Genomic DNA, 142355 nt, shown 5'->3' with positions numbered 1-142355 from the left:
CATATAGGCTTTGGAACCTAACCGCCACAGAAGGCAAAGTTCCTTTATGTCCTCCAGCCGCCGCCTTCACCAAACCTTTGGATCTAGGACACTGGGGGCTAGTCCCAAGGCCTCAGTCCTGGTGATGAACACCAGGCAAAGGAAATCTAGAGATTCCACTAGAGTAAACCTGTCTGGCAGAGTGGGGTGTTCTATCTAAAGACTCCCTTGCAAGAATGGACAGGAAGAACGCACCATGGAACATAATGACTTGATGCCTGATCTGTCTTGTGTTGGTGGAGGGAAGCCTTGGATTGTACCAAAACTAGGAACCCTGGCATGCTGAGCATGATTTGAGGATAGTGGCTGACCACCAGAGTATCCGCCATAGCCTTGAACAGTGTAGGACAGCACTGCGGCCAGTTCGAGGATCTAGACCAGTGAGAACATCATCATGGGATCAGGTTCAACAGAAACACCCTGTGGCAGGGGTAGAAATAATCCCAGCTAAAAACTGGGCCCTACCACAGGCTTGGTCCAGCTCTCTTTTCAAGAGTTCCTTTGCTGGAGGGGGAGTGGGATGGAGGGGTAAGTTCCTTCAAATTGCTAGACTGAATAATTAATTACTCAGTTTTCCAACAACTCAGGAAGAGAAGCAACTTATCTAGGAATATGCAGACTTACGTCTGTTTAAATGTGAAAAATTAGAGGGGAACCTCATTTGTATTCCCAAACTGCTATATTAATCACAAGTTAGCCTTAATTTTGTTGTTAAATTGTCTTTTCAATGATATCCCACCCTGGGCCTTAGTCGCAGTCCCTACCTGAGGTTTCTCTTTTCCTTTTGTTTGCTCCTAGGTCTGCGGCTTTGCCTGAAAACACATGTGTTTGATTGTTGGGATAAGGTTTAATTACCTCCCACTTGAAATGGGAAGGGTAAACTAGGCCAGGCACACATCTAAGGTAATTAATTCCAATTTTCCCCTCAGCCTCGGCATCCATCCAGGACTGTCAAGTTGATCACTCTGTCAATACATCTAAATTCCCTCTAATCACTGTTCGGTTTCCCAGGAAGCCTTGCTTGTGCTGGAACTTCCTGCAGGGCGAGGGAAACTCAAGATTGGGGGCTGGCAGGGAAGGGACGTCCTCAAAGGGCCCTGTCCATGTTGTCGCGGGTATCAGAACCCGAATCAGACCCTTCCAATATCCAATCTTCCTTTTGCTGAATCCTCTGTATTGATTGCTGAATCCTCTGTATTGATTAGTGTAAAATATTGGCCCATAACAGAGACACCAGAAGTAACAGCTTAAACTAGCTAGACTTTTATTTTCCTCTCTCATAAAAGTCTGTTGGGAAGGGGAGGTAGGGTTGGTCCAGGACAGGTAACCCAGCTCAGGGACAATGCAGGCTCTAATTGTTGCTCTACCATCCTCTATGCATGGCTCTTTGGGTCTAAGACAGACGCTCCCACTTCCCTCAGCGTTCCTTCCCTCCCGACTGTGGAAACGGAAAAATGCAAGAAGAAGGTAAGCACCCTGCCTCTAAGGGCATAGACTAGAAAGCACGCACAGACTTTACTTTTATACTATTGGCCAGGAGTGGCTCTCATGACTCTGCTTACACACTATTGGCCAGGAGTGGCTCACGTGACTTTGCTTATACACTATTGGCCAGGGGCGGGGCACATGACTCTGCTTACACACTATCGGCCAGGAATGGCTCAAGTGAGTCTGCTTACACACTATTGACCACGAGCAGGGCACATGACTCTGCTTACACACTATTGGTCAGGAGTGGCTCATGTGACTTTGCTTACACACTATTGGCCAGGGGCGGGGCACATGACTCTGCTTACACACTATTGGCCATGAATGGCTCATGTGACTCTGCTTACACACTATTGGTCGGGAGCAGCTCACGTGACTCTACTTACATACTGTTGCCCAGAACTTAATCACATGGCCACAGCTGCAAACGATTCTGGAATATGCGTTTAGCTGGGTACCAGTCCGCGGGGCTAAAATACCTAGATGTTGTAACAAAGGCGGGAAGAGTAGAAGGGCGTTGGAGAATGAAGGGTCCTTCCTACCACACCTGGGAAGCGGGTTTTTGATGAGAGTATGTGGAGCCGCCCCCAATGAAGATGGAGAGCCACATTGGCTGTTGCAGGTTGGGTTCCCAGGGAAACAGTCTCTGAGAGGCATGTTTGTGTGCAGGTTATTTGGGAGTGCCTTGGGGAGCAACACCAGGGAGAGCATCAGGGATTGAAGGGAGCAGCTTTGGCTGTTGGGAGAAATACAGCTGCCTCACAGTTGCCAGAAAACCCTCAAGGGACGTCAGGATTGGGAACCAGGTGGCGTGTGAGAGAGACACAGAGCAGGTAATGTTGAAACTGAGTGAACTGGGACCACTTTATATGGAGTGATCAGGGACAGGGTAAAAAAAAAAATAAAACAAAGAACCTGAATAGACATTTTTCCAAAGAAGATATATGAATGATCAACAGGGACATGAAAAGATGCTCAACACTGCTAGCTGTCAGGGAAATGCAAATCAAAACCAGGGAGGATAGGGGCTCCTGGGTGGTTCAGTCAGTCGCTTAAGCATCTGCCAGAGCGCAGGTCATGAGCCCAGGGGCCTAGGATGGAGCCTACTTCTCCCTCCGCCCCTCCCCCCTGCTTGTGCGTGTGCACACCCGCGTTCTCTCTTTCTGTCTAAAGTAAACCAAAAGGGATAGCACTTCGCACCTGTTAGAATAGCCGTCACCAAAAAGACGAGATAATCTTCTCAGGGTTCATCCATGTTATACTATGGGCAAGCTTCCCTTTTTAAGGGCTGAATAATATCCCACTGTATTCATAGACCGCATTTTGTTTATCCATTCATCTGTCAACGGACTCTTTTTTTTTTTTTAAGATTTTATTTATTTATCAGAGAGAGAGAGGGAGAGCGAGCGAGCAGAGGCAGAGAGAGAAGCAGGCTCCCCGCTGAGCAAGGAGCCCGATGCGGGACTCGATCCCAGGACGCTGGGATCATGACCTGAGCCGAAGGCAGCTGCTTAACCAACTGAGCCACCCAGGCGTCCCTGTCAACGGACTCTTGATTTGCTTCTACTTTTTGCTATTGTGAATGCTGCTATGAGCGTGAGGGCAGAGACCTTGAAGGTGTCTCTTCAAGGCCTTGCTTTCTTGTGTTCGGAGTACATACCCAGAAGTGGAATTGCAGGGTCATATGGTAATTCTATACTTAATTTGTGGAGGGAGGAAATACCCTACGGTTTTCCCCAGCGACTGCGCGGTTTTACATTCCCGCCAGCCTCCCTGTGGGAGGGCTCCGGTGTCTTCACATTCATGCCAACACTGGTTATTTCCTCTCATTTTGATAGTAGCATCCCGATTCACGTGAGGTCCTATCTCACTGCGGCTTTGATCTGCATTTCCCTAATATCTATGCTTTTTGTGGTGTGAGGGGCCTACCCTCCCATCAAGAGTGGCGTCTGTGCTGGTTTACGCCTTACTTTGGCAGTTAGGATGCCGCTGCCGGTTGCCAGCCTTGGCCAAAAGAGGCCCGGCAAGCATCTCTGCTTGTTGAAACCCAGCTACTGTGTGAACAAGCCGAGGCTAGCCCGCTGGAGGATGAGAGACACGTGGCCCAGTTACTCCCGTCCCCCAAGAGCTGTCAGGCATGGGCACGTGGCCGTGCCAGCCCCGCCAGCCCAGCCGAGCTGCCACGTGACTGCAGCTAGGATCCGCCAAGCCTGGCTCAGCGCGGAACCACCCAGCGGACCTGTGGCATCATGGGTAAGTCTTCGGTAAGTATTTTTTTTTTTTTTAAGTGACTGTATTTTTTTTTTAAGCCTCCGTGTTTGGGAATGGCTTGTTATGTAACGATTGCTTACCCATACATCACTGTCCCAACTCCTGCCCCAGGGTTTTATCCTCTGCAATCCGTGGACTCTTCCTGATTTAGGACAGGTGAAACTTCCACCTAATTCCTGGAAGAAAGCAGACCAACTCTCTCTGCCATCTAGCAGGAAGGACTCTTTTGGAACACCAATCTTCCCCCCGCCGCCCTCCCCCAAGTTTTATTGAGATGCGATGGACACGCATCGCTCTATCAGTTCCAGGGGTGTAGTAGAAAGGTGTGACTTACATATATTTTGAAACGATCACCGCAGTAAGTGTAGCTAACATCCACCCCCTGATATAGATATAATACAAAGAGATGGGGGGAAAAAAACAATTTCTCCTTGTGAGGAGAATTAGTTGTTACCAGCTTTCACAGACGTCCTGCAAGTGTGGTAACTCTAGTCACCATGTGGTACATCACAGCCCTCAGATTTATGTACCTTCCACCTGGAGGTTGGTAGCTTGTGACCACCTTCCTCCGATTCCCCCCTCCCTGCCCCCCCCACCCGCTTCTGGTAACTGTGCATCTTTTTCTATAAGATTTTTTTGTTGTTGTTTTAGGATTTTGCAGATCACAGACCTCATACAGTATTTGTCTTTCTCTGACTCATTTCATGGAGCGTAATGTCCTCCAGGTCCAACCATGTCACAAAAAGCGGTTTTCCTTGTTTTTTTTTTATGGCCGAGTAATATTCCATTGTAAATAGGGGTGTGTGTGTATGTGCGTGTGTGTGTGTGCGTGCACGTGTATACTTATGTATGCACACAACGTACCACAACTCCTTTATCCATTCATCTGTTGATGGACACTTCAGTTGTCTCCACGTCTTGGCTGTTGTGAATAATGCTGCAGTGAATGTCCAGATATCTTTTCAAGTTAGTGATTTCATTTCCTTTGGATATATTCCCAGAAGTGGGATTGCTGGATCATATGGTAGTTCTATTTTTGATTTTTCGAGGAACCCTCTCTGTTTTCCATAGTGGCTGCATTAATTTACATTTCTTACCCAAAGTACACAAGGGTCCCCTTTTCTTCACATCTTTACCCATATTTGTTATATCTTGGCTTTTTGGTGATAGCCATTGTAACAGGTGTGAAGTGGTATCCCTCCTAGTTTTGAGGTGCATTTCCCCAACAGCTAGCAGTGCTGAGTGTCTTTTCATGAGCCTGTTGGCTACTCACATATTTTCTTTGGAAAAATGTCTATGTAGGTTCTTTGCTCCTTCTTTCTTTATTATGTTTTTTTTTAAGTAAGCTCTATGCGCAATGTGGGGCTTGAACTCATGACCCTAATACCAAGAATCATACATATCATTGACTGAGACAGCCAAGCACCCCATTTGCTCCTTTTTTTTTTAAAAGATTTTATTAATTTATTTGACAGAGAGAGATCACAAGTAGGCAGAGAGGCAGGCAGAGAGAGAGAGAGGAAGAAGCAGGCTCCGTGCTGAGCAGAGAGCCCATGTGGGACTCGATCCCAGGACCCTGAGATCATGACCCGAGCCGAAGGCAGCGGCTTAACCAACTGAGCCACCCAGGTGCCCCCCCATTTGCTCCTTTTTAAATTGATTTTTTTTTTTTTTTTTGCTGTCGAGTTGTATGAGTTCTTTATATTCTTTGGATATTAAGCCATTATTCTTTATATGGTTTGCAGATATTTTTTTTCCCACTCTGTAGGTTGTCTTTGTGCTCTGTTGATGGTTTCTTTTGCTGTGCAGAAACTTTTTAGTTTGATGTAGACCCTTCTGTTTATTTTTAATATTGTGGCTTGCACTTTAGGTGTCATATCCAAAAAGTCATTGCCAAGAGCCAAAGCAAGGAGCTTTTTTCCTATATTTTCTCCTAGAAGCTACATGGTTTCAGGTCTCATATTTAAGTCTAATCCATTTTAAGTTGATTTTTATGAGTGGTGTAAGCTAGTTTCATGCTTTTACATATTAATATCCGATTTTCCCAGCACCATTTGTTGAAAAGACTGTCTTCTCTCCACTGAATACTCTTGGCTCCCTCTAAATAGTAGTTGACTGAATATTCTTGGGTTTATTTCTGGGCTCTCTGGAATCTCAGTCTTTAATTACTGCTCTTAATGCAAAGCTGTTCATCTAATCCTCATGTGGGCCCGGGGGCCCTCTGACACCCATCGTGTATTTACCTTCCTGTCTTCCCAGAAGGCGGGCAGTCATTAAGCAAGCGTGACCAAGCTCCATGCCGACTTCTGTGTGCCCCTTTCCCAAAAGATTTATGAAAGTTAGGAAAGAGAACAACTAAGTCTGCACACTTCCCTTGGAGACTGCTTCTTCCAGTTTCAAGACGCTCCATAGAGGCTGGAGGAGTCTTCACCATTAATAGGCTCCCAGGCAGATCTAAGATGCAGTCTGGTTTGGGAATGGAAGTCAGGATGCCCCCCGAAAGGCTCCGCAGATGAAACACCAGGGCAGATGTATGCATTAGGCAGATTCCTCCTGGTGGCCAGCCCCGCTGGCTTCACAGGGTTCTGCTACCCCACCCCTCTCCCTTTATCCTCCTCTCAGGTGAAGTCAGGCCTTGCCCCTGATTTTCCCTTGATGTACTTGAGGTTGTCACCCACTCACTTGCTATCTCTTCCACTAGCCCAGAAGCTCCCAGCAGCTAGCACAGGACTTAGGACAACCAGTGTGGTGACAAAGAGCACGGCCTATGACCATCAGACTCCCAGGGTTCAACGCCCTTACCCGCATCCCCACCTTGCAAACCTTGGACAGGTGGCCCAGCTCTTCTACTGTTGTATTTTCTTGTTTATAAATTTGGAATGACAGTAGCACCTGCTTCACCAGGTGTTGTGAGGTTTCAATGATGGCACTATACAGGAGGCAATACGTGGACAGGCCCTGGGTGTCCACGTGTGTTTTATTAATTATAAAAATTAAATCAAATTTTTAATTCAGGTCCAATGTACAGATCTTAAGTATGTATGCATGTGCTCATTTGCCACATCAAGGCATGGAGCCTGTCCATGGCTTCAGAAATGAGTTGTTCTTTCCCAGTTAATTTTCCTCCCCACTAGAGGCCACCACTGCTCCAATTTCTAAAAGGACGGATTGCTTTCTGTTTGTTCTTGGATTTCAAGGAAATGAAATTGTATAGTTAATGCACTGTTGCTGAGTCTGGCTTCTTTCATTCAACATTATGCCTTCTGGATTTGTGTCTTCACGTTTATGACTGGCTGCTCCTCCATTTTTTACATCCTCCCGTTGATGGGCAGGTGGGGAACTTCCAGCCTTGGCGCTATTATAAATAATAATTTATTAATAATAATAATTTATTATTATTTATGGGCACTGTCTACAAGCCGATGTATCATTTTACTTGGGTAAGTAGCAGTGGAATTGCTGGGTCACAGAGCGGATCTAATTGTATAAGTAACTGTCAAACAGTCCTTCAAAGCAGTTGTCCCAGTCCACACTCTGCTAGCAAGGAAGGGGTGTTCGGTTGTTCCTCAGCCTCAGAACACTTGGGGTTGTCACTCTTACTTGTTTCAGCTGGTCTGGCAGGTGGGAAACAGTGTCTCATTGTGGCATTTCTTCACATTTCTCTGATGACTAATGATGGCATGCACTTCCTGACGTACCTCCTGGCCGTTAGTGTATCTTTTATGGAGTGTCTGTTCATTTTTACCCACTTTTTTTTTTTAATCACATTGTCTGTCTTCTCAGTATTGATTTGTTGGTGCTTTAAAATAAATTCTGGAAATAGTCCCTTTGTCAGAGACAGGTATTGGGAATATTTTCTCCCAGTGTATGTCTTGCTTATTCGCTTTTTTTTTTTTTAACTTTTTTAAAGCAACTTTAGGGGATGACTGGGTAGCTAAGTCGGTTAAGCATCTGCCGTCAGCTCAGGTCATGATCCCAGGGTCCTGGGATCAAGTCCTGCATCAGGCTCTCTGCTCAGTGGGGAGTCTGCTTCTCCCTCTCCCTCATGTGCACTCTCTCAAGTAAATAAAATCTTTAAATAAATAAATAAAACAACTTTGGCATGTGATTGATAAACAATAAACTCTACGTATTTAAAGTATATAAATGGATACGTTTTGACATGTATGTCAACATGTATATACATATATTTGTACGTGTGTGTGTATGTATATAAACACTGTGAAAACCATCATCATAATCAAGACACTACGCATATTTGTCACCCCCCCCCAAAGTTTCCTGGTGCCCCTCTGTGATTCCTCCCTCCCTGCACCTGCCTCTCCTGTCACCCATCCCCAGACACCCGTTTATCTACTTTCTATTGCTATAAAGACTTTTGTGTAAATGGAGTCATACAGCATTACTCTTTTTTATGTCTGGCTTCTCTCTCTCAGCAGAATTATTTTGAAATCCATCCGTGTTGCAACGTGCATCAGTGCTGCGTTCATTTCTGTTGCTGAGACGTATTCTGTTTTATGGCGACACTGCATTTTATCTATCCACTCATCCAGTGATGGACATACAGGGTGTCTTGAGGTTTTGGCTGTGTCAGCCAAAGCCACTGTGAATATTTGTATACAAGGCTTTGTGACAAATACTTTCATTTTTCTGGGCAACTACCAAGCCACGAGGATGCCCAAACATGTGGGCCCAAACATGTCGTAGGTATATGTTTGACTTTTTTTTTTTTAAAGATTTTTAAAATTTATTTGACAGAGAGAGATCACAAGTAGGCAGAGAGGCAGGCAGAGAGAGAGGAGGAAGCAGGCTCCCTGCTGAGCAGAGATCCCGATGCGGGACTCGATCCCAGGACCCTGAGATCATGACCTGAGCCGAAGGCAGCGGCCCAACCCACTGAGCCACCCAGGTGCCCCTATGTTTGACTTTTTAAAAACTGCCGAACTGATTTTCAAAGGGGCTGTGCCATTTTACATTCCCACCAGCCTAGGATTCTAACTCTTCTGTGTCCTCATCAGTGTTGGGTTGTCTTTTTCGTTCTCGCCATTCCAGTCGGTACGTACTGGTAGCTCACTGTGATTCTGATGTGCATTCTTGTCTAACAAGGTTGAGTGTCTTTTCAGGTACTTACGCGCCACGTTTGTCTTTGGTGAAGGGTCTGTTCAAATCTTTTGTGTATTTTCTTATTCCCTGGCTTGTTTTCTTATTGAGTTTGGAGGGTAATTTATGTATTCTGAATACATAGTCCTTTAGCAGATATATGATTTGCAGATATCTTCTCCTGGTCTGTGGATTGTCTTTCCATCCTCCTACCAGGGTCTTCAAGGAGCAGAGATTTTAAAATTCTGATGAAATCCAGTTTGTCCATTTTTTTCTTGTTTGGTTTTGTTATTTAGAAATCTCTGCCTGCCCCCAGGTCACAAAGGTATTCTCCTGTGTTTTCTCTAGAAGGTTAATGGTTCCAGCGATGATAGGTCTCAAATTAGTTTTTAGGTATAGGTTTGATTACCCAGTTGATCTAGCATCAGCCATTAAAAAGTTTTCATTTTTTAAAGATTTTATTTATTTATTTATTTGAGAGAGAGCATAAGCAGGGGGGTGGTACAGAGGGAGAGGGAGAAACAGGCTCGATTTGTACAGGCTCGATTCCAGGACCCTGAGATCATGACCTGAGTCTAAGTCAGACACCCAACCGACTGAGGCTCCAGGTGCCCCCAAAACTTTTCATTTCTTACTTGAATTACCTTACCATCTTTGTAAGTCAATTGGTTATATACGGCAGAGTCTATTTCTAGATTGTCCTGGTTCTGCAGATCTATCTGTCTATTCTTATGTCAGTATCATAAATGGTCGATTATTAACTTTACAGTGAGTCTTTCAGAAGTTTAACTCCTCTGAATCTGTTCTTCAAAGTTGTTTCGGCTGTTCTAGAGCCTTTGCAACTTCACATACATTTTAGGATCAGCTTGTCAATATCTACTAAACAGCTTTGCTGGTTTTATTTGTTTCTTGGATTTGCATTGAAATTTTTGGTGAATTTGGAAAAAATGGACACCTTTAAATTTTCCAGTCCTCTAGTGCGTGAACATACTGTATCTGCCCATTAATTTAAATCTTTACTATCTCTCACTGTTGTCCTGTAGTTTCCAGGGTAGAGATCATGTGCTGTTTTCATTGAATTCATTTCTAAATATTTTGGTTTTATTGCTATTACAAATGGTAATAGCATCCTTTTCTACTTGCTTGTTGCTAATACATATAAACACAAGTTTGGAAGACCGACCTTGTATTCTGAATTCACTTAATTTTTCTAAGTTTTTTTTCTTTTCCTTTTTTTAAAAGATTCTTTAGGTTTTCTGTATACAAGATCATGTTGCCTATGGGTAAAAACAGCTTTATTTCTTCCTTACAATATGTGTTTTGTTGTTACTTTACTGCACTGGCTAGAATTTATGGATTGATGTTGAATAGAAATGAGATTAGACATCCTTGCCTTGTTGCTGATGTGGAGGAAAGCCTTCATGTTTCACTATTTCCAAGTTTTACTAACACTAAGCTTGTTGTTAACTACATGTATTTCATACATGCACCTTATTAGCCTGAAGACATTCCCTTCTCTTCCTATTTTGCTGAAAATTGTTATCACCAATGCATACTGAGAGGTGCCTGGGTGGCTCAGTCTGTTACGTGTCTGCCTTTGGTTCTGGTCATGATCCCAGGGCCCTGGAATTGAGCCCTGCTTGAGGCTCGCTGCTCACTGGGGAGCCTGCTTCTTCTTCTCCTCTGGGTGCCCATCCCTCAGCATGTGTGTGTGCTCTCTCTCTCGGTCAAATAAATAAAATATTTTTTAAAAAACACAAATGGAGTCCACCTGGGTGGCTCAGTGGGTTAAAGCCTCTGCCTTCAGCTCAGGTCATGATCTCAGGGTCCTGGGATTGAGCCCCGCCTCAGGCTCTCTGCTCAGCAGGGATCCTGCTTCCCTCTCTTTCTCTGCCTGCCTCTCTGCCTACTTGTGATCTCTGTCTGTCAAATAAATAAAATATTTAAGAATAAACAAATACAAATGGATATTGAATGTCCTCAAATGATTTTTTCTGCCTTGAGGAGATGGTCCTGTTATCTTGCCCTTTTTTCTTGTTAATGGGATAATGTATATTGATTGCGTTTTGAATGTTAAGCCAAACTTGCATTCCTGGGATAAGTCACTGGATTCTATTTCCTGATATTTTGTTAAGGATTTTTGCATTTCTAGTTATGAGGGATATTGAACTGTAATTTTTGTTTCTTATAATGTTTGGTATCAGGGTTATGTTAGCCCACTAAAAAGAGTAGGGAAGCATTCCCACCTCCTCTGTGTTCTGGAAGAGATTGTGTAAAATTATGTTATTTCTTCCATAAATGTTTGATAGAATTCCCACAGAGAAGCCATCCAGTCTTGAAATGTTCTTTGTGGGACAGTTTTTTATTGCAAATTAAAATATTTTTTTAGCTGTCACGGGTCATTCAGATTTTTAATTTCCTTCTGTTTTGGCAAGTTGTGTTTTTCAAAGGATTTATTAATTTCATCTAGGTTGCCAAGTGAAGCTGTTCATGATATTGAAGATTTTAACGCCTCCTTCCAGTGGAGAAGAAAGTGAAATGAGGCATCAGTGAAGATACAGAATATTTAAATAACACTATCAACAAACCTGTCTGAATTGTAGGTATAGAATATCATGCTGAACACTTACAAGACACACATTCTTTCCAAGTGGTCATGGAATATTCGCTGTATGTATACCACATGTGGGTCCATAAAATCTCAAAAACTGTATTAAATTAGATATTAATGAAAATACACTGTTCTTCATACCTGTTAGGATGGATACTATAAAGAGAAAAACAGAAGCTAACGAGTGTTGACGAGGATGTAGAGAAATTCAAACCCTTATGCATTAATGTAACATGGTGTAACTGCTGTGGGGAACAGTTCAGCAGTTCATCAAAAAAGTAAAAATAGAATTATCAGAAGATCCAGTAATTCCACTTTGGGTATATACTCAAAACAACTGAAGGCAGGCTCTCAAAGGGCTCTTTGCACACCCACGTTTATGATAATGGTACTTTGCACAGTAGCTAAGAGCCAAGAGGAGGAAGCAAGCCAAGTGTCCATCAGCCAGTGAATGACTTAACAAACATGATCCAGACACATGACAGAATGTCATTCAGCTTTAAAAAAGAAGGGAATCCTGACACACGCTCCGGCATGGATAAAACTTGAGGACCTTGTGCTATCTGAAATAGCCAGTCACAGAAAGACAAATTCCTTTCATATAAAGTTCCTAGAGATGGACTCTTTGGTGGCTAAGTCAGCTGAGTGTCTGACTCGATTTCGGCTCAGGTCATGATCCCAGGGTTATGAGACTGAGCCCCCCATCAGGCTCTGTGCTCGATGGGGAGTCTGCTTGAGATTCTCTCTCCCTCTCTAAATAAATCAATAAATAAAATCTTAAAAAACAAAGTCTCTAGAGTCAAATTCAGGGAGACACAAAGTAGAATGGTATCTGGCAAGGGCTTGGGGGAGAGGGCAGTGGGACGTGTTGTTTAATGGGGGCAGAGTTCCAGTTATGCAAGGTGAAAGAGTTCTGGAGACAGGATGGGGAACTTTGCGGGCAACTGTGAATGTGCTCAGTGCCACTGAACTGAGCACTTAAAAAAGGGGAAGGAGGTGGTCTTTCTGTTATGTTCACTGCAATTAAAAATAAAATTAAAAAGCAATCCTCCCAGGAGGGAGACAAACCGTAAGAGACTCTTTTTTTTTTTAAGATTTTATTTATTTATTTGACAGAGAGAAATCACAAGTAGATGGAGAGGCAGGCAGAGAGAGAGAGAGGGAAGCAGGCTCCCCGCTGAGCAGAGAGCCCGATGCAGGACTCGATCCCAGGACCCTGAGATCATGACCTGAGCCGAAGGCAGAGGCTTTAACCCACTGAGCCACCCAGGCGCCCCCCGTAAGAGACTCTTAATGTCACAAAACAACCTGAGGGGGCCCCGGGGAGAGGGGTAGGGAGAAGGGAGTGGGGTTATGGACACTGGGGAGGGTATGTGCTATGGTGAGTGCTGTGAAGTGTGTAAACCTGGAGATTCACAGACCTGTACTCCTGGGGCTAATAATACATTATATGTTTATTAAAAAATTTAAAAATTTTTAAAAAAGCGATCCTCAAAATCTCAACAACACTTGATTGTTAAACAATCCACTTTTAGATAGTGATGAATGAAAAAGTCACAAGGGAATTTGGAAATATTTTGGAACCGAACGCAAAAACAAAGCATCTTGAATTTGTAAGAAGCCAGGAAAGCAGTGCTTAAAAGAAATTGGTGGCTCTTATGTTGGTTCATTTGTGTGTGTGTTGACTGGATTGGACCACAGGGGGTGCACACACATTTGGTCGAGCAGCATTCTAGGTGTTTCTGTGAGCGTGTTTGTGGGTGAAATGAACATCTGAATTGGTACCTGAGTAAAGCAGATTGCCCTCCCCAGAGTGGGTCTGATCCACTGAACACCTGGAGAGAACAAAAAGCTGAGTAAGAGGGAATTTCTGTTGACTGATTACTTGGGCTGTGACATCGGTCCCCGTTCTCAGACTAGAACTTACAAGTAGGCTCTTCCGGTCTCAGACCTTCAGATGTACACTGCACCTACACCAATGGCTCTTTGGGGTATCTAGCTTCCTTTCCACAGACCTTAGGATTTGCAAGCCTTCATAATCATGTGAGTCATTCCTTATAATGAATCTCTTCATACCCGCACACACAGGCATACATACATGCATATAGGCATACCCTGTTGGTTCTGTTTCTCTGGAAGCCCTGCTAATACAGCTCTAAACAGTTCTATCAGAAAATAATAAACTTTTGGGGTGCCTGGGTGGCTCAGTGGGTTAAAGCCTCTGCCTTTGGCTCAGGTCATGATCCCAGGGTCCTGAGATCGAGCCCTGCATCAGGCTCTCTGCTCCGCGGGGAGCCTGCTTCCTCCTCTCTCTCTGCCTCCCTCTCTGCCTACTTGTGATCTCTCTCTGTCAAATAAATAAATAAAATCTTTAAAAAAAAAAAAAGAAAAGAAAAAACTTTTAATAAAGTACAGAATCATCTCTCTAAGGACAGGCAGTCCTGTAGTCGGTATGTGGAAGAGCCAGGTAAATGCAGACAGCCAGCTCCGGAGTCCGGAGCTTAACCCGCAGGCTGCATCTCGGCTTATGTGCCTTTCATTGGCTTGTGTCAAGTTTGCAGAGGACGGCAGTTGGGGAGAAAGTGGTGGTCAGGCTAATCCTGTGTGGTGCTCCCGAGGGCAGACTTTGGACCAGTGGATGGAGAACAGCTCTTGTTAGCAAGGCAGATTTGGAATTGACATAGAATGCATGACAGGCTGGGTGAAATGGCAGTGAATGCTTTGTCCCTGGAGGTATTTAAGAGCAAAGTCAGACAATAACTTGTCTCTACTCACAGGCAAACCCTGTAATTGATGTTCAAACCAGGATTTAATGGACACTCTTCAAAAAGCTATCATGTTCTGCCTAATTTATCTTGGGTTTTTTTTTTAAGGATTATTTTTTATAAGCCATAATTTTCTGGTTCTTGGTCTAAAGACCATAAAGATATTTAAAATAGGAACATGGTCCATTTCCCTGCATTTCCCTGCCTGACAGAAATGTGGAAACAAAATTGTCTTGCCCTCAGGAGTACGGAGAGGACATTCTAACTTCATCCCAGTCTCATTCCCCCAACTACTTTGGGCCCAAGTTCTGGGTCAAGCTCTGTGGGATCATGGGCATGGTACTTTACCGCTCTTGGTCTCAATGTGCCCATCTCTAAGAGGGGTGTAATAACCAAAGGCCCAAGTGTTTGTTTGCTGGGTCTCTTAAACTACTTCCCCAACTGTTGTGTCCTGTGCTTTGATTTTCAGTGAGGATAAAAAGATCATGCATGAAAACAGCATCTGAAAAGTAAAAAGCTGAGTGCACACACAGGGTGTAATTTTCTCCTGCTTGGGAGAGAAAAAAACCCAGGATATCATTTCTTTAGCATCCAAATGCCGCCCTTTTTTGCCTAAAGACACATTTAGTTCTGTGACAGCAAACATCGTCCCACCTCGGGGATCAAAGATTGGCATTTGAGAGCAACAAAATGTTTCATGGCAGCTCCAGGACAAGGTTTTTACTTTGCTTTATCTCTCTTTTTTTAAAAAAATGATTAATATATCCTTGGGTCAGTGTGTCCCTGAGCTGACCTTAGCAACATAAAACTGAGACTAATTAGTGTGGAGATAATACAGATGGGTCCACTTCCTGTTTCCACAGACATCTCAAACTTGGAGAATTAAAACCAGAAAAGAATTCTGATTTTTAAAAAATACATCATTGGGAATATTCTTGGCAGTGGCCTGGATGGATGTCAGGAGAACTGGGTTTTAATTCTCAGCCTACGAAAATCATAAGAGACTCTTAACTATAGGGAACAAACTGAGGGTTACTGGGGGTGGGGGTTGGGGTAACTGGGTTAGGGAGGGTGCTTGAAATAATGAGCACCGGGTACTATATAAAACTGATGAATAACTGAACTCTACCTCTGAGACTAATAATAACATTATATGTTAATTAGTTGAATATAAATAAATTTTTAATTAATTAACTAATTAATTAACCACCGAGTGGTCCTGAGTCCCTTCAAAAGCCACTTACCTTGTTCAGTTTCCAAACTTGTAAAGGGGGTTGGTCTTACTTACCTACTGTGACATAACAGAAAAAAATATATGTATTGATCTCTTCCCCCAGTTCCTGGCACAGAGCTCCTAAAACCTTTGTAATTTCCTGTGTCATAAGAGCACTGGGAACATCTTTTTTGTTTTAATATTTGGTCTTTGACTCCAGTTCCTGACACAGAGCTCCTAAGTCTCTTGGCGTTGCCTGAATGATGGAGGGGTGTCTTTTGTTCTAGTGAGGTGACTCTTGGTGGGTTCCTCCATAGCTTCAGGCTGGAGGCTAGTCTCCAGAGAGACCAAGCCGTGGTCAGAAGCTTGGAACTTTCAGCTCGCCCCACCCCAGTTCTCCAGAGAGGGGAGGTGAGCTAGAGATTGAGTTAATGATCTCTCACGCCTGCATGAAGAAGCCTGTGTAAAACCCCCAAACCGGGCTATTCAGGGGGCTTCCAAGTTCCCGAACACACCCACGGGCCCGGAGAGTGACACACTGCAATTTCACAGGGTCAGAAGCTCCCGTGTGTGGGACTCTTCCTGACTTTGCCCCATGGACCTCTATATTTAGCCTTTATACTGAACCGGTAAGTGTAAGTTACAGTTTCCTTGAGTTCTGTGAGCTGTTCTAACAGGTTTATCAAGCCTGAGGATGAGATCATGGGAACCTCAGCTTAGACCTGGTCAGTGAGAAGTTTAGGTGACAAGCTGAACTCGTGATTGGGGTGTAAAGTAGGGACAGTCTCGTGGGCCTGAACCCTAACCTATGTCCAGGTCGATGGTGTCAGAAGTGAATGGGATGATGGTGTACCCAGATGGTGTAGAATGACTCGATGTGTGGAAAATCCACACATCTGGTATCAGAAGGGAAGTTTGATAGCCATGTGAGAGTGAAGTGGAAACACAGGAGTGCTCTGTCTACACACCTGCCAAGCCGTGAGGAGGAAATTACATTAGGAAAACAGCTCTAACCCTGTAAAGAGTTTAGCACCCAGCAGAAAAGGTCCACAGTTCTTGCTTTAAAAGGATCCACTGGGACACGTCCCCCCACCCGCACCTCTGCTTGACACTGGGTTGGGGGTAGTCTGATGGGTTCCCAGAACGTCCTCTCTTTTCCACTGTTCTAAGGTAACGTGCATTCTATTATTTAAACTTTAATTTGTTTTGTTTACAGCCATTAGACATGTTCTTGCAAAAATCCAAACTCTTGGAAAATATATAGGCAGAGCTGTTTTGTGTCCCAAATGAAAACCTTGGTTTTCAGCCTTCCCCACTAGACTGTTAAAAGTTCTGGTTACCAGTTCAGATAAAGGGTGGGAAGTCCCCCTCCCTTCCCCCACACCACCAAGCAATGTTCCAAGGCCCACTCAGTGTCCTACAATTCAACCCCATTCTGACACTCCCCACTCAGGATAGCACTGGATCCCACTGGTCAAGGGCTCAGTCCCACAAGACTGCTCTCTGCTTCAGATGTCAATTGCAAGTCTAGGTTGTCACCTGTGCCTCTGATCAATGGGCTATAAGTCAGAGATTCCCTCAACCCACTCCTTGAGGTTCCGTTAATTTGCTGGAGCCGCTCACAGATTTCAGGAAACCTGCTTACTCACTAGATTGTGGATTTATTACAAAGGTTATTAAAGGAAAGAAACTAACAGTCTGGGGTGCCTGGATGGCTCAGTGGCTTAAAGCCTCTGCCTTTGGCTCAGGTCATGATCCCAGGGTCCTGGGATTGAGCCCCACATCAGGCTCTCTGCTCAGTGGGGAGCCTGCTTCCCCTTCTCTCTTTCTGCCTGCCTCTTTGCCTACTTGTTATCTCTGTCAAATAAATAAATAAAATCTTTTTAAAAAAAGAAAAGAAACAGTCAAATGAAGACAAAGAAACTTTTGTCCTCACAGAGTTTGGGCACAGTGGTAATGGAAGTGTTCTGGTCCCCAACTTGGACACTCTTGAACTCCCCTTCCCTCCCTTTTTTTTAATGAAGGCTTCATTACATAGGCACAATTGATTAAATCACTGACTGTTGTGATTGATTCAACCTCCAGCCCTTCTACCCTCCTTTAGAGATCAGGAGGTGGGACTCAAAGTTCCAATCCTCATTCCTGGTTGGGTCCCTGACAACAAGCCCCCATCCTTAGGTTCTTTCCAAAAGTTTCCTTATTAACACAAATCCAGTTGTGGTAGAAAGGGGCTTGTTATGAATAACAAGACGCTCATTCCACCATAAGGGTTCTGAAGCAATTTTGGGAACCACGGACAAGAGACCAAATACTATAACAAAAGTTGCTCATGAGATTTAAAGGGTTTGGGGAACTGAGAGCCAGGAACTACGGACATAGACCAAATACATGAGAAATGTAGTCTGATCATCTGAAAGATAAAATATGTATTTCATATAAATTATATCTCACGCCCTGGGAACAACCTGAGACACCAGTTTTTCCTTCTCTTATCTCCCAGTTCATCCACTGGAGGGAGGATACCAGGGCACTCGACCAGTATCTATCTACTCCATCGACGTCACTTTTTTTTTTTATCATTTTTTTTTATCATTAAGTTTTAAAGAGCTGTCCAAAGCTGATCTTTCTTACAGTTATAAGAGCTTAAAATCATTGTCTTGATGTTGTTAAAAAAAATTCAACTAAGGAAATATTAAAGATCTTATTGGCTTAATTTGATGATTCAGGAATCAGGCAACATCCCACCTAGCACATAGAAAGAAGCTATACAAAATGGAAGATTTTTATAGGCAGAGGAAACAAGGAAGTTACACTATGTGAAAAGTAGGTTGGTTATTGCAAGGTTACTTTCCTGTAGAAGACACAGTTTCTATCAGGCAGATGACCTCACTAGTGCTGATCAGGCAACAAGGTTTAAGATTGCATTTCTCAGAGACCCAGCACTGTAATTAAGTCTCAGTTTGGTGACATGGGGCTTAGCGTAAGTGACTCTACTTTGGGCGTGTTGTCTTTTACTTATTTATTTATTTATTTATTTGAGAGAGAGAGACAGTGAGAGAGAGCATGAGCGAGGAGAAGGTCAGAGAGCAAAGCAGACTCCCCATGGAGCTGGGAGCCTGATGTGGGACTCGATCCCGGGACTCCAGGATCACGCCCTGAGCCGAAGGCAGTCGTCCAACCAACTGAGCCACCCAGGCGTCCCGGGCCTGTTGTCTTGTTTTCAGTAACATGGTATTTCCTCCAAACTATAGCATTCATGTGAAAGTAGGCTAAAAAAGGAAAAAAAAAAAACCCAAGAGCATCTCTATTATGAAGTTTTACTGTACGTCTAATACAAGTACTAATGTCAATCTGTAGCTTTAGTTCATTTTTTAAAATTTCATGAATATGGTTTACTTATACGTTCTTGTACTAAGTGAAATTAGAGATGTTTCTAGTTGGTTCACATTCACAAAAAAACCTTACAATAGATACATTTCCTTTTATCTCCTTATACACATGTGAGAATTTCTCTGTAGTCGTTTTGTCAAACTGGGGTTGTAACCTATTAGTGGGTTGAGAAATCAATGTAAAAAGTTTAGCCAATTTTTTTTTACAGTTTTAGTAAAATAAATTTCACATATCAGAAAACCCACTGATTTAAAGCATAAAGTTCCATGGTTTTTAGTATTTCAGAGTTGTGAAATCACCATGATCTAATTTTAGAATATTCTCAAAAGCCCCCCAAACACACCTCATGACCATTAGCAATCACATCTCATTTCTGCTGCCCAGTGTACAGCCCACTCCAGCCCCAGGCACCCACCAATCTATTTTCTGCTCCTACGGATTTGCCTAGTCTGGACGATTCACATAAATGGAATCAGATAATATGTGGCCTTGTGTGCCTGGTTTATTTCACTTAGTGTAATGCTTTCAAGGTTCATCTGTTGGTTAGAACATATTGGTACTTCCATTGTGTGAATATACCACATTTGTTTAACCATTGGTTGATGGATAATTGTTTCCATTGGCTATTATGAATGTACGAGGTATGTTTTCATATCTATGGGGAGTGGAATTACTGGATCATATGAGAACTCCAGATGTTTAACCTTTGTGAAGCTGTCTCATTCTACATTCCCATTAATGCTATATGGAGGATTCTGTGATGACCTGCCTGAACCCCCCCTTATTTTATTTTTCATAAAATAATTTGAAGGTTATTAAAAAATAAACACAGTTGAGTTTCAGCAAATGCAGAAAGAGCCTTTTTGGAGCTTCCATTATCTAATCAAAAACAGAAACTTCTGGAAGTGAGGTTGCCATAAATCACCTCTCCAGGGGAATTTTACTAGCCAGAAGGAAGGCAAAGATCATTCATATCTACTTAAACAAATATTGTCACAAACTTTTTGTTCTGTTTTTTTCCCTAGAAACTCATTTGCTCTTCTCATAGAAGAGCAATCTCTCTCCCCTATTAAGTTAGATATGTAAACTCCCATCCTATACTCTTTAGAGAGTCATGTTTTTCTGTGAACTCCACACACATATGTTAATAAAAGTCTTCTCTTGCTAATCTATACCTTGTTAGCTTAATTTACAAGGCTCCAAGAACTGAACCTAAGAGGGTAGAGGAAAAAGCTTTCCTCCCCAACAGTTCCAATTTCCCCATATCCTCCCCAATACTTGTTATTGTCTGTCTTTTTTATTATAGCCATCCTAAGGTGTGAAGTGGTATCTTATTGTGATTTTGAATTGCATTTCCCTGATGGGCAATGGTATAGAACATCCTTCCATGTGCTTATTGGCCATTTGTATGTCTCCTTCAGAAAAAGGCTTATTTGGCCACTGTGTCCATTTTTTTATTGGATTATTTATGTTTTTATCATTGAGTTGTAATCCAACAATTTTCAAAAAGTTGAAGTGTGAAAACATGCTTAGAGCTGTGCAGGCTGTATTAAACTGCACAGAAATCTGGAATACACATCAGGGTGATCACCTGTAGGTAGGGTGGATACCGTTTCATGAAACTTTGGTTTGAATCATACAAGTGTATATGTGAATTGTATTTCTTACTGTGGATTGCATTCATAAAAGTTCAAATCCCATTATTTTAAAGTGTCTACTTAGGAGATGACTTGATTGGTCACAGAGTATACCCATGTTCAAGTTTACCAAGTATGGATCACAAGTCCCCTTCTGCAAATGTGAAGGCCAAAAAATTCTAGAAACCCCTTTTCCTGTATCTTTGCAACAAAGTCCTGTGGCAATGAAAAGTGACCTCAGATGAGCTAAGGCTATTTAAAGTTTATATTTATCACATTTAATATGAATACTGATGTTTCACTGCAGACAAACCAATGTGTTGACATTAGGTGTAGCTCCTGAACTCATTAGGAATGGTAATGTAAAAATGGTATCTGTACCCCTCACTTTCAAAGTAAAAAAAAAAAAATTCCAAAACAAATATGATTGCAAAGATTTCCAATAAGAGCTTGCAGACATATGTACCAAAAAGCTCTCCAAGTTGGTTGAACCAATTTGCACTGAGAGAACTCATGTTCCCCCATCTCTATCCAGACTTGATAGAGCCAGACCTTAAAAGTTTTTCCTATTTGACCAGTCGGAAAAGCTAATCGGGGATGTTTCAATTTGCATTTCCTTGGCTTTCAAAAAGGATGAACAGATTTTCTTATGTTTACTGGCCATTTGGGTTTCCTCTACTGGGAATTGTCCACTCACATGTCTGTCTGTCTGTCTTTTCAGTTATCATTTCTTTGGCTCCCCACAAATGGACTCCAACACCATATTCAAGCAATTATAATATTCAGTTGTTGGAGAACTTGGATTTATTCTGACAAACTTATGGTTTTTTCCCCACTTGAGATAATAAATTTAGAAGAGAAACTAAGAAATTCCCAGTAAGGATAATTTCTGCCTTTCCCAATACAAGAAGTATTCAGGGCCCATAGTATAAAAATGGCCGAAAAAAGACATTTTCCCCCCTCCCCCCAACTAATTAAATTTTGAATGCATTTAAGTTTCTAGTGGATGCAAAACCTAAATTATTCAGACAAGCTGGTTTATGACTTAAAGGATACTCCAGTTTGCCACAGCCTAATGTGTATTTTTGTGATGTCAATGTTGAGTTAATGTCAACAGTTGAGCTAAATATACCTGTTTGGTCACTTAAATGATTAACTTAAGCAACTTCCTCCATGGGCAGGGAGGAAGACTGGAGCATCTCACAGGAAGTCACCCTCCCACTAACAGGAAGTTGCCTGCCCACTGACAGGAAGTTTCAGGTGGAAAGTCACAAAGCTGTGAGGTTGACAGTCGCAAAGCCGGGAGGTCGGCAGAGCTAAGCCTGTGGCTTCCTCCTTCAGGAAGATAGTGGAAAATTATGGAAAACCGGAAGTTGTTCTTGATCACTGTGTTGCTGAGGCTGTGGGTGAAATGAGTTTCCTAACACGTATTTTGTTGCCTGGGTCTAATTTTTATTTATGGTTTACATGAAGTCACATATTGTGGATGAAAGGACTACACTCAGAAGAACATAATGAGTAGAATATTGTGTCTACATCTTAACCAGAATATAAAATTATTTCCATTTGAAGAGTCCTTTGCTGTTACCAAATGCTTTTTTAAAAATTTTATTTGAGTTGGGAGGCACCTGGGTGGTTCAGAGGGTTAAGCCTCTGCCTTCAGTTCAGGTCATGATCTCAGCGTCCTGGGATTGAGCCCTTCTTCAGGCTCTCTGCTCAGCAGAGAGTTTCCCCCTCTCTCTCTGCCTGCTGGTCTGCCTACTTGTGATCATCTCTCTCTGTCAAATAAAGTCTTTAAAAAATAAAAATTTTATTTGAGTTGGGGAGTATCAAGGGGAGAGGGAGAGAGATAATCCCAAGCAGACTCCATGCTGAACCCAGAGTCCTGTGCAGCTCTCTATCTCATGACCCTGAGATCATGACCTAAGCTGAAATCAAGAGTTTGACACTTAGCCAACTGAGCCACCCAGGCATCCCTACCAAATGCTTTTATATTAAATATATTCTTTGACATATTTTTAAAAACATTTTATTTTTTAAAAGATTTTATTTATTTATTTGACAGACAGAGATCACAAGTAGGCAGAGAGGCAGGTAGAGAGAGAGGAAGGGAAGCAGGCCCTCTGCTGAGCAGATAGCCCGACATGGGACTCGATCCCAGGACCCTGAGATCATGACCTGAGCCAAAGGCAACGGCTTAACCCACTGAGCCACCCAGGCGCCCTAAAACATCTTATTTTTAAGCAATCTCTACACTCAATGTGGGGCTCAAGCACAACCCCGAGATCAAGAATCACATGCTACCGACTGAGCCAGCCAGCCAGTCTCCCCTGATACTTTTTTTTAAAGATTTAATTTATTTATTTGACAGACAGAGATCACAAGCAGGCAGAGAGGCAGGCAGAGAGAGAGAGAGAGAGAGGGAAGCAGGCTCCCCACTGAGAAGAGAGCCCGATGCGGGGCTTGATTCCAGGACCCTGAGATCATGACCTGAGCCGAAGGCAGAGGCTTTAACCCACTGAGTCACCCAGGCGCCCCTCCCCTGATATTTTTAATACTCCTTTGAGATGGAAATTGTTGGTCCCATTTGTCATTCAAGAAAACTCAGGCTCCAGGAGAGGGAGTGGTTTCTATTTAGTTCACCTAAAGGGCAGGTCTGGGGACTAGTGTAAGGGGATAAGTTATAGATGGGTCTTGAACAAGGACCACATGCTCAAAGGTCTACTGGGCTGGCAGGTAATGGAAATAATTAAAAGTGACTAGGAGGCAGTAGGGAGTGGTGGGGACTATGGCAGATCAGAGAGGTCACAAATCCTTATTTGAAGGTGGCGGTCCTTGATTTCCAACATAACATTGCCATGTGGGAATGTAGTAGGCCCAAGGTTGCCAGAGTTTCTGATTTCTCAAGAGAGATTATAAATGCAGACTTTATATCAAATACTCTGATTTTGAAATGTTTACAAACAATTCAAATTAAAGAAATCTGCGTAGGTGTTTCTGGCATTTGAGGAAAGGGAGTAGAGGACTCCTCGCAGAGTAAATATTTGAATACTCTTTTAAGCACAGTCCTAAGAACTCTACATGTATTATTATTAATCGAATGCTTGTCCCAACTCTGTGAGGGAGATAACATGAAGGTTTCCATGTTACAGATAGCTGAAAATGTAACTAAGTAAATTTCTCAGGGTCATGCAGCCAATAGAGAGCAGTGCCAGGATCTGGCCAGCCAGTGCAAGGGTATCAAAGCAAGCATTGTCCGAAGGTGGGCAGCGGGATTGGTCTGCTTTGGTTGCAGGTAGTAAGAGGATAGATGCATCATTCACAAAGAATTTTAAAACAGTAATAAAAATGGGCTGAAGTTCATCTGCTTTTTATTATCACCATGCACCATCATTATTAATGTTAGTGTGTGTTTATTATTTATCACAGTGATGAAATACACAAATCCCTGGAAAAACTCCAGCAGGTCTGAGTTCTAAGGAATTGGTGTGGCTACTGTTGAGGAGTTTTTAAAAAACCTCTTCTTCGTGTTGCTGGCAAATACATGTAACATAAAATGTGTCATCCCACCCATGGTTAAATGCACAGCGTAAGCCTCAGCGTAAGCCTATTCACGTTGTTTTGTAACCAGTTTCTAGAATTTTTCTTCTTGTGAAACTGAAACTGTCCCCATTAAACAATTCTCCATTCTCCTCCCCCAACCTCTGGCAGCCACTGTCCTACTTGTGAGTCTATGAACTTGATTCATCTAGGGACCTCATGTAAGTGAAATCACACAGTATTTGTGTGTGTGTGTGTGTGTGTGTGTGTGTGTGTTTGACTGTCTTATATCGCTTACAGTGTTCTTCCGAGTTGTAGCTTGTGTTAGAATTTCCTTTTTTTTGTTGTTTTTTGTTTCTATTTAAAGGTTTTATTTATTTATTTGACAGAGATCACAAGTAGGCAGAGAGGCAGGCAGAGAGAGAGAGAGAGGAAGGGAAGCAAGCTCCCTGCTGAGCAGAGAGCCCGATGCGGGGCTCGATCCCAGGACCCTGGGATCATGACCTGAGCTGAAGGCAGAGGCTTTTACCCACTGAGCCACCCAGGTACCCCATCCTTTTTTTCTTTTCTTTCTTTTTTTTTTTTAAGGTGAGGAATATTCCACTGTTATTCTTCTGCTATATTTTCCTTATCTGTTTATCTGTTGATGAACATTTATGTTACTCCCACCTTCTGGTTACTGTGAATACTGCTGCTTTGATCATTAGAGCACAAATATCTATTTGAGTCCTTGATTTCAGTTGTTTGGGTAAATATCCAAAAGGGGAATTGCTGGATTATATAGTAGATCTATAAAAATAGAGGAAACACCAGACTGTTTCCATTTTACATTCCCACCAGCAGTGCACGAGTGTTCCAATTTCCCCACATCTTTGTCAACACTTGTTTTGTGTGTGCATGTTAATTTTGAAGTAGCTGATGAGTATGAAGTAATAGCTCGTTGTAGTTTTTCATTTGCATTTCTCTAATGAATAATGATGTTGAAAACCTTTTCATATGAGTATCGGCCATTTATAGTTCTTTGGAGAAATGTCTACTCAAGTCTTTTGCCCACTTTTTTTTTTTTTTTTTAAGCGGGCTCCACGCCCAGAGTGGAGCCCAACATGGGGCTTGAACTCACGACCCTGAGATCAAGAACTGAGCTTAGGTCAAGAGTCAGATGCTTAACTAAGTAAGCCACCCAGGTACCCCTTTTATCCATTTTTAAATTGTGTTGTTTTGTTTTTGTTATTGATATGTTATAGGAATTCCTTATGTATTCTGGATGTTAACCCCTCAACAGTATATATTTTGTAAATACGTTCCCTTCTGTAGGTCACTTTTTCATTGTTGAGCTCATCTTTTTATGTGTAGAACTTTTGAAGTTTGATATTGTCGAGTTTATCTGTTTTTACTTTTGGTGCCTGTGCACTGTCGAATTTTAATAACATATAAGCTATAAAATAATTCACTTACAAAATTTAGGCTGTAGTAAACAATGTATTATACATGGATGTTAATTCAGGAAATTCCTAGTTACACAATTGACTCCCCAGACACATGGATTTAACACATGTTTTTGTTTCCAGAGTAAGTTTGTAATGTTTTTGGCATTATTTGAATTTGCTTTGGGGATAGTTATTGTCTCCAATCTCTAGGGCAATACACACTCCTATGTTTACACAATAATTTGAGAATAAACAATGATTGTATAGTGATTGTGAGGACAATGAAATGAAACCCTTTGTGATTCAACCATTTTGTGCAACCACTTATAATTCTTATTTGGTTTAAATTTTATTTAAAAAATTTTTTTAAAGATTTTTCCATTTATTTACCTTGGAGAGAGAGAGAGAGGGAGAGGGAGAGAGAGTCTCAAGCAGACTGTGCACTGAGCACAGAGCCCAATATGGGGTTCCATCCCAGGACCCTGAGGTCATGACCTGACCCAAAACCACGAGTCGGATACTCAACCAACTGTGCCACCCGGACACTTTATTTGGTTTAAATTTTAAAACATGCAACAGAATGCCAACCACAAGGGGTAATATTTTTTTTTAAAGATTTTATTTATTTATTTGAGAGAGAGACAGTGAGAGAGAGCATGAGCGAGGAGAAGGTCAGAGGGAGAAGCAGACTCCCTGTGGAGCTGGGAGCCTGATGCGGGACTCGATCCTGGGACTCCGGGATCATGACCTGAGCCGAAGGCAGTTGTCCAACCAACTGAGCCACCCAGGCGTCCCACAAGGGGTAATATTTTTGATAAGTGCAAGTCTTACCTTATACCTGAACTGTTTTACTGAATCTGCATATTAGCTTGAATTGGAAATTTATTTTTTCATTTTGTTTTTTTTTTTATTTAATGGTGAGTACACTCTAACGTTATTCATTATTGCAACAGGCAACTACATAAATGTAAGTTTAAAAATGCATTAATGTCATTAATTATAATCCACTGTCTTTCCCTTTTTTGATGGTAATATTTTATTTTTTTATTAAATACTTTATTCTTTGCTGGCTTAAAGCTCAATAAAACAGCAAAAAAATAGTTTTCCCAGCCATTATTATGTTGCATTTAATGTTCACTACTGAAAATAAATTTAAAAAATGATCCTCCCTAGGGTATCAGATACTGGAGACATGAGGTATCTAGATGTGTCCAGGCTGGGAGAGGGGTGTGGGAGCTACAAGTAAGAGGTGACACCGTGTGGTAAGTAGGGATGTCTTTTAGGGCCTGAGGACTGTGGGAAGGAGTTTGGATTCTCTTCCAAAGGCATCTGGGAGGCTCTAGGGGACCAGCGGGGGGAGGAGTGCACTGTGATCTGTGTTGACTATTCCGGCTCCCACGTGGAGCTGCGTGGCCTGGCTGGGGCATTTCCGGGAAGCCAGGAGTAGGATCTGCCCTCCTCTGGTTTCGGTGCCACAGAGATGTCTGAGGCTCCCTCGTGTGTTCAGCCAAGGGCTTCCAGTGTCAGGCTTCGTGGACTGGGTTGACACATGTAAGCCCGAGCTTCTGAGGGGGTCTGACAGTGTGGAGCTGTGATCAGAGTGCTTGGGGTTGAAGGAAGCCAGGGGCTGAGGATGAAGGGCTCCAGCAGCCCACAGGAAGCTAACTGGCTAAAGTAAATGACCACGGATTCTGATGGAGGATGAACATGGCAAGTGTGAGACCTTCCCGAGAGTATACGCACGAACAGAAATCAGATCCACAGGCAGGCAGCTTGTCCGCACATTGATAAAGAAGAGCAATTTCTATAATTAAATAGTGCCATTATCTTACATGCAATGATGTTTTGGAAATCGTTTTGCAAAGGCTGGAGTCATTCCAAAGCTCCCAACCTCTTTCTTCTTTTTCTTATTTTTTTATTGAAATCCTGAGTGTTCCAGCTCAGAGACCCACGAAGGTTCATGTTGCGTCCGCCTTTCCTAAATTCCCATGACCAAAACCTAGCTGCAGACTTGTGCAGCAGGGAAACCACTGGTGCTGTGGTGGGTGGCCAGAAGTATGCTACACAGCAGGCAGACTCAGCAGGAGGGGGCTCTGAAATACATACCTCTATGTACTCTGGTGATAAAGGGGAAACACAGAAATCACCAGAGGAGAAGCAGGGATAAAGGGGAAACTTAGAAATTAAAGGCTTACTTCAGTCAATTGCAATATGTGAATCTTACTTGGGTCCTGGTTCTTAAAACACAAACTATGAAAAAAAAAAATGACACTTAGGAGACCATGAACTCACTGGATATAACTGAGGAATCATTGTTAATTTCTTAGATGTGACAATAGTATTGTGATTGTGTATATATAAAAGACTTCTCCTCTTTAAAAGATACACACATTGAAATATAGACGAAATGATAGGCTCCCTTGGATTTGTTTCAGAATGATATGGGGCGGAGTTTGGGGTGATCTGCAGAAGGCATGGGATTGGCCATGGATTGTGGTCATAGGACTGAAGGGTCATGGGTTTCATTATACTACCTGATCCACTCTTGTGAATGTTTGAGATTCTCCACTGCAAAACTAAAAAAAGAAATTCTTGCAAAAAGGTGGTGGATAGGCTCTAAGATGACAACATCCCATTAGGGAAAAAGTTACCGGCATTTTATTTTCTTGAAGATTTACTTATTTCATTTGAGAGACAGAGAGAGAGGAGAGAGAGAAGGGGCAGTGGGAGAGGGCGAGAGAGCATCTCAAGCAGACTCCCTTCTGAGTGTGAAGACAAAGTGGGGCTGGATCCCACGACCCATGAGATCATGACCTGAGCCAAAATCACAAGTTGGACGCTTAAGTGACTGAGCCACCCAGGTGCCCCTTAACTGCCTTTTAAATTATCCCTCCACCCTTATCCACTCAAGGAACAAGGCCCTTTGATTGGGCCAGTCTGTCTTCCATATTGTCTAGTGCTTGATCATATCCCAGTTACAAAGGGAGAGTAGGCCTCGGGCTCTGAGGCTTTGGTGGGACACCCTGTCTGTTGGTAAATTGATGGTATCCCTTTGTCTCATTGTATTTATTTTTTGGCTACTTCTGTTTTTGCAACTGATACTGGTTTTCTATTTGCAGAAGTGACAAAGTTTTCTTCTTAAATACATGTATGTAAACAATCTCATTTAAAGGCAAATAGTACAGAGGTGCCCAGATGGCTCATTCAGCTGAGTGTCCAACTCTTGATCCCAGCTCGAGTCTTCATCTCAGGATCGTGAGTTTGGACCCTACACTGGGCTCCATGCTGGGCGTGGATTCTACTTACAAGAAAAAAAAAGAGAGATTACAGGTGGTACTCAGTTATTGTAGGATTTTTTTAGGGTGGGGGGAAATGACAGAAGTGTGGGAGGCACTGATACCAGTCACAGGAAACATTTCCTTATTTTATTTATCATGTCAACAACCTCTAACACAAATCTGAGGTCCCTTCCATGCTGGAGGTTTTCTGTGCCTGGAGCAAGATGGTCTGCTCAGGCCTGCCATCTCCTTGAATTTCAGATAAAGCACTTGACACAGAGAAGGTGGGCCAATGGCAGGCGGTGGAAATGGATCACACAGAGAAGGCTGGCTGGCAGAATGGACCCCAACTAGGCCCAGACACCATCCATTACTAGGTTCAGAGTCAAAGGAAGGGGACAAGTATAAGGACAATGTAAAGGGGAAAATGTTTTATCCATCATTTTGTTGTTTCCCATTGGTTGTTTTCTCCTGGGGGATATTTCCTGACTGTTAGGGGGTTGGCAAGCTATGTCTACCCAGATTCTTTAAAAAAAAAAAAAAAAAATTTTTTTTTAAATTTATTGGAGAGAGAGCTCACAGGAGTCTGGGGAGGGCAAAGGGAAGAGGGAGTGGCAGACTCCCACCAATGGTAATGTCTTGCAAAAACAGAGGCAAATACTGCATTCAGAAAACTGACACGATACAGTCAAGATATAGAACATTGCCGTCACCACGATGGTTTCCCCCATTGAGCTTCTATAGTCACATCACACCCAGGCTTACTTGGGCAGACCCTCACACTTGGCAATCACCCAGAAGCTCACCATTTGTAGAACTTTGCCTCTTCAAGGATGTTGTATGAATGCAGTCATACAGTATGGAACCTTTGGGGATTGGCTGTTTTTCCCCGGAAAGTCATCTGAGGTATCCATGTATCATTAGCTTTCTCCTTTACTGCTGAGTAGGACTGCATGGGATGGGTGGACCACAGTCTCTTTAACCATTATCTGTGGAAGGACCTCTGTGCGGTTTCCACTTCAGGGTTACTCTGAATAAAGCTTCTATGAACATTTTATGGACAGTTTTTACTGGTGAACATAGATTTTCACTTTTCTGGGATAAATGGCCAAGAGTATGTATGTTTGTTTTTAGTGAATTGTCATATTTTACAATAAAAATATTTCACCCGCAGAAAAAACCATGTTCCTGATTTCAGTAATCACAACATCTGGAAAGATGGGGCACAGCAACTCATGATCCTAATGACCAAAACACTACAGTCCCCTCATGTCCTGTCTAGTCCCTTTCTCCTGGTTGCCAATTTAAATGGGCAAAATTGGAAATGATGAGTTTATATCTATCTATCTATCTATCTATATCTACCTATCTAGATATAGATATCTATCTAGAAATAGATATATCTATATCTATATCAATCTATATATATAAGTACAACTGGGATGAAGTGCTTAGATATAGATATATTGATCTAAAGATATATCGCTCTATAGATATGTATCTACATCTACAATTTCTCCACTCAAGCAGAAAACACTGGTTGCCTATGGGGAAGGGCATCTGGTTATATGACAGTGAGTGGGAGTCACTGTTACTGGGAGCCCTTTGGGGCCTTTTTAGTTTAAACCATCTGTGTTACTTACTCAAAAATGAATGAAATGTGAAAACAAGAGCACTGAAATTTCTTCATGGATCCTGCCTCTGGTGCTGCCTTCCCCATACTGACATCTCTGTTTCTTTCTTTCCTTTTTTTTTTTTTAAATTTTTTCAATTTATTTATTTTCAGAAAAACAGTATTCATTATTTTTTCACCACACCCAGTGCTCCATGCAATCCGTGCCCTCTATAATACCCACCACCTGGTACCCCAACCTCCCACCCCACACCCCTCCACTTCAAACCCCTCAGATTGTTTTTCAGAGTCCATAGTCTCTCGTGATTCACCTCCCCTTCCAATTTACCCCAACTCCCTTCTCCTCTCTAACACCCCTTGTCCTCCATGATATTTGTTATGCTCCACAAATAAGTGAAACCATATGTTTCTTAAGAGAAGAGAACCCATTGGAATTTCCCCCTCCTACAGCACCTGGTTCTACACCGGGAAAGCCCCATAGCCCTGGGATCTAGTTTCCCCTAAGGCACACATTTCCTGGTCTGAGATCTTAAGGCTTTGATCCTAAAACATACCCAAAACACATCCAAAAGCCCAATGACCCCTGGGAGGCAAGCACACACATGTACACCTCTCTGAATCCCAGAAAGATTAGTGGCCACCTCCTCCAAGAAGCCTTCCCAGCCTGATTGATATTCAGCATCTTCTTCCTTGTCCTGCAGTGGCATTAACGTGTGCCTTTCTGGTTACAATTCAATGCACACTTCCTGAACCTTTTACTAAAGCTGGGCTGGTGCACTCTCACCCCACCCATTTCCTGACCTCCCACTAGACTCCCCCCACCCTCTGTGCGTGCAGTAGGTTAACATTTTAGAGGCACTGGTGCATGTTGTGGCCTCTGAACCCATAGGTCATGCCAGTCAGGACAAAGACCTCTACAAACCATAGAGCATAAAATGTAGACTGAATTTAAGAGCTAAGATTTCTGCATGCAGACGAATTCAGTGATGCTGAACTGAGGGGAGAGAGGGCAGAGTGGCCCTAAATCCACCCTTTGGGTAACCTCTCTAAGACTTAAAGAAGACAGCAGGTGTAGCACAGAAAACAAGGGCTTTGGGATCTGAAAGCCCTAGCGCTGCCCTTCTTGTTGGGTGATCTTTGGGCCACTTAGTCTGTTTCCTCCTGGAGGAATGGGGATCGTAAGTTCTCTCTGGCAAGGCTGTGTGGAGGTTAAAGTGGGAGGAAGCACCCTGCCGACCTTCAAGTGATTCAGCGGTTCGCTGCTGCTTCTAGTACCGGGTCCCTCTTCTGTAAAGTACGACCAGGACGAAGGGCATCTCGGCACTCCGCATCCCAGATTTCCGAGGTGCCTGTCCCTTTGCATGTTGACGGTCAGTCACTCTGACCGAGCGCACTGTCATGGTCACGGGAGCTCGGCGGCCTCGTTTGTCCTTCTCCCAGGCCCGGCTCAATCGCCCAAGGCGCTGAACAGAGCCGAATGAATGACTGCAAGAACGGCTGGAAGGCTCCACACTGGCGCCCAGTAACATAGCCAGCGAGTTTGAAACCACGGGGTGTAAGCGTGGAGACCAGAAAACTGCGCAAGGATTTCCCCGAGGTCGAGAGGTGCCCGGCAGGCGCGCGCGTTTAGGCTGACTCCTTGTGGGCGCGCGCCATAGCCCCTCATTCCCGGCCGGAGCGTGGCTCTGACTCGGGCCCCATCCCCCACGTGTCCCGGGGCGCGTGCCCCATCTCATTACCTCCCCCTCCCCCGCCCGCACTGCGTGGCCCAGGGCGCGCGCGCTCCAGACCCTCCCTCCGCCCGGCGTGGTAGAGGGCGCGCGAGCCCGGGCCGGGGGTGGGGTCGCCGCGGGCTCAGCCCCCTCAGTTCCCGCGCTCGGGCTCCGCCGAGGCCCAGGAAGTGGCCCTAGGCCGCGGCCCTCGCTCCGCCTCCTCCCTCCCGCGCTTATCACCTGCTGGCCCGGCGCGCGCGGGCGGGGAAGGAGGGCGCGAGGGGGAGCGCGCGGGCGGCCAGGCGCCGGGTCGCCGGAGGTGAAGCGCGGCGAGGATGGCGGCGGCGCGGGGCCGGGGGCTGCCACTGCTCCTGCTCGCGCTGTCGGTGCTGCTGGCGCTGGGCCTCACCGCCGCGGCGGCCAAGCTCAACATCCCCAAAGTGCTGCTGCCCTTCACGCGGGCCACGCGCGTGAACTTCACGCTGGAGGCCTCTGAGGGCTGCTATCGCTGGTGAGGCGCGCGGCCCACGGCCAGGGGAGGGAGGGAGGGCCCTCGGGCCTGGGAGGCCGGCGGGCGAGAGCGCGCTGCAGGTGCGCCGGCGCGTGAGAGCGCGACCGCAGCTCCCGGGAAGGGTCCGGTGGAGCCTGCGGGCACGCGCGGCTTCCGGGCCGGGGCGGGCGCCCGGGCGGGCGCCGGGGCGGGGAGGTGCCGGCGGGGCGGCCGGGCGCGCCCCCAGTAGGCCCACGCGCAGCAGGTGCGCCGGCGCGCGCTGCCCGGGCACTGGGGCGACTGCCAGGCGGTCAGGGCGGGCGGGAGCGACCGGCCGCGGCTGACTCGGCGGCGTGCTCGCGGGTTGCAGCCACCGCGCATGGCGCCGCCTGGGCCTCCGCGCCGCTCGAGCTGGAAGGCAGCGGGGCCTGGCCCGCAGCTAGCTGTTTGTGGTCTGTGCGCCAGGAGGGGCGCAAGAGTCCGCCTGACAGGAGAAACTGCGTCGGATGCTGTGGAGGGCCCCGGGAAGGCCTTACCAGGAAAGGGGGTCTTCAGGACTTCCCCTGTAGGGAGAGGAAAGCACTGGAGTGCCGGGGATGGGGGGGTCCACGTGGTCTTACTTCCCCTTCTTGTCCAGGATTCCGGGGAGCCAGGTGGTCGAGGCCCTAGACTGGAGACGCAAGTGTCTTGATTTTGTCTAGTGATGGGGGACTCATGCCCCGTACCGACTGGTGTGGGAATTGGGTTTGTGGAGAAGCCTGAAAGCCATGTGTGGGAAGAATCCCATACGATGTTCAGCGTCTTTGGGAGGAACATAAAACTTTGATGAAAGGTGTTGCGTAGGAAATCCTAGAGGCCCATTTTACAGATGAAAAATGAAACGCAAGGAATGGTTGGTGATTCACCCCACGTTGTCCATGGTGGGGTTAGGCTTTATGCTCAAAACTCGGGCTTTTCTCGACAGCTCCCCTCCTGGCTTCCTGGGGGTACTCAGGAATTCTACATTCATTGTGGGGCGGTGGGATCTTGGAAACCCCAGAAACCAATGAAACGAGAGGCCTCTCTGCTCCCCCTATTTCTGCCTAGACAGAGAGACCTGGCTAGGCCCCTGGCTGGGCAGGGTGATGTGGTCCAGACCTTCTGTCCAGCAGACTGAGCAAAATGCAGCTTTTACTCCTGTGGGCCGGAGACAGCCCTGGGTGTGACTGAGGCCCCACCCACACCTCACAGCCTCACCTTGCTACAGATGAAAGGAGGCTCTCTTTGCCTCTCCTTTTCTTGACCTGTTTGATGCCTGGGTCAGATGACCGAGGTGTTTCCACTGTTACAGAGAACCAAATGTGTGCGTGTGTGTTTCAGATCTGTTTCCAAATCAGTTTGTGCATATATGCAAGGATGGGCCCCCAGAGCTTAGAGGAGCATCTTCCTCAATAGCAGTAGTTGAGGCTGTTTATTTTCAGAAAGTCAGCCTTCTGAAATAGGTCATGCTATGTTAGCCAGTTGTATTTTGGGTTTAGTTATGCACCTGGAGGGGTCTTGTTCCTGGCTGGGTATCAGAAGCTGAACTTGGGCTTAGGGTTTTCTGTATCCTTGACTAAGGCCTTGTCTCGTGTGGGATGATGAGCTGTTTAGTTCATACTTTCAGGAGATACGTGCTCGTTCTTTGGCTGAACTCGTCTGTCCTTCTTGATATATGGGCAAGAAAGAGGAAGCTGGTTATTAAAAACAGCTGCCTTCAAGTGAATCCCTTTGGATGTATTTGTATGCAACTTCCTTTGAGATTCTATAGCTGCACTTTTTTTTCCCCCCTGAAGTAACCTTCCCCCCCACCCAAGTACATTTTCTTTTCTGAGAAAGTCTGGTGCTTTTTAATTTGCTCATATAGCTGCTTAGGAGGAAGGTGGGGGGAGAAAGCAGTCCTAATTTCTTATACATCAGAGAAGTGCTAATACCTTATAACTTGTTTTGCATCTGATCCATAATTTTTATTGCAAATGTGTGACTGCTTAGCTTAAGCGTCTCCTCAGAGGTGTTGTGATTTTCCCCTTCACAGGAAAATCTTCCATCAATCAAGCATTGAAAATACTTATTTTTAGTAGCACTGCTCCTACTTGAGGCCTCTGTTGCTTTAGTTTTTGAAGAATCTCCTCTGAGATTTTTAAGAGTTGGCAAGCAGACAACGCTGTGTATCCTCAGTTATCTAAACCTGGGAGGAAAATATCCTCTTCTTCCAAGAAGTTCATCGTTAAGTCTGAGATGAAGACCAAAATATAAAAAAAATTAAAACCCTCCTGGACCTTGGGGGAATTTTTGCTCACTCCTTTGAATTGGGGGCCAGGCTCCGAGATGACTGAAATCACGGCATGTCTCAGCCAGTGGCTCTAAGCTCATTTTTCCCATTTCTTGATTTTAGGGCATCAAATAACTGGACAGTTTTCGGGCCCTAGGAGCCTTAGAGGTCCATGTAGTCTGAACTACCCACATTGTCCTCTGAGCCTCTGAAAAGGAGGGGCTCTACGTGATATCCCGTAAACACAGGTGGCCCCCAAGTAACAGTGATTCCACTTCGATTTTTCAACTTCATAACAGTGCAAAAGCGATGGGCGAATGTAGAAACCGTACTTGGAACTTTGAGTATGGATCTTTACCCTGGCTAGTGACATGCAGTACACTTTCCCATGACGCTGGGCGGTGTCAGCGGCCACAGCTCCAGGCCACGTGATCACAGGGTCAGCCACCAATACCCTTACAGCCATCCTGTACTCCTACAACTTTTTGTTTTTCACTTTCAGCACAGTATCCAGTAAGTTACATGATACACTCGGCACTTTATGATCAAACGGTTTGTGTTAGCGGATTCTGCCCAACTGCAGGCTGATGTTAGTGTTCCCAACATGGTTAGTGTAGGCCAGGCTCCCACACCAACGTTGGTGTATTAAAGGTACTTTCGACTTAATTTTTTTTTTTTTAAACATTTTATTTATCTGTGTATTAGAGAGAGAGCACATCAGGGGGAGGAGCAAGGAGAGGGAGAGGGAGAAGCCGAATCACAGAGCATGGAGCCCGATGTGAGGCTTGATCCTAGGTCCTTGGTATCATGACCTGAGCTGAAGGCAGATGCTTGACAACTGAACTACACAGGCGCCCCTCGACTTAACGGTATTAGGTTGGGTCTTTCGGGGCCTAACCCCGTCACAGGTAGAGGAAGAGCTATGGTGATAGTCTCTGGGTTGTGTGGAAGCTCACAGGGATGCCCCTGTTCCCACCGCATTCAGGGACTTGAGATCTCTGCACTTGCTGGATGCTGATTGAATCCTTCCCATTGCATTGCTGGTTATATGAGACAAGTCTCTTATCCTTTTTTTCTATTTTGTGTTACTGAAAGTGTTCATTAGGTCTTTTTTTTTTTTTTTTAAGATTTTATCTTTAAGTTGTCTCTACCCCTAACATAGGGCTCGAACTCACGGCCCCTGAAATCAAGAGTTGCATACTTGGCCAACTGAGCCAGAGCCAGCTGAGTGCCCTAGGTCTTGTCTTTTCTTTTTTTTTTTTTTTGGTTAAGGTATCCTTTTATATACAAAATGACATTACATGGAAAATGGAAAATTGGGAAAGTAGAGAAAAAGAGAAATATACCATAATCTTTCAACTGTAACAGGGCTCGTCACCGCTTGGGCTTTCTTCTAGGCACAGGTTTTCACCCTTGGAGCTTATACTTGGTGTTTGGGCCCCTCGGTACACTGCTCCGTCAACCACCAGCTCACATTAAGACTCAAGTATTTTTCTCCAGTGCTTCGTTATCTTCCTAAGCTTTAGGTGTCTGAGCACCCTTCTGCTTGGTACCTGTTCCATTATCTGCCCATGCCTTTCCCTGTGATTGAAGTCCCAGGGTGTTTTGGTTTCCCCAGTGCACTGCCCCGTCTTGGAGTGAGTGTCTTCGGCTGGTTTCCTGGTTGGGTGTGTGTGTGTGGCGGGCGTGTTGTGCAACCTCCTGGGCCTCTGGGTGAAGCAGGCCTCTTGGCCGGTGATGTCTGACTGGATGGTGAGGGGAGGTGGTTGGCCTGGTAAAGGGCATCCTCCAAGCCCCACTGAAGTGCCATGCCCAGAATTCCCCCCCTTTCCTGCTCTGGAAGTTCTCCCCAGGGCACCCCAGAGCTGCCTGGAGTGTCTACCAGGCTTGGTCCTGAACCAGGGTGCCCTTCTCAGTCACAGGGATAAGGATTCTTGGGGAGGCAAATGGGAGCCCTTCCGGCTGCATGGGTCCCCACTCGGTAGGCTTGTCTTCAGTGTGTGTTGTGTCCCACACTCCTCAGATCCCCCTTGGGAATCCATGGTTTTGAAAGAGCCAGCAGTCCCTCTGTCCTTGCTGACCTGTAGCGGTGCGAAGTCCAAGGCCAGCAGCACCTCCCTCCCTGCCCCTCCCCGCCTCATGGAAGGAGGCAGTGGAGTGGGCCCCATTACAGCCTGGGGAAAGTGGGAGAGAAAGGGGGAGGGGAAGGGTTTCCTCTGGCTCTTCTAGAAAACCCCTCTACACACCGAGCCAGGCTGGAAAGTCATCCAGCCTGGCTGTCTTCTGCTCAGAGGAGTCAGGAGAACCCAGGGGAAACTGGAGAATCAGGCACTATCATTAGAATAAAAAATTTACACTGCGAAAGCTTAACCCCAGAAGTGAGTTTAATTCAGCTGGAGGCCCACCAGTGCTCACTGTGAGGACCCATCCTGCCCTAATGCCCTGGGGAGGGTTGTGGGGGGTGCCTCACTGATCAGCGATGACAGCTGGTGGTCCACTTTCCAGGTGAGGAGTATTTGTGACTTAGAGCTAATCCAGGCACCTTTCTGGTCCTGGGTCATGGGATAGCAAAGAAGCAGATGGCACTTCCCTGGAGCCTGGCGCTGGCTAGGAGCATTCAAGAATCAACCCAGATGAAAGCAGTGGCTGTGTGGCAGTAAGTCTGCGATGGACATAAAACAGCGGTCCGTGAGGTTTGCAGAAGACGGTGGGGTGTGGTTTTGGATGGGCTGGCCGGGAGAGCCCTTTCTGGAGCTGACCTGGGACCTGAGCAGTTACCAGTCAGGGCCTCTGGCAGAGCTCACCAGCAGAGCAAAGAGAAGGCCTGCCGGTGAAGGGGAAGGGCGGGGTTAGAGAGGTTGGCAGGGCCAGGCCGTGTGGAACCTTGTGGGCTGTGGTGAGGAGGCAGGGAGGGGCTTGCCGGGGTCAAGACTTGGGCTGTGGTGGTTAGGGACCAGTTGGCTCTCAGGGCCTTGCTCTCTGCTCTGCATCTGCCGTGAAGGCCGCCTGCAGGGCTGCTGGGGCCTTGCTCAGTTCCCTCCCACGGCCCACGGTGGGAGCTGCCGTGGGTACGTGTATGTTGACTTGAGCTGAGTTGGTCCTGGCTTGTTTTCTTCCTGCTTCCTTCGGGGTCTGAGCTGCCAGCCTCTCTGGGTCCCCGAAGGCCTGACCCTGCCACAGAGGGGCCGGAGTCTGCAGTTATATGGTGGGGGGCTGTGCTTCCCTCTGCCTCCACCCACCCACCCCTGTTCTTTGTGCATCTCACTTCCCCTTCCTGGACTCTCACTTTCTGGCCTGAGCCTCCCACGTCCTTGGGTTCCCCTGCCCAGCTCCTGAGCCTGTGTTCTGAGGCGCGGGGAACGCCCCACCACAAGGTAGCAGGGCCCCAGAGCTCCCAATGTCTAGCTCCCGGAGTCTAGCAACATGGTTTTGTTTCGTGTTTGTTTTTATGGTTACCTGAGATGTATGGCAAATGATACGGGCTTTCCGTGTGCACTAGCAGTACACAGTTTCCTTTTAAAGGACTTTTTCTTTAAAGAAGCATCTATTTAAGAGAAAAAGAAATGAGAAACAGATAAGATACAAGGCTTCGCTGGCTGTGACTAGACCAGGAAGGGCAGCATAAAGAAGGGGGCCTTAGTGGTGGGGACAGGTGGGCAGATATGCAGGTGTGTGGCCGCGGGAACCAAAATAGCAGAACCAGGGTTTTTTTTGCTTTTTGTTTTTTTGCTAATCTCTTGGTATTATTTCCCCCAGTTGATCTTAAAAACAAAACAAAACCCTTTTTTTGGTAAGAATGATGACTCACGGCAAAATTGGGGAGCCAGGGATCAGGAGCTGGCGATTGGAAAAGCCACGTTCAAAACCAGGTCTCTGACCCCAGAGCCAGCTTGATTCTGGGGTTGGCCAGTGGTTGGTTTAATAAAACCAGTGACACTTTTCAAAAGCAGTGTGAAAGGTACAGGTGGGATAGTGATTCAGGAGAGGGTTGAGGCCATCTTCTGACAGAATCTGGGAGCCCAGGCCCTCCAGATGGGCAGCCCCCAGGCAGGGGCCAGAGGCCTTTGGCCCTGTTTCGAATAGTTGTGCCTTCAGCACAAGGGAGTAGGGCAGTGTCCGGACCAGGGGTCTAGGACCGGGCTGGGCTAAGCCGTTTTTCTAGGAATGTGACCTTGAGCTGGTGACTTAATACCCATGCGGAGGTCTCCTCAGGTATCAGGTGGTTTTTGTTTTGTTTTAGTTGTAAGGAGGCTCCCCACCCAACACGGGGCCCAGCGCCGGGCCTGAACTCACAACCCCGAGATCAAGACCTGAGCCGAGATCAAGTCAGAGGCTCAACCAACTGAGCCACCACCCAGGCGCCCCCCAAATGGGGGTCTTATTGAGATGTTCAAAGCAAATGAAACATTTGGGGTGCATTTCGCTCTGTGCCTGACAGAGAATAAGCATCTAGTAAATGCAAGGGTTTTTTTGTTTCTTTTTTGCTTTAAAAACAAAACAAAACAAAACAAAACAGTAGTCTGAATGAAATCAAGCAATAAGCCTTAAAGTATTCAGTCAAGGGTGTTTCTTTTGTCTAGACTCTTCTGACTATATGCAACAGGAAACACAAGCCAAAATAGTTTAAACAAAACAAAGAAATGTTGCATTGGCTCCCCAAAACGGAAGCCCTGGCAGAATTTGTTTCCCGCTTCTGTCTGCAGGGGTTTACATGATTGTCAGCAGGACCCGTGTTCTCAGTCCTCGTGTCTCTGCTTTGGCCAGGTGCTCTCCTGGGATCCAGTCATACAGTCCCCAGAGTCAAGTCTAGTGAGGCACAGGCAGCATTGCCCATTCTGGCTAACTTACCTGGGCACGTGCCAGGGTCTGAGCCCCTATCTGGTTAGGGGAGCACAGAGTCGACTGGCCAGACCGCAGCCTCCTGCCTTCTAGTGTTGGGAGGAGTGTGAGCATTCTCGAGCCTTATGGTCTGAGAGCAGAGGAGAGGCAGCACCCATGGAAAAGCTGGGTGTCGTTACTGAGAGAGGCAGACAGAGGCTGGGCAGCCAAAATTCAACACAGGTCCCCTACGGGCGTGATATCCTTGCCTCCTGTTGCATTTAGGACATTTGGTGAAATTAAGCTTATAATTAAAAACCTTCTCCTAAAGAAAATTCCAAACCCAGGTGGCCTGTTTGTAAATCCTATGAAACATTTAAGGAAGGAGTAGTACAAGTTCTTTTTTTTTTTTGGTAAACTCTTTCAGGAAAGAGACAGGAGCAGTTATTTCCTAATCATTTTCATGAGGCCAACTTTCTGCTGATTGCAAACCAGACGAAAACATTACAAGAAAAAGAAATCCACGGGCCAAAAGCACAAACTTCTTTCACGAAATAACAACAAATCAAAACCAGAAAAATATTAAAAAGACGGATGAGTCATCATGACCCACCAGGGTAAATCCCAGAAATGCAAGGTTGGTTTAACATTAGCGAGCAGTGTAAATCACAATATCTGTAGAATTAAAAGAAAAGCCATGTAATTAATTGTCCCCATAGGTGCAGAGCAGTCAGTGCCTATTCGTGATAAAAATCTGTAGCAAACTAGGAATGGAAGAGAATCTATAACCCGATAAAGGACATCTGCTGGAACTCGTACCAGAGTCTTATGCTAGGGGCAGTGGGGGGGCAAGAAACGAAGGAGCCACAGGCTCTGTGCTCACACTGTCTCTGAGGGAAGTCTGACTAGAAGGAGGGTCATTGCTGAGGCATTGCCTTGCGCCACTTGGGCTTGCTGATCCTTTTGCCTTGAATGCTCTTCTCCCAGATAGTTGAAAAGCCAACCTCTGCCTCTCTTTCAGAGTTATTTAAGGCTGTGTTCATATGTCACCCCCTCTGATAGGCTTCCTCTGACCCTCCTGCCTTTCCCATCCCTACTTTGTCTGTCCCTAGCCCTGTTGTGTAAGATCCTATATTTACGTACTTGGTTTTTTTCATCCTTATTTCCCACTGAGACGTACGCTCTGTGAAGCTGGGGATTAATATGTATTTTGTATTTTGGTGTATCCCCGACACTTAGAACAGTACATGGAATACGGCATATGACCCAGTAAATAATGAATTCAGTGAATGAAGGAAGGAATGGTCCTCCCCCAAGGAAGACCAGTGGGGCTGTGACTGCTGAGAGGAGAGGGGAGGGAGAGGCTTGGGGATGGGTCCATGGAAGAGTGGCCATTGCAATGGGAGAGCTCGGTGCAGGGCGGGTGAAGTGGCAGGAACAGCAGCAGCAAAGGAATGGAGTGCCGGAAGTGAGAGCAAGGGGGGGGAGGGGGGGCTTCCGAACAGAGGTTAGACGCCAAGTGCAGTGGCTTGGGGTCTTGCCAGCGGTGTGGCCTTGGGCCAGCAACCCTGTCTTGGGCCTGAATCTTTGCTTGTGGTTCTGAGGATATCTGCTTTGGGGATGGGGGGCCCTGATGAAGCTGCCGTGGGGGCCTCGACAACAGGGACCAGGGGAAGGGGGTGGACAGGGTGAGGCATAAATGGTCGCGATATGGAAGGACCTGCATTGTCTGCCTGTCTGCCTGCCTGCCTGCTTGCCTGCCTTCATTTATTTTTAAGATTTTATTTTTAAGTAATCTCTACATCTACCTGGGGCTCAAACTCACAACCCTGAGATGAAGAGCTATAGATTCCTCCAGCTGAGCCAGCCAGGTGCCTGTCTAACTTTCTTTAAAAAGCAAAGTTGTTGTGGTCAGAATTGCACCAAAGACCCCTCCTTTGGGAGCCTCCTCTTATTTCCTGATCTTCAGAGCTTACTATGTACAAGTCCCGTGATGAGAGCTTTGTGTTTTCTACTCCACCTAATCACCCCAATCCTTCGCAGCAGGAATTATTTTTATTCCAGTGTGTAGAGGAAGAATCAGAGGCCCAGAGAGGTTAAATCATTTGCCTAAGGTCAAACAGCAGGTGTCACCCCAATATCTTAGGACGTGCCCTGGCAGCAAGCAGACTGCCCCAGATGAGAGAACAGAATGAGACATGTCACCGGCACCTAGGGTTGCTTACCAGACTGCACCAGGGACTCTGGGACGCCCTTGGAGACTGTCCTGTGGGCCCTGGGCAGGGGGCAGGGGTGCTGGTGTTGGGAGGATGGGGCAGACCTGCTGAGCACCAGCTGGGAGGTACAGAGGAACCCTGGATGTGCAAGCTGGAACACCACAGATCCCTTCTGCAGAATGACAGCTAATTTAAACTGGGGGGCAGAGGCGGGCTCTTCGGCAGAAAAGCCATGCGAGCTAGGACCTGTTTCTTTGGCGGAACACGATGCTGTATGCAAACGAATTGGGCTGTGGTAGCAGGGACCTGGCTTCCATGGGTGGCAGGTGACACTGCGGGCATCTCAGCTGTCAGGCCCACATGCAGACCTGCCTCCGGATGTCATTAGTGCTCGTCTGTCTCCAAGCCCTGTTGGGTCCGGCCTCCGACTCCACACCCACCCTTGCTGAGCATGCTCAGGATGCGTGTGGCCCCTGTGTTAACTCCCATGGCACATAGTGCACTGTCCTTCACAGGGGACTGACACGACCAGAGAGGGGTCTCCCTGGTATGTTCAGAGCTGCCAGTACTGCTGGGCAAGTACATGGTCCTCGTGTTTCCGGACACCTTGGAAAATGGCAGCGGATACAGTAGCACCAGAGAGAGGGTATGGCTGGTGGGCGAGGCTCAGGCCCTCACACTCCTGGACCCCACAGGCCCCCCACTGCCAAACTACAGACACTTCCTGCCACTGTCAGGCTTGGGCCATTTATTTATTTATTTATGTATGTATGTATGTATGTATGTATGTATGTATGTCTGACCCATATTGGAATTCACTTTTTCCTACAAAATGGCTCACTTTTTAGGATATTGATGTTGTCGTCAGTATTAACATGCATGAGTGCACGAGTTGGATATGTTTGTTTTTCCTCAAGTACTTGAAACCGAAAGAATAATAACGAAAATCTATGAAGAGTCCAGGAAGAATAGTTCACCTGTGTATCCTTTCCAGTGTTGTGTGTCACTCCATGGAGAAGACACGAAGTGGGAGAAACAGCTGACCTGTTGTTGCACAGACCTTCCTGTGACCCCTGGCCCTGCCAGTTATAGTGGTGTGGCTCTGGGGAAATGGCTGCCCCTCTCTGAGCCTCGGTTTCATTGTCTCAGACAGGCCTGCCGGAGGATAAGCAATCTGACGGACAGACGTATTCATCCCTGGGTGTAACACGCGGCGGGCGATTCCCTTTGCTGTCTTCTGGCCTCTTCCTGTATTAGTAAGGATTCTCTAGAGAGACAGGACCGATAGTATGTAATTTTATTATATATTAAGAGATTTATTAGGAGGAATTGGCCCATGTGATTATGGAGGCTCACAAGCCCAAAGATCTGCAGGGGCGTGGGCCAGCTAGAGACTCAGGAAAGCCCAGGATATAACTCCCATCCAAAGCTTGGCAGGCTGCAGACCTGGGAAAAGCTGATGTTTCAGTTTAAAACATCAAAGGCATGTTCTGAAGGCAGGAATAAGCCAGTGTCCCAATTCAAAAGTGTTCGGGCAAGGGAAAGCCTTTCTTACTTGGAGGAGGGTCAGCTCTTTTGTGCTATCAGGCCTTCAACTGATGGGGTGAGGCCCACTGACATGGAGACATGTCAAGGAGACACATAAGATTAATTATCATACTCCCTCAGCGCGCGCACACACACACACACACATATATTTAAAAATTTTTAAAAAAGATTTTATTTATTTACTTGAGAGAGAGAGAGAGAATAAGCAGAGGGAGGGAGAGGGAGAAGCAGACTCCCTGCTGAGCTGGGAGCCCGATGCAGGGCTCCATCCCAGGATCCCAGGATCATGACCTGAGCTATAGGCAAACACTCAACCAACTGAGCCACCCAGGCGCCCCCATATATATATTTTTAAAGTTTTATTAAGTAATCTCCCCCCAACATGGGGCTTGAACTCACGACCCCGAGATCAAGAGTCACACACTCCTCCAGTGGAGCCAGCCAGACAAGTGTCCCATGCTTTTTATACTAATCAAAAAACGGTCCCTGGAGGTCTCAGCACCAGCCAGATGTGAGGTGCTTCTGCCCATCATCCCGTCTCTTATCTCCTCTGGCACTCCCTCTCTTAGTCTGCCTGGCTTGACGTGATTAACAACTATGTCTCAAGAATTACCCGTCCTCCCTCTCTGGGAAAGGTGATTCATCTCTTGCCAGATCCTGGAAGCAGAAACATTCCAGAATTGCATATGTGTGGCCAGCTCTTCCATGCCCAGCCCCGGGGCCAGCCTGACTTTTCAGGAGCACGTATCTGCAAGGTGTTCTGAGCCCACCTGGAGAGCTGCAGAATGCAGAGACCCCACTTCTGTGTGGCCGGGAGGGGACTCGAACTGCAGAAGACACCCAAAGTTGGCTTTGGATCATGTATGTCCTGGCCCTCGGCATGGCCTTTAACTAGTCCCCTCTTCTTTCTGAGCCTCAGTTTACTTCCGTATACAATGAGGAGGGCACAGCAATAGTTCTCTAAGTTATGTCCGCTGTTGGGGAAATGTTTATATTTAGAAGTTGAAATAGTACAAAAAAGAACAAAGAATAATGTAATGAATACCGATACTCGTACCATCAGAGTTAGCCATCGTCAACAACTTCTGTCCTTGTTCCTTGTCTGCTGCTATGGCCCCCAGGTTTTCACCAAAGTCTCTGGTTGGACTTTGAGTCCCGATGGGACCTGCCCGACAAATTCCCGACAAACACTTCAATGTGCTTTTTTATCTGTCTTTCACTTGAACCTCACCGTGACCTGGGCACATAAATTGCCGGGTTCTGTGGCTCTTTTGTGCCCCTTAAAAGTACGCTCGAAGCAGGCAGGCCTCGGGATGTCCCAGAAAGATCAGGTAACTGAAAAGAGCCCTTCTGCTGGTTAACAAAACCACAACCCAAGGCTGTCCTAAGCCGTCCTGTAGGGGGCTGTCATGAGGCCTTCCGGCTTCAGCTGTGGCCTCCTGAAGCCCACGGAGAATCCGTGGGTGACACCAGCAGGCTGGTGTGGGGGGATGTGGCACACTCTGCTCAAATCCTGGCTGTCTGCCATACCTGCTGACAATCTGGCATTTTTGCATTTCTCACAAGGTGCTCTCTGGCCCGCCCAGTGCCCCATGAGGACAGAGTGTGGCTCCCGTTGCCCCAGTGTAGCTGAGGCCCGCAGGTGCTTCGGGGACTAGTGGCTGCCTTCCCTGCACGAGATCCCACTGTCTTCTGGTTAGGACACAGGCCCCAGAATGGGGTGGGCACCTTCCTTCCAGGCAGCTGTTTTGTCTTATCTGAAGGCTGCACTTAGCACCCTCGTATCAGCCCGAACTGTGAAGAGGGGGAAATTTCCCAGGAGGCACTAAGAGCACTCTGCGGCCGCCAGATCCCACGCTGGTCCTTGGCAGGGAGCAAAGGATATTCCCAGGACAAGCGGTGAATTGAGAGTCGTGTTTGCCTCCCTGGCTGCCCACCTGCGGGCTGGCCCTCAGAGCTGGCCATCCCCTGCTTTCGCCACTCTCCTCGAGTGGTGGTGAAGGCCTGCAGGACAGCTGGGCTAAGTGTTCGGATGATGACATCTGGGATATGCTGGGTTGTATCCTAAGTCTGGTTAAAATTAACTCGCCAGTTACTTTATTTTTATTTTTTGAGTTTACTTATTTGAGAGCCAGAGAGCAAAAGTGAGATGGGAGGGGCAGAGCGAGATAGAGAAGCAGACTCCCCACGTAGCAGAGAGCCTGGAGCCCGACATGGGGTTCGATCTCGGGGCCCCGGGATCACAACTGGAGCCACAGGCAGATGCTTAGCCAACTGAGCCACCCAGTCATCCCCCGCCTATTACTTTAAAATGGCTTTTTCATAGAAACTTGAAAAATGGGGATGAGTTGGTGGAGCCCAGGATTTCTAGGGCAGCGACGCTGCTCAGGGTCAGGTTATGGATGGTGGCTACATGTCCTCATCCGCAGACTGTACAGCCTTGAGAATGAACCCCCATGTGAACTGGAGGCTCTGGGCAATAGTGATGTGTCTGTGGCCTCCCCCGTCGTTGCACATGTGCCCTCCTGTGAGGCATGTTGACAACGGGCAAGACAATGTGTGTATGTGTGTGTGTGCTGGGGGCGTGGGTGGAAAGTATGGGAAGTCTCCGTACTTAGCACTCAATTTTGTGCGAATCCCAAACTGCGCTGAACAATATTCATTTCACCTGTTAAACTTTTGTTAACAAGGCCATTAAGAACTGATAGATGGGATCTGCCTTATTTCTCTTGGACGGGGCTGCCTTGAGGCCCGCATCTGGATGTAACCTAGTTGGGAGTCAGAGGTGTGCTGAGGCTAGCAGGGCCTCTCTGGGGTGGCTGCGGAAGGGCTGGGGATGGGGAGTGGGGAGGCGGGAGAGAGATTCTCTGGCCTCTCCAGCTTGACCTGACCTAGCTCCATTCTTCTCTGCCTCTGATTAACTTGCGCTGTGCAGCAGCGGGAGGAGAGGTGGCTGTCCCGTGTCTCATTCTTGAGACTGAGATTCAGAGAGTGGGGAAGGGTTTTCAGCCCAGACCAAGAGTCCCCATGTCTGGCTGCCAGCGGCCATTTAACGTGAAGTAGACCACACTGTTTCTCAAATGTAGAAGCGGAAAATATGAATTGTCTTTTGAAATAGACCTTATTTATTTTTTTTTAGAGCAGTTTCAGCTTCATAGAAATTAAGCCAAAATTACAGAGATTTCCCATATAGAATCCCCTGCCACATTCCCCACTGTTAACATTTGTTGTCATCAGCGAACCTACATCCACACGTCATTGTCACCCAAAGTCCATAGCTTACATCATGGCTCCTACTTGACGTCATACATTCCTTGGGTTTGGACAAATGTGTAACAACCTGTGTCACCATGATAATATACAGAATGGTTTCCTGCCATAAAAATCCTCTCTGCTTTGCCTGTTTATCCATCTTTCCATTGTTTGTTTGTTTTTTTAATTAAAATTGTGGAATAACTTTAGCTTTACAGAAAAGGTAAAAAGGTAGTACAGAGATCTTCTTCCACGCTTTCGCCAGCTTCCCCTAAAGTTCATGTGTCACACAACCAGGAACCTTGGTCAAAATGAAGAAACCAGCTCTGGTGAATAGTCACCAACCTCTAGACTTTTCGGAAGTCACAGTTTTCCCATGGAGGTTCTTTTTCTGCTCCTGGACCCTGTCCGGGATCCCACATTACGTTTCTTTGTCCTGCCTCCTTGGTCTCTTCCGTTCTGTGTGAGTTCTCTAATTTTTTTGTTTCCACACACAGTTCTGTGTGTGTATACATGCCTGTGTGTGTGTGTGTGTTTTAATGGCCTTTGAACACTACTTTAGAGGGACTCCGGGGTGGCTCTGCCTTCAGTTCAGGTCGTGATCCTGGGGGTCCTGGGATTGAGTCCCATGTCGGGCTCTCTGCTCCGTGGGGAGTCTGCTTCTCCATCTGCCTCGTCCACTCCAGCTCGTGCTCACTCTTCTTCATGCTCTCTCAAATAAATAAAATTTTTTTTAATATTTTATTTATTTGACAGACAGAGATTACAAGTAGGCAAGAGAGGCAGGCAGGGAGAGAGAGGCAGGCAGGAAGCAGGCTCTCTGCGGAGCCGAGAGCCCGATGTGCGGCTTGATCCCAGGACCCTGGGATCATGACCTGAGCCGAAGGCAGAGGCTTTAACCCACTGAGCCACCCAGGCGCCCCTAAAATCTTTTTTTAAAAAAGATTTTATTCATTTATTTGACAGACAGAGATCACAAGTAGGCAGAGAGGCAGGCAGAGAGAGAGAGAGAGAGAGGAGGAAGCAGGCTCCCAGCCAAGCAGAGAGCCTGAGGCAGGGCTCAATCCCAGGATCCTGGGATCATGACCTGAGCGTAAGGCAGAGGCTTTAATCCACCGAGCCAATCAGGTGCCCCTCAAATAAATAAAATCTTAAAAGGAAAAAAGAAAACTATGTTAGAGTCGCAGAGCTGCCAGCAGCTAAACAGAGTGCGTTTCCAGCATGTCGTGAGGCTCCTTGCCGCTCTCACCTTCTTATCTGCATACGCGTTCCTGCCCCACTTTGTCGTCTTTCCTTAGTTGCTCACATGCTCTTTTCTCAGAAGAAATCCCACTGCGAGGAGACCCCGCTGTATTTCCTCGGGGGCTGGGGGTTCCTTCCATGACAGTGGGTGAGCTCTGTGTTCTGAGTATGTTCATGGAGGTGTTTATCCGGGCACCCCCCTCCCACCCCCGCTGCTCAGTGTGGGTCTGTGATGTGTGTGCCACGCTGTCATCCTTAGGTGCGTCTGGTGGGACCACTGTGCCTACCTGGCCCTGGGAGAGGCTCTCGGTGACAAGCCAGAAGACTTGGAGAGGTCTTTTGGGCTCTGTTTCACACCATTGCTTTTTACAGCAGGCGTTTTTTGTTTTGTTTTAAACAAGTTCCTTTCTGAATACTCCAGATCGATGGTGTTTTGGGGAATTTAAGCAAGGGGCTGGGAAGGAAGCAAAGACGGGAAATTCATGCTGTGTTCAGGCCGCTGTGCTGAGCACAGCCCCTAGGATGAGTGCTGGACACTCTGCATAGGGGACACCTCTTCCCTGGGTCCTGGAGTACACCGTAAGCACCCTGAGGGCAACACCTTGTCCCCTGCTTTATACAATATGCAATGGCTTGAATTGTGCACCTGCTTCAGATCCTTCCATGGCTTGTCATTGCTCTCAGAATAAATCTAAGCTCTTTGCTTGTGGCCTCCGGTGCCTCCCTGATCTCGGCTCCTGCCATCTCCTTGGAATCAAGCCCTGCCATCTCCTTTAAGGACTAACCCCCCCCCCCAGGTTTATTGAGTTGTAATTGATGTATAACATATGTATGATGTGGGGCGCCTGGGTGGCTCAGTGGGTTAAAGCCTCAGGGTCCTGGGATCAAGCCCCGTATCAGGCTCTCTGCTCAGTAGGAGGCCTGCTTCCCCCTCTCTCTCTGCCTGCCTCTCTGCCTACTTGTGATCTCTGTCTGTGAAATAAATAAATAAAATCTTTAAAAAAAACATATGTATGACATATAACATATTATTAGTGTAAGGTATACAACACAATGAGGTGATACATGTGTCTATTGCAGAATGATCACCGTGAGTCTGGTCCATCAACACACATAGTTATGGTTCTTTTCTTATGTTGACAACTTTTAAGATCTATTCCCTTAACCAGCTCAAATATGCAGTACAATACTGTGAGCTGTAGTAACCACGCTGTACCTTCCATCAGCAGGACTTATTTAATTTATAACCAGAAGTTTGTACCTTTTGATCCCCTTCGCCCATTTCCTCCATCTCCCACCTGCAGCAGCCGCCAGTCTGTTCTCTGCTGCTGTGAGTTTGGTTGCTATTCGAGTCTTCATACAAGTGAGATCGCAAGTTTTTGTCTTTCTCCCTCTGACTTATTTCACTGAGCATGACACCCTGAAGATCTATCCATGTTGTCACAAAGAACAGGATTATCTTCTCTTCTATGGCGCAGTAATATTCCACTCTGTGTGTGTGTGTGTGTTCCACATTTTCTTTATTCATTTGACCATCGATGGACACTTAGGTTGCTTCTGTGTCTTGGCTGTTGCGAATAATGTAGCAGTGAACATGGGGGGTGCAGATATCTTTTCAAGTTAGTGATTTCATTTACTTTGGATATATTCCCAGAAGTGGAATTGATGAATCATATGGTAATTCTATTTTTAAAATTTTTTTTTTTTTGGAGGAACCTCCATACTGTTTTCCACAGGGGCTGCACCAATTTGCATGCCCACTAACTGTGCAGGAGGGTTCCCTTTTCCCCACATCCTTGCCAACACTCGTTATCTCTTATCTTTTTGATGATAGCCATTCTAACAGGTGTGAGGTGTGAACTGTTGTGGTTTTGATTTACATTTCCCTGTGAGGATCAGACTCCAAACTTTAAAAAATTCTCAAGGAAAGCCATTAGCAGCTTGGGGTGGTGGTTAAGAACACAGGCTGTAGCCAGCATCTCCACCTCCTTGACCTTGGCCTCTGTCCATCTCCTTGACCTGAGTCCCAGGCCTCAGATCACACTAGCCCTCCTGTTCTCTGAGTGCTCCTGGCTGCTCCCACCTCAGGGCCTTGCCCCAAACGTCCGATCTTCCTGTGGTAGGCTCTGAGAGCAGCAGCTCCCTGGCGCCCCCTGTCGGCAGAGCACCATAATGACACTCACTCAGCTCTGGGAAGTATCCGCTCTGCTCATACCCACTCATTCCCATCCTGCCTGGATCCCAAAACTGTCATCAGGCTGTGTCATAACCAAGGTGAGAAACCATGGCACTGACCTTGGGTCACTCCTCCCGTCACGCTCTCCCTTCCTCCTGTTGTTGTCAAGCCCTGTCTGTCCATGGGAAGGCAGCTCATAGATTTTAATGGTCTGTTTGTGTGTGATGTGTCTTTCTCCCCAGCTTCACTCTAATGTCAGCTCCGGGCACACTGGACTTTACGGTTGTTTGTTATCTTTATAGTCAGTGATCTCCAGGTTTTATGGGACTTATTTGGTGGTGGTTAATGCTGGTGCCTGCTATGACACACGGTGTTTCCTCCTTACCAGACCCCAGAGGCAGTTTTCCCACCAAGAGAGAATTCTTCCTAGTTCCACAGACTAGTCTTATAAGGCAACCATCTACTGAACATGGAGGTTTTTCCCCCGTGTTTGGTCTCCTGGTTCATTTGCTCGGTGGGCACGTGTGTGTGGAGGTCCCATGCACCCAGGTGGTCATGCTCCTACGAGAGGGGCCTCTGCCGGGCCCTTCTCCCTGGGTGGGAAGATCCTGGACACTGCCCACATCGATTCTGTGTTTCAGTCTGGGATGGTGCGGGGGATGGGGAACTGCAGTCTGGGATGGTGCAGGGGATGGGGAACTGCAGCTTTGGCTTCAGGCCCCAGCTATGCCTCCTGGGGTAGCTCCAGAGAGTAAATTCTGACCTTTTTGCCCCAGGTCATCGACCCGGCCAGAGGTGGCCAGTATAGAGCCACTGGGTGCCGACGAAGCCCAGTGCTCCCAGAAGGCCGTGGTGCAGGCCCGCCTGTCCCAGCCTGCCCGCCTGACCAGCATCATCTTCGCCGAGGACATCAGTAAGAGCTTTGAGTGCCCTGTGGGAATACCTGGGGTGGGGGGGACAAGATATGGGAGGCGGCACGCCCCATCACCTTCCCTGCACCTGCCCCCCCACTGAGACCTCAGCCCCACAGCCCGCCTCTCTCTCGTTGGGTCAGAAGATGCCCCGGCAGGACCCACTCTGGCCCCTCCCATCAGCGCTGTGTCCTGTTTTCCTTCTGTGGAGTCTGCTTTTCATTTCTAAATAATTACTTGTTAACCAAATAACTCTTAATGGGTCTTGAGTCAAAATGAAAAAGAGTTATTGCAGTTCTTTTCCTGCCCATGTTTAGTTTAACCTGTTAGGGTTGTAAACTGCTTGGAAGACAATTAATGGCATTTTCTGGCATGCTTTCTGCCATTTAACATGATGCAAAGTTTTCATTTTTATAGGGTTATTTTTAATGGCTCAACACCATTCCTCACAGGGGCTTGTCCTATAAGGATCCCCTGCTGTTGGACATTTAGACTGTTTTTGGTGCCTGTGGGGTGTTATATAGAAAAATAAATATATTTGTCCAGGGGACAACTTAGGGATCTTTGGAGCTATTTGCTACCAAGGATAGGTTCCCAGTTTTACATATGAGTTGAAAGATTTTGATGTGGTGCTTTCTAACGAGGTACTGTGAATGGGGCACAGGTGGTTTCTACAGTGCCTGGAGAGTGGGCAGGATGTTTTTGTGTCATCTGCTGTTATTTTTACACTGGAGAATTCCCCGGGTAACGCCATTTATGTATTGCACTTAAGGAGCTAGTAAGAAAGGCTATGTGCTCGCTCACACAACCCTTTCATTCTGTAGTACAGTTGATGGTCTCATATAAAAACCAGTGTAAGCAGATGAACTCTGGGCGCAGTTCCTAATTGGAGCACAGGGATAAGCATTCCAAACTGCATTATCTTCTTTGGTGCTAACTCATCGTAAAGAACCCTGGGCTTTTAACTTAGTGGTCACACTCCAAACAAAACCAGATTTTCTCCAAGGAGTTTTCTCGTGTGCAGCTCTAAATGCTGGTGCTCATGTTGCTGAAGAACAAGAGAGGCCATGATAATGCCTCCGAGCCCTTACTCTGCACGGGTCTGTGCTGACTTCCGGAAGGCCCGTGTGTTGGTCAGCGGCTTAGATGCTGAGAGTCAGTGTGGTTCTCCCAGCTCCATATCGTGCTGGTGGTTCTGTTGGGTGCTGACGTCCTTGCCAAAGTGAGAGAGCTTCTGACCCAGGAGACCCTGGAGGTGGAGTGGCAGTCAGGGTGCCACCTTTTGTGCCAACCCCTCCATTCCCATCCCCCAGCCACGGGCCAGGTCCTCCGCTGTGATGCCATCGTTGACCTCATCCACGGCATTCAGATCGTCTCCACGACCCGCGAGCTGTACCTGGAGGACTCCCCCCTGGAGCTGAAGGTCCAAGCTCTGGACTCTGAAGGTGAGGACAGGCTGCTGGCAGTTTGCTCACTGTCCCCTCACGTCCGGCCCTGCCAATCCCCTGGGGAGGGCAGTTCCAGCCGATGGCAGAGCTGGTGCTGGGGAGACGCTGATGAGGTCAGGACCACCGAGTGGCTCTCGGACCCTTAGGGGGTTGACACTCCTTGGCCTCTGTGGCAGGGCCTGTGAGATGAGACATTTGGCAGTTCCTAGAGGCTGATTCTGTGCCCAGGACAGTGCTGGGTAAAGCATGTCTTCGGGAAGCTGACCTCCGGTATCTTGGCAGCAGTAGGAAGCTGGGAGATGCTCCCTGGATGCACTGGAAATGGTGGGAGTGTCCTTCTTGCCCAGCTTTGAGGGCTGGGGTTGGCTTCCTGGTCTGGATTGCAGGGTGCACCTGGGCATGTGTGTGTGTGCACCGGGTCGCCTCCCTGTGCTGGCCCGAGTGCCGTATTCACTTTACTTCACCAGACTCCAACATTGGATTGTTCTGGCGTTCTGAGGAGATCTGTTCTTGGACTGTCTTGGGAAGTCCAAGTCTTGGGAAGTCTTGGGAAGACTGTTCTTGGACTGACCTCTTGGGAAGCTAAGCAAAGGGAAATTTGTAGGTTAAGATTCCCATTGGAGAAAGTGACTCAGGCAACAGATGTCTTTCAGAGGAGGGATTTCCCAAAACATAAGCCCAGTCCTTGGTTCACCTTGCCTTTGAAACCTTCCCTGGCCACCCCACCTCCCTCTGCTCAAAAATAAAATTCTTTAGATTAGAACTGCCCACCTTAGGGTAGTATCTGCACTGAGGGGTGGAGAGTTATTTGTGGTAGGGGTTGTATCGTGCTTTGTAGGGTGCTCAGTAACATCTCTGGCCTTCACCCACAAGAAGTAGTAGAATTCCCCAAGTTTGTTATTTAAAGATTTTATTTGTTTGTTAGAGAGACAGAGAGAGAGAGCACAAGTAGGTAGAACAGAAGGCAGAGGGAGAGGGAAAAGCAGGCTCCCCACTGAGAAGGGAACCCAATGTGGGGCTCAATCCCAGAACCCTGGGATCATGACCTAAGCCAAAGGCAGATGCTTAACCCACTGAGCCACCCATGCACCCAGAACTCAAGTTTTGATGACCAGAAGTATCTCCAGCCATTGCCAAGTGTGCCTAGAGGACAAAGTCACGGTTCTAGAGCATCAATCAGGCCCCTTCTTCCTGTCCATTCATTTATCAGATAAGCTGCCTCACTGATCTGTTCTCTGGTCTGTGAAACTGAGATAGTGGTGCTTACTTGGGGCTTGCAAGGATTCAGTAAGAAGCATGTACAGAGCTTCGTGCTGGGCAGCACAGAGCGGGTCTCAGTGAGCCTGGTGGCATCTGAGCAGTTCCACCTGTTGGCCATCCTGCCAGACGCTGGGAAGGAAGGGCTGCCTTCTGCCCCAGTAGCTCAGGCTGTAGGGGGGACCACATGCATTTCAGTAGGTGCTGCTTGTCATCAAATCAGATGTAAGGTGACCTGGGGCACGCTGGAAATTGGGTGTGGGGGACAGAAGTTAGGATGGTCTCTTAGAGACATGCTGTTTGACCAAGCCATGAAGAGTATGGTGTTTGCCCACCTTGGAAGGTCATTTTCTTCTGGAGAAGATGAAACTCGCAGCAGGGTGGTGGGGCGGGGGATGCAAAAGGTAAAGGATCTTGCATTGCCCACATGGGGTTTGCACTTGGTCTTCAAGCGAGGGAGCTGGGGGAGGGGTTTGTGCAGTGAGATGATAGGAGCTCCCCATGGGGATGACTCATTGATCTTGGGAACAAATGACCACACTTGACGCCACGCTGGGGCCAGGCACTCTTCTGAGCACTTTGCATGTTCTAACTTCATTTCACGGCCAATGATGAGATTTAGGCACAGAGGGTGAACACACACGTGTGTGCAGGGAGAAGACATATAGTTAGTATGTAACACAGAGTCTGAGCTCCGGTCTGGTCCCTGAGTCCACTCTCTTGGCCTGGGCTCAGCAGACCTTTCCAGTGAAGGGCCAGAGAGAGTAAATGTTTTAGACTTTACTGGCCACACCGTCTCTGCTATAACTACTCGGCGGCCCCCACTGTCGCTCTAAACCAACCCTAAATGTTTCCTAGTGGCTGTGTTCTAATAAAACTTTATTGACCACATGCTCTTGACTACTCTGTTTTATTTCCTGTCTTAAGTTACTTGAAAAAAAAAAAAGAATTGTATGCCATGACATTCATCCATTTAAAGTGTACGGTTTGGTGGTTTTTAATATATTCACGAAGTGGTACAGCCATCACACTAGCTGATTTTAGAACATTTGCGTCAGTACAGAAAAGAAACCAAGTACCCTTGAGCAGTGACTTCCCATTCTTTCCTCTCTCCGGTCCCTGGCAACCACTACTTTTGGTGTACATAGATTTGTCTATTGTGGACATTTTCTATAAGTAGAATCATACAATGGTACAGTCTTTTGAGTCTGACTTCTTTCACTTGGCATAATGTTTCCAAGGTTCATTCACGTTGTGCCGAGTATTTCCTTCCTTTGTATGGCTGAATGACATCCCACTGTGTGGAGAGAGCACATTTGTTTATCCAGTCATTTGTTGATGGACATTTAGGTTGCTTCTACCTTTTGGCTGTTGTGAATAATGCTGCTGTGAATATTCATGTACAGGTCTTTTTGTGGACACGGTTTTCATTTCTCTTCTGCTTCTGCAGGGGCGGAATTGCTGGGTCACAATATAACTCTGTGTTGGCCTAAAAGTAATGGCAAAGGCAGCAGCCCAGTTTTCTGGAGCTTTTGCTAAGCAGTGTTTTTTTAGCTTCTGAGATCCCACAGGTGGGGTGGGGCAGGACCTGGGGCCCATCTGGCACTAAGTGCCTTACCCTTTGCACTGTAGAAGGAGCTTTTCCAGATCCCAGATGCTCTTATCTGGGTTGCCAGGCAGGCAGGGAATGCAGATGAGGACTATTGCGGGGGTGGGCAGGGGGGCAATAGGGCATGGCGGGGAGTGTGGCAAATCCAAGACCATGATCCCTCCTAGCAAGGCTGAGCCAACCAATATCTCCAGAGGGACATTGGCCCAGGAAGCCGGCTCTGTAGACTTTCCAAGAGAACTTGGGAGTTGAATTTATTTGGTGCATTTCTTCATTCGAGTTGATGGGACATAACTCAACAATGTAAAAGCAGCATTGCCTAGGTAAAAGCAAGGCTACAGCTCCTAGGAGATGGGGCCTCAGAGCCACTGGTTGCCATCTCCCACCCCACTGCGGGGTGTTGACTGATGCCCAACCAGACCTTGTACTCACACTAGAGTGTTAGGACCCACTCTGAGTCCCGTCTTCAAAATCATTACTGGGCCCAGTTGGGCTCACATGTCCTGACATCCCGAACTGCAAGCCAACTGCAGAGCTAAGTCTGGCTTGGGTGGCTTGCCATCTCCTCCACGCTGGGACCCTGGGAGTCCCAGGATCCAGGGGAAAGATGAGCTGTCGCCCTTCATCCCCTGACCCTTGAGGCCTCAGTTTCCTTTTCCTGAAATGGGGGCATAACACCTGCTTTGCAGAGGGGTGATCCTGAGTGCATTTTCCCCTCCCCCTAGCTCCAGGGAGTTAACTCTGAGCCTTTCTGCTCCCCCCACTCCCCCAATCTTTTCCTGCAGGGAACACTTTCAGCACCCTGGCTGGGCTGGTCTTTGACTGGACGATTGTGAAGGACACAGAGGCTGATGGGTTCTCGGACTCCCACAACGCTCTGCGGTAAGAAGTGCCTCACCTTTGCAGGAAAAGCAGGAAGGAGGTGCAGTTGGCTCCACACAGGGTGGGGGGCTTTGAGCAGCATCATCACCATCAGCAAGGAACCCAGGGTCGTCAGGATGCTGGCTGGCATCCCCCATGACTGAGCAAGGACGAGCATTTCGGCTCCCACAGCTGTGTGGGAACCTTGCTGCTTCTGCTGTCCGCTGGGATGTGCTCTGGGTGTGGGAAATTGTGGAGGAGGCTGGCATGCCCAGCTGTGGAAGAGAAGACTTGCCCCAGATAATGGAAGCTGTCACATGGTACAGGGAAGGGTTGCATGTGGCCTCAGAGAGCAGCCCTTCGCTGGGGGTGAGTTAAAGGGGAGACAGGTTGTGGCTGGGAAGACATTTCCAGCCCTCACAGGAGCAAGAGGCTGTGTTCCCCAGCACTGGGGGATACAGATGGGCTTGTTATGTGCTATGTACCACCATTTTTGCCAGTTTTCAGACAAAGAAACAAAGATTTAAGCCACTGGTCAAGCTGGTAAGTGGCAGAGCTAGAATTGGACTCCCATCTATATAAATCTTCACTCTCCAATATGGTAGCCACCAACCCTGGCTATTTAAATTTGAATGAGGTAAAATGAAAACTCCAGCTCCTTGGATGTACTGGCTGTGTGTCTCACGTGCTTGTTTGCTATGTGGCTAGTGGTTATGACACGTTGCACAGAGAAGATGGGGAGCAGAAGGTCCTGCTGGCTGGTCCTGGTGTAGACCCAAGGACTGGGCTCATATCCCTTGCTACCCTGCAGTGCCTCAGGCCTTATCGAATCAAGTTTTAAAGTCTCTTTAAAGGGAAGAAGATCTAATTTTTAAAAGTATTCTCTTATAGTCTTTATAAAATTTTAATTTCAGTATAGTTAGCATACAATGTTATGTTAGTTTCAGGGGTATAATATGTGAGTCAGCACTTCCATAAATCACCCAGTGCTCATAAAAGTGCCCCCCTTAATTCCCATCCCCTATGTCATCCATCCCCCCACTCACCCACCCCCCCCCCCGCTAACCACAAGTTCTCTGTATAATTAAGACTCTCTTTCTTGGGTTGTCTCTCTCTCTCTCTCTCTCTCTCTCTCTCTCTCTTTTCTTTTTCCTTTGCTTGTTTATTTTGTTTCTGAAATTCCACTTGTGAGTGAAATCATATGGTATTTGTCTTCCTCTGACTGATTTATTTCACTTAACATACTCTCTAGTTGCGGAGGAAGACTTAACTTAAAAAAATTCTTTTAAAGATCTTGTTTAGGGCGCCTGGGTGGCTCAGTGGGTTAAGCCGCTGCCTTCGGCTCAGGTCATGATCTCAGAGTCCTGGGATCGAGTCCCGCATCGGGCTCTCTGCTCAGCGGGGAGCCTGCTTCCCCCCCCCTCTCTCTCTGCCTGCCTCTCTGCCTACTTGTGATTTCTCTCTGTCAAATAAATAAATAAAATCTTAAAAAAAAAAAAAAAGATCTTGTTTATTTATTTGACAGAGAGCACAGGCAGAGGGGAGCAGCAGGCAGAGGGAGAGGGAGAGGCAGGCTCCCCGCTGAGTAGAGAGCCCGATGCAGGACTCGATCCCAGGACCCTGAGATCATGATCTGAGCCAAAGGCAGATGCTCAACTGACTGAACCACCCAGGTGCCCCTTTAAAACTTTGCAGCTATTTTCAGCTTACAGAAAAGTTGCAAGTATAGTACAAAAAATAGTGTCCCTGAACCATCTGAGAGCCAACTTGATGTCCCTAATTATTTTAATGTGCCTTTGCTACCACGGAGACATTTTCTGGCTTACGCACAACATCATCAAAATGAGGAGATGAACACTGATGCCTATAGTCATCAGACCTCATTCAAGCCTTGCCAGTCTATCCTAGTTATATCGTTCATAAGAAGCACAAAACCCAGCCAGAGTCGCCTGCTGTCTGTCGTCTGCTGTCTGTCGTCCTATCTTTCTCAGCCTAAGAAAGACCTCTTTGGTCTTTCTTTCTTTTGGGACCAAGATGCTTGTGAAGATTACAGTTCAGTTGTTTTGTAGAATGTCCCTCATTTGGGGATTATCTGATATTCCCTCCTGATTAGATGCAGAGCTTTGCATCTTTGGCAGGAAGATCACAGAGGTGAGCTTCTGTAGTCTCCTGATTGTATCTTATCACGGTTTGGTGGGTCTATTACGGACGACGTTCATGGTCATCACTTGGGGTAGATGGTGCCTGCTCAGGTGCCCCACTGTGAAGTCACTGTCCTATCCCTTTGCAATTAGTAAGTATTTTGTGGGGAGTTAAGAATCTGGTCTTCCGTTTATACCTTTCCAAGTCCAGCTCCAGGCTTTAAGGAACATCTCGGCTTAGCCCATGCTTATTCCCATGGCAGACATCACTATGCCCTGATACTGTGCAAGGCGGGTTGCTCTTTTGGGTCAGAGGTCTTTGGGGGCAGGGGGGAATGGGGCCCTCAACCTTCGTCTTCTGCATGAGCACTGGAATTTCTGGTGTCTCATGAAGCCAGGAACATGGGCTGGACGGTCAAAGAGACCTGGATTCCCAACCTGGCCTGGTCACTTCCTGCCTATTGCCTTAGTCAAGGAGTGCAGCCCGTCTGGGCATCGGCTTCCCCCTCTGTTGGAGAGAGGAGAGTATTGTGGCTACTTCTGAGAGCAGCTGTGTGGGTCTACATGGTATTTGGAGCCCCGCCCTGGGCCTGACACCTGCTAGACATTCAGAGAACGCTGGTTCCCTGCCCCAGTCTGTGCTAGCAGGTGCGTTTCCTACCACGACAGCCCCTGAGCGTCCATGCACTCTGTACATGAGCTGAATGTCAACCAAAATCAAAAGCACTAAGGCAGGTTGCAGCCAGAGTGCCCTGGGTTTTCATTAAAATCAGCATGTGACACCTAGTCAGACGAGACAGGGAAATCGGTCACAGCACACTACCACAGCCGGCATATCTTGGGGAGAATGGAAGCGCGTCCAGCGCACTGCTCTTGTTCAAGTGGAAAGGCGGGCTCACCTGTAAATCACAGGCTGCGAGAGAAAGAGAGACCGCGTGGAAAGGTCCCTCAAGCCAGCCCTGCTTCTTGCCTACATGGTGGGGTCTCCGCATCCCAACTTCTCTCCCAGTGTGGGGCTTCTCCCCACAGCCCAATGCCTCATCATATGGGGCAATAAGATGGGTGTGATACCCTCTTCCTGACATTGGAGGAAGGGTCATTGAACATCATTTCCCAGTGGCAGGAGCTGGCCCAGAGGGGTGGGTAGAACATCATAGGGGTCTCTGGGAGTCTGCTGGCCCCAACCCGGCTGGGTCTGTGCTCCTGGGCCTGCTTCCTAGTTTCCATGGGCCTCACCTGTCACACCTGTGAGCTTGAAGCATTTTGTTCAAGCAGGTGGTCCTCATGTATCAGGGTTTACCATCATCGCATGTGGATTTTGATAAAAAGCACAGTGCCAGGCTTCTTGCGGACAAAGGCCTGTATGGGGCCCAGGAATCTGCACTGTTCACCAGGAGGTGGGCAGTTCTGATGTAGGAAGTTTCGGGGACACATTTCTATGTGGCGCCAAGCAGGGCACCGCCACTCACTTAAGGGTCTGGCCCCTCCCAGGAGGTGCCAGCAACTGGTGAATCTGTTAAGGTCCTTGCTTTTGCAGTCAGGTCTGATGACATCTTCCCTCTCCAGAATCCTCACGTTCTTGGAGTCCACGTACATCCCTCCTTCCTACATCTCCGAGATGGAGAAGGTGGCCAAGCAGGGGGACACTGTTCTCGTGTCCGGGATGAAGACGGGGAGCTCCAAACTTAAGGCACGCATCCAGGAGGCCGTCTACAAGGTGGGCCCCCACGGTCGGGGGGCACTGGGCTCCTTGAGGTGGCTCACGTCTGTGAGCGCATTTAGGCATGGTACCATGAAAGTTTCACTCTTCGTGAACTGGCAACTTCAGGGTGTGATTCTGTGTTTCTGTTCGTTGGGTTTGGTTTTTGGAGGAAGGGTTCCACAGCTTTTGAGGGAGGTAGTTGGAGGACCAGAGGGCACCATCTCCAGAGTCACAAAGTAGTTGGTCCATGGACCGTTTTGAGGCAAGTCAGGGAAGGGGATACCCATTAACCCACTGATGTTCAGCAACCCCCCCTGCAGTCCCTGTGGAGGGGTGCAGCCAAGACTTTGGAGCTCTGGAAAAACTGGGGGCTTCCAGGTGTCCTCCATGCCATCCCTTCCTAGGTCCCACTCTGAGCACTGGGACTGGTGGTCCCATCTGTGGAGAGCTAAGACTCCTTCCCTCCCCTCCCCTTCCCCCAGTTACCCTGGCCTTACTAGCACCTGCTCCAGCACCGTCTGGAGAGGGGTATAGGACAGCAGAAAGGAAAGGTCCTTTTCTTTCCCTGTTCTCATGGGCACATGTCTGCCCTGCCTCCATTGAACTATAGCCCTGAGACCTTCCTTTCGTTTGCCTGGTTCCTGGAGCTCACACAGGGAGGGTGCGGTACTCCAGCCACCACTGACTTTCTAAAGTGACAGATGAGAGGACGCCTCCTGATGCCCTCTTTGTCGTTTAGCCTATAGGCCAGGGGTCATGGGGGGCTTTAGAAGCACAGGACATGCCACATTACAGGAGCTTATCCGGTAGCACCCTGCAGATCGTGTTTGGAGACCATTTGCCTCTTTTTATTCATGGCCTGAGCCCAGCCTACCCCGCCCCTGAGCTGGAATTCCCTCTTGTCCTGCCTGGTGCCTGTAGGAGGCTTCCCTGCTTGCCACACTAGAAAGCACTCACCAGAGCAGAGCCCGGCCCAAGGGCTGCTTTTGTCTCTTTGGATGATCGAAGATGCTATGCAATTTCCTATTAAGTGAGGAAACCTGTAAGATGTTACACCTGGGACCCAGGAGACCCCCAAGAATTTGGGAACAGACACAGAACTGGTCAGTATCCATGGGGTGCTGATTGATGCCCTCTCCACCTGAGACAATGTATTGGCATTTCTGTGGATGAGAATCATTTTCTTTGCCAAGTTTCATCCAACTTGATGAGTTGCCAGTAGATCAAAGGCAAGGGAAGGCGCGGGCCCCCAGAGACTCCGGTGACCCAAGGGGTGCGCTGGGTTCGACACTGGTGATCGTTCTCCCATTTCAAGTCTTTCATGCCATTTCCCGATGAGGAGGTCACGGCGTGGTGGTGGTGGGGTGGAGGGACATGTGTTGCTCCCCCTTTCCAGGTTTGCCCTTGGCTCCCCAAGCTCCCTGATCTTTGGGCTTCGGTGGGTGGAGCCCCTGAGCCCCTGAGCCCCTGGTGGCCACAGTATCCATGATCTCACTCCTTACTTTTCTTTCTGTGTAACTATGATGACTGCACATTGAGCTATAGTGTACGTTAATGTAAAGTGACGTGCTCAGCACCGTCCAGCAGTAGCCACTGGACATGGGCCTCGTGAACACACAGGGTTCCCCTGGGGCTTTGAGGAGTCTGAAGGTGTGGGGCTCTGAGCATTGCCTTGTTTCTTTACCGCTAACTTCCCTATCCCCATGTAAGCATCCTGAGAAGTTCTAGACACTTTGTCCTGCCCGCACTGCTCCCTGTTCCCCACCCACACCTCACTTTTTCTTCATCTTCTTTTTTTAATAAGTAGGCTCTGTGCTGGGTGTGGGGACCAGCACCGGGCCCAAACGCACGATCCTGAGATCGAGATCTGAGCTGAGGTCAAGAGTTGGAGGCTTAACTGACTGCACCCGCTGAGCCCCACTCCCCCCACCTCACCCTTTCTACCCTCTTTCTTCCAAGCACGTGCGTCCTGCGGAGGTCAGGCTGCTCATTCTGGAGAACATCCTTCTGAATCCGGCTTACGACGTCTACCTGATGGTGGGGACCTCCATTCGCTACAAGGTGCAGAAGATCAGGCAAGGAAAGATCACAGGTGGGTCACTGACTCAACGTGGTCGCCATGGCAGAGGCTACCCTTTCTCAATTAGCAATAATTGCGCCTCGGATAAACCTCATTGGCTACGATACTGCCACTGCGCAAAGCTACCCTTTCTATCATTGTGGTAAAACGCCCATAACAGAATTACCATTTTCACCATTTTTAAGTGTGCGGTTTGGTGGCACTAAGATAACTCACATTATCATGTCACCATCTCCTCCAGCCCTCTTTGGAACTTTCTCATCTTCCCAAAATTGAGACTCCTGTTTCCATTAAACACTAGCTCCGCATTCGTCCTCCCCCAGCCCTTGGCAGTGGCCATCTTTCTTCCTGTCTCTGTGACTTTGACTTCTCTGGGGACCCCAAATAAGATGAATCCTACTGTATTCGTCCTTTTGTCACTGGCTTTATCTCATTTAGCCATAATGCCCTCAGGGCTCATCCACATTGTAGCGTGTACTAGAATTTCCTTCCTTTTTAAGGCTTAATAACACTCTAGCGTATGTGTATTGATACTTGTTGAATGCTTACCTAGTCATCTGTCGATGGGAGCTTGGGTTGTTTCTAAGTCTCCGCTATTGTGAATAGTTTTACTAGGAGAATGGGTGTGCAAATACTCTTTTCAGGACACTGTTTTCGGTCCTTTTGGGTGTATATCCATCCCTTTGTTTGGAGAGCGTCAGAAGCTGTGAGCGTCTCATGGGAATGGGTTTGCCTTTGGTCTGCTGCTAACTGCCCGCCAATCTTGGCCAGCTACTGCCCACCCTCTGGGGCTCAGTTTCTCCTTCAGATACCTTGAGGCCTTTCTGCTTATGCTTTGAGGGCAAAGTTAATTAGTGGATATGGATTTGTTCTGGTAATTCTAGAACGCTGCGGACCTGGGATGCATTTTATATGGTGAGAGTTCTTAATGCAGCACCCATCCTCCTAAGAATTATTACTATTATTATCATTTTAAAAAAAGTTTATCCATGTCTCATGGCCAGAGCCCAGGAGGTCAAGAGTGTCACCCACCTGTCCCGAGGGCTTTGACATGTATTGAAGCAGATGTCTCCCCCAGGTTGGAGGGTCACTCTGTCTTTGATGCAAGGTATTGTGTAAGAAGCACATAGATGCTTCCGTATCCAAGGAACTTGGGTTTTGTTCCGTAGAGGAGGTCCTGAAAGACCCTGCCTCACCTGGGAGCAGTGGATCTGGGGAGCAGTTATAGTGTGAGAGAGCACTGTTGTTCCCCTCAGACTGTGGAAGCTGGGACTAGGCTCCTTCTGGGTAAGAAGCAGGGCGGGGGCTCGTAGCCAGAGATCTGAGAGCTGGGCCCCAACTGGGGAGGGTAGTCAGCATGGTTAAGGGTAGGTGATTTAATAAAGAAGTCTTAAGAGCCCACCCTGAATTAGCTCAGGTGTCACAGTCCAGAGGAACAGCACATCTCAGGGGACCCAGAGAATTTGTGGGCTGGGTCACTGATCTACCATAGATCTCAAAGGGCCAGAACACACAGAAGATAGCCCAGGGCAGGAATTAGAAATGTTGTTGCCTCCCTTTCATCAATGGAGAAACAGGATTGAAACTTCCTCCAAAAATGAACACACCTGTGTGACTGATGGTTCTGGTTGACTTAGGTCTAGAGCAGCTTCCACAAGGAAGCCTCAAGACCTGAACCATCAAGGTCCACAGTGACCTAGTCATACAAATGGAGATTCTGCTCATTTGTTTTAGATGGGTTGGGCTTGGGTGTTTTGTTTTGTTTTGTTTTTTAATTGAAGTACAAGTCACATCACTGTCATTTTGAATGAGTTCACTGGACAGAGAAGTGAGGACTGATGACAGGACAGGAATGTGAATTTCTGCTGTTGCCTGTCTCGCACAGCACCCTGCATTGGCTTAGAGAATCCTAGGTTAGAGGCCAGTTGCCTGGACTTATGAACATGCAGATCTTTACAACCCCAATTAATTTTTTCTCTTTTTGTTTTTAGTTTTCCTTCCTTAAAAATTTCTTTTTTCCTCTTTTCTTCCATGTCTTTATTTCCCTTCTGTCTGCCTCCCTTTGTTGGGTGGCTTGCTTTCTTGCAAGCCCATTTATTGAGCACCTACTCAGTGCCGTGGTCTGCTGGCTGCTGTATATGTCGTCCGGGTTCCTGCCTTCCTGGAGCACACAGCCCAACAGCCACTCTGATGGTTATTCTGCAAACATCTTACAAGTGGGGGCAGGGGAGGGAGGAGAGGGGCTCTTGGAGCTCCTAACCAGGGGGGTGTGTGTTGCTTTCAGAGCAGTGTTTCCAGTGGGTAGGCGTGGGGGGAGATGCTTGTCCTTCCCCTCAGTTCTTAACGGTGTTGGTGTTTGTGCTGCTTGAAGACATGATTGGCACAGTAACCAAATTACCTGACAGAACAAAATGTGGGAAGACCATGCTGACTAAGGGAATTGGTGTCTGAAAGAACTTGGTGGAACGGTGGAAGGGACAGAGATAGAAATGCACTGAGGCTGGGAGAGTCACCTGCTGAGGCTGGTGTCAGTGACCCAGGTGTCAAAGGGACTTGGAGTTCAGCACCCCCTTGAGCTGTGGCTACCTAGAACTAGCTCACATGGGCTGTGTGAGCAGGGGCTAGAGACAGAGGCAGGGGAGTGAACTTCCCATCCTCCTGGACTCAGATCCTTTCCAGGAGCTCCATGGTCATCCCTGGAGCCTACCCTGGGCGGGGGTGGTGGTGGCAGGGGATGAAAAGCATGTCTGGAGGGTCGGCCAAGATCAGGAGGGTCACAGAGCCTGGTCTCCTAGAAGAATGTGGGCCTCCTGGTTTACAGAAGGGCAGCCCTGGGGATGGCCCTTTACCCCCTGCAGATGATAGATGGGCTGGTCCAGTGCCCCAAGAGCAGCCTTCCTATTTTTACAGATAGACAGTGACCCTGAACATCTGCAAAGCCTTCTGCATTCAGTGCTTTTCATAGTAGCGAGCTCTGCATTCTGAGAGGTGTTCCAGGAGCCAAGCCCCTTATTTTCATTGTTTTAGGATTTTGTAATTATGTTGTCATGCAAGATCTTTTGAGAATCAGTATGTTCATTTCTCAAAATGGCCTCTTTGTCTGGAGAAGTTTAAATAAGGGAGGAAGCTAGCACTTCATAAAACAGCATAAAGTAATACTGCTTGATTGAGCAATGGCATTATTTTCTTACGGTGTGGATCCTTGATGCCCTGCTGCCATATTCTGAACATATAATCCTCAAGAATCTCAGCCCAGTTTGGCTGGGCTTCCCCTGGGTAGAGAACGAGGAGATGGGTTGTGTGTGCTAGAGGATTCTCCATTCTAGCATGTGCTGGAATCACCCAGACAGCCAGTGCAAGCTCAGAGCTTCAGGCCCACCCCCCAGAATTTGTTTCAGCAGCTCTGGGGTAAGGCCAGTCATTGGCAGCTAGTAGGTGACACTGATGGTCCAGGAGGGCTCATACTTTGAGAACCCTCTGCTCTAGGGCAAATTCTTGGGGATTTATCAGAACAACACAGAAGACACCCTAAGACAGGAGGTGGATCAGTTGCCTCCCTTTTAGAGTTCCCTTCGGAATTCTTGGAAGTCTAAGGATGCTGTAGCTGAAATTCCTCCTGGCCCTTGTCCCCGATGCCTGCAGGCCCTGAGCTGGGACCCAGGGAGAAATGGTGACCAGGGGTACCATCTGTGGCTCTCCCTCCCTCCTCTCCCTAGCTAGAGGGCCGGGATGTGGCCATGCCTACAGCGTCCTGAGCAGGTTGCTTGGTAGGAAAGTTGAGGGACAGGACTGGGAGGGGTCAAGTAAAAGTGTTCCTGTACTCTCTGGTTTTTTTAGTTTTTTGGTTTTCTTTCTTTCTTTTCTTTTCTTTTTTTTTTTGTCTTTCTGGGTTTTTGTTTTGTTTTGTTTTTTAATGTTCAGTTAGCCACTGTATAGTACATCATTAGTTTTTTGTTGTAGTGTTCAGTGATTCATCCTGCTGTCTTTGGTTTGAATCCCAGCTCTGCCACTCCCTCACTGGAGGACCCTGTGGGATTCTTGCCTCGATTTCCATAGCACCACCGTCTTGAAGGTGTGGGCATCAGCAGTACCTGCACCAGGGGTTGTTATGGGATAAAATGTGGTAATAGGCCCCTAAAGCAGCAGGCACAGTCCCGCCACATCTTGTTTTTGTGGTCAGCAGTAGCCATTTATAAGAGCGTTTGTGGTCACTACCCACAGGGTGTGGAAGACGGATGCCAAAGTGGCGGGTTTTGCAGGGTCCCTCATTTCCTGGGGAAATCGTTTTTCATCCCAGCCCAGACTGAGTGAGTTCTCTTCTACAACGTGACACTGAGCTGGGAAACCTTGATGGATGGTCAGGATGGTGACGGAGAACATTCTTTGCAGATCCTAGACTGAGCTCCCCAAACCCCGTGGGAAACCATGGACTGGTGCCTTTTTGGAAACCCCCCACTCCCAGAGGCCACATGGCTCCAGTGAGCCCCACCCTAGGCCCCTCGGTGCAGCAGCAGAATTCACTTAACTTATGGATTCTGCAGGCAGCCTACAATTGCTGTCAGAAGCTGTGCTTAATTAGGGGGAAAAAAAAAGCAGTTTATGACAGTCACTAAAAAACTGATTGCTTCTGAAAATTCATGGAGAGTGTCAGTTTTGTCCACGGGCACGGAGAATACTGTTAAATTTTAAAGCATCGAGAAAATTATAACACTGTGTGTTAACTATACTGGAATTTAAAAAAAAAAAAGTGTTGAAGAAACTCAGCAAAAAAAAAAAAAAAGAAAGAAAGAAAAATCAAGCAATTGTACGGATGGTCGGGTCCAGGGATTTGGGGTGGGGTGGGGGTACTGGTTCGTAACATTCCCTGTCTTTGCTCTTGTCCCTCCCACTTGGTTGTTTCTGCTTCTGGGCGGCCAGAGCTGTCAATGCCTTCCGAGCAGTATGAGCTCCAGCTTCAGAACAGCATCACGAGCCCCGAGGGAGCCACAGGCCAGCCTGTGACCATCTTGGACCAGGATACGTCGACAGTCACCGCTGTGCAACTGGGACAGAGCAGCCTGGTCCTGAGCCACAGGAATATCCTTTTTCTAGCCCGGCTACAAGTCCATATGTGCGTCCTGCACAGGAGATTGGCCTGTTTAGGAGTCATTTTTCTCCCTGAAAGCTTGGCTCGGCTAAAAATAGCCCTGTTTTCCCTCAAGGTCTGAAAAATCAGAAAGAACCGAAATAGCAACACGGCTGTGTGGCATCGCTCACCTCCGTGGGTGACTCACTGGAGAGGCTCTGGGCCAGGAGGTGGTGGCAGGAGCAGAGCCTTACTCCTTGCCTCCGAAACCTTTTCTGGTATGGACAGCCCCATCCCAGGGGCCTGGCCAAGGCTGTTTGCATACCAGCGTGTAGGTTGTCCCTGTCCTAGACTTGTCCGGGTAGTCTCCAGTGTCCCTTGCAAGAGACCCTCCCCTGCTCATGTGGGAAATGTGCTGGGGCCTCTGATTCTGGAACGTGCTTTGTTCTACTTGGCCTCAGGCAAGAGGATTTTCATCCTCTCTCCCATGCACATGATGTCTCGGTGATAATCAGGCTGCCCTAGCCTTGCTGAATCCTGCCACCTGCTCTGTTTACCTTTGTGTGTTTTGTTCCTTAAGTAAGAATTCAGGTATCCGCATGCAGGGTGCTTCCAGGTTACCCAACAGCACCATCTACGTGGTTGAACCCGGATACCTGGGTGAGTCTGGTCATCATGGTCCTCATGGATGCTATTGACAAGAGTTAAAAAAATAAATAAATAAAGGCAACAGCAGTTGCCCAGAAAATGCTTCACCCTGGCCAGCTCTGCCAGCTTTTTTGCCAGGGCTGCTCCCCAGTCCTTCTTGCATTGATGCACAGAAATAAGCAGAGGGTAGGCCAAGGTCAAGGTAGGTGGGTAGCTCCAGAAGGAGAGAAGTATTTGGGTAGAATCCAGAGGGTTTTGTCTCCTGCTTCCTATACCAGGGCTCTGTCCACTGGTGGACAGAGCCCTGGTATAGCCACTGGTGGCTGTGGACATCTAGAGGTTAGGGGCCCCAGTGATCAGCTCAGTGACAAAGGAGCCCCTCAAGCAAAGAGACACTTGGTAAAAGTCTCAGTGGGGAAGAAGGGGAGGCATTTGACCAAGAGAGGAAGGAAGGAGTGTGTGGTCATGGAGGACCTGTGGGGGCAGAGCCCAGGCCCAGAGCTGCTATAACTGTTGAGTGCTTGAGAGATGTCTGGGACACATGTGTAGCCCAGGTCATAGAGGTGATGCTCCTTTTGAGTTTCCTCCCTGTTGACGTACCTGTTGGGTGTACTGAATGGGTTCAGGCAAGAGAATATGTAGCAAACCCCTGGGTCCTCCTGTTAGCCACCAAACAAGTTTACTGACTGATTCAGGCCTGAGCTGACAATGTTGAAACACGAGGCAGGGTAGCCCTGTGGGTCCTAGGAGCTTCATTCATTCAGAAAAGTGTCATTCAAATGTAGACTCACTGTGGATTCAGATGTAGACCTACTGAGGATTCAAAGGGTAGACCTACTGTGGATTCAGAGTGCAGATCTTGTATGGATTCAGATGTAGACTTACTATGGATTCAGATGTAGACTCATTGTGGATTCAGAGGGTAGACCTACTATGGATTCAGATGTAGACCTACTAGATTCAGATGTAGACTCACTGTGGATTTAAAGGATAGACCTACTGTGGGTTCAGATGTAGACCTACTGTGTATTCAGATGTAGATTCACTGTGGATACAGAGGTAGACCTACTGTGGATTCAGAGCGCAGACCTACTGTGGATTCAGATGTAGACTCATTGTGGATTTAAAGAGTAGACCTACTATGGATTCAGAGTGCAGACCTACTGTGGATTCGGTTCATAACAGTTACGATGGATTCAGAGTCTAGCCTTCAGTGGACAGGCTCAGGCTGAATGAGCCCTACAGCAGTTGGTGTGGGATATGCTCAGGTGGTGCTGGGGCAGCTGAGGGCTCAGCCCAGCATCTGCATCCCCAGGGCTGCTGGTGGGCATTAGGTCTCCCCGTGATTAGCAGCTGTTCTTTCTCCTTGGAGGAGTGCAGGTGAATAGTTTGTGGGGTCCTACAGGTGTGCCTGCTACCATCTTCTTCCTCAGGGGCATGTCCCTGTGGCCCAAGTGGTCAGGCTTTGTTGCCTGCCTGTTTTGTAGGGTTCACAGTCCATCCTGGTGACAGGTGGGTGCTGGAGACCGGCCGCCTGTATGAAGTCACCATCGAAGTGCTTGACAAGTCCGGCAACAAGGTCTACCTGTCAGACGTGAGTGCCTGCCTTGGGTCCCAGCGGGGTTTCAGTGAGGGATGTGTCTCCTGGAGTGGCACCCCAAAGCTGCAGGGCCCCCATATAGGCAAGCTGAGTTCAGTGATTGCTGATGGTGCTGCTGGGTTCATGGGGGCAGCACCGTGACATCCCTGGTGCTTCTCTGGACTTTGTGAACCTGCGAATCTCTGCCCCCCCAGCCCTACCCCTGCAGGGTCCAAGTGGGGAGAGTGGGCCACAGGCTCAAGAAGGTTCAAGACGGCAGGGATGGGAAATAACATCTGCCAGCTGCCTTCCTGCTCCCTTGTTGTTGGCCTGAGACTTCATGGTGCTGAGAATCTGTCTCTGCCTGCTCTATGGAAGTTCAGGGAACAGTTCCTGACCTTTCCCTGCGGGGCCAGGAATACTTGTAACTGTCTAATACCCATAACTGTGACCTAGGCCAAGCTTGGCTTTCTGGCTTTAGAAAGGAATGGCAGACATAGAAGGACAGGAATCTTGGCAGGTTTTCGTCCTTCGTGAGAAGTTCCCAGTATCATCAGCTAGAACGTCTGCGACCTTCCTAGGGGCCTCTGGGGTTTGCGAAGAAGGAAGCAATGTTCCCCCTTGGGCAACTTTGCAGGTCATTGCTTTCCACATAGACTGTCGATCAACATTTTGGGGGGAAGAAAGCTCTAATGGATATTGGTGACCTTTTTGGTGTTTGCTGGTTTCCTCTTTGGAACCTCAGGGTCTGAGAAAGCTGGCGATAGTAGGCTTTGGGCTCCCCTGAGCACCACATGGGTAATCACAGCAGGGCCATGTGGGGAGAGGGTAGTGGCCTGGGAGGGGGTCAAAGGCCAGAGGGGACAGAGCCCAGTTTTACGTTTAGTCCAGCTGCTCTGCTGGTTTTGGAAACCTCTGGGCCTCAGGGGGCCCCATCGCCTGGTCTGGCTGCTCTCTGTGGGTCACATTGCTCCTTTCCTGCGTTCTGACTTCCAGACACACTCCCAGAAACACCTCTTTCACTCATCCTGCCTCCCTTCCAGAATATTCGCATTGAAACCGTGCTGCCTCCTGAGTTCTTTGAGGTGCTCACTTCTTCCCAGAATGGGTCATACCATCATGTCAGGGCAACAAAGAGGGGCCAGACGGCCATCGAAGCAGCCCTCACCTCCGTGGTAGACCAGGCAAGTCGGCACCTCCCTCCCTCTGTCCCCTGCACCCTTCCAGGCTAGACATGCGCTGGGGGAGCAGGGTGCAACTTTGGGCAAAGTTCAGCCTGGTGTGCCACTCTTGTGTGTACCATGGGGGTTGCCTCCCTGTCCCCCATGTCCACACGGGGTACCCCTCCTCCTTTGCCCTTTGCCCTTTGCCAGCCTCTGTCAAGGTAAGCCTGCCCTTCTAGGATTGGGGTGGAAACCCTGTTAGGGAAACGGAGTTAGGCCCGTGTGCCTAGCTGTGCCGTTTCCAAGAGCCATGAGCACCCTCTGGCTATTTTAGCTCTTGGATCCTTTAAAGTCTTCATTTTCCCCCTTCATTTAAAATGCCAGTTTCTTCTAGGCATGAACAGTTTTTTATTGATTGGAACATTAGCACGGGTATTCTTATCTTCCCACCCTGCACAAAACCTGTCCTGGCCCCTTAACAGGCAGCAGGAAAAGAATGGCCTGCAGGCCAGACCGCAGTTCCTACCAGTCTGTCACTGCAGCTCCAGGGGCTTTGGGCAAAGTTGCTGCAGTGCCCCATGTCTCAGTTTCCCCATCTGTCAAGCGGGGGTAACCACAGCATCCCAGGTAGGGTGCTGAGAGGGTGAAGTCAAGCAGCATTTACTTGCTTGGCTGTTCCAGAGCCTTGGGAAGCTGTCTCCATGGAGACAGAGAAGACTGCAGGGTATCTAACATCTTCCTTCCTGCTCCCAGACCATCAAGGAATCTCTTTGTGACCTGATCTCCAGGGAGGGGTGGGGGTCTGCTTGACTGGGAAAACCTCTAATGACCTGGTTGTCATGGTGACATGCGGCACCCTCACCTCTCTGTAGGACGGAGGGGTCCACACATTACGGGTGCCTGTGTGGAACCAGCAGGAGGTAGAAATTCACGTCCCCATCACCCTCTATCCGAGCATCTTGACGTTTCCGTGGCAACCAAAGACAGGCGCCTATCAGTACACAATAAAGGTAACCATGATTCCCCACATCTGGGTGCATTCCTTTGGGCGTTTCCTTGGGATTGGGGCTTTTCACCGATCCTGTTTCTTTTACTATTACCTTCTAGTGGTTGGAGAGAATTTAAAATGAGGGAATTATGCTTCTTGTATTTTCTGGGGTTTCTATCACAGCATTGTATTTTTGGTAATCAGAAAAAAAAAAACCCTGAAAAACAGAAAAGAAAGCATAATAAAACCTGGAATACAGATTTAACTTCCACCTGCATTTTTTGTTGTTGTTGTTTAAAAAAAAAAAAAAAAAAGATTATTTTCTGCAAATAGTGTAACTATCCCTGGAGAAAAATGTGAAATGTGAAATTCCAGGGAAAAACATCTCTAACTCTGTCACCTGTCAAGTGTTCTCAGTTTCTGATGTTCATGTGCCCACCTGGCCTTCACTGGCTTCACTCCCATGGGGGCTTGAGTCCCCATCAGTGGCCAGTAGAGTGCCCATCAGTCCCTGCTGTCTCCCTGGCAGTGAGGACTGTTACTGGGATCTGCTGCCTGTTCACACAGGTGTCTCCCCTTCCTGGCCTCTCTTGGGCTCCGGGGTGGTGGCCCCTGACCTGGGAAGCCGCTGGACTGTCTCTACTCCATGTGGATGACCAGGAGTGGCAGGGGTATGTGCCGGGAGGGAGTGTTGGGCCTGGTCAGGGAAGTAGCTTCTAGCACCTGACTATGGCCCAGGGTTCTCCTACTCCAGTCTGTAGGTGCTCCCTGATCTGGGGCCACTGTCACAGGTGACAGTGGTTGTCAGCCACAAGACCCCCAGATTATGAGGAGGAGAAACGAGGCAGGGCAGAGAGAGTGAGGTAGGGAGATGGTCTCCAGCCAGAAAACCCCAATGCCAGGGTTTTTCCATGGGATGGGAGGCTGCTGACCATCTGAGTCAGAGAGTGAGACAGAAGGACAGACAGAAAGACCAGGCAGGTGGACTGATCTGATGGTTCTTCTCTGCAGGCCCATGGTGGGAGTGGGAACTTCAGCTGGTCTTCGTCAAGCTATGTGGTTGCCACTGTCACTGTCAAGGGTGTGATGACCACAGGCAGTGACACCGGACTCAGTGTGATCCAGGCGCATGATGTGCAGAACCCGCTACATTTCGGGGAGATGAAGGTGAGACCTCAGGGGCCCGGAGCTCAGGATGGCGGTCTCTAGCTACCTCCTCACATCCAGTCCTCAGTCTTGTACTTGGTGTTGGTGGTGGGCAGGGGGATGGATGTGACATTCCCCACCAGCCAGGGGATGGGACACAGAAGGGCCAGGGTCAGCATAGGTGGAATTTCTGGAAAGGAGATCAGAGAACACAGAAGACATGAGATACTCAAAGGAGTCATTCTAGAAAACTCCTCAGACCTGAGAGGTCTGAATCTCTAAATCAGAAGGGCCACTGAGTGTTGGTAAATTCATAATGAGAGGGAGGTGCAAGACTCTAGGACACCTGGCTCTGACTCCTTTCCTCTCCCTATACTGGGGCCCTACACCTGGCTCTTCATCACAAGTGATGTTGGACCAACTCACTTAGCATAAGGCTTTGGGTGGGAGTGGTCACCGGCCACTGAGCCTCTGCCAGCCCCACCTTGGCCTCCAGACTTCTTGACCCTGACCTCAATCTGCCATTGTTACTTCATTGAGAGCAAAAGTCAAAGCTCCATATGTTATGTGTCCAATCCCAGCCTTCCCTTTTATTATTTGGAACATGGATGGACAGATGATTCTAGTCTTTTTATTTGGATCGCGTAGACAGACAGACAGACAGACAGACACACACACACACACAAACCCATCTAAAGATTGATCTCATTCTCGCATACAAAGTGTTGTAACTGAGACCCTTTAGCTACAGCACAATTGTGGAATATGAGATAAACTATGACCACCTTGCTCCCTTCCCCCGCCCAAGCTTCCTTATGTTAGCACAGGTGCCACCTTTCACCCAGTTGTCTAACCAGAAGTCTGAGGACAGTTCCTTGAGAGACAGTGTGTGTCATGGTTAGAGCCTGGTTCTGGGGCCAGGCTGCCCAGGCCAGACTCATGGTGGGTGGGCAGGTCCCTTAACCTCCTGTGCCAGTGTCTTCATCAAATAGAGATTACTAATAGAACCTTCTTAAAAAACAGGCTAAGGGGATTGAACTTAGCAACATTTTTAAAATAGAACTGGACTATGGAATGTTTTGTTTCATCGAAGTGTTAGCTGTGGGCAAGGACGCCTCTCGCCCTGTACTGTGACCTTCTTTATATTCCTCCAGTAAGCCGAGCTGCTGCTTGGCTTAGGATATTTGCACATACTGTCTCTAATGTCTTTCCCCCACGCTTCTGTCTGGCCACCTCTGACATGCCCCTAAGGTCTGAGCTCCTGTGTCACCATCTCAGAGGGGCCTTCCTGGACAGCTCTCTCCCTGAACTTACTCCAGTCCCAGCACCCATGTCCTCCAAAGCTCAGTCTTCTTACTGACGCGTCCTTGGTGCCCAGAGCATGGCAGCTCTTAGTAAATACTGGTGCGGGCCCTTCCTCTCGCATGGAGCCTGCTGACCTCCGTCTGCACCCCTGCCCTCCAGGTCTATGTGATCGAGCCCAGCAGCATGGAGTTCGCCCCGTGCCAGGTGGAGGCCCGTGTGGGCCAGACCTTGGAGCTGCCCCTGAGGATCAATGGCCTTATTCCTGGCGGGGCCAACGAGGTGGTCACCCTGAGCGACTGCTCCCATTTTGACTTGGTGATTGAGGTGGAGAACCAGGGCGTGTTCCAGCCACTTCCAGGTAAACCAGCACTGGTGAGTGGGCGGGCGCCAGAGGGGATCAGGCCAGACCGCCGAAGTTCTCAACATGGGCTGCCCCAGATTCTTACAGGGAGGGCTTGAGGGTTACAGCATCAGAAATGGCATCCGTCTCCTTGTCCCACCGTCAGCAATGGTCTGGTCTAGCTCTTGCCCACGTGTGACCTGCTCTGTCACTGGGCTTTCAGAACCTCCGGTTCCACATCTCTAAAAGTAGAATTGCATGTCCTCGTGCCCGTTACAGTGTCTAGATTGGTACGGTGGAGGCCACAGGGTGGGGAGAGCCTGGGTACTGGGGGAGCCCTGAGTCTTTCCATGGCAGGCTGGGTGGGAGGAAGCTCAGGGGGCTCTTCTGCCATGTGTCAGGACCCCCGGTTCTCCAGCACTCTCTTCCCAGCTATGTAGAGGACTTGGTTTCCTGGCTCATAATTTAGAGCCGTGTCCAGAAAAGCACTTGTCCAGACTCCCTGCCAGCAGAGTCCACACTCAGTCCTAGCATTTCCCTGTCCACTGTATGTAGCTATGAACACAAATCGGTCTATTTGGCAGACTTGCAGTTTTCCGGAACTTGTGGGCGCTGCGCGTGGACTCCTAGCTCACCCTTGGTGGTGTAGGGACTTCTGCCCAGGGCACAGCCGACTTAGCTCCTTGATCACCCCAGTCAGGAAACAACCCCAGTGCTTATCAGCTGGCAAATGGATGAGCAAACTGGAACCCTTGCAATGGAAGACTCAGCAATAAAGGGGGACCAACTATCGGTCATGCCACAGCCTAGATGAATTTCAAACGCATGCTGCATGAAACCAGCCCTACTCAAAGAGCCCACTTTATTGATGTGCAGTGTGAGGCAGACTGATCTACACAGAGAGAGACTGGTCGTGGAGGCAGGGTTTCTTTTTCCGGAGAGGAGTTGTTCTAAAATTAAGTGATAGCTATGGGACTCTATGAACATGTTAAAAACCACTGAATTATGAGTACCCTCTAAATGGGTGATTCTGTGGTGAGTGAGTTATAGTTCAATGAAACTGTTATTTAAAAAGAAAAAAATAAACTGGGACACTTGGGTGGTTCAGTCGTTAAGCGTCTGCCTTCAGCTCAGGTATGATCCCAGGGTCCTGGAATCAAGTCCTGCATCCAGCTTCTTGCTCAACAGGAAGCCTGCTTCTCCCCCTCCCACTCTCCCTGCTTGTGTTCCCTCTCTCGCTGTGTCTCTCTCTCTGTCGAATAAATAAATAAAACTCTTAAAGAAAAAGAAAAACTATGGTGGAAAAAAAATCAGAATGTCATAGTGATTGCTTCTGGGACCGGGGTTGGGGGGGGGCGGGAATCACCCGAGAAGGAGTAGGAGGGAACCACAGAGGCAGGTCACGTCCCACATCTTGGTAGAGGTTCGGGTTTCACAGGAGGATGTGTTTGTCTGAACTCATAGTGCGGCCCACTTAAGATCTGTGTATCTCACTTTGTGTAAATTTGACCTTAAGAAAAAAGAACCAGGAAGAAATACTGAACTGGAGATAATTATGCGTATCTAAAACGTTTCGAATGAAGTGTGCTGATGCCTGCAACTTACTTTTAAATGCACTGAAAAGTAAGATCAGTTGTTGGATGAGTAGGGGGATGGATTGCTACGCAGTAAGAGAAATACAGCAAAATATTCTTCGTAGAATCTAGGGGATGAGTATGTGGGGTGTCACGGAAATTTTTTCTACATGTTTAGAAAGAAAACAGTAAGATGCTGCTACCCTCCCATCAGAATGGCTTTTTTTTTGCCTTTTTTTTTTTTTTTTTTTTTTAAATCATGGGAAATACCGAGTATTGGTGGGAATGCTGTGTAGCTTCTAGTGGCAATATGCCTTGATGCATCCATTTTGGGGAAGATATTTGGCAATAAAGATGAAGAGTGAACATACACGTGGTCCTAGCAGTAAGGACGGGGGGTGGACATACCATACTCTTAGGGGTACACGTAATAGAAATGCTAGAATATATCCAGCCAGGAAAAGACGTACACATGCCCGTTCATAGCAGCACCCTGCATCAGAGCCCCACCCTGCAAACAACGCAGATGTTTGCGATAGTATGGGGACATCAGCGGCTGTCTATTCACACAGCACAATCATACTACAAATGTGGATTAAAGGTCTACCTCATGCAAAATAGAAGGAGGGCTCTCACCACCAATACTGAGCTCAAGAGGGCAGATACAAAGGAGTTTATGTTTAGTGATTCACTGTGGTTAAAATAGGGCAGCCAGCAAAATTAAGCTGGTGGTAAAAAGCCAGGTAACAGCAGTTTTCCTTTGGGGAGGGCTAGTGACCAGAAAGATCTATGGGAGATGCAGGGTTATAGGTCATCCTGTTTCTTGATCCTCGATACAGGGTGTGTTCAGTTTGTGGGGAGGGATGGGGAATCACTGTGAATTGTATGCTTATGCTACGTATATTTTTGGTATGGGAATTAGACTTGATATTTTTAAGTTAAAAAATTAGATTGCATATGAAGCCCAGGAGGAAGGAAGGGCTGTCAGCCTGTCATGTTTTTCTAGGCAAAGGCAAGTTCACAGTGACCATTTGACTCTCTTCTTACAGGGAGGCTGCAGCCAGGGTCTGAGCACTGCAGTGGGGTCAAGGTGAGAGCAGAGGTCCAGGGCTACACCACACTCCTTGTGAGCTACAGACATGGCCACGTCCACCTGAGTGCCCGGATCACCATTGCCGCCTACCTGCCCCTCAAGGTGAGCCTGGGGTCCCTGCCCTCTACCTCCTCCCCCGATGTGAGTAATTCATTGGCTCTGGCAAATTTGTATTAAAACCCTGATTGGTGAGAATAGCTTTTGGAAGAACGACCGCTCTCTCTTGTCTGAAATGTTGAAGGAGCAGAGCTCCCCAATGGGAGACAGTGATTGTTAACACGCGTGTGGATGATATGTTCCCTGCAGGGGTCTGGACAGGAATGCTTCTGGTCCACTCCAGAGCTATCCAGGTCTTCATGGAACCCTAGGATGGCACACGGTGCTGACTCTGGGGTCTGGGAGATGCAGCTCAGGTCTGAATTGTGCTGTTTGCCCTCTGTCAGGCAACCAGCTGGAGTAGGAGTCCCCATTCGTCCATCTGTAGCCAGAGGCAGCTAAAGCCTTTGCAGCTCAGAGCCCACTGCCTCGGCTTTGACACCAACTCCCAGTCACCAGCTCTGACACCAACTCTGTGGCATTGGCTCATTTCATTTTCCGGACCTCCCCTTTCCCTGTCTGTAGAATGAGGCTAAGACAACACCTAAACCGTAGGGTTGTGGTGGGGAGTAGCTGAGCTAATGAACGAAACAGACTTAGAGCAGTGCCTGGAAGGGAGTGAGTGCAGAAGGGTTAGTTATTAAAATGTTAATGAAAGGGAACCAGACCTTCTTCCAAGGGGGGTTTGGAAGGGTTCACACAGCAGCTTGTGGTAGGGGCATGGCAGACCTACTGAGAACTTTGCCTCTCACACAGGAGGCCCTGAGTCGGTGAGTTGGCTCCCCCTGCAAGGGAGGGGGAGAGGGTCATCCTCCTGGAGGCCCCCTCCTCCGCCAGCCTCCCAGACTGGGCCAGTTAGGGCCACATTTCCCTGACATCCAGCATCAGCCTCTAGAACAGCTCTGGTCCCTGTGGTTTGTGGGAACAGGTTTTCTTCCCCCTCTCAGACATTAGAAGTGGAGTCAGTGAAGTTAGAGCCTTTTACCTCTGAATCTCTGGCCCTGAGCATAGCGCCTGATACAGAACAGATAACCACCAAGGGTTGGTTTTGTGTTTCTTTTGGGTAATTGACATGTGACATACTAGTTCATCTGTACAAGGTAATGATTTGTATTTGTATACATTGTGAAATTGTCACCCCAGTAAGTCTAACTCTGTCTTATCAAATTTCTTAGTCATAATCTACTCTCCTAGCGACTTTCAAATATGCAACATGGTGTTATTAACTCTAGTCACCGTGCTGTACAGGACATAGCCAGGAGTTATGAATTTTATAACTGGAAGTTTGTACCCCCTGACTCCCTTCATCCATTTGCTGCCCCACGGCCCTCCCCAGCAGCCCTGCCACCACCAATCTGTTCTCTGTCTGTGAGCTCTTTTCTCTTTTTAGATTACAGTGAGATCATACAGTGTTTTCTTTCTGACTTATCTCACTTAGCACACTGCCCTCAAAGTCCATCCATAGTGTTGCGCATGGTAGGATATCCTTCTTTTTTATGGTTGAAAAATATCCCTGTGTGTGTGTATCACATCTTCATCCATTCATCTGTTGCTGAACACTTAAGTTATTTCCATACCTTGGCTGTTGTAAATAATGCTGCAAGAAACAGGGGAGTGCAAATATCTTTTTGAGTTAGCATTTTCATTTCCTTTGGTTAAATACCTGGAAATGGGTATTTTTTGAGAAGGGTTGTTTTATTTAGAATCAATGAGTGTGCACATGTGTTCAGACTTACTAGCCAGGACAGAAACCAACATGTCCTTAGCCCTCCCCTCTAATCCCCTCCACTGCCAAAATCTATATGAACACCTTTTCTGCACCAGTCCTTGCTCTGAAACTTAGGAATGCACAGTACAGAGAACACACAGAAGGGGCATCTGGGTGGCTCAGTTGGTTAAGCGTCTGCCTTCGGCTCAGTCCTTGATCCCAGAGTCTTGGGAGTGAGTCCTGCATCAGGCTCCCAGTTCCATGGGGAGTCTGCTTCTCCCTCTGCCCTTTTCCCCTCTCATGCTCTCTCTCACTCACTCTCTCTCTCTCTATCAAATGAATAAATCAAATCTTAAAAAAAAATAAAACATACAGAAATCCTTGTCCTCATGAACGGACATGCTGGCAGAGACAGTGATAAACCAGTGTTCCCATGGAAAAAGTAAAGTAGGAGAGGGCGATAGGGAAGGTAAGGAAGGGGGAGGGTGGCAGTTTAAAAATAGGAAGTCAGGATCCCCTTCCTGATCAGGAAGCAGGGGTAGGGCTCAGAAAACAGGGTTCCAGAGATGGGCAGCCTTCTTGCGGAACCCCTGCCACAGCCTCAGGTGGAGTTTCTTTAGGACCCTGGGGAGGAAGTTCCACGGGGCTCTTCCTCTCTAAAGGACCAGACATCCTATTTAACTGGGGGTGTGTGGCTGAAGTATCAGAGGAAACCAACTGAGCTCACTGTCCCAAGGTGGGATTAAGTGTGAAGAAAATATGGACATGTTCCCAATCGAGGCTTCCTAACTGGACAAATTATAGAAGGATATAAGTCTCTTCTTCTCTTTTTTTAATCTTTCTTCTGTTTTGATAATAATTAAGATCAAGTTTATTTACATATAACAAAATCCAAAACTGTGGCTTAGCCAGTGTAGAGGGTTTATTTCCCTTTCACACGAGAGCCTTCACATGCAGCTAGTGTGGCAACTCCATAGTCACAAGGGCCCCAGGTTTCTATTTTTCATCATTCTAGTACATTGCTTTCATCCTCACGTTTGCCTTATAGTCTAAAATGGCTGCTGGAGCTCCAGCCATCACATCTGCGTTCTGTATAGCTAGAAGGGGAAAGGGCTCTCCTCCTAGCTGAGGTAGTTTTTTCTAGTAACCTCGTCAGAAGTTTAAAGGAACAGTTTCTACTTCATTGGCCAGAACTTAATCCGTTGGGCATATCTATCTTCAATAGAGGCTGGGAAATATTTTAGCTGGACAGTTACCTACGCTAACAAAATGGGGTCCTTTCTCTAAGGAAGAGAGCAGTGTGGAAACTGGGAAAGCAACATTCAATGACTATTTGCTTGTCCATTGCATTTACTCTGCAAATCATCTCTGAGTAAGGTACACAGTTGGTACCTGACCCAGGCTGGAGAGACAGAGATGCAGGGAGAAATCCCACACTGTGCCCTGGCTGGCTACTAATCCGTGGGAAGGCAGGTGCTCAGACAACTGCAGTGAACATAGTAAAGGGAATGAAGAGCCCCAAGGGGGCAGGTCATCGATGAACACAGAAGTAGAAGGAGGGCCTGCTTTGCAGGGAGCTTGGCTGATGAGAGCACTCGAAATCGTGTGTGTCGGGTGACATAGGAAGGAGGCTGTGAAGTCTCCCTGGGTCAGATCGAGGAGGTGTTTGAATGCCGGGTTAGGGGTGGCTATTTACTCTCTTCTTACCTAGCAGTGGACAGCTGGTGAAGGTCAGGGAAGGGCAAAGTCAGGTCCACATGTAAGATGGGCACCACTCGGCCCTGCCCCTGACATACATGGTAACCCCCTCTATTTGGACCTTGGAGGGGCTCATGTTTGCTGGCTACCTCATCCCTTCCACAGTCAGCACCCCAGTTACAATTCGGCTTCTGTCTGCTACAGGGATTGGCATCCCTCAACCTACCAGCAGGTTACCCTCGGGAGTCCCTACTGCGTGGGTCTGGGGACCCCACTTGGCTCTCCATTCCCACAGTGTCAGCATGACTGAACTCGACAACCTCAGCCCCTGGGACAGCCAGGTGCAGTGCGGCCCTGACTTCTGCCCACCCCACCTCTCCTTCTGTTTCTTGATTCTGGACCCAGTGTGAGCATCCCTGCGAGGGGGCGTGTGGATGCTGGCTGCTGGAAGTGTAGGCTGTCTGCGCTAAGGGCCTCCTGATGTCTAGACTCACCCTCTTGTTCTGCAAACCAGGTTCCCAAGGCCCCAGAGTCGGGGTCTCATCCGAGGTGCAGGGGTTCTCTCCTCTCTGGCCTGGCCAGTTCAAATACCTGTGCCTTCATAGCCGCCAAGGAACCTATACGATTTATGGGTGTCCTTCATTAGCTGGGCTGATTATTAACCTTTCTTCTTGGCACAGGATGCTGTGACACTTTTATGCCTGAGTGGGAAGAGCATCACACGTGAAGGTGATAATTCATTGTCCTCCAGTTGTTAATTACAGGCCACGTGGTGCCTTTACACCATCTTTCCCTTTGGGCTGGCCATGGAAAGAAAAAGTCCTTTGGCCACATTTACAGTGACCTGCTTTGCCACAGTGAAGTTTTGCTGGTTGTAGCATTGAGACTTGGGGAAGAACAGAATACTGGACGTGGAACAGACTGGGTGAACCTGGACACGTGGTTTCACTTTGCTGGGATTCATGCTTTCCATCTGTAAAATGGGGATGTCAGCTAACAATAATGATGGTTGATAACAGCAGGGGCCATTTATTGAGCACGCATGGGACATGTACTTAGGGCTTTCGTTCACATGCCCTTGAATCTCTATAGCAAACTCATGAGACTTGCGTTCTTGATGTACCACTTTACTGGATGGGGAGACTGAGCCTTATAGAGGTTAACCTGCTTAAGGTTGCACAGCTGGCCAGGACCAACTTCATTCTAGTTGTGGTGACCGAGAAACATCATCATATGGAAAATGGTGGCAGGGAGTGACAAGGGTGATTGAGCTGGGAAAAGAGGTAGCCGGGGACAGGAGGTTCTGTCTGAAGGGGTCAGAGAAGGCGTCTCCGAGGAGGTGAAGTCTGAGCAGAGACCTGAGTGGTGCAGACCATGAGGTTGTCTTGAGGAAGAAAAACGAAGGCCCTGATGGTGCTTTGGCCATTCATGTGCAGGAAAAGGACTCTTTTGATGGTTTTGAGACCTGGGCTCACAAGCAAGGTAGAGTCTGTGGCTGCGGGCGCCCCAGGTTTTTTGAAATTGCACGTGTGTGTGTACGCACATGTGCACACACATGTGCATGGAGGGAGACCTGGAGAAGTGATACCCAATAACAAATTCAGGGAAGTGTCCATATTGCAAAAAAACAAAGAAGTTCAAAGGACAGAATTCTCATTGACAAGTGATGCGCTTTCTTTGCTAAGGGTTTAATGTAAGTACCCAACCCAGAGAACCTGTGCCCAAGAGGCCTCAGCAGGTCATGTCACCTTGCCCTCCTGCCTCCATCCTGGAGGGTGTGTGGGTCTTAAAACCTGTCACTCAGGTCAGACTCCCCCTCCATATGGAGGAAGATGGCCCCTTGCCAGGACATGGCTCCAGGTGACAGCCGAGCAGCCATCAGTCTGTACCTGTGAGGACTTGAAGCTCTCGGCAGTTGGGGGATGAGAATCTAGCCACCATGTGGGTGTGGGCATGGAAGGACCTGGGTGGAGGATTAGGTGCCCTGGTGAGTGGGTCAGTGTAGACTGGACTGGAGTCTACACTGACTGTCCGGTCTTCATGACAACCCAGCAATACATTCTGGTCTCTACCTGCAAAGGGTCTGAGATTGGATGTTCTGCCCAGAGCGGCACACTCAGGGCTTTATAGATTCTGGGAGAGTAGAGCTTGGGGAAGCAAGACCCAGATGTAACTCTGGATGCTCTAGGCAGTAAACCAAAGAGACACTCGAGGTGTGTTAACAGTGCTGTTAACATGCTGGCCATTCTGAGCTAGAAGTGGCCCCGCCCACATGGATGGCAGTCTATGACATATGTTACACCTGTGTGTATCCATACCCGCAGCAGACATTGCTAATCAGTCCTGGTATCCTTTTTTGCCTGATGGTGATTCCACCTTCGGAACCAGTGCCCCTTCCTCCGTCTTGCAAGCTGTTGCAAGGCTGTCAGGGTAATAGGTATTTGCAATGCTTGTTATGAAAATGTTGGGGATCATGAGAGGTCAAGGGATCCTTCAGGCCAAGAGTAGGGGACTGGCGCGGGCTCCGTCACTGCAGCATTGCGGTGACCAATTCTTCAGACTGGCCTGTTTCCCTTTCTTCTCGATTTTAGGGTTTGCTTTCGGATGATTTTTTTTTTCTTTAATTTTAACGCATATGTAAGTCGTTTGTGTGGTTCCAAAGTTAAACCTGTCTTAGGAGGATCTTTGCAAGTCTTGCTTTCACTTCCCTTTAGGGAAGTTACACGTGGACTTTCGGCTGCCTGGTGGATCAACAGCTCAAACCCCTGCATTGTTCAAGGCTCAGCTGTGCATGCACATATTGAATAGTTATGCTATACCCCTGAAACTAATACAATGTTCCATGCCAATTGTACCTCAAGAAAAAAGTAAATTTTTCCTACTAAAGGGTTCACGTTTCTCTACCAACTCACCAGCAGAGCATGTGCTCAAACTCCTAGATTTTTGCTAATCTCATGGTTAAGGGTTTTACCCATGATTTTACAGAAGAGGCAAATCAGTTTACCTCCCACCCCCCCTAGGCAGTGTATCAGAATGGGAACACAGTTCTCAGAACACTCATATGCTTTTGGATCTTGACAACAAACCACAGTGGTGCTGTCAATGAGCAGACCGAGTTCCACGGAGGGGTTGCAATTTGTCTGACCTCCACGGGGTCAAGTCAGTGGCAGGGCAAAGCCTCCCGTGCACGTGAATGCTGACTTTCCTTCCCCCCATCCCCCAACAGGCTGTGGATCCCTCCTCTGTTGCCTTGGTGACCCTTGGCTCCTCAAAGGAGATGCTGTTTGAAGGAGGTCCCAAACCCTGGGTCCTCGAGCCTTCCAAGTTCTTCCGGAACATCACCTCCGAGGACACAGACAGCATTAGCCTGGCTCTCTTTGGGCCCTCTACCTCCCGGAATTACCAGCAACACTGGATCCTTGTGACCTGCCAGGCCTTGGGAGAACAGGTGAGAGGGCAGCCATCCCTAGACCCATCTTGTCCAGAAGAAGGGGTGGAAAATCCCCTTCCCTGAGTACCCTGCCATGTGCTTACAGCACCATTTCCCAGACAGGCAAACTGAGGGTCAATGGGATAGGCAGGTTGACCAGGGTACCCATTTGGAGACCCTGCCAGTACAGGACAGCTTTACTAGAGCTAGCTAATTCTGGCTCCCTTTCCACTAGTGGAGTGACTTCTCTCCCTGGGCTTCATCACTGCCTGCCACCAAACTGGGGGATGGGACAAATCCTGGGGGGTCACAGTCAGAGGCAGCCAGGGTCAGGCAGATAGCGTACATGAGCGAGACTTTTAGCCCAGGTTTGGCATCTCTTTTCAGTGTTTCAGGATAAGCAAGGAATCCCAATATTTTTTTCTGCAAAATCCCTCAATTTTTATCGCAATGCTGAAAACCAGAGAAACTTGGAGACTGTAAGAACGAACCCAACATGTCGGTGATCTGAGCTCTCGTGGGGCTGGTGTGGGCTAGAGAGAGCAGCAGCTCACCCATCGGGGCCACCTGTGCCTACCACTCCAGAGGCTCAGGGCCCAGTGTTCATTTTGCTGATAGTAAGGACATAGCCCACCATTCACAGGGTACCCCAGAGCCGGAAAATCAAGAGCAAGGTGGGAGGCCAGCGGGGATCAAGAGAGATAGGAGAGAGGCCATGTCTTTAGGGAAGTGGAGAATGTTAGGGAAATGGAGAATGCCCTTGCACGTGCAGTAGTGCAAAGGATGTCAGTTGCTGTTAGAACACACGTGCTCACATCACCCGAGTTATACTTACAAAGCTTGTCCAAACCCAGACAGCCTTGGTGTGGGTGGAAAAGATGCACAGTGAAAGGCCCTGATTCCCACTGGCTTTGTTTTGTCATTTTTTTTTTAATCAATAAGAAATTTTTTTTTAAAAATAAGAAAAATAAATAAGAGAATAAACTTAGTCCAGAAGGAAATGAGATAAGTTTCTTCTCCCTGGCTTGGCATCCTCATTCGTGTCCCAGCTGGGCTGTAGGACTTGGTCTTCTGAGCAGAGGTCCCTCCGGGATCCTCCCACTCCGTGCGCTGTGCCTCTCACTTTCTTGGGGGCATTACGGTGGAGGCGCGGGGCCTGCAGGTCAGCATGGAAACCACCCTTTGTCCTGCCTTGTGGTCAGGAAGGGTGAGGGGCTCTAGGATCGGACCATTGGGTCCTACGACAGTAACGTGTCATTTGAGGGGCCGAAGGTGCTCCCTTGGCATGGGTCATTCTCTGGGGTGCTTGCAAAACTCAGGCCTGGGCTTGACTTCTGAGTTCCCAGGCTAAACTAGACTTCAACGTCCCTCTTTTGTTGCCTCTCTAATTGTGGCTTCTGCAGCAGCCAAGTGAACTTCTTTCCAAGAGAAGGACAGCATGCAGGCTGAAGCCCCTCACACAGCCTCACAGGCCGGGCCCCCCACAGCCTATTGTCCAGTCCGTCTGCCGTGCAGGTCTCTGTCCGTCAGCACACGCCCTCCCAACACCTGTACCCCATTGTAATGGAGCTTCTAAGTCAGTGTAGGCCCCTCATTTGAAAACCCACAGGCCTGGGAATTTGCCCCTACAACTCTGGGGTCTTTGGAGGGTCCCGGCAAGCTGGGAGGCCTCACTGCTCCCTCTCCTCCCTGGGTCACAGAGCAAGCAGTGGTTGGGCCAGCATTTGTAGAGGGCCCTAGAGACTCTGTCCAAAGTCCTCTTGCACACTGAGAGAGCCCTCTCCCACACATACATCCCTGGCCCTTTGTATTCTGGTGGTGTAGGTCTTATCTGCCCATTCTACAGGGCAGCAGCCTGAGTTCAAGGGAGCTGGCTCTTGAGGCCAGGCTCACAGTGGAGCAGGCACACAGACTCTGACTGCTTTGTTCTGCCAAGGTCATCGCCCTCTCGGTGGGGAATAAGCCTAGCGTCACCAACCCTTTCCCGGCGCTGGAGCCCGCCGTGGTGAAGTTCGTCTGTGCCCCACCCTCCAGGCTCACACTGACCCCCGTCTACGCCAGCCCACAGCTTGACCTGTCGTGTCCGCTGCTGCAGCAGAACAAGCAGGTGGTAAGTGAGCAGTGCTCGGGGAGGGTAGCAGGTCCATGGCGCGCCCTCGCCTCCATGCTCAGTGGCCCCTGCTTGGGGCCTGCTCCTGGGCAGCTTTTACATATCAGAGGGTTGGGGGTTGAAGCCCCAGAGGTGAGGGGCTCACCTAGAGTCCCAGTTGCTCGTGACAATGCCAGGTGGAGGTAGGGCGCCTATGGTCCCAGGCTCCCCCTCTCTCTGTGCGGCACTTGGCAGCTGGTAAAATCTCATCATTTTCTGTGACTTAGGGGCGTTGAGGTGGGCCTTTGGTCTGTGGGCAGCCAGTGTGTGTGTGGTCAGAGAGAAGACTACTGCACCTTTCTCAATGGGTGAGGAGAACGTAGGGAGGCTGTGTTTCAAACATACACATGGGAGGGGAAGAAAATCTTTGGGGGTTGCTCTGACAGGCAGGGATGGAAGATGAACCCTACAGGTCTGGTCCCCCTGGGCTTGTGACTAGTCTAGCCTTCCACCCCAGGATACCCAGAGGCCAGAGAGACAGATGCAGAGGACTCTAGAGCCCTCCTATTCAGGCTCAGGGGCACCAACAACCTCCTGGCCAGCCCCAGCCCCCAGGCCCTTCTCAGGCAGAGACCCAGCCGGCAGCTTTTCCTTCCTTCCTTCAACATGTGTTCATCCAGCACCTTCTGTATGCTGGGCGCAGAGTCCTGGGTTCAAGAATACAGAGTACTCAGGACAGGTGAGGCACCTAGAGGGGACAGGAGACCAGGAGGCCCACGGATAGCAGACGAGAAGGACGAAAGGTGGGGATTGCTGTGGAGTGCGGGAGGCAGGGTAGGATCCCTATCAGCGGAGGCCACTTCAGATGGGGCCATGAAAGGCCACAGTCAGGAGGACACCTACCATGTCAGGCCCCATGGTCAAGAGATGCCAGCCCAGAAGAGCTGAGGTAAGGGTGTCCCAGGCAGGTAGAATGGCAGTGCAAAGGCCTTGAGAATAGCCTGGGGTCTCTGTGTCCCTGCTGCCCACGTGGAAATCAGAATGGTTGTCTGTGCCAGGAACTTTCACCTGTGTGCCTCATTGCCCATTGCCAGGACCATCTGGGCAGCCAGGCTCGTTGGATCCCATTCATGGATTTGCCCACGAGCCCCGGAGGTGGGCAGGGTCCCAGAGGAAGAACCTAGATCTGCCCACTCCCATGTTTTCAGTGCCTTCTCTATGGCCCCTGCGGCTGGTTCTTTCCTCCCAGCCCCAGCCTTATGATCAGCCCCAAGGCGTGTCCAGCTGCCCTCTCCCTTGGTGGCTTCTGAGGGGCCCTGTGTCTCCTGAAGCCACCTCTAGGGATAGGACCCTCTTACCTCTTTGCCGTTTGCCTGGAGAGGACTCAGTGCCTAGTCTCTGTGCACACAACGGAAGCTTTCTGAAGCTTCCTGAAGCTGTTTACCTAGGTAGCCTATCCCAGTGGGGAAGGAGATCTGGGGTTTGGCTCCCCTGTGGGTAAAGGAGGAGAACAGCTTTGTGTCTGGTCAAAGTCACATTTCTTTGAAGCTCTGTGGGGGGTCACCGACTCCAGTTCTAGGACTCAGGAACAGCTGCCTGTCTGGCGTGTAACTCTGCCTCTCGGCCCCCGCATTCCCTGCAAGCTTGGGTGACTTGTCTTCCTGCTGTCCCGGTGGGTGTCTGCCTTCTCTGCCCTGTGTGCATCCCCAACTTGCTGTTCCCTCTGGCTTGGCTTCTCCTGTGTTCCCAGGACTCCCTCCCTGCCTCTTTCGCTTCTTTATTCAAATGCTACTCCTTGGAAGGGTGTCCTCAGCCTTTAGAACTTACCCAGAGTTTTCCCCTTCCCTCAACATTTTATATTCTGGCTCTCTTCTCCCCTGTCCCCAAGCTCTTACCATCATCCAGTGCCATAGAATTTACATGTTTATTTCCTTCTTTGTGAGTCTCTAGAAGAGAGCGCTACTTGGGGTAGGAGGTCAGTAATGTGATGGACAAATGAACCCAGGAATGAGCATCCCATGTCCCTGTCCCTGTGTCTTCTGCCCCCCTCTTTTAAAGATTTTATCATTTATTTTGACAGAGAAGAGAAAGAGAATGAGAGCATAATTGGGGGAGTGGCAGAGGGAGAAGCAGTCTCCCATTGAGCAGGGAGCCCGATGCTCGATCCCAGGACCCTGGGATTATGACCTGAGCTGAAGGCAGATGCTTAGCCAACTGAGCCACCCAGGTGCCCCTCTGCCCCTGACTCTTGCAGGGTCAAATGCCTAGAGAAGCCAAGTGAGGTGTTGGTGAAGGAAAGGGGCTAGGGGTATGAGGCAGGGATGCAGACCTGGAGAGCAGGCACCCCTTTGCAGGACAGCCTGCCCCCCCTCAGCTCCAGCCCCTTCAAGCCCAGGCTGACCAAACCTTCTCATTTTCAAAGAAAAACCCAGGCCAGGCAGATCGATGGGCATCTTCCTTGTCTTCACACGCTGGGCACCTGCCAAGTGAGCTGTGTCTGGCCGTCTGTTGGCTGTGACCTTAGGGTCAGCGCGGGGCTGTCTCTCTTGACGGAAGGATGACAGTCAGGCTGCGGAGCATTGCTCTGAATGGGCTTGTGCATGTCATAGATCTTACTCGTCAGGAAATAATGGACCTCAGAGACAGGATCACTGGGCCATCCATCAGGCCTGGTGTTGCGGAGCTGTGAGCTGTGCAGGCACGGCCCCTGCGATTTCTGATCTCACTAGGGGACCTTGAGAAAGATATATCCGTGCCATGCATTCCCGGGTGCAGTATCAATTTAATTTTATACCTCTCCAAAGCCAAAGGCCACCCAAGATATGTTTGCAGAGTAAATTATGGGCAAGGCCAAACGCCGGAACGCAGCGGAACAGTCAGAGTGACAAAGTGGAACCAGACTCCGGCCTGACCCCAATCCTCAGCTCTGGTCGTCCTGTGCTCAGCTCACTGCGGCTGAGCCCCGTGGCGTGCCGGGATGACTGATGACCCAGGGCATGTGTGGAGCCCTTGTCCGACCGGTACTCCAGGGAGAGGCCACACAGGGGAGGCCGCACACTCACAGGGGAGGCCTATGGGCTTTAAAATCAGACCAGCAGAGTTCTACCCCAAAACCTGTGTGACCTTGGGCAAGTTGTTGGATGTGTCTGAGTCTCAGCCTTCCCATTTGTTAAAATGGAGATAATGTTGCTCCAAATGCCAGTTGGAAGGATCCAAGTGTGCTTGGCACAGGATGTTAATGTCCTTCCCTGGGAGGCATTAGTTTCCCACCCAGGTTGCTTCTACAGGAAAGAGAAAATGCTACTTCTCATCCCTGCCCAGAGTCAGCAGCTCCTGGGTTGAATCCAGACTAGTTACAAGATCTTTGCATCCCTGGGGGTTTGTGCTGACCTGCGTTTAAAATTTGCTGTATGCTTTGGCTCAGTGTCATCTAGGGGAGAGAAAGCTAGAAGGACCTGGAGAGGAGTCTTCCTGGCACCAGTTGGGAGTTCAGGGACAGTCTCAGTCTGGACAGGCGAGGCTAGGCTGCAGGAACAAGTACCCTCAGATCCCAGGGCCTTTTCACAGCAGTTCATTTCTTCCTTGCACCCCCCGTGCATCACGGTAGTGGGGCACCTGGCTTCGTGTCACTGCTCTCTTCCTTCCGAGACACAGTCGGTGGGACACCCACCAGGTGGAATATGGCCAGAGAGAAGGAGAGCCTGGCAGGCTGATTTGCCCTGGAGGTGTTTTAAAGTCAGTTTCTGCCTTTCACCGGTCAAAGCAAGTGACCTGGTCCCTCCTAACTACAGGGGCCAGAGAAGTTGAGCCCCGATCTCTGGACCCACGGCTGCTGGAGAACTGGACATACCGGTGACTACCGCGCATGACCGCCCATTTCCAGACTTGCTTATTTGTTTCAGTGAGCCAGGCTGTTGAAAAGGATCTCGTATGACCCTTTTTTAAAATGGGGTCCTGGGAGGTGGGTTCTGCTGTGATGCTCACTTCACAGATGGAGAAACTAAGGTTCTCGGAGGTGGGCAGCTTGCCTGGGTGGTGAGAAGCCGAGGTTTGAGTCCAGGGAGTAGAATCCGGTTGTCTATGTGCTTAGGGTCCCTGCTTTGCTTCCTGCCCCACCTACCCCCTTGCCATCCGGGCAGGGAGCAAAGGGGATGAACCAGCCTCTGGGAGAAATGAGGCCGACTTGGCATGGGTTCCAAGAGGTGGATTTGCTTAGGGGGCCAGAGGTAATGGTACAGTGGTTGTAATTCAGGGTTTGGAACTGAACCCTGACAGTGTACTACTCATTTGCCGAGTTGCTTTGATTTGTTCCTTTTCTTCTCTGGAACTCTGCTTCCTCACCCTTAATGTGGGGATGGCAGCTCCCATCTCACTGGGATATTTAAGGATCAGGTGAGAGAGAACCTGGCTCTGAAAGGAGCTTTGCAAACCGAATGACTAGGACATTTCGAATGTTGTAACTGGTGTTCTTGTTAAACCCTTGGGGGCGATCATCCTAGAGGGGCTAGGCTGGGCGTGCATGGGGCAGAGAGGAGGTGGCAAGGATTTGGGAAGGTAAGGCCAAAGAAGAAGGAGAGCAGCCTGGCCAAGGTGGCGGTGGGAGGGTGTGGGCTCTAGGGTGGGGTCTCCTGACCTTGGCATTTCCAACATTTTGAACCAGAGCCTTACTTCTTGAGGGTGGTCCTATGCTTTGTGGGCCACATCCCTGACCCCTACCCTTTACATACCCGTTGCACCACCTGCCCCCCTGTTGTGATCATCAAAAAGGCTTTCAGACATTGCCAGGATCAGCTTTGGGGGAACAAATGTTTCCTCCCTCAAGGGGGACCATGGGCTGGAGTGAGAGGCCAGGTTGGACAGAGCTATGAGGCATCTTGAGGCGGGGCAGCATAGTTAATGACTTGCCCTCTCCCCCTACCCAGGCCCCAGGAGCCCTGAAGGCAGCCAGCCAGGTCTGGGGTGCCCCACACGATCAAGGGCAAATGTGCCCTGTTCTAGGTACGGCCGGGATGTGAGATTTCTGCCCCTTGTAGGTTCCGGTTTCCAGCCACCGCAACCCCATGCTGGACCTGGCCGCCTATGACCAGCAAGGCCGCAGATTCGACAACTTCAGCTCTCTGAACATCCAGTGGGAGTCAACCAGGCCCCTGCTGGCCAGCATCAGGCTGGAGCTGCCCATGCAGCTAGTGGCCCGGGACGATGGGAGCGGCCAGAAGAAGCTGCACGGTGAGCCCGGGTTGGGGGTGGGGTAGTCTGCTGACCCAGGCCAGGAGGACAGAGTGTAGTGAGACCCCAGATGGACGGGAGGGACACTGAAGGAGGGCTGGCGGCAACTATGGACCCCACTGGATCACTTTTTCAGGGATGGGCAGACAAACTGAGGCTCAGGGCAGGGGAGTCTCACGTCTCAGCTGGTCCAGATTAGCCAGCCTCCCAGGCTCCAAGCCACGTGCCTTCACAGACCAATGGTGGCCAGAAGTCACAGCCAGCGCTGCTCCCCGAAGCCGCACCAAACTTGGCTCCACGGGCCTGGTAACTCATACGGTGCATATAGTTTAAACCAACTCGGTCACGTATTTTTAGGACCAGAGACTTAAACTGTAAGAAGGAGGGAGGGGCTGCTTCCCTGGCAGCAAGGGGGCAAAAACCCAGCATCTGTTCTCCTCTCCCTGGACTCAGGCTTGCAGGCCATCTCGGTTCATGAGGCATCGGGGACCACGGCCATCTCCGCCACCGCTACTGGCTACCAGCAGTCCCACCTCAGCACGGCCAGAGTGGAGCAGCCGGTATCTGCCTGGGGCCCCGGGGAGGGAGTGGTTCCCCCAACCCCGCCCCACCGTTCCCGCTCACATCCTGCCCACTGTCCGAGCATCCGGAGCCCCCTGAGCTCACTGCATTCACTAACCCACACTCAAATCGAATGCCATGGGCTCACATGAACTGGGGTGCCTTCCTGCTGACCTCCTGCCTCCAACACCCCTATCCCTCATGCCTGGCACTCAGGCAGCTGGGGGGGGTTCCAAATTAAGGGCAGTCTGGCCCCGGCCCCTCATGGCCCCTACATACAACCTTGGGAGCCCTCGAGCTCATCTCTCCTGCCTCTTCTCCCGCAAGGCCCTGACCTCACACCCCACCTGGATGTGCCTCAGGGCCTTGGCCCTCCATGACTTTATACCCCGAGTCCCCGCTGCCTGGAACACCATCCCCCTCCTTCCCTTCACTCCTACCCAGCTGGTGGCCTCCTGTTCATTAGTCCCAGCCATATTGTCAGCCTGTCTGCAGAATGGTCCCTGAGCCTGGGCACTGAGTAGCTGCCCCCACCCCCAGCGTGGTATAGATGCCCCCCAACACACAGTTGCCATCATCCACATACACTTGGGTCAAGGCCTGTTGAATCTTCTCTCCCCACCCTAGCATCTCATGGGCATGGCTTATGGACAGCAAGGGAGGGCATATGGGAGGAGGTATGAGAAGGGCTCCCCCAGAGTGGTCTTACCTGGATGATCTGCACCCCATGGTGAGGGAGGGGCAGCAGTTGACTTGGGTTTTATATAGGGTGAAGGCAGCAGATGGTGGCTGGAAGGAGGAGGTGGGACTGGGTTCCAGGAGACCCAAAGTGCCAGGATAAGGAGCTTGAAGTTTCCTTCTGGGTAGTGGGGAGTAAGGGAAGCATTTGAAGGGGGTGGAACCCCAGCGGGAGCAGCACTGAGGCTGGCCTGGGGGGAGGTGGCCCTCAAGAAGCACACCTATATGCCCCTGGCAGTTTTGGGTCATCTGTTCCCCACTTGCACAGGGTGTCCCTTGGCTGTGGGTGGCCTCACGGGCCTCCCCCTTCTGGGCCTCGGCACTTAGGCTCTTTGGCTTTTCTCTAGTGAAAACTGCCCTTAACCTTCACTTCTTTGGCGTTTGCTCACCTGCGAGTCCCCCCCCACCCCTGCCACCTCCAACCTGTCCTTCACTGCCTTCACAACCCACCCTAAGCTCTGACACAGGCCATTCATTTGCTTTCCCTTTTAATCCTGACCTTAGATTCAATTCGCATCATTGCCAAGGGCACTTGTTGGACCCCTAGGGCTAGCATAGTGCTGGGTACAGGGGAGGAGCTCGAGCACGAGGACACGGGTGGGTCCGAGCTGGGTCAGGTCCAGCAGTCTCCCTGAAGGCCATGTGGCTGAATCACATACTTGGAAATGTGCGCCACCGAGGGAGTGAGGGGCAGTGCTAGTTCCCTTGTGAACCCACTGTGACGATATCCCCTCCACTCAGCCCCTTTGCTGCTTACCCAAGCCCCAGCCCCTTGCACATGGCTCCACAGCTGGTCATTTGCTATGTGTCCCCGCTTTCTTGGTGAGGGGAGGGTATGAATCACCCGTTTCATGGGGCCTGGAAGGTGGGGTGGGATGCAGGCCTGGGTAGAATTATTGGATGTCTCAAAGGGATGTGGCCTCTTGGCTGGGTTGGAACACGAAGGTTTTCCTGGAGCTTGTGTCCCCAACATACTGAGTGCCCTGGGATAACACCAGGACCCAGGGTTTCTAGAACTGCTCTTTAAGTGGGGAAGCCCGTGGGCTGGCCCTGGGCTGGCCCATTGCCTTTGACCTAATGGCCCTGTTTTGCTTCTCCAGTACGACCCTCTCGTGCCCGTGTCAGCCTCCATAGAACTCATCCTGGTAGAGGACGTGAGGGTGAGCCCAGAGGAGGTGACCATCTACAACCACCCCAGCGTGCAGGTACAGAGTTCTTTCCCTGTTACTGTGACACCTGGGTGTGGCCCATGCGGTGGGGATGGATGGGGGCTCGCCTCTGACACCCAGGCTGACCCCTCCTTACAGGCGGAGTTGCACATCAGAGAAGGCTCGGGCTACTTCTTCCTCAACACCAGCACCATGGACGTCATCAAGGTGGTCTACCAGGAGGCCAGGGGCGTGGCCACGGTGAGTGTGGGTCCTGTCCCCTTGCTCCTTGCAGTTCCTCCTTTGGGTGGCCTCGGGTGTAACAGAGTGGTTACTTCCAAAGTAGGTGCTTAATCGCACCAGATGCAATTGGTGAGGCCTTTTGAGTCTGTAGTTCATTGTTTGTGAAACTCTCATCATTTGTGAACTACCTTTGTGACTTCCGTTCCACGTCTATAAACTGCCCACGCTATTAGTGAACCAGAGGTTTCCTGTCAGTCTTTTAATTAAAACATGATATATAAGCAGCAGTGTAACAGTGATAAGGAAGGCTGCTTTTGAAAGGTGTATCAGCTTTTTCTGTTTTCCCCTATGTCTTTCTTGACCCGCTCCCTGTTCTGGCAAATACAGACTCAGCTGTGCCCACGGTGTGGAAGGGTTTAGGATTCTGCTTTTTGTCAGGAGTTGCACCCTCAGTTTTTCCCCACCATGTTGCTATGTAGGCTGGCTGACCTTTTTTTTTTTTTTTTTTTTAAGATTTTATTTATTTATTTGTCAGAGAGGAGAGAGAGCGAGCACAGGCAGACAGAGTGGCAGGCCAGAGGCAGAGGGAGAAGCAGGCTCCCTGCCAAGGAAGGAGCCTGATGTGAGACTCGATCCCAGGACGCTAGGATCATGACCTGAGCCGAAGGCAGCTGCTTAACCAACTGAGCCACCCAGGCGTCCAGGCTGACTTTTTTTAAAATATATTTTTTAAAGGTTTGTTTATGTATTTTAGAGAGATAGAGCGTTGAGGGGAGGGACAGAGGGAGAGGGAAAGAGAATCCCAAGCCGACTCGACTCTGTGCTGTGCTTAGAGCCCGATGCAGGACTGGATCCCATGACCCTGAGATCACGAACTGAGCCTAAACCAAGAGTCAGACGCCCAACCAACTGTGCCACCCAAGCGCCCCGAGGCTGCTTTTATGTAGCTGTTTGTACTTAGCTATTCTCTCTTTGTAGAGGATTTCAGTTGTTCAGATCTTTTTGTTTTTTTAAAAACAGCAATATAGTTATAGCAAAGAGTAAAAGCAAACAAACACCAACATCTTAAATGTGTGCATATGTGTGTAAGGAGTTATTTTGCAATCATGCAAACAGAACTTTCTCCAAAACAAACGTACCATGGAATGTATTGAACTTTAAATGCAGGCAGCCACGAACAAAGACATGACACCCAAGAGGTACCATTAAACTGCAGCTCTGCCGTGGCCCTTAGACTGCTCCGAAGTCCATTTCTCTGTACTCACTGACTGTCTTGACACAGGGAGTCACAGTTATTTGCCTCTGGAGTGGGACAGGTGTAAAGGACATGAGGGTCACGAGCAGGGTTTCCCGGGATGGGGAACATACATGGAGGTGCTATGCCACATGGCCCCTGATGTTTACTTTCAGTGTCAGAGAGTTGTAGGGAGTGGTGGGGACCATGGCAAAGTAGAAAGCAGAGACTGTTTCTGAGGGATAGCCACCAAGTGCCTCCAGGTGGCTTTTGTTTAATTTTTATTTTTTTTAATTTTTTTATTTTTCAAAAGGTTTTATTTAGTTCTTTAATTTAGAGAGAGAGCACATGCATGCAAGTGCTGGGGGAGGGGCAGAAGGTGAGGGAGAGACTCTCCCAGCATGGAGTGGCAGACTCCATGCTGAACTTAGAGCCCAACACGGGGTCTGATCCCATGATCATCACCCGACCTGGGCCAAAACCAAGAGTCAGATGCTCCACCAGCTGAGCCACCCAGATGTCCCCCACCCCACCTTTCGTTTTTGTTTTTTGTTGTTGTTTTTAAAGATTTTATTTATTTGAGAGAGAGAGAGAGAGCATAAGCGAGTGTGGGGGGGAAGCAAACTCCCACCTTACACACATATGCATACATTTAAGATTTTGGTCTTGATCCCAGGACCCCCAAGATCAAGATCTGAGCCAAAGTCAGACACTCAACCAGCTGTGGCCCCCAGGCACCCCATCTTTTATTATTTTTAATACCAGCTTTATCATGGTATAATTCGCATACCATACACCTTGCCTATTTCAAGTGTAAGGTCAGTCGGTGTTTAGTCACTCGTAGACACATGCATTCAGGACCGCGGACAGTTCTGGAGCGGAAACCCCTGTACACTCTAGCTGTGTCCCCCCTGTTCTCACCCAGAGAGACAAAAGAGCATTGGATTTTGTCAAATGGTTTTTCTATGTCTCTTGAAATACTGATGTGGTTTTTGTTTTTATCCTGTTGATATGATGTGTTGCATTAATTGCCTTTCAGACATTAAACCAACCTTGCATTTCTGGGGCAAATGCTACTTGATCATGATACGGAATTCTTTTTACATGTAACGAGACTCTGTTAATATTTCTTTGAATTTACACTAACAGCCCTAAGAGGTACTGGTCTGTGCTTTTCTGTCCCATGAGGTCTTCAGCCAGTGTGGGTATCCAGCAACATTGGCCTCACAGAATGAGGCCTGCTTCTTAGTTTTGGTAGAGTTTGTGTGGCATTGGTATGAAGTGCTCTTAAATATTGGGTAGAATTAACCAGTGAAGCCATCAGGACATGATCTTTACTTCCGGGGCAGGTTTTTGATTATTAATTCCATCTCTTTATATGTTACAGGTCTATTCACACTGTTTCTTTTTGAGTCCATAGCTTGGGTCTTTATAGGACAGAACACCCTTTTTAGGACAATTCAGATTTTTTGCTTCCTGGGTGTTTGTTCTGTTTTCACATTTACATCCCTCCAGTGATTGACCTTGGTCTCTACCTGGCTGTGGAGAGGCTTTCTTTTGGTTCCGTCCCTTGGTGAGGAAGCATGTCATAATAATTCTGTTTTCTCAGAGGCAGAGTCTTAGCCGACAGAACCTCTTAGGTGTGTCACCATAAATCAGAGCAAGAAAACATTTTCTCTCGCCACCTGGGAACAAATGTGTGTTGTTAGAGGCAGCAGGAGGGTTACTAGAAGTCTGAGATCAGAGGAAACTGTCCCCAGAGTATTTTTGTTCCCTTTTTAAAAGAATGGATAGTTCCCTGGCCATCCCTCCTGCCATGTAAATGAGCGTTCACTGTCACATCCTTCATACTAAAAGGAAAAGCTCAAGTCGTAAATAATTCTGACCGCTTGAGATATGCCTTGCTTTGCTTTACTTCTGGAGATTAAAAAAAAAGAACTCCCTTGTTATCAGCAGGGCTCCTGGGTGGCTCAGTCAGTTAAGTGTCTGCCTTATGACTTGGGCCACAATCCCAGGGTTCTGGGATCGAGCCCTGTGTCAGGCTCCCTGCTTCGTGAAGAGTCTGCTTCTCCCTCTCCCTCTGCCCCTCTCTGCCACTGGTGCTGTCTCTCTCACACACGTAAATGAATAATATCTTTTTTAAAAAGTCCCTGTTATCAAGAAGAGGGAAGCCTTGAGTTCAGAAAAAATGGGTACAGTGCCAACAAAACTTGAAGACCCTTTAGTTACATTTACCTTGCCTCTTATCTTTTGAATAAGCCCAGAGCATAGATCTGCAGCCAGAGAATGAACTCTCCTCCAAGAACAAGAGCTTCTAAGAGCCTGTGTTGGACTGGGCTGCCCCTATATGTTGTGAGTCCCCCATCTCTGGAGGCAGCCAAACAGGAGGTGGGACACTTGTCTGGAAGACTCGAGATGGGATTTCAACATCAGAGCCAAGTTTCCCCAGGAGACCTCGAGTGCCTATATAGTCCCACAATATTAGGTTTACCCCCATGCCGTCCCTGTCAGTAGCAGAAGCTAGGCTTCTCTAGTCAAGACAAGTAATGATGTTCCCATTCTAAGAGGGTCCCAGGAGAGCCCCAGCAGTTCTCTCTTGGTTGTGGGCGAGCCCATGCTCATGTGTCTCATCCTGCCGTGGTTCCTGTGGAATGAGACAGAGCACTCAGGTCAGGCATGACCCCCAGGACGAGCCTAGCACTGTGGAAAGCACCACAGCGTCCCATGTGGCAGGTCCCACGAGGCGTTCTCGGGGGCACCTTGACCATTGGGGTCTCTGCTTCCTGTCAACTCACGCCTGGACAAAGACCCTTGCACCTCGAGGTACAGCTTGAGCTCCGGTTCCCTCTGCCTCTTCTGTAACCTGCCGGAGATGTTTTTCATGGAGCGTTGACAATCGGTGACAGTTGTTTCTGAAGGAAGTTTACACATTTTCTTTGGCATTTTCCAGCTGCTAATTAGCAACATTCTCGTTTCCCTTAATCACAGAGACGAGAAAGCCCACAGCAGTTCTTCAATTAGCTCACAGAAGATGTTTCTTTCTTTCTTATTACTACACATTCAGGATGCAAGAATGGCTCCTGGGTGTGCTTCGGCTTCTGAGCATCTCTGGAAGGGAGCTGTCACGCTCACACACCAGGGCCATTATGAAGGCTCTCTGGCCACACAATGGAGCGCCGTGCATGGCTATGCTGAATTCTTACACCCCCTGCCCCCCACAAACTCCCTGCGAGCAGCCTTTAGTTCATTTCTGGCTGGCTTGCCCCTAGGAGTGCTTACCTGACTGAAACTTAGGTTCCTTTTTTCTCACCCTTTCTTTCCATTTCAAATCAAGTCCTCTACGCAGAACCCATGTAACTAGAAGGGGAGGCAGGGATGGGGGCGCGTGACCTACTGTGCGCCATGCACTTCATACCTTTAAAGTAATGCATTCATTCTGCAAAGACTGGTGATGGTCCAGGTGCTGGGAGTTGGTGGGGAACAAATTATGAGCCACATTGTCTCCGTATCCTCAGTCCTTTGAGGCCTAGCCAAGCACAGCGACCTTATATATTCAAGGAGTGTTTCCAGAAGCAAGAGGGGATGGGTAGCAGGTGGCAGCCGTGGGCTTTGAACTCGGGTGTGTGTCCTGCTTTTCCCCCGAGAATGACCTGAGGACAGTGGTACCTGTCCCAGTCCTGGATGGATTTTCATCCAGCATCCAAGCCAGGGCTCTTCCCTCTGCCTGTGACTTTCCTGTGTTTGTGGTCACCACCTACAGGTCTCAAGGACATGCCCTGACCACCACCCCCTACCCCATGCTATTGACAAGCACTCTTTAGTAGGAAATGGGAGCTGATGACTCCTGGGACATTTGGACATATTTGTAGGGTTCCTCCTCTTCTATAAATACCACCCATCCGAGGATAAGCCTGAAGCGTGTGGGGGCCTAGGGAAGCAAGGAGCTGAACCGGTGCAGGCGGCATCTCAGGGGCTGGGCGGTTACACGGGGACATCCACAGCATCACTCACAAGCGGAGCTGCCTCTGGCTCCACTAGCAGGGTCTTAATGAGCAGTAATGCATTCATCGTCTCCGAAGAGATGACAGGACTCTCCTCTCAGCTCAATATGTGCTGAAGTTCTCAGGTGGCACCTTCAACACCTAGAGATGAGAATTCGCTCTGGGCCTGGAGTGTCCCCTCCTCCTCCTCTCCATACGCAATGCCCCCGGATGTCAGTCAAGAAGCAGGTGGACCCAGAACGCCTGGAGAGGCAGGCAGGCACAGTCCAGAGTTAGTAGTGATGCTGGTCCCCTCGCGGCCAGTAGAGGCCTGGTAGACACCCTCCCTTCCCCAAGAGGGGCCTGTCTCACAGGCGGCCCAGCAGAGCTCGCCCTTGACGCCTTGCTCAGCAGGGGCAAGGGGAGTGGCTGTGTGCGGTGGGAGGACAGCTTGATGCTGCTCTCTGCGTCCGTCATCCGGAAGGATGAAGGCAGCCAGACGTCCAGCCTCTGGGAAATCAAGTGGAAGACGAATTGATTTCTGCTCGCCTTTTTGTCATTGTTTAAAATGCACAAAATGGTCCTTTTGAAGGGGGAGGGGAGAGCTAGAAAAAGCCCTCCATGCTTTTACCTGTGAGGGTCCATCTGCCGCCAGTATAACATGTAATTTCTCAGCGCCGTGAAGGACGCACTGGCCCCTGACAGCACCAAGTTCCGCAGGAGGATTAGATTGGAGCCTTGAATTAGGTTTTCAAAGATAGCTCTGGTTTCTCTCTCGAATTTGTAAATGTGTTCACATTAAGGGAAAAGGAATAAGCTGGGTGAATCATCCCTGGCCAAAGGGGAAGCCTGGTGCTTCCCAGACCCCGCTCCTTGGCCCGTATTTCGTACCAGACTCGGGTGGCGGTGGCTCAAATTGCCAAGGCATCACTCCAGGATACGACCGTGATTTCCACTCTGGGATCTTTGTTAATCAACTTTAAGTCATCGTGCAGAAGAACTTGGGCACGCCTCCTCGGGGCTGGTGTGCCCTTGAGCTCAATGATACTGCCAGCGTGGCCAAGCTTGCTAATCCTCCATGCCCCCAGCTCACTGTGGGCTCGGCCCTCAGTCTCAGTCCTGGCCTTTTCCTGGGCTGCCCTCCTCTCTTGTCCACGGTTCCATTTTGGTTGCTGCAGGCATCTCGCTCTGGCAGAGTGTGGTAGAAGGAGCCCTGAACTGGGAGCTCAGGCACCTGGATTTTCTTCTCAGTGCTGCCCCTTCAAGGCTCAGTTCTCACCCTGTGTGGGCCTCAGTTTCTCCCCTTCAATGTGCATTGAAGGAGTTGGACTGCAGTCAGTACTTCCCAAAGAGATGAGGGTACATGGGTTTGCAGACTTTTTTTTTTTTCTAGAATTTGTAGTTCTTCACAAAGTTAATATTAAAGCTAAGCAGACAGACTAGAATACCAGGTTTCTTTGCCATCACTACAGTAACCTAGAGCTGTACCCTGGGTCTTGGTCTGATCAATACATGTTTATTGGGGACTGAGTCTGTGCCAGATGCTAGGCCCAGCCCTGAGAGAGGCTGGTGAGAAGATAGCCTGGGGGAGGATGGACACTAGACCATGATCTCTGTCACAGCCCAATTATAAGCAATAAAGCTGCACCAGGAAAAGTGAGCAGCAGTAGCAAAGAAGCCTTAGCTGTCTAATTTGGGAAGACTTTCCTAGGAAGGATGCTTGAGCAGAAGCCTGAAGGATGAGGAGGAGCCAGCCGGTGAAGATGGGGTGCAGGGAAAAAAGCCCCAGGTTGTTAAGATGGGCTATGCAGCCCTGAGGCAGGCAGGCAGGCTCTAGCTGGCTTTGAGAACCAGAGCAGAACAGTGGCTGGAGCCTGACGGTGGTGAGGGAGCAGGTTTTGCAGTGACATTAGAGCCCTGGGCAAGGGCCAGCTTCATGCCAGTTTCTTTTAGGACATATGAAGGATTTGGACTCACTTTCTGGGCCACCTTCAAAGGGTTTTAACCTGGATATGATGTGACCACGTTTGGATGTCTCCTTTGGTTCAGAAACCTGCTTTTCTTCCCCCACAGGTTCTTAATACTGACATTGTAGCTTTCCAAACACTGAATCCCTGTAAACCGCCCCCCTTCCCACCTCCTGCCAAATGACTCTACCAGCGCAAACTGCAGCCAGCAAAGCCAGGGCCAGACAGGGATGGGAAGCCACCCTCTGGACCCAGCCACCAGCTCCGTGGCTTACCCCCCAACCTGCCCAGCCCCCAGACCACCCAGTTGAGATACATGCCAAGCAATACAACATACCACTGTGGGCACATGGGCAGCATGAGATAGTGATTATGGTGCAGTTTGAATGTGGGATCCGTGAAGCAGATAGGGAAAGAGGGAGGTTTAAAATGGGGGGGGGGCGCCTGGGTGGCTCAGTGGGTTAAGCCGCTGCCTTCGGCTCAGGTCATGATCTCAGGGTCCTGGGATCGAGTCCCGCATCGGGCTCTCTGCTCAGCAGGGAGCCTGCTTCCTCCTCTCTCTCTCTGCCTGCCTCTCTGCCTACTTGTGATTTCTCTCTGTCAAATAAAAAAATAAAATCTTAAAAAATAAATAAATAAAATAAATAAAATGGGGGTGGGGGTGTCTTTGCAGCGAAGACTGGAACACAGTCGCTCAGGTGTGACCCTCCACTCAGAATCTTCACGAGATCCCTACTTCAAACACGGCCAAGGCAGACATGAATGTCGGGATGAATGAGACTCACAGAGCGAATATTTGAGACTGTGGTAGCCTCTGTGGTCTGTTTACAGGTTCTGAGATTCTGTGGGGTCAGATGAGGACCGCCAAGTGAGGGTTTCATTCAGAAAGGAGCTATGTCATGCATGGCACAGTCTTCTATTGCTGAAGCTGCAGAGGCAGGTGGCGTGCACTGGAGATGTGAAACCTTGGTTGGTGCCCTTGTGTGTGTCCGTGGCCTCTGACTGCCCTGCTTTGAGCAGCTTCCATTTTTTTAAATCTTAAATTGTAAATCTTACCAAGTTGAAGTAAATGTACTTCAAGATCCACCCTGGTTCTATCATGTTACATTTCAAGCCCTTCGCCTGGCTGGCAGTGGGGGCTCAAAACGAGGAGTAGGCAGGACAGTAGCTGGGTTAGGATTTTCCTTGTCCGCTGCTTCTGTGCCCTGGCCTGGAGGCCTCCTGGAGGTGGTGTCTCATGGGTGATGGGCTGATGCCACATGCAGCTGTTGGACTGAGCACCACTCCCCAACCTTGCAGGTGTACCCTTTGCTCCCAGGCATGTCGACCATCATGATCCACGACCTGTGCCTTGCCTTCCCGGCCCCAGCAAAGGTGGATGTGTACGTCTCAGACATTCAGGAGCTCTACGTACGCGTGGTGGATAAGGTCAGTAGCAACTTCCTGACAGGGCCCTCCGCTGCTGGTTCACAGAGATGCGGAGAGTGGTGAGGCTGTAGGAATTACTTTCCTCATGCCCTTTGCTCTTTTTTCTGGTCTCTGGGTCCCTCTACCCACCTCCTGAGTTGTTTGGAGCTTCTAGAGCTGTCTTGCCTCCGTCCCTCCTTGTGCACAATGTGGAGGAACCTCTGAGTTTAGACTTCCACGCCAGTTTACATCAGGAAAGTTCAGCTGTAAGTCCTGCCCGAAGTTGTCTCCTCCTTAGACCCGACCTGGAAATGCCCGTCCTCTAGCTGATGTAGGTTACTAGTCTACACTAAGCAAGGCTTACACCCTGCTGATGGTGAATTTCTCCCTGGTGTGTGGGTTGTGGATTCGTGGGAATCTTAGTGGCGAATGAGTAAAACACACTACTGCTAAGTGCTTTTGGGAAAGGAATACATGACAGATCTGGGCTTTTCTTGAATGCCAGTGAGAATTTATATTGCTCCAAATACCTGAAGGAGCTATGGCCAGGCTTACAAGGGTCTCTGGTTCCTAGTTTCCTGACCAGAGAGAATGGTTAGTAATTAAAATGTTTGAGCAGCTTACAGTACCCAAAAAGCCAATATTCTCTTATGTAACTTCAGATATTCCTTCTGCGGTCCTATTTCCTCATCAGACTTCGGTTTCTTCACTAAACATGTCTGACGCTCTGTATGCCAAGGCTCTTACGGTATACGCTGCCAGGTGTGAGCATTTTGGTCAGTGACCATTATTGAACGCCTACTGTACGTCATCCTGGCTGCATCTTATCACTCTAACTATCTTCTTAGCTCTTTAAGAGTGTAATTGATGAATCTGAGTATCCCCAAAGTCCCCTGTGTACAGGAAGCACTTAATTGATATTCATTTGTTGATTGGCCTATATCTGGAGCTCAGCCTGGGCCGGTGGGTTTGAGGTTAGCAACACTTTGGCAGAAAGCCTTGGAGTGCCACCAGTGCTAGAATTAGTCACTCAAAGGCTACCCTGAATCTCTGTCCCCACGATGCAGGTGGAGATTGGGAAGACGGTCAAGGCCTATGTCCGCGTGCTAGACTTTCACAAGAAGCCTTTCTTGGCCAAATACTTTGCCTTCATGGACCTGAAGCTCCGAGCGGCTTCTCAGATCATCACGTTGGTGTGAGTCCTCCCAGGCGTCCCAGAAAGCCATCACAGGGATAGCACTGGCAGGTTGAGGGGAGAAGTCCCAGCCCTTCCCTCTGTTCCAGGGCCCTCGACGAAGCCCTTGACAACTACACGGCCACGTTCCGCGTCCATGGTGTGGCCATTGGCCAGACCAGTCTCACCGCAACGGTGATGGATAAAGCTGGACAGCGAATCAACTCGGCCTCCCAGCAGATCGAGGTAAAACTAGGCCTCCTACTGCCATGTGGTGTCCATCCATCCCTCACCACCTGTACGCATGGAGTGGGAAATGTGTCATTTTTGCAACAGGCTTGGAGTTTTAGGGGTCATCCAGGAAGCTGCCGTGGAGAAACCATATTAAGATCTCTGCCCTGCCATGTCCTCTGACTCAAAGGGAGCCCCCCCCCCAACCAGTCCCCGGGAAGGTAGCACCACAGGGAGGGGCCTGAGGAACTCCCATCTCCCTCTGGGACATGGGGGGCAGGATGTCACTCAGAGATGTCACTCAGAGGGGAGAGCCACTTGTCACATGGCCGGGGAGGGCACAGTACTCTGTAAAGCCTTAAGTGCCAGAAAGGAGTAGCTGGGCAGGAGCTGTGGGCCGATTAGGCTCACATCTAGACGCTCATCCTGACCGTTGCTCCAAACCAGCCCTCCGAAGGAGTGGGCTCCTGTCATGGCAGCTCCCGGAGCAAGTGGGGATGTCAGGAGTCATCTCCATGTGTGAGTTAGGACTGTCTTGTGACCTTAGGTGTTTCACAGGAGCCTTCTAGTCCCCAGGGGCCAAGGCAGCCATGGCTCCAAATTCAAGTCCAAGTTTCTTCCTCAGTGGCAGTGCCGAGATGCGTGCCCTCCCGTCGGCATCCTCCACAGGCCTGTCCACTCAGCGGCTGGCAGGCTTTATATTAAATGGTTCTGAAGCCAGCAGTTGTGGTTTGTGCCTCTGGATGGGAGGGCTCCTTTCTGGTGATGGAGAATTCATTTCTGCCTATAAATAGCGCAACGCCACAGAGATTAATCCTCATGCACAAAGCAGCCCCTTGGCCAACTGGGCTCTGTGCTCCTGTCCGGGTTCCTCCTGCGCTCCTGCTAGGCGGAGCCGGGGGGGCGGCCAGGCAGGAGGAGGATGTCAGGCCTTCCATGGTGCAGAGAGACAAGGGCGTCCTTGTCCCTGACCCCCCCCCCAACCCCTCTTCCTTCATCTGAGAATTTTGAGAGCATTGAAAAAGAGAACTGTCCCCGGGCAATTTATCAGTAGAAATTGGAGAAATGCTTTGCAAGGGGGAAAACCTTGAAGGCAGCGGAATGTGAACTCTGCCATGTATCAAAATCCCCTGGAAGACTTGTTAAAACACAAATCTCAGGGACAATCCCCTTGCCATTCTGATTCCATAGATCAGGGTGGGCTGGAGAATGGGTATTTCTAAAAGATCTCAGGTAACACTGATATGGCTGGCCAGGGGACCATGAGGTGAGAGCCTTATAGGAAGGTTTCATGTGACAAAGATGTGTTTATTTTCACGGGGCTTCAGGTCTGGCGAAACGAAGCAGGGTTGCAAACAGCAGAACCTGCCCCTGGGTACCACAGATCCTCAGGCCCCGGACAGGCTGAGGTCCTGGGGAGGGGAGCTCAGGCTCTTCTTGAGCTCGGGAGGACCCAGGTCTACCCCAGTCCCCTCTCCCAGAGCAGGGACGTCCAGGAGCCACGGTCCCTCTCCCTGAATACGATCAGGGTGGACTCTGCCCAGCCGGGTGCCCTCAGAACACAACAGCCCCTTCCTCTCTTGTGTTTCCACATGCAGGTCTTTCCCCCGTTTAGGTTGATACCCAGGAAGGTGACGCTGATCATTGGGGCCATGATGCAGGTAGGAGCCAAAGGCTGCATGCTTGCCCACACCCAACCTGTGGCCCCTGCCTGGCTCCAGGCCCGCGCCCCACCCCCACCCTGGGTGTCAGGAGGCTAAGATGGAGAGCTCGGGTGTGTCGGCGCCCTCACCTCCAAGGATGAGACCCGGGGGCTGACTGGGCACTGCTGCTTCTCCCTGCTCCAGATCACCTCGGAGGGCGGCCCGCAGCCCCAGTCCAATATCCTCTTCTCCATCAGTAACGAGAGCGTTGCCGTGGTGAACAGCGCGGGGCTGGTGCGGGGGCTGGCCGTCGGCAACGGCACTGTGTCTGGGGTCGTGCAGGCTGTGGACGCTGAGACTGGCAAGCTTGTCATCGTGTCTCAGGTAATGCACATGGGCTCCTCTGGTCATGGGGGCTCCTGAAGCCTCTAGTTGTGGGGTGCACTTCTCCCCCCAGCAGCTGGCACGCCAGTCAGCCATGATGTCAAGGAGGTCTGTTTACTGGGGTCGGGCTGTTACTGGTCCCAAGGGCACCCCCCCCTTCCTGAAGGCCCTGCTTCTGCCCTCTGAATCCACAGCCCCTCTCTGCCATCTGCCCTCCACTAGGGCCAGTCCGGCCAACCTGGGGATGTCTTCTCCAGATTGAGTCTCCCTAGCTGCTTCTTTTTTTTTTTTTAAGATTTTATTTATTTGACAGACAGAGATCATAAGTAGGCGGAGAGGCAGACGGAGAGAGGAGGAAGCAGGCTTCCCGCTGAGCAGAGAGCCTGATTCAGGGCTCAATCCCAGGACTCTGGGATCATGACCTGAGCCAAAAGGCAGAGGCTTTAACCCACTAAGCCACCCAGGAGCCCCTCCCTAGCTGCTTCTTAAAGGACAGGATCTCTAACGCTGTCCCTGCCCTGGGGACATTCCAAGGCACGATGGTGGTAGCAGCTATGACAGCGGACTCTGCACTGGGCACTTTACCCTTAACTCCTTTAGCTCCCCTGGTACCCCTGCCCCAGTCATTTGCTGCTACCCAGTTTCCCTATCATGGGCCTAAGGAAGAGCTAGGGGCCCAAGGCTTGGGGACATTCAGATGGAAGAGAAGGGTACTGTTGCCTCCGACATGCTTTGTGGCTTAGTGTGGGTTTTCAGGGGTGTGCATAGCTTGGCTACTACTGTAAGCATGGACAGTTGGACACCAGTAGGATTTCAGAAGCAGACTTGTATTTTCAGGAAAAAAGGAAAACCTGAATCATGAACTAGTCACTTTTGCTCCACTGGAGGTTAAGTTATTCCCCAAGCTTCTTGGCTGGACTCCGGAACATTTACGAAGTGCTTTTCTGGATTAGCAGAGACATAGGAAGGCTCAGCTAGGGGAGTCTTCCCTGTAGTGGGGGTTCTTCCTGCCCCTAATCAGCGGCCCTGACTCCAGGTGGGAGAAAGTTGGTTTCTTTTTTGTTTCTTTTTTTCTTTTTTTCTTTTAAGTGAGCTTCACACCAAGTGTGGGGCTTGAACTCATGACTTTGAGATCAAGAGTTGCATGCTCCACTAATTGAGCCAGCCAGGTACCCTAAACATTGGTTTCTAAGTCTGATCATGTTCTTTGTTTCCCAGGGGTGGGCACCTCATTGGGCTCCTCAGGGGAGATGGGAGATGGTCTCCATGTGCTGAGGACTTGAGTTCTCCCTGACAGCCTGTGAACATGGTGACTTGCGGAAGTGTCTGCTCTAGCAAGACCATGGACAGCCTTTTCAGAACCCCATTTCCTGGTTCCTTGTCTGGCATAAGGGCTCCCTGGAAGGTGTCCGTGAGCTCCCCTGTGTTCACCACATCTGAACACAGGGCACCCAGGGGAGCTGGTGTGCGTATCGTCCTGGAGAAGGGGAGGCTAATGCGTCCTCCTTCCCCGAGGCTGACTTTGATCCGACATTGAGTTCATTGATTTACTCCCTTTTGCTGGAGTTTCAGCATCTCTGTAAGGATTGTGCTTAAACCACAAAGTCTTTTTGAATCATGGAGGTAGATGCCCTGATTCTACCTATCGATTTTATAAAGCCAACAAGAAAGCCTTGGGAATGTGAATCTGTCCTGTGGCATATAGCAGGATTCAGATAGACGTCCTGGAGAATAAGATGAAGGACCAACGAGATGTTGCTTTTTTTTCTCCCCCCTTCTAAAGAAAGGATTGCAGCTTTGGGAACTAGTTTATTTTTCTCCTCCTGAGGGCCCAGGTGGCTGAAGTGGCAGCTGGCTGTGACTTCAGCTGGAGGGGCAGACAGCCATGCAGTTCCCTCCCAGCCACTTCTCTTCCTGGTCTGACCTCGCTGGGCCACCTCTCTTTGTGTCTCCCATCTGGCGAGTCAGGAGAGGAACTGGGTTAAGGTCCTGGTGCCCCCTGGCAGCTGGAAAGGTTGGGCCACCAGCACCAGCTGAAAGCCATCTTCTTGAGCCCAGGCAGGTAGGGGCTCGGCTAAGGCCCATGTATCCACAGAGTGTGTGGGAGCTCAGAAGCTCCCGGTTCCATCTGTCCAAACCAGGTCACCGATGCAGCACCCTTGGCCAGGGTGTGGGCCAGGACTAGCAAAAGGAGACCAGGCTGTGAAAAGAACAAAGGGCAGGACAGGAATGATATTTATTGAGTACCTACTAAATGCCAGGCCTTAGTCCAGATCACAGGAGGTGGTCCCTGGATGAGCCAATGCAAAAAAGGCTTACAGGTTTTAGTAGCCTGGATTTAGCAAGAGTCAGTAGCACTATAAAGAAACTTAATAAAGTCAAACTTTTTTTTTTTAAGGTTTTATTTACTAACTTGAGAGACAGAGCATGAATAAGGGAAAGAGGCAAAGGGAATAGTAGGCTCCCTGCTGAGCTGGGAGCCTGACGCAGGGCTCCATCCCAGGGTCCTGGGATCATGACCTGAGCCAAAGGCAGATGCTTAACCAACTGAGCTACCCAGGTGCCCCTAAAATTAATTTTTGACCAGATTAATTCAAGTATAGACTTTAGGATAAAAGAGCATATAGTCTGCTCTAGCCAGATTCTGTGTCCTGCCTTCGTCACAGTACCCTATTCACTTACAGAGAGACACATGCTAGATTTGGGGTTGGGAAACTCTGGAATCCTGTCCCGTGAGGGCCACCCAGAAGAGCCAACCCCAGTCACTGCCCCCAAGTCCCTGAAGTGCGGACCTGGAGCAGGTGGCTCAGATAGGCCTCTTAAGCTCAGAGGCCCAGGGTGGGACCCCCAAGGGAACAGGAAAAACAGCAGCCAGATCTCTGGGGGGTGAGCCACCCACAAAGCCAGGCTGCATCGGGAAGAGAAGCAGGTGCTGGAGATCTTGTGAGGACCTCCTGGCCTGCAGGACCCTAAGCTGGCCTTGACAAGATCCTCCTTCCCTGGAGGGGCCCCTTCGTGTGACACCCGTTGCTAGCCCCTAGTCCCTTCTGCAGCCAGCCTGAACTCCCAAAGCCCTTGTCCTAGGACCTCGTGGAGGTGGAGGTGCTGCTTCTCCAGGCGGTGAGGATCCGAGCCCCCATCACTCGCATGAGGACAGGAACCCAGGTGAGGCGGGAAGCTCTCCGGCCCCTCCCATCCGTGCTGGCTGTCTGAGCAGCCTCCTGGCGGGTCTTGGGCTCTGAGTTCTGGTTCGGGATGAGCTTGGCCGAGTCATGGCTAGGTCGCTATTCCTTCTCCCATTCAGCAGGCCCCCCAACAGTCCATGGGTTCAGCTCTAGCTTTAGGAGCCTTCCCCATATTTCCTGCTCCAGGTCCCTTGTGTTTTCTCCAGCACGATTACTGAGGGACACCTGTGTCCCGCCCCACCCCCCCAGAGTCTGCCAGCTTCCCAAACCTAGAATAGCACCTGGTACATAATAGGAGCTCATGCTTATATGGCGGGTACCCTGCTCCACGCTTTCTATGCAATAATTCGGTCAATGTTTGCTAACAACCCGTGAGGTTGCCCCATGTCATCTCTCTGATACAGATGAGGAAATGAATGCACGTAGAAAGCTTATGGCCTGGGCCCTGGGTCACACAGCTAGTAAGTGATAGAACTGGATATCGACCCGACAGCCTGGCACGGAGTCTGCTCTTAGCTTTTGGCAGGATTCTTCCACGTGTTTTCCCTGGCGAGCACTCAGAAACTGCAGTTCCCACCCATGCCCATCCCCCATGTGTGGGGACCCCCGGTTAGGTTGAAAGAAAAGAGCAGAGGCAGGGACCCAGGGCAGAATGAGCTGTGCCATCTGGGAGACTGCCGGCACCCTGGAGCTCCGGGGGGATGGGGGGGTCATATCACAAAGAAGGGGGTCGGTCAGCCAAGATGAGACACTGTCCACAGCCCAAGAAGGACAGTGCACAGAGGGGCTTGTTCTGTCTTTCATTTGATCACTGGCTGTTCTGCCTGCCTCTCCTGCACCTGCACTGGGCCCATCTCTGGTAAGGGAAGAATGGGGCACATGTCCCATGGGACGAAGGAGACAGTCCGTGCCCTGGGGCTCTGGGGGGCCCTCTCGGCAGTGGGACTCCTGTGGTCACAGGCCTGACTTCTCTCCTGCAGATGCCTGTTTATATCACTGGGATCACCAACAGTCAGAACCCTTTCTCCTTTGGCAATGCTGTGCCAGGCCTGACCTTCCACTGGTCTGTCACCAAGCGGGACATCCTGGACATCCGGGGGCGACACCACGAGGTAACTACCCACCCAGGGCCCCCTCCCCCGGCATGTGTGCCAGTGTCCAGAGCAGGAAGTTCTCTCCCATATTTCTGCCCATGAGGTCTGCGCCTCCCTCCCAGGCTTCTGCTAGCCCCATTCTCTCTCTCAAGGCTCGTCGGGACAGCTTCTTGCAAATGCTGCCACCACAACCATCCTCCCGTAGTGTCCTTTCTCCACTCCCGGTCCTCTCGTGTCCCGGAATCTGGGCTCCTAGCTCTCCCTCCTCGTAGCCCTTTCCACTTGAAGCACACACTGCTAAGTGCTACGGATGGGCTTCATAGTAGCCAACTTCAGAAGGCAGCAACAGTGACAGGCTGTGGGGAGGCTGCAGAAGTTCTAGAACATCACAGGTCTGGGTCAGGGTCCCTAGTTTGGGTCACCTTCTCTCTGAGGTGATGCCGGGCAGCCCTGGGGCTTTTTCCAGATTTTTCCCGGAGGACAAAATCCCCTCCTCTTAGCCCTTCTTAGAGGGACCCTGGCCTTTCCTCAAACCTCAAAGCTGGAAGAGAAGGTACTGGCCCCCTCTTAGTGCTGACTAGAGCCCATCTAAGAGAAAGGGCTTGGCGTATGTCACCCAGTGCACCAGTGGGGAAATGGGACAGGGAGTCAGCCCCGGTGACTCTGGCCTGCCACCCCCAGTGCACTGTGGTCATGCAGGGCCCAAGTAGGGGTTAGTTTGGGGAGGTTTCTTCTTGCCTTACCTGTGCACAACAGGGAGTGGGTGGTTGGGAGGGTCCTGTACCCAGGACCAGCTGTCAAGGGTACCAGGGCCCTAGGCCTTTCCTGAGAACGCGTTTGGTGTCTGTCCCAGGCTTCACTACAGCTGCCGTCACAGTACAACTTTGCCATGAATGTGCATGGCCGGGTGAAAGGCAGGACCGGGCTGCGGGTGGTGGTCAAGGCTCTGGACCCCGCTGCTGGGCAGCTGCACGGCCTCGCCAAAGAACTCGCCGATGAGATCCAAATCCAGGTAAAGGGGCGGGGGGACAGGAGCCACCATTTGAGGGAAAGCCAGTGTGCACACCAGCCCCCCTCCAACCCAGGGCCATTCGGGCCCACATGAGCCCTGCTACCACTCCTACACCTGATGGCTTCTCAGTCTGCAGGGGCCAGGAGTATATACAATGCTGTGGGAGCCCAGAGTCGAGGCTGCCCTGGGCCAGCAGGATGGGGGCGGGTGGCTGGCAGGCCAGGTGGCAGGAGCAGTGTGTACAAAGTCCTGGAGGTCTGAAATAACTTGGTGTATTCCCCAAATAGTAGATAATTCTATGCTTGGTGTTGGAATCACCTTCGTGGTAGGAAGAAGCTGGAAAATTGTGAGGCATTCATTGAATTGTCTGTGTTTATTTCACAAATACTCAGCACTTAGCAGAGGCATACTTGCCTTTCTCCACCTCTCAGTGTTGTCTTCCCTGGGAGGTGCTCCCATGAAGTCCGCGGGGGCTGCTGCTTGAGGACGAGCCTGCGGCCCAAGGGGGAAGGGGTCCAAGTGTCCCCTCCAGATTGTGGTGAATGGGCGGTGGGCCCAGAAAGGCCTAGAGGGCTGTGCTGTGTGGACGACCTGGGATGGCTCTTCTCCCTCCTGGGACTCGACACCCATTATTTCTGTCTCTGGCCTGCCCTCCTACCTCCCCTGTCCTTCGGGGCCCTTGTAAAACTAAGGAGGGGACGAGTTGCTTCTGAAGAGCATTTTTAGCTTCAGAGGGCCCCGTTCTGCCCATCTGGACTCAGTAACCTCTGGGTCCCCCTAAATTGCAAAGAAAAACTGAAAGTGGTTCCTAAATATCATGAGAAAAGAAACAGATTCAAGCCCCCTCATGTCTGGTGCCTCTCACGGGATTAAAGACAGGGCTTTGCAGCTTCCACATACTGTGACCTCAAGTGAGACACTTAACATCTTTGTGCCTCAGTTTCCCGAGCTGACAGCTGGAGGCTTGAGTACCTCAGAAACTTCAACATGCTGGATCCAGCCCACAGATGTATTTGCTTTGGCTCATGCAGCACTCTGAAACAATTTTTATTTGTTGCCAACATTTAAAAATAGGAAGATGTTGTCTAAAAACCCAGTAGGCAGCTTGTCCTAAAGATTCGGTGTCTTGGCACACAGCAGAATCAGCAGGCGATGAGAAGCCGCCTCCCCTCAGCGGAGCCAGCCCCACTGCTCCCCCTCGTCATCCCCTGGGTGGTGCAGCCACGGGTCCGTCGCTGTTGACCCTGGTGCTCACACTGTTGCTTTCCTGACACTTGAGTTAACGGGAAAGTAAGATCCCTCTCACAGCCACCTCTCCGTCCGAAGAGGGGCAACAAAGAACATGCATATAAGAAAAGCAGGAGGAAACCTATTTATAAGTATGTCTCCCAGCCCATGCATGCGTCCAAGTCAGAACTGATGCTCTATGCTGGGTACCCCCTGCCCAGTGCAGGGACCCCCCCCCACCAACATCAGAACCCCATCTTGCTCCCAGAGACGATTTATCAGTCACCATTTAGGAAGCACTGCTCCAATTGCCACATGAGGCCTGCTGTTTGAGACGAACGTGGCAAGGATTATTGCTTTTAGACCCATTTTACAGATGAGGACTTTGGGCTTATGTATATGATCAGAACATAGCAAGGCTGGAAGGGAAGGAAAATTGGACCCTTTAGAATCCAGCCCATCTGATGAGATCAGAAGCCAGTGGGGGAGCACAAAGCTGGACTCAGCATCCAGGCCCAGAGGCCAAGAGAGGTCCTCCCAAGGCCCCCTAGAGAAAAGGACTTGGAAGGGTGGTAGGCAGTTAGGGTGCTTGTCGGGAGGGGTCTGGAGTTCCCATAAGAGCTGCGACCGTAGGCTGGGGAGCTGTGGCAGGCCTTGGGGCTCCTGGGAAGCGAGGATCAGATTTGATCTGATTCACTCCGACATGACCAGGTTTCTCACCTGCCAGTCTGGTTCACTGACCCACTTGCCCCCGCACCGTGCGGCTCCCAGGAGAGCAGGACAAGAGGGAGGAAGATCAGGGCCAAGGGGCAGCTAGGGGTTATCCTGACTTGGGCACAATGGGGATCAGCTGAGACAGACCCTGAGCCCTGTAGTTCTGCACACCTCCTTCCATGCCCACAAAGATCCTCCCCCCACAGGAACCTGGGGAGCAGCCTGTGCTCCCTGGCTTCAATGGGGTATGCACACATGAGCCTGCCTGTCCACTCTTTCTCATCACACCCCTGGCCTCTGTTAAAAGCCTGCCCTTCGCATCCCATTCCCTGCCATCTGGCAGGTGCCCCCAACGGTGTTCTTCATCTCTGCCCCCCCCACCCGGTCTCACTGCCAAGAGCGGGGACAGGGGGCTGGACGGGATTCCAGCGCCTGCCAGGAACCAACTTCGCCCTCCGTTCCAGGTATTCGAGAAGCTGCTGCTGCTGAACCCTGAAATAGAAGCAGAACAAATACTAATGTCACCCAACTCATTTATAAAGCTTCAGACAAACAGGTACGTGACTCAGCGCTCGTTTGCAGCAGGCTGAGGAGTGGCGCTCTGCGTCCGACGACTCATTTGTCAAAGTTGTCAGACGCTTCCAGCCAGCTGCGTCCCTCTCTGTGCGAAGCGGGTGCGGCTTCTGCAGGCCCCTTCCCTGCCCCGCCAATTGCTCCTGCGGCTCCACGTTGCTGGTCCCCGTGGGCCTGTCTCTTCTTCCCTGGCGCCCAGCAAGCTTGTAATGCCCACTGCTCCAGTCCGTGACTCCGAAGGGGGAAAATGTACCACCTTGGAGAAGAGTTAAACTTCCAAATGCCCCTTTGTCTTCAAGACACGCTGCTCGGAAGGTAGCATTCCTAAATCAGCAGCATGGGCATCTCCAGGGCACAGGGTGAAAGGCAAGTTCTGGGCCCCACCCCAGCCCTGCACTCAGCCAGGTCCCCACTCGGGGGGGACGCACAGTGACTGCGGTGTAATTCCTGTCTCGCCTTCACGCGGGTGCCTTTGGTAGCCCTGACTTGCGTGTGAGCGGCGGTTTGCCACAGGGGGTGCTCCGAGGACCACAGGGTACTTGCATGTTGCGTGAAACACACACATGTCTAAATACCATCTGGTGTGCCTGTGGTGGTGAAGAGGAGCATGGCACGAGAAGGGTGACAGTCAAACAAGGTATGATAGTTCAGCTGTAACCCAAAGCAGGGCCTTCTGTGCAAGGCTTTAGGGGAGACATGTCAGATAGAAATGCTTGAACTAGGTCTTTTTTTTTTTTTAAGATTTGATTTATTTGAGAACGAGAGAGCTCAAGCAAGAGCAGGGGGAGGGGCAGAGGGAGAAGCAGACTCCCTGCTGAGCAAGAAGCCCTGCTGGGGCTCCATTCCAGGACCCCGGAATCATGACCTGAGCTGAAGGCAGACACTTAGCTGACTGAGCCCTGCAGGCACCTCTTGAGCTGAGTCTTGAAGGATGAGCAGGACCTCTGCAGGTTCCAAGGAAGGGGCTGGTGATGGGGCAGAAAGTTGCAGCCGAGGCAATAGCACTTATTATCGTCGTCTGAGGAGGGTCCGTAGGGCTGCGTACAAAGAGCAAGGTGACAGAGGCTAGCCCTGGGGGCAAGCACATTTCCTTCTTGTCACTTTTTGTTTTTAAGATTTTATTTATTCATTTGACAGACAGAGATCACAAATAGGCAAAGAGGAGGAAGCAGGCTCTCAGGGAGCCTGTCGCGGGACTCAATCCCAGGACCCTGAGATCATGACCTGAGCCGAAAGCAGAGGCTTTAACCCACTGAGCCACTCAGGCGCCCCTTGTCGTTTCTTTATTAAACAAAACACATGGGAGAGATTATAAAACACTGTGGTATTTGTCTTCTAACCAGTGAGGATCATTGGCAGCTTTACGAACCGTTTTCTGAGCAAGAAGCCCATTTTCACCCAGTCCCCTGCCCTTAGAAATTAGACAGGGCAAGACCATTGCTTCCCTTTCACAGTTGGGGAAACTGAGGGCCAAGAGAGGAGACACGAGGTGCCTCGAGGCATGCAGCTATCTGCTGGGCATTGGGACTGTGCTCAGGATCTGCCCGACTCAGGGCCCTATCCACTTTCCACTGTGCCAGGCCGCCTTATGTCAGTAAATGAGAAACAGTCTGCCCCAGAAACGATCTTTTTTTTTCTTTTTTTTAAAAGATTTTATTTATTTATTTGACAGACAGAGATCACAGGTAGGCAGAGAGGCAGGCAGAGAGAGAGGGAAGCAGGCTCCACGCCGAGCAGAGAGCCCGACATGGGGCTCAATCCCAGGACCCTGGGACCATGACCTGAGCTGAAGGCAGAGGCCCAACCCGCTGAGCCACCCACGTGTCCCCCCAGAAACAATCTTTACAGCAAATGTCCCATGCAAGGGATGAGAGAAGCACAGCTGTCAGTGTTTTCTCCCAGAAGCAACGCTCTCCTTGGAACCATCGGTTTTCCATATTAGGTTTCCCACAGGGGACCAAGGAGGTTATGCGCAGGCTGCCCACCCGGGTCCTAATGTACAGTGGGGCCATGTTCAGGTCTTTTGTTATCCCAGGAGCCCTCGGGAAGCCCAGATGGCTGCATCTCAGGGCAGAGACACCGGGCCCCTTCGCTGCGACCTGTTCTCCCTGCTGCGCTCTGAAAACCTGGGTCTGTTTGTTTTTCAAAGGGATGGTGCGGCATCTGTGAGCTACCGCGTCCTGGGTGGGCCGGAGAAGGTCCCCGTGGTGCAAGTGGATGAGAAGGGCTTCCTGACGTCTGGGTCTGTGATTGGGACATCTACAATCGAAGTGACTGCCCAAGAGCCTTTCGGGGCCAACCAAACCATCATCTTTGCCGTAAAGGTAGGATCGTGTTCTCCTCCTGTTTTAGAGTAATGAAAGCAATAGCACTGAAGGAAAAACCTGCCCCTCATAGGTGTAAAATGGATCTATTCACCTTTGAGCTGAGAAATTGTATGGAAGAATTCACTGATGGATAACTTGGGGCAAAGGTCCCAGAGGAAAAGCTATAGCATCTTCTGGATGTCACAGCTGAAGGTCCTTGGAGGTTACTGATCGTAATGGCCTCATTTCACAAAGGGGGAAACTGAGGCCCAGCAAGGTCTGTGATCGCTGGGACTGGCACCCCCGTGTCCCGATGGGGCCGCCGGTACCTGATTGGTGCCCAGGAGCAGTGGCTGCGTGTGCTAGATGCCCGGTGCAGAAATCATCACATTGTATCCATGGTGACATGAAGAATTCAGTAACCCATTTTACAGGCAAGAAAAGTGAGACTTATCATGGAAGTGAGTCACTTTTGGTGACTGTGAGGCAGAGCCTGGGCCCTAGTCCACATGGGCTGGGCTCAGGGTTGTGTCCCCCAGCCTTATCACAACACTTTCCATGGCCCCCTGCCATTCCATGCTCCTTAGAGCTGGGGGCTTTCTCCTTGGGCATCCTTTGGGTAGGTCCCCCAGATTTCCATCCTGTACCTCCTTGCCACAGGCTGAATCCTGAGTAACAGACAAGACACATGACTTCACGTGTCAGATTTTTGCCTGGGTCCCTGACCTGCTTCTTAATTAGTGCCTTTTTGTTTCAAGGTGGGTGCCTTGCAGGGAACTCTCCACCCTACTTTTTGAGTAAGTGGAAGCTACTCACTGCTCATCCTACTTCAGCAAATAGGTATTGAGCCCCAGCTGGTTACCTATCACTGCACCCACTGAGCTTCATCCCCTTTCGAGGGAGCAAATGTTCTGGCCAGGATAGATTTTACTCGGAGTTAGGGGGCCAGGGCGCCGTCTCTGGAGCTCGGGTTTCCTCCTCGCCATCCTGCTTTCCCTGCAGCACCCACAGCCTCCCAGTGACCCCCAGTTAATGCTTCCCCTGTAGTCCCCAATGGGCATTCCTTCACTTGAATGCCCGGAGAGCCAAGTTTCCCAAAGAAACCGAACATTCAAAGCCTAGGGGATATTTTGCAAAATGAGTAACGATAATAATTTTTCGAAGTCACGGGTTTAGGCTCTTGTCGGTTAGGTTTTCTTTTCATGAGTCTGGCCCGCTGTGTGGGAAGGCAGGAATCTCATCACTAGCTCAGGACTCTCAGGAGACCAAGGCCTTTCCTCCTTCCAGGACCCCCACGTCAATCCAGTCCCCCGTCCTTCCCGAGGGCGGTACCCAGCTGGGGAAGCTGGTTCCCAGAGCGGTCACTACCACGTCTGCTCATGTCCTCAGGTGTCTCCTGTTTCTTACCTGAGGATCTCCATGAGCCCTGTCTTGCACACCCACAACAAAGAGGCTCTGGCAGCCCTGCCTTTGGGAATGACTGTGACCTTCACAGTCCACTTCCACGATAACTCTGGAGACATCTTCCATGCTCACAACTCGGTGCTCAGCTTTGCAACCAACAGGTAGGCTGTGGGAGACCCTCATTTCTCACGGGAAGGAGTGCCTCAGTTGGACCTGGATGGCAACTGGACAGTCTAGTGCCACTGAAAGGAGACTTCATTACCTGCGGTCACCAAGAGGAGGGGACATGCCACACTTGTAGGGCCCTAGGGGGAAACCCTGGGCTGGCTCCGGAGGCGGGAGTGAAGGGAAAACAGGCCAGAACCTTTATTACCATGTGGCAGGAAGCTATCGGTGATGTCCCCAGTGGGCAGGAGGTGACCTGACACCTGACCTGACCAACACAGGTGTCGGGTTTGGGTGTGGGGTTGGAGGGCTTGAGGTAAGACTTCTGTATACCTGGGAAAGCCCATCGCAGGGGACATGGAACCACGACACAGTCATGGCCAATGCATTGGCTCTGTGATAGGTGGATACAAAAGTTGGTCACCCCATAAGGCCCACACCTTCCAGCACTCCGGTGCTGGTGAGGAAGGAGTGTGGTGTTCACTGCCTCTGCCGTGTCTCACTGACGCCTCACTATAGCCCATTTGCCGAGGCCCAGAGAGTTCAAGCCACTTGCCCTGGGTCACACAGGCAGAAAGTGGGGTTTAAATACCAGGTCGCATCTGGCTCCACCAACAAGTCATTTTGGCTATCTCTTACAGCTGTTAGCGGCAGCTGTATTTTGGAAGGTCTCAGGTGAGGTGACAGGGTGCTCTCCAGAGCAGGAAGAGAGCTGTGGCCTCCATCTGGGCCCACTGAAACCTCTGACTGGGTCTGCTGGAGCAGTGAGTCTCAAGGTCTGGTCCCAGACCAGCCTGGCCAACAGCACCCAGGAGCCCTTAGAAATGCAAGTTCCCAGGACCCAACACTTGGTGTTTTAAGGAGACCTCCAGGTGATTCTAAAGCCTCTGGTACAGACTAGCTAAAAGCAGGAGAGAGAGGCATTGGGCACAGGAGGAAAGAGGACAGCTTCGGCAGTGGTTCTAGGGAATATGGGGACAGAAGAGTATATGCAGGTGTGAGTGACCATTGCAAGTTGGCCTCCCCGCAGGCCTGCAACAGATGTGTTCCCTGTGGCCCACATACCCAGGGCCAAGCACTGGGGAAGTAGCATGGTAGGAGGACTGGGGTTTGGAGTTAGGCCCAGTTCAAGCCCCAGCTCTATCCTTTGTGGACCCTTCCCAGGCAAGGCAGCTCATCTCTGCAGGCCTCAGTCTCCATACCTGTCATGTGGGTAACCTGCCTCATCCTCAGGGCCATCAACCGAGGCCATAGTCATGAAGGCCTCCAGCAAACCATGGAGCTCTGTGCCCGTGGTATGAGCCATGCCTCGGTCTGGGACCAAGGCTACCCTGGAGGAAATGGAGGCAAGTCCTCCTAGCCCCTCGGCTACCCCACAGAAGTCATGCTGGCCCTTTTGTGGTGGGAACCCCTCTCCTGGGGACCAGTCAGGGCTGAGGGATCAGAAGGCACAGTGGAAGGAAGTGATAAAGCCAGAAACCCTGCCTCTCTGGCTGGCCAGTCCAGGCCTGGTGCTGACCAAACATGTGTCATGCACCAGCTGCTGGTCCCTGTGCTTTATAGCCACTGACCTGGTTTAGCGCTATGTCAAGCCTACGACGCCATGGGTTTATTCTCATCCCCATTTTAGAGGTGGCAGGGGACAGAGGTCGTGCCTCCTGAGAACCTCCCACCCTGCTGGGAAGGAACTGGCAAGCACTTTGTAACTCCCCTTGCCCTCTGGCCTCAGCTTTCCTTTCTAGAACATGGGGACGTGCTCCAGGCCACCCCAGCTGTGGGCCAAGGGCTCCTCCCGGGACAGAGGAGAGGAGGTCAGGTTTAGCATGGCCTGCAGTGGCCCCAGATCTGCACCAGCTGCTCAGTAACCTTGAGCCAGAGGGACGTCTGGGGCCACTGTCAGCAAGAAGCTTGTCTGGGCAGGGGCCTCCATATTTCTCCCTCCGGGGTCAGGCACCTCTTCCCTGAGACTGAGCGCCCACCTCCCCCTCCTGTGCCTAGAGACGAGTTTGTGCAAATCGGGAAGGGCGCCACGAACCACACATGTGTCGTGCGCACCATCAGCGTCGGCCTGACGCTGCTCAGCGTGTGGGATGCCGAGCACGTGGGCCTCTCCGACTTCGTCCCGCTGCCTGTCCAACAGGCCATCTCCCCAGAGCTGTCCGGAGCGCTTGTGGTGGGAGACGTGCTCTGTCTGGCCACAGTCCTGGTCGGCCTGGAAGGTAAGAGAGATGGATACGGGCCGGGGTCTCCTTCTGAATCTGGGCAGCCCCAAAGATGGGAGCGGGCTCCCTTGGTGCGGGTAAGATGAGCAGAGCTCGGAGGAGGTCCAAGAGCAGGCATCAGAGCCCTACAGGCAAATCCAGTGTGCTGCCTCTTTTTGCAAACAGGATGGCATCAGAGTTCTGCCATCCCTCTTCATTCATGTGCTGTTGGTGGCTGTGTTTCCCCTACAACGGCTGGGCCAAGCAGTGGCATCAAAGACCTCCAGGCCCCCACAGCCTGACACATGTACCGTCTGGCTCTTTACAGAGCAAGCTTGCCAGCCCCTGCGCTTGCATAGCACTGTCTGGTAGAAGTTTCTGCCACTGTGGAGACATCCCATATCTGCTAAGGCGGGGGGGCCCTCCCAATCCAGCCCTCAAAATGCACCCAAGAAACTACCTATTTCATATGAAGGCACTTGTGCCTAGTGGTTACAGGGCTGGTCAGAGTACATCCAAAAGGAAATGTAAGCAAAGAATAGCTACTGGGCCTCTTCCATGATTTCCGGATTTCAGCTGCTCCCATGCCACCTGTATTGTATATCCATGATCTACATCATTTGTTTGTTTGTTTGTTTGTTTGTTTTTTCAAAGTTTCAAATTGACTCCCTATTTTTTCTTTATCTAATTCATTTTAAAAGGAAGTTAAACACTGCTCTTAAAGAAAAACAAATCTAACTTGCCAGAAATAGAATGTGGTTGTTATTTTGTGGTCTATATTCTGTTACGTGATTGGCTCTTAACTAAGAAATGTTGTCTAGCACCTGCTCTCAACCCTGACACTGGCTTTGTTTGCTAAAAAACACTGGATAAACAGTTGGGGGTAGGCAGGGGTGGTCCTGTGGAGAGGGCCAGCTCCCAGGTCATCCCAGGACAAGGGAATGATCAAGAGATTACAAGCGGGGAGGCACTAGAGAGAAAGGAGGGCGGGAGGTTCACTCTGGGCAGGGGTTGCAGCTGTGCAGAAAGCAGGTACCCTAGGCCTGCAGCTAGCCCCGGGTGGCTACAGCCAGGAGTCTGCGGTGGGAGTGGGGGGAGTGGGCCCCAGCCAGGGTGCCAAGGCCAGTGGGATAGATGGCTTCTACCCTGAGGTTGATGAGTTGAGCCCCCCGGGGCAGCAATGTGGAGCATGGGGCTGGGCGGGGCCAGAGGCTGATGCTGTCACCTGGGGGACAGAGTTTGGCCATGGTATTGGCTATGGGAATGGTGAGTGACAGCCAGCACTTCCTCTCCCAGGCCTCTCTGGAACCTGGAGCTCCTCAGCCAGCAACATCCTCCATATCGACCCGAGGACAGGCGTGGCGGTGGCCCGAGAGGCGGGATCTGTGACCATTTACTACGACGTTGCGGGGCACCTGAGGACCTACAAGGAGGTGGGACTTTGGGGGCACATGTGGCTGACCCTCTTGGGGTGAAACCCTTAGCTTTCTCTACTGAATGACTCCCTTTTCTCGAGCAAAGAAGCAGTAGCATCTTGCTAGCAGTCAGGATCCGGAGTCATGAGTCTGGGTTCCGCTGCCCCCTGCCTCTGGGATTGGAACAAGCTCCCTTTTTGGCACAGGCCCCTGCCTTCCCGCATTCAAAATGGTGCCATGACAAGGACTGGTGTCCTGGAGTTGCCATCCCCCCATTCCCTGGCTCCCATACACTCTGGTGGACTGACAGGAAGGTCCCCCATGGGCATCCCCCCGGGAGTCCTGGGGTGGGTGGGCCAGTGTGGTGATTTGGCGTCACTGACGAAGTTAAGCCTCCCCGGCAAGCCACCCCTTGAGTCTTTCTGGAGGCAAACAAAACTGTTCTCTCCTCTGTTTATCTCCAGCCGAGAATGAATCAATGAGCCACGTCGGGCCGCGTTCCAAATGTGTCTCATTTTAGAGCCAGCATGCACGTGATCGAATCGAGCAGTTTAACCTGACAGCTCACACGTTTAGTGCTGGGGCCGTGCAGTGGGGGAGCTGATCCCAGATAGGGGCACCTGGTGACTGACGAAGCTGTGTTCTCCTGGGAGGAGCCACCGAGAGTGGGCAGGGGCTGGGCAGCATTGGCTGGGGGAGGGAGGGGGCGGCTGGATGAGAGAGCGTGGCATAGGCAAAGTTGTACCCAGCTCCAGAGCCCAGCCCTGATGATGGGAACCTACCTAGGCGGTGGGTGGGGCGGGGGGGCAGTGGAGGCTGGCATGGCCATCATGATGCACCCTGGGTTCCAGGAAGTTCTGTGGAGTGGTTAAGCATGTGAGCCTGAGGGCCAGGTTGCCTGGGTTCACATCCCAGCTGGGCCACTGAGAGGCTCTGTGGCATCAGGTAAGTTATTTCACCTCTCTGTGCCTTGGTTTTCCTGTCTGTGAAATGGATAGAAGAGTGTTATAAGGATTAAAGGCACTCACGTGTGAACAGCTTGGAATGGTACTCAGCAAACCTTCAGTAGGTATTAGCTGCACTGTTACTGCTTTACAGCAAAGAGACAAAAGCTTATGCCAAACCTAGGAGGGCTTCATCAGGGATTTTGTTTGTTTGTTTGTTTTTTACAGTAGAGAGTGATCTAGATCAGAGGTAAGGTTTGGAACGGGTCCCAGTGCCTGGCAAAGTTTAAGAGCCCAAGAGAGGGAGAGGAGCTGCAGGGAAAACAGGCAGGGGGCTGGGGATGGGACTGGCACCATTGGGCGGGCAGAAACTAAGGGTGGGTTTGGGGGAGACTGAGCGGGGAGAGTCATTGGTGATCAATGACCATTTGGAAGCAGGGATTGAGGGAGAAAGAGGCTTTGGGGATCCAGGGTCTGGTTTGGGTGACAAGGTGGATGTTGGTCCTTTACACTGACTACGGTGGGGGGTGGGTAGGGGTGCGGAAGGAGGGGCCGGTGTGGGTGGAAGATGAGTCAGTTGAGAAATGGCCAGCCTAAGGTGGTTATAGCTCCTCTGTGTGGGGCTGGTGGTAAGGCAGCAGGTGTTCCTGGAGCTCCAGAGCAGGGAGCAGGAGAGGGGTTGGGGGGCTAAGGACAGGGATGGTTCTGGAAGACCTGAGAATGGACGGGACTGTGCAGAACATACTAGAGCAGGAGGGGAGAGGGGCAAGGCCTTGGGTCCCCTCTGCAAGGTGTGGAGGAGGAGGAAGAAGTGGGGAGAAGATGATAGCCTGGTGGTCAGAAGGAGTCCAGGAGAAGATGGGAAGACCTAGGGCCAGAGTGCAGGTGCCTACCAGTGAGTCTGAAGGCCCTGGGGCCAGCCCACAGGCCTGCCTATGCTTCTGCATCAGCCATGGCCCTGGTAGCTTCGTGAGCTTTGGGGAGGAGTAAGACCCCATCCCTACTCTTAGGGAGATCACATTCTGGTAGAAATCAGATCTGTGGGAGGCAGGAAGTGCTGAGTGCCTGCCCAGAGGTGGGTAGACAGGCTTCCAGCTAGAGGAGGTGACTCGAGCTGGGCCTACAAGGACCAACAGGGTCAGTCTCTGCAGGGAGGGTGGAAGCTTAAGGTAGGTGCACAGCTGCAGCGGGGGGTTGGGGGAGGTGTGGGTGTGGCCAGTGCAGGATGAGCAAAGGGGATGGGTAGGAAAAAATCTGGGAAGACTTCAGTCTGGCCTGGGGGCGGGGGGTGTCAGTCCTTACCCAGGGTATGTGGGTTGCATTTTCATCCAGGTGATTTATGTTGAATAAATGACAGTAAAGTAAAACAGTGCCTTCTCTCTTCACTGAAAGCCTAATTAACGAAACTAATGAACCAGAGAAGTGATCGCAACTGTCCCAGGAGCCAAATTCTGTAGCCCACCCCAAACCATTGAACGAATTCAGGCCCACAGTCCAGCTGGGGCTCTGCTGCTCTGGAAAAACAGTCAGCTCAGAGAGAGGGCAAGGCTGCAGGGTCTGACTGGCCCCAGGGTCTAACCCCAGCTCCACCACCTCTGGGCAAGTCCCTCAAATGCTGAGCCTCAGTCTTGTCCCCTGTGCAGTGGGTTGTGCCTCATCACAGGCAGAAGGGTGAGGTCACGAAATTGCCCAGCCACCAGGCCCACACGTGGTCGGTGCTCAGTGCAGCTGCCTCGGCTCCCTCCCCAGATAGCGATTGGTGTCCCTCAAAGGATCGTGGCCCGTTCCATCCGCCCAGGCCAGACCAGCTTCCAGGAGGCCTCCAAGGTGACCGTCACCGTGGGAGACAGAAGCTCTAACCTGAGAGGTAGAGAGTAAGGGGCTTGCTTGGTCCGGGGAGGGGCCCTGCTGGGCTCAGGGGCTCTGCCGCCATTTTGTCTGCTTTTCCCACTCAAACTCACGCCAGAGCTGCATTTAAACTCCTTCTGGCCTGTTGCTTCCAGCTTTTTAGAAATCCAAGTTGTCCCCAAGCAGAGACAATGAAAAGAGACCTTCCTAAAAGATCCTGGTGCCCAGAAATAGCCTGTATCTGAGCCAGAAATGCCCCTTCAGCCTTGGGTCACCTGAGGAAAGAAAGCCACACTTTACCCCCATGAATCCCAGAAAGTAGTGACTTAGCAGAGATCTCACGGCTGATTTTTATAATTAGCTCTTCCAAGCCTTGCATGGAACATTCGACCCTATCCCCTGCCCATGACAGTCCTGGACAGCAGCTGTCAGGAATAAATCCATCAATACGGACCGGTTTTTTGTTTGTTTGTTTTTGGTTGTTGTTGTTGTTTTTTTTAACCACTTAACTGGTGGAATTAAATATGGCTGTCCTCCTTCTGATTGATGAGACACCTTTACTGTATCCACTCACCTCTGTTTTCCTACCTCAGTGTGTGGGGACAGCACCATGCAGTTGCTGAAATGATCCTCAGCGTATCCATGGGGAACTCTTGCCCTCCCGATGTCCAGAAATAAATTGCCCATTTTTCCCCACTGACAGGGACAGAAGATGCGCATTAGTGGGCCTGACCCGTCCAGCCGGGCCATTGGATACAGCCTCTAGCACAAATGCTCGAATTTGGATCTGGACTTGCCCCAATTCCGAATGGCCCTCCTTCCCCCTAGAATTGTCCTTGGCTTTTATAACCTCCAGCAGCATCGTGAAGCTGGGGGCAGTCCCGGGGCACCCCGCAAGCATCTATTCGCAACCCTTCCGGCCTGTGTATGCAGCCTGCTCTCGCGTCCTCATTTTGGGGCACCACGGGCAGGTGCACAGGCCCTGGGCGGGCCTGGCCCACACCCTCCTCACACACTTCCCATCTCCAGGAGAGTGCTCCCCAGCCCAGATGGAAGTCATTGAGACTCTGCGTCCAGAATCCCTCATTAGCTGCCAGGTTCAGTTCAAGCAAGACGTCTTCGATTTCCCAGCACGCAACGTCTTCACAGTGGAGCCAGGATTTGACGCAACTCTGGGTGAGTTGGCGAGGGTGCGAATGGGTGTGTTTGGCCCACCATGCCTCTGTGCAGAGGGGCCCTGTCTATCAGGAGCCCAGCCTGGGGACTTAGGCCACCCTCTGGACGCGGGTCCCTTGCAATCACCAGGAGTGCTTGGCAGGCCCATGCTGGGTGACAGCCGCTCTCCGCAGCCCCCCTCCATGTGGCAGGAAGGACACACTTCCGAGCTGGAAAAGCTGGGCTCGAGGCCCAGAGCCGTTGGGTGTCAAGGATCTGCAAACTGGGCAGGATGGTGCCTTGCCCGCCCTGGTGACAGGGTTGAGCAATGTAAATGAGCAATGGCTAGAAGGGTCCTGGGTAACGAGTTTGGGCCACACGGTGTGTCAGAACATCACTGTTCCATGGCCTGTGGAGCTGAAGGCTGGTGCCCTGGGGTTGGAGCGGCCGCCTGGGCCCCTGGCATCCTGGCCAAGTGACGCTGTCACCAATGCACTCTATGAAAAGGGGTGCCCTCCTGGGGCACTTCAAGGGTTCAGTAGGATAGTGCCTGTGACCTGCTTAGCATGGGCCAGCACACACGCCTATCGAGTCCTTGATGGTCACTGCCAGCATCAGTATGATGATGACTGTTGATGAGCATTTGGCCCGTTTTTCAGTTCCTTCCAAGAACATGCAGCTCAGTCTTAATTAGCAGGAGTTAGCCACAGCACCGTGCCAGGTCCTAAGCCCAGCCTGCAGCTCCCTGTGGCTCGGGTTAGTACCCAGGCCACTGCCCAAGACGCTAGAGGTATGTCCTCAGGGCACGTCATGTGTGGGGCCCAAGCGTACAGAGTGGGTACCTGGGGGTCCCATATCCTCTTTACCCGCGAATGTGACCCCATGAGGGGTGAAATGTTATTCCCACCTGACCGAGGAAAAGCATGCCAGCAAGAAGGCCGACTTACCCACCAAGGGGCACTTGGCCAGCATGGGCATGGAAGCGACTCCAACACAGGCACCCAGGTTCTAAGCTGCAGGGGAGGGAGGGCTCTTAGGGCCCCCGTTGGCAGTATCCATTTAACTCGTTTGTCCATTCAGGGCAGGCATGGAGGATTCAGCAGGTACCAAAATAATCCCAATCCATGCCCTCCAAGAACTTCCTGTCTCTGTACTGGGAGTCAGCCCCAGCTGGCCTGTAAGCCCAGCATTGGGTCAGGGTAACTGTTGATCATTGACTCACAGTCCCTCTGAGCCAGGATGGCTGGGCCCTGAGATGCAGCACTGGCCCATGCCTTCCCACCCCAGGGAACGTCAAGGCAATGGGGATCTGGTAAACCAGAGCATTCTGGGAAGGGAGCCAGAGTGCTAGTCCCAGAGAGGGTGTCCAAGCCACCAGGGGTACGTCCCTGGAGAGTCCTGGAGGAGGGAATGTCCCTGGAGGGTCCCAGAGGAGGGGATGCGTCAGGTGGGCTCTGAAGGGGGTTAGGAGTTGTCCAGTTAGAGAAACCAGTAGAAAGTGTAGCATGAGGTCACAGGCAGGAGAGGGGACTAAGGGGAACATCCTCATCTCCACAGGCCGGTACCTCTGCTCGGTCACAATGCACAGGCTGACGGACAAGCAGCTGAAACATCTCAGCATGAAAAAGACGGCACTGCTGGTCACCGCCTCCATCCCGGGCAGCCATGCCCCCAGAGAGCATGTGGGCGCCGAGGTGCCCTTCAGCCCAGGGCTGTACACTGACCAGGCTGAAATCCTTTTGAGCAACCATTACACCAGCTCCGAGGTCAAGGTCTTTGGTGCCATGGAGATTCTCGAGAACCTGGAGGTGAGTGGCATCCACACATGAGCCAGGGGCCTCGGAGATGACTGGGAAGCAGGGAGGCCCAGGTGGAACATGGAGGCCTGGACCACCTCTCTTTAAAATGAGAAATTTTAAAGAAAATGTCCATATCCTTTTCTTTTTTCCCATGCCACTACCGTTATCTATGAATTACTGTGATTTCTGCAAGTCTTCGCCAACCAGGAGTTAAGTATGTGGAGCCAGTACTTAGCATAGGGCTTCCCAGGCGCATAGTATGTGCTCAGTGAACGTTTGGTATGCTCAGTGAATGAAGTCAGTGCAGGACTGCACACTGACATGGGGCAGGAGGGAAAACCTCTAATCCCTGACCTGTCACTGACACCTGCACAGCTGGGGACAAGTCCCTTGCTCCGGGCCTCAGTTTCCCATCTGCTGAGTACTAAGTGAATGGTGTCCTGTGTTCTGCCATGTAGCACGCTGGGAGATCTGGGGTGACAGGCCCAAGGGGGTTTTGGCTCCTCTGTTTACCTCAGCCCTTGTCTCGCTGCAGCGAATGTGGCTGAACATTCTTGGAGAGAGACAGGGATGAATTCGTTGCTGGTGACAGAGGGTCTGCCAGGCCTTGGGGTTGAGCTGCTGGCGATCAGCCAGTAACAGAGCTCCAGGCTATTCCCTTGGAAAGTTGGCATTTGGTGATAGTTCATGTTAGTTTAACATTTTTTTATAAAGAGCCCTTGATTAGAATTCAATGGTATTGATTTGTCCTTTCCTTAAAAACACTCTAAGTATAGACACCGTGCTCCTTCCCTGACTTCGCGGATTTCCTGCTGTCAGTTAAAAGCACCCAGGCATCATCACCTGCCTAGGAAGGGGGCCTGGGGAGGGGTCTCCAGTCCTCCACCCTTGGGCCCAGGAGGGAAGCACAGCATTTCAGGCAGAAGTGAGGCATGCTCCTCTCCAGCACTAATGTTTCTCCCAGGTGAAATCGGGGTCCCCAGCCGTGCTGGCGTTTGAGAAGGAGAAGTCTTTGGGGCTCCCCAGCTTCATCACCTACACCGTCGGCGTCTCAGATCCCACAGCCGGCAGCCAGGGGCCTCTGTCCACCGCCCTGACCTTCTCCAGTCCCATGACTAACCAAGCCATCACCATCCCGGTCACCGTGGCCTTTGTGATGGATCGCCGAGGGCCTGGTCCTCGTGAGTCATGGGACGGGACACAGCTGGGATGGACCTGGGTGGGGAGGACTGGGCTACAAGGTCTTAGCTGTTTGTGGCAACCTGGGGGCATCGATAACAGGACGACTCAGAAATGCAGAAAGTCCTGCGACGCGAATATGGCTCTTTTGAGCGGACACACGTGCTTTGCTTCCCCGTCTGCTCTCAACACGGCAGCAGTTAGAGGGATCCTGTTGAAAAGTGACTAGACCATGCCCCTCCACTGCGCAACACTCTGCTATAGCTCCCACCTCCCTCAGGAGGTAAAGCCCAAGTGTCTCCAGGATCTTGGAAAGCCCCCACGTAATCCGCCTTCCCCACCCATTTGTGAGCACTTGCTCCAGCCATGCCGGCCTCCCTCCTGTTTGGGGCACATGTGCGGCCCCCAGCTGAGTCCCTGGCATTCACTGTTCCCTCTGCCTGCGATGCCTTTCCCCCAGGTAGCCCCTTAGCCAAGACCCCTCGCCTGCTTCCAGCCAACCTTCCCTCAAACTTTCTCTGTTCATATAGTAGGAAACTTTGAACCTTACTTCTACTCGAGCCTTTTTCCATCTTCCATGGCACTATTCTCAACTGTCAGCCTATGGAATAATTAATACAATTAATGATTAATTAATTAACCAGTAGTTAATGATTAATTAATACAATTATGATAGCTACCAGTCTTCCCCCACTAGAAGCTAAGCACTGTATGTGGGGACGGCGCCTAGAAGAGGGCCTAACTAACATACATAGGTGCTCAGTAATGGGCAATTTATTGATTCTGTAGACATTATTAGCACCTGCTGCATGCCAGGCCCTGTGCTGGGCAGAGGCCTGAGAAGCCCCCCACCCCAAATAGGGCATGGATTATAAACACAGCAAGAAAGGAATGGAGGCATATGGAGGGGTAATTTTACCTCTGCTGGCTTGAGGGTACCATTCAAAGGGGCTGCTTCCACCAGGTCCAGAAGGAGGAGTAGCTGGGGGAGGGCAATGCAGTCAGTAAGACCCTGGGGTGATATGCTGGATAAGAGGCTGGGCCACGAGGAGCCTTGAATGCCAGGTCAGGGGCTCAGGCCTTTTCTTGAGAGCAAGAAAGTGGCCTGGTCCGTTCTGGCTGGGAGCAGACTGTAGGGATGGGACCAAGGTCAAGGGCACTTGAAGAGGCGAACACCTCCTTACTGCCAAGCAGGGATGTGTCCTGACACAGGACAGCCCAGTGAGGGAGAGGAGGTGCAGGATGAGGTAGAGGAAGACGGAAGAGGAGGCCACAGTCTGGACCACCCCGAGGCAGGGCCCCAGAGGTGCGATAGCTTTGGAGCAAATGATACTGGCATCCCTTGGTGCATGGGCCCCAGTTCTGAGAACGGCAAGATCCCTGTCCAGTGCCTTTACCCAACACTGACTGGCATTGCCATGGGCAGTGCAGCTCATGGCTTGACACTTTCAACACTGCCTTGCCTTTCCAGGCAACACAGCTGCCTCCTGGGCATCTCCCCCTCCCCCTTGACTCCCCCACACACGTCTGTTCTTCCACACACGTCTGTTCTTCTTGGAATGGGTATGGACGCTGAGCCCACCTCCAAGGAAGTGGGGCCTCAGATGGAGCTGGGTTGGTTCCAGTGACCCAGAATGTGCTAGAACAGAGCACTGGAGTGACTGCCTTACAGGACCGGACACTGGTCCCCCCCAGGCCTTGGGCAGGCCACCACCCCCTTTGGCTGGGCACACAGACACAAGGCAACTCCATGTGTTGGTTTGGTGACTTGTCTTTCCATCGATCGCAGACGGCGCCAGCCTCTTCCAGCACTTCCTGGACTCCTACCAAGTGATGTTCTTCACGCTTTTCGCCCTGCTGGCTGGGACTGCTGTCATGATCATAGGTGAGGTGGGCTGCACTGTGTGCCCTGGTTTGCTCCCCCCGCCCACTCTAACCAGCCACGTGGTCTTGCAGCCTACCACACTGTTTGTGCACCCCGGGAGCTCAACGCACCTCCGGCCCTCTCCCCCCGAGCCAGCCCTCGCCACAGCCCCCACTGTGAGTACCCCACCACTGGCGGATGCAGCCAGGCAGGGCTGGGGCTAAGAGGAAGGGGTCCTAAGAGGAAGTGGGGATCAGGGCCCTGAACCCCAAGTCTCAGAAGCTCTGGCCCTGGGCAAGAGTGGCAGCTGAGGTATGAGGCCCAGAAGGCAAATCGGGAAGCTGGGGAGGGGTAACGGTACACTGGTCCTGGGCGAGGAGAGCTTTCCCCAGGCAGAACCGTACAGGGGGGCGGGGTGGCAGGCTGGTGGCAGGGAGCTGTCTGTGGGTGTGCTCGCTGGGACTGGCTCCCCGTGCCAGGGCTGCCACAGAGGCCCGCAGAGGGTTGGGCTGGCTGACTCAGAGGTGCAGGTTCGGACAGTCCCAGGGATAGATCTCAGAGGGATCTCAGAGGGAGAGGAATCACGAGGACCATTCCTCTTCATAGTCCAGTTGTCCCTGGTGACCCTGTATAGCTCCAGGGGATACTTCTGTCTGTGAGAAGTGCAATGTCCGACCACGACGGTGCGTGGCAGCCCTTACATCTTCTGTGTTCCGTTGGAGGGTTCTTTCCCCTGAACAGGTGTCTGCTGAGCCCAAGAGGGCATGGCCAGGTTTCAAAGAATCTGAATTTTTGGAAGATAAGAGTTTCATGTATAGATGCATTTTCCTGAATGACAAGGTCCTGCATGCACCCTGGACCCCTAGCACCATAGCCTTCCACAAACATCCCCCAGCCAGCCTCGCAGCGGACACTCACCCTTTCTAACCCCATCTCCCAGTGCACCCCTCCCTCAGTGTCTTGCGGCCACTGTGGAGTTTTGGCTTTATTTCTGGAATACTCCGGACTTTTCTGCTCACATGGGAGCCTTTGTTCATGCAGTTTTCTCAAGGAGCTCTTCCTGCCGGGATAGCCAGGCCCTCCTCCCAGCATGCCCTGTGGGCTCATGGATGCTTCCATGTGGTCCTGAGACCCGCTGCTTGCTCTCTCCCACAGGTCTGCTGTGGGGGAGGGGGGTCAGGCTTCCGCTCCAGGTCTCCCTGCATGCCCAGACATCACTACCATCCCTTGGGTGACATCACGCCACTGACCCAGGGCTGCCTGGGGGACTGGTCGCTGGGGGAACTAGGTGGCCGAGTTGGGCTGCCGACACTTCTCCCCAGGGGCTCTTCTGGCATGGCTGAGGAATCCCTGGGGAAGGCCGAGCTCTCCTATTTGCTCTGTTCCTCATTTCGTCTCTCTCCCTCCTAGATTTTACCGCCTCGTCGCCGACGCCTTTCAACGCACTGCCTCCTAGCCGCAGAGCCAGCCCGCCCTCAAGGCTGTGGAGCCCCGCATACACCTCCCACTAGTCGGCGGGCCGGCCCTGCGCCCCCACGGCGGGGACACCCCTGCTCAGCCCAGCCTGGAGTACCAGGCCCCCTCGCTGCCTGTCCTGGCCTGTAGCTCAGGCCGTGCCTGCTAGCTGCTGCTGACACGTAGAGGAGTCCCAGGTGGCTTGGATTTGGTTTTGTTCTTAGCCTTCACGAACTCACTGGCTCATCCTTCATGCCTGGTTGTCTGGGGTTTCTGGGCAACATGCAGTCCTGCTTCTCTTTTCCCTCCAGCCTCTAGAACCCCCTTCTTCTCAAGACTTTAAACAGGCAGAAGCTCCATTTCCTAGGAGGGGTTGGTACTGCAGTGGCCTCAGGGATTTTTGTGGGGTTCCCCCCCACCGTGAAAACTTTACCCTTAGTCTGACTCCTGCTAGGAGATGAGGAGAGAGAACAGACATGAGTGTCAGATGTGGGCCCTGTGACCACACAGAAGCCTCAGGAACACAGCAACGGCGACCCCGTGCTGGCTCAGCCTCCCTGGGGGACACTACGGGCCATGGGAGCTGTGAGCCGGCTGCTCTCTGCCCCTCTGTGGACCACTGTGAATTGAAGGCAGCCTTTGTGTTTCTGTTTCCTAAGCGTGGAAAAGTCTCCTGGGACGTGGCCACAGCCCCACTGGGCTATCTGGTGGGGTCTGGTTCCTTCTCTCTCTCCCCGCTTCTCTATGGAATCGTAGTTAGGAAAAGGTCCTTGAGCCAGAAACCAGGATCTTTCCTTCCATGTGTTCTTCCGGAGAAGCCACTGTATTCTGCCCAAGCACAAAGACCCAGGGTTACCTGTTCCTCCTTCCGCATCTCAGCAGACCTGAGCCTCTGGCCCGCCCAGTGTGGGCCCCGGTCTCCCTGTGGCATTCCCCCAGCAAGTCACGGAGCCCGGCCTGGCCAGTGAGGGCAGTGGGCCTGCTCTCCAGGAAGGGGCTGGGAAGGAGAAGACAATGAAGAAAAGGCCCTCTTCCTTCCCAGCCTGTCGTTCATTCAGCACTGGAGGCCTCCAGAGTGTGGCCCTCTGCCTGTGGCCAAGAGCTGGGCCACTCTCAGGATGAACTCAAGACACCCCCCCGCCCCTGAGCCAGGTACGTGTGGCTGCTGCGTGGGGAGTCGTCCACTTTGACTCTGAGCCACAAGTGTGAATCCACTGCAGGCCTCTAGGGCTGGGCCGTGCGATTTATTTTTGTAAAGCTGGAGACAGGAAGAATTGTGCCTTGCATATTACTTGAGCTCAAACTGACAACTTGGATGTAAATAGGCTCATTTCTACTTGGTTTATTTAATAAAGCTCTCTCTAATTTCGTAAGAAGGGCATGCTCATTGCCAGAATTGCCGACGTCCTGCCTGGAAGGGACCAGGCTCTGGTGACTTTGCTTCTGGTTACATGGGTTTGGGGAGCAGATCTGTTCTGCTGCCCCTCTGTGCCATACTCCCCCCTTCTCTGGCTGGCCACCCCGGCCTCCCTCCCATGCTGTGTTCCCATGGCTGCCAGCCTGGGGTCCCCATAAGTGCCCCACTTATGGGGCCTTTTTCCTTAGGACCCATACCACCAACTCGGAGCTGGGTGGAAAGTGGCCACAACACACTCCAGGCCCCGCAGCCCCTTTGGCTGCTGGAGGCAAACACACAACTGTGTTGTGGGGACAGAACGTGGGCAGCGGTGTCCCGTGCAGCCCGTGAAATGGACTAAACGGGGGGTGGTGTCCCCAAGACCACGTCGTCCCTCCCCTGGCTGAGCAGACCAGGTAAGGGCCACCAGAATGGCTAGGTCCTTGTCTGTGGAGCCTGTGCCCAGACCCAGGACGGCCTCCCTCAATAGGAGAGGACACTCGCAGCAGCCTCAAGATCAAGCGGGTATTCTGCCACGGCCAGACCTCCTCCCCGTGGATTCAGTGGCATCACCCAAAAGCAAGCCCAGCGGCCCAGTTCTGTGACCCTCCTGCAGGCCACAACCCCACATCTAGCCGCTGCCTCTCCGGAGCCCTGCCCCAACCACCACTGACACACTTGCTTCTGCACCACGGGTCACTCCTGCAGTCCCTTGTCACCCGTACCTTACATCTGGCCAGTCTCTAAGTTCTCATGAATCTGCCCTCCCCGTGGCCCTCTTCTTGGCCCAGGGGGCCTCCCCCAGCATGAGGTCCCAGGCTGCTCACAGATCTGACCATCACCCCCTCCAGCTTACAAGCTGCAACAGCCTGGCCTGCCCTTGGGGTGGACGCTGACCCTTGGGACACACCCAGCAAACTGCAATTTCCAGACAGGCTCTGCACCTTCACCTCTGCTCTTTAACCTCAGGGAGAAGCTGCCCCCAGGCCCTGGGCCTTTGATATGAGCCAGGGCTGGGCTAGGTCCTATACCCGCCTGCTCCCACCTGTGTGGTCTCTTCCCCACCCTGAGCTTCAGTTTCCTCTGCAAAGTGGGCATAGCAGCGGCTTCAGAGTTACGGTAAAAATCAGCAAGAGACTGTGCGAGGCCTTCTTTTGGGGCAGTGGGTTGGTGACAAGGGGTGCCCTCTCTCCCAGAGAAGATGGCTGATCCACTCTTAGAGGGGATGGTGGGGGCAGGAGAAGCTGAGGGACTGCGGACAACTCTGTGCAGCAGACCTGGACTGAGGGCCCCGGGCAATGGGGGTGACTGGGCGCACAAGTGCTTGGGGGACAAGGGGCACTTTTAGGATATGTAAGCCCATGTCTTGGCCTGCCTGCACTGAAAAGCTGAGTGCAGAAGCTAAAAAGCTAAAAGCGCCATCAGTGCCCTGGGCCTGGTTTCCCTGATTGGAAAATGAAGAGAATACTGTCCTCAGAGGCTTCTATGAGGACAAAATGAGCCGATAGACAGGAGGTGCTGTGTCCACATATGCTGCTATCACTGTTGTTGGGGAAAGCTGGCATGGGGCCCACGAGGAATCCAGATGGAGACAGTGTTGGTTTGCAGAATGGTGCAATAGCAGGTGAACAGGAGGGAGGGTGCTCCCCTAACCCCCTGGACCTCTGCTGTCATTCCCTGTACTATGTCGGCATTGTCTGGCCCCACTATCCCCTCCCAGCTGGGACCTCCTTGAGGCTGGTCCTACTATGGCCCCAGGACCTGGCACATATGAAGACCTAGAAAGCATTCAACCAATGTCCTATGTTCAGCACAGGGCCTGCCTGGCATGCAGCACTCAATTCAAGTGTCAGTATCGCTTTCAAGGAGGCCCCCTCACCGACATAAGATGGCTGCCAAGATCCAGGCATCACATCACATCCAGACATGACAGCATTCACAAAAAGAGGAGAATCAGAGAGATAAGCTCTCCTTATCTCCTAAGGACTAAAGATGTCTTTTCTGGAAGGCTCCTCAGCAGAGAGCTCCCTCCCTATCTGTAGCTGGGGTTGGCTCTCATGGCCATTCCACTCCCCTGGCTAGCGAAGACAATGGGATGATCACCTCCATGCAGTGCGATCCTTTAGGGCTGACTGAATATCAGCATGTCAACCCCCTCGACTTCTTTCAGATCAAAATAGAAAGGTCTCTGCATCTACTCTGTTGGTTTCCTCTCAGATGATGGTATTTTCTTCCCTTTATCCACCTCTAATACTCGAGAGAGATGGCCAGACATGCAGGTGGGAGGCCTGGGCCTTGTTATCCCCAGAGGGGACCACCATTTCAAAGCACACACAATGACAGCAAACACACGTGCTGCCTGAAGCAGGCCAACCTTGCCAGAAGTGAGTGCATTGACGAAACCAGAGGGTGCCCAGCATGTTCAGCTTTCTGCTTCCCAACCGTGCAACTTTCGTTCTCTAAAGGGTGCCAGAAAATGCTTTTAGCACCATTTAGTGCTAAAAATATAGTATTGCATATAGATTTTTTTTTTCCTGCAGAATTCCTAAGTTTGGATAAAAATTAACTATCTGCTTCTTCCTGCTTCTCTGTGTGTGTCTTGGGTGCTCTGGAAATGTTATGTCTCCAGGTCTGATGGACTGGCTAGGAGAAAGCCCAGGACCTAGGGTATCCAGGATGGGTGGCAAAGGTCTAGGCTAGTGCGGAGTCCGTGAAGCTTAGAGGTCAGGTGGCCAGGAGTTGTAGGCCTAGCTTCTGGGGCTAGAGAGCAATCATTTTCCCTTTCTGGGCCACAGAAGTTTTCTGTTGTATAAAATATCCATCCTAACATCTATTCTGCTGGCCACCCTGAGTGGCCACCCATGGAAAGCAGGTACATTTTCATTCCAGGCTTCTCCCTCATTGCTCGTTGCTCCCTCTTGCTCAGAAGTACGGAGCCTGGCCATGGAGGCTGAGTAGGTTCCCGCCCCCTGGGAGCTGGCCGTGGTTCTGTGACCTGCTTTGGCCAGTAGAATGTGGTAGAAGTGACAGCATGTCAGTTCAATGCCTGGGCTCAAAGACGCCTCAAGTGTCCACTCACCCATCTTGTGCTTCTGCCATTGACATAATAATAAGGAGGTTCAGGTACTGCTGGCCCAGGGAGGAGGGACCCGAAATGAATCCACCTGTCCTCGATCCACTGACGTTGGGAATAGTTTGTTAGACAGCATTATTGTCACGGGAGGTGATACGAATTCCCTTCCTGCTGAACCATTGAAGGCTAGCTTCCCGCCACTTGTCACAGGTCTGATTGACATAGCTGGGCCCTGCGGTGGGTCCATCCTGCTTTCTGGGATGGCTCAGCAAATGGCTGGAAGGGCATGGGGCCACATGCTCAGGCAGGATCCTCCAAGGATGAAGGGCACAGAAAAGCTGTCTGGTGGAGGGCCTTCTCCTCCCTGAGCTCCGATTGGCCTCCATCCTGAGGGGGAGAGGGGGTGAACACCATCAGCCACATGTTCAAGGCTGCCAGGGACTTATAGCCACATGACTCTGAAGGACTCCTTGCTCCATTTGTGTGGGTCCTACATCCAAACAAAAACTGTGGAGGTGGGACCACACAGGAAAGGATGTGTTCAGAATGGTTCTTTGAATGAATACAAGAATGAGCCCCATGAAGGACTCAGTGACTTGTGGGTTTTCTGGAACACCCTGAGCTTCAGGCCAGCGAGGAGAGGAGCCAGGCTGAGAGAGGCAGGTGACAGCAGACATTCCTAAGTCCCTTTCACTCCAAAGGCCCAAGGCAGGGGGCCCGTCCCAGACCCCCAGCCACTTCCATGCCACCTGGACCAGGGCCAAGCAAAATCAGCCTGGCAGGTAGCTACCTCCTCCCACAGCCAACTAGGGCTCCCTATGGCCTGTCTGGCTGTTAGGAGAGGCCTGGGGCCACCTGACCAAGCAAACTGCTGATTATCTACTATACCGTCCCCACCCCCCCCAACTAGGCACAAGCCAAGCCCTTTCCCACCTCTGGTTCACGTCATCATCACCTCAGCTTTTTACAGATGGGGAAACTGAGGCACACAAGGTTAAGCCATCATTCTGATGTCCTGCAACAGGCAAGTGACAGAACCAGAACTCAGACCCCCCCAGACTGGCATCGGGGTTTACCGTCCCACACTGGTTCTTGTCTCTGCCCATCTGGGATGGGGCTGGGGGGGGAATCCCCCCTGCAGAGAGGAGGCTGTGTGGGCAGGGAGCCAGGGCCCACACCCCCTCCCTTCCAAGCAGTTCTACTTGGGCTGGCTCATGGGTCATCTTATTTTTTTCATAAGAAAAAAACAAACAAACAAAAAATGCTGAATATAGAAAAGCACAAAGCATGACAAGACAGCCTCCTATGCCTTCCGCTCGGTGTCGGCCACCGTGAACGTGTGCTCCCAGGCCGTGGTAAGAAAAACGGAAAAATGAAAAAACTACAACTACGACTTGAGTTTCATTTACCCTCTGCCTCTCTCCCTTCCCTCCCTTCTCAGGGATAGCTAGCTTTATAAATTTGCAGTATGCCCCTCCAAAGCAACTTTGATCGTTAATAACGAGCGTCTATAACTAGAGTATGACTATTTTGTGGTATATTTTTAGAACTCGGCATGACTGTGGCCACACTTTGTCTCATTCGGCTCTTATTTTTTTTCTTCAGATGTTCTGTATTATTCTAGCATAGAGGTTCATTTCATTTGTTGTTTTTTTTTTCTTCACTCCCTTCTTGCTGGACAGTAAGCTTCTTTCTTTTTTTTTTAAGATTTTATTTATTTATTAGACAGAGAAAGATCACAAATAGAGAGGCAGGCAGAGAGAGAGAGGAAGAAGCAGGCTCCCCACTGAGCAGAGAGCCTGACTCGAGACTCAATCCCAGGACTCTGAGATCATGACCTGAGCCGAAGACAGCGGCTTAACCCACTGAGCCACCCAGGCACCCAGCAAGCTTATTTCTGAGTCTTGCTATGTTGAACAGTGCTCCAGCCGATGCTCCTGTGCACGGCTCTGTGGGCCCAGGGGCTGGAGTTTCTCCAAGGGGAGGATATCAAGGCACGGAGCTGCTGAAGCAAAGGGTACGTCCGTTGTAAGTTTGCCTCGATGGTGCTAAATTGATTTCCAAAGAAGTACCCGATGCTCACACCCACCAGCAGGATACAAGGGCTTCTATCCCCCCTGTCCTTGCCAGCACGTCCCCTTGTCATCCATGTGTATTTATTTTTGCTGGTTTGGTGGGTGCGGTTGAATGTTATAAGTTTAGTTCAAATTCTTGGATCACTACTGAAGGCGAGCTTTTTTGTTGGTATAAAGTTGGCCACTGATATTTTTCTCTGCGAATTGTTTGTCCTTCACCCCAGTGTTGACTTTTTTTTAAAACTTATTTGTCACACCAAAAGAGAAATACTGGGGCATCTGGGTGTCTCAGTAGGTTAAGCGTCTGACTCTTGGTTTCAGCTGAGGTCGTGTTCTCATGGGTCGTGGGATAGAGCCCCGTGTCAGGTTCTGTGCTCATTATGGAGTCTGCTTGGGTTTCTGTGCCTCTCCCTCTCCCTCTGCCCTTACCCCCACTTGTGTGCGCGCTCTCTCTCTCAAATTAATAAATAAAAATCTTTTTTAAAAATGAAAGAGAAATACTATAAAATACCTATTCATATGCCCAATTCTGTATTCAGTGTATCAGTTAGCTATTTGTGTAAAAACTTACTCTCCCCACCAATCCCAGTATCTTAAATTACTTCTCATGAGTCCAAACATCAGGTACTCTAGGCTGGGTTCAGGTACTCAGAGCCATGACTCTGATCTGTGTGTCTCTCATCCTCCACCTAGAACCCACAGGACAGGTGAGGCACGTCCTTCTCATGGCGACAGCCTAGATGGAAGAGAGCGAGTGGGAACACCATCCAGCTTCTTGAGTGCGAGGCTGGGACTGGCATGCTGTCATTTTTCATGTCAACCTAGTGAACAAAACAAGTCATGTGTCCGAATCTAGAATCAGGGCTTGGAGAACAGACTCTCCCTTTGCTAGGAGGACCTACAAAGCCACAGGGCATGGAGTGTGAAAGGAGGGAGAGGAACCAAGGTCATCAATGCAGATTTGTCCCAGTTGTCTTTTTTGTACTGATCATCAGTAACAGCTCTGTATTCAAGATACACATCAATATTTTACTTATGGATATTTTGTCTGAGGTCTTCTGCTTCTGGAATAAGATTTTGAAACCTGTTGATCCAGCTCAATTCTCTCAATGTACAGATGGGAGAACCGGGCCCAGAGATGACAAGGAATGAGGCCATGGTCACATGAGTAACACACCGGGTTGTAGCCCCTTCCCCTGACATTCAAGACTCCCTACCTGATGGCATGGCCGCTGCAGCTAAGACAACTCATGCGGGTGTATGGACAAATCCCTGTTAGCATTCTACCCTATGAATAATTCTCGAGGAGCCAGTTTAAAGCCACAGTTTTTTCATCAAATAAAGTGAGCGATCGTAGTAGTTAAGGAGTGAGAAAGGGAAGAAACTAAAACCCAAGACCGTGGGTTTGGGTACCGTCTATTATTTTGTTAAGTTTTATGTTGTATGTAATTAGAAAATAAAATTCTGTGGAGGATTTCATTAGCAGCCTCATCGGGTGACCACTTTCATTTGGGAAGTATTTACTGAAAGCAAATAAAGACCATTTGTAAGAATCAGGAAAATGGAATCCGAAAGACCCATTGCTTCAGTGCATTAAGACATAATCACCCCAGAGCAGCCGCACTCCCTCCCTCGGGGCCCTTCCGCATGGAGGAGGGGGAAGGCAAATACCCATGAACCTGGCGAATGGGGCCCAGGCATCAAATAGCACTTCTGCCTCTGCCACTTACCAGCCCGGTGACCTTGACCTTGGGTAAGTCACATCATCGCTCTGAGCCTTAGTTTCTCTGTCTATAAAATGGCTATTATAATCTGACCTCCTCCAGAGGTTTGTTGTGTGGGCTTAATGAGTAGAACACCCCCAGTGTGGTGGGGAGCAGATATTTGGTGCTTGAAAATGTGAAATTTGCTTCCTTCCTCTCCCTGGGTGGTCAGAGACAGCCACCTTTGCTCTCTCGGGAGCCAGGATGCTGCCCTCTGGGAGCCTTTCCATAGCACTCCCCTCTGCCACCTGCCAACCAAGGAAATCAGTAATCAAGCCCGGGCTCCTAAGCGTGAGTATGACAGGCCCGGTGGATGACATGCCCAAGGAGCCAGTGGCGGGGACTAACCTGGAGTTCATGACCTCACCCACTTGGCTCCAGCTGCCCCAGGGGGATAAAAGCCAATGGGTTTTTCTAGAAATTCCTCAAATCCAGCTTTGGGGGCTACAGGGATAAAACCTTCCACTTCATAAATAGTGGTAATAAAATTTGTAGTTAAAGAATAGGAAAAAAAAAAAAACACCACTGGTGTGGGCTAAAGAAACCACTTTTCAACCTGAATTTCATAAATGGTCAACTTCTCTGTGCCTTTCTCCTTCCCGTGGCCCTGGCAGACATTGCTAATCGCTCTGCACACTCTTTCCCACCCGGCTCAGGCAGGACTTAATCAAGCAGCCGCAGCCAGTCCACTGGGGTCGATGGAGAAGTCCTTCATCTTCAAGATGGAGAAGGACTGGTTTTACTTCACCCATAATGAAAGCTGTGGAGGTAGGAACTTTTCTCCAGCACCTTGTCCTGGATGGACACAGAGAGAGGAAGGGACAGAGGGAGTGGCTCAAAGATGCTGTGTATGCTAGAAGGTTTTTCACCCCTGCTCAAAATTATAGGTTGGGAGCCAGAGCATCTTTAAATGCAGAAGGAGCAGGCAGCAATGGCAGCACCAGCTCCTTGTTCCTATTGCCATGGGTTCCAGACATAGTGGAACGGGCGGGCGGGGCACAGGGAGTTCACACGTGCGAATGTAATCATTCTGTTGTTTTCAGAAACCCCTGAAATGGCATTTCCCATGAGTTGAGGGAGAGGGGAATGGGATCTCATGATCTACATCAAAGAACACTTATCAAGGGCTGTTTCTCAGACACCCAGGTTGGTGGCAGATTCCTGTGGGCTGCCAAGTCAATAATTCTGTTCCCTAAGCCAGGAAAGTTGAGCTGCTGTTATCACCTCCCAGGGGTGTTGGCACTCTTTATCAATGCCCTGCTTGCCCATGTATTTATTCTCCAAATATTTATTAGCTCAAGTTATGTGTTGGCAGCTTCCCAAGGAGCCAGCGGGGATGAGGGGGAGGGGAAGAGAGTTCAAGTCAGATGGAGTTCCTTTATGGAGGAGCAGGGAGGGAAAGAGACAAGCACCTCCTATGGGATGGAAAGTGCTAGAACCTTGGAGAAGAGACTGTGCCAGGTGGGTGGGTCAGAGGAGAGCCCAAGGAAGAGGTAAGTCAGAATGTGAGCTGAAACCAGGGCATCTCAGCAGAGGAACAAGTTTGAGCTCAAGGTTAGAAACTCACCATAGGAACAGTAAGTGATGAGCAGTAGAAAGAAACAGGCAGTAGCCTGGGTTTGAATCTTTACCTGTTTGGAATGGAGCTGTGGCCTATTGTGCTGGGTATAAAAAGTTCCCAACCCCTAGACATGGGGATGATGGCAGGTACTAATTTGGGATGACAGAGATCACAGCATTCAAACCAGAGGCTTCCTGTTTCTCCCTGGGTCTTATAACACCCCCCGCAACCCCTCGGGGACATGTGGCCTGGGTGGAGGTGTTCTGAAGTCAGGACGGCCAAAGAGAATTCAGCAAAATTGATTCTTTCCCATCTCCCTGGACTCTTTTTGAGGTTTCTCACATTTTAAATTATGAAATGGATAAAACCCATTCGATAAGATGTCCCATGATTTCAAAGTCTAAGGAGGGTATTTAATTTGATAATTAAAATATTTTGTCAATTTGTATCCTAAAGTATTCTTTTTTTTAATATTTATTTATTTGACAGATAGATCACAAGTAGGCAGAGAGGCAGGCAGAGAGAGGAAGGGAAGCAGGCTCCCTGCTGAGCAGAGAACCCGATGTGGGGCTCGATCCCAGAACCCTGGGACCATGACCTGAGCCAAAAGCAGAGGCTTTAACCCACCGAGCCACCCAGGTGCCCCGATCCTAAAGTATTCTAATGATGGTTGATCCTCATTGCACTTCATCCTGCAAAATGTTTAATATGTTCTCTTCCCTATTCATAAGAGTATACCTTTAAACATAGGGTGAGGTCATAGATGCCAACCTAAAAATGTTAGGAGTTTTGTGAAAATTCTCTGAGAGTCAACAAAAAATTGTAAAACCTCTCCCATGGGCAATGGGGAACCATGGATGGTGCCTGAATGGGACCCTGATGTGTTTAGGCTAAAAGAGGTCTCCTAGGGGTAGATGGGTGTGAGAGTGGAGTCCCCTCAGTGG

At 50.1% G+C, this 142355-nt stretch overlaps 1 protein-coding gene and 1 pseudogene across 1 annotated transcript; one reads left to right on the top strand and one right to left on the bottom strand.

Moving 5' to 3' along the window:
- Positions 1 to 56184: 56184 nt before the first annotated feature.
- On the top strand, positions 56185 to 130861 carry NUP210 (nucleoporin 210). Its single transcript, XM_044252907.1, has 38 exons — positions 56185 to 56243; positions 59930 to 60080; positions 62025 to 62157; positions 67063 to 67221; positions 67802 to 67870; positions 69346 to 69452; positions 70481 to 70621; positions 71473 to 71610; positions 72600 to 72755; positions 74199 to 74397; positions 77003 to 77148; positions 83775 to 83996; positions 85915 to 86088; positions 91101 to 91293; positions 91747 to 91853; positions 93693 to 93797; positions 93900 to 94001; positions 102464 to 102592; positions 103639 to 103766; positions 103856 to 103991; positions 105575 to 105637; positions 105824 to 106003; positions 109088 to 109168; positions 109264 to 109272; positions 110058 to 110300; positions 111136 to 111294; positions 113700 to 113791; positions 115958 to 116132; positions 117504 to 117679; positions 119682 to 119902; positions 121181 to 121317; positions 123993 to 124110; positions 125121 to 125267; positions 126804 to 127054; positions 128010 to 128226; positions 130014 to 130109; positions 130181 to 130264; positions 130695 to 130861. The coding sequence occupies exons 2-38, from the start codon at positions 59982 to 59984 to the stop codon at positions 130745 to 130747; spliced, it is 5145 nt and encodes a 1714-aa protein (XP_044108842.1). The 5' UTR covers positions 56185 to 56243; positions 59930 to 59981; the 3' UTR covers positions 130748 to 130861.
- LOC122910944 lies at positions 62096 to 62269 on the bottom strand (annotated as a pseudogene).
- Positions 130862 to 142355: the final 11494 nt, after the last annotated feature.

This window comes from Neovison vison, chromosome 6 (assembly GCF_020171115.1).
Source record: "Neovison vison isolate M4711 chromosome 6, ASM_NN_V1, whole genome shotgun sequence".
NCBI classification, from domain to species: Eukaryota; Metazoa; Chordata; class Mammalia; order Carnivora; family Mustelidae; genus Neogale; species Neogale vison.
Note: the sequence above shows the minus strand (reverse complement) of the source record. Positions and strands in the feature narration are given on the sequence as shown.

Coding starts and splice junctions, on each gene's coding strand:
- NUP210 (XM_044252907.1), top strand. CDS start 59,982: ATGGAGAAGGTGGCCAAGCAGGGGGACACTGTTCTCGTGTCCGGGATG. Junction 124,111..125,120: donor CAGAAGCTCTAACCTGAGAG/GTAGAGAGTAAG, acceptor TCCCATCTCCAG/GAGAGTGCTCCCCAGCCCAG. Junction 130,110..130,180: donor GACTGCTGTCATGATCATAG/GTGAGGTGGGCT, acceptor GTGGTCTTGCAG/CCTACCACACTGTTTGTGCA.